General features: G+C 36.2%; 11 protein-coding genes and 2 pseudogenes across 12 annotated transcripts; all 13 read right to left on the bottom strand.

The window, feature by feature from the left end:
• Positions 1–14,809: 14,809 nt before the first annotated feature.
• On the bottom strand, positions 14,810–15,751 carry LOC122914439 (olfactory receptor 8K3-like). The gene has a single exon (XM_044261054.1). It carries the CDS (start codon positions 15,749–15,751, stop codon positions 14,810–14,812), a length of 942 nt encoding a protein of 313 aa, XP_044116989.1.
• A 9,918-nt stretch (positions 15,752–25,669) lies between these two features.
• LOC122914438 (olfactory receptor 8K3-like) lies at positions 25,670–26,611 on the bottom strand. Its single transcript, XM_044261052.1, has one exon. The coding sequence runs from the start codon at positions 26,609–26,611 to the stop codon at positions 25,670–25,672; it is 942 nt and encodes a 313-aa protein (XP_044116987.1).
• A 10,016-nt stretch (positions 26,612–36,627) lies between these two features.
• On the bottom strand, positions 36,628–37,599 carry LOC122913657 (olfactory receptor 8K3-like). Its single transcript, XM_044260306.1, has one exon. The coding sequence runs from the start codon at positions 37,597–37,599 to the stop codon at positions 36,628–36,630; it is 972 nt and encodes a 323-aa protein (XP_044116241.1).
• Positions 37,600–43,859: 6,260 nt separating this feature from the next.
• On the bottom strand, positions 43,860–44,801 carry LOC122914437 (olfactory receptor 8K3-like). The gene has a single exon (XM_044261051.1). The coding sequence runs from the start codon at positions 44,799–44,801 to the stop codon at positions 43,860–43,862; it is 942 nt and encodes a 313-aa protein (XP_044116986.1).
• Positions 44,802–53,741: 8,940 nt separating this feature from the next.
• LOC122914436 (olfactory receptor 8J2) lies at positions 53,742–54,689 on the bottom strand. The gene has a single exon (XM_044261050.1). The coding sequence runs from the start codon at positions 54,687–54,689 to the stop codon at positions 53,742–53,744; it is 948 nt and encodes a 315-aa protein (XP_044116985.1).
• A 13,924-nt stretch (positions 54,690–68,613) lies between these two features.
• LOC122914434 (olfactory receptor 8K3-like) lies at positions 68,614–69,555 on the bottom strand. The gene has a single exon (XM_044261049.1). The coding sequence runs from the start codon at positions 69,553–69,555 to the stop codon at positions 68,614–68,616; it is 942 nt and encodes a 313-aa protein (XP_044116984.1).
• An 8,259-nt stretch (positions 69,556–77,814) lies between these two features.
• On the bottom strand, positions 77,815–78,762 carry LOC122914433 (olfactory receptor 8J2-like). The gene has a single exon (XM_044261048.1). It carries the CDS (start codon positions 78,760–78,762, stop codon positions 77,815–77,817), a length of 948 nt encoding a protein of 315 aa, XP_044116983.1.
• Positions 78,763–90,135: 11,373 nt separating this feature from the next.
• LOC122913656 lies at positions 90,136–92,453 on the bottom strand (annotated as a pseudogene).
• Positions 92,454–98,753: 6,300 nt separating this feature from the next.
• LOC122914432 (olfactory receptor 8K3-like) lies at positions 98,754–99,695 on the bottom strand. The gene has a single exon (XM_044261047.1). It carries the CDS (start codon positions 99,693–99,695, stop codon positions 98,754–98,756), a length of 942 nt encoding a protein of 313 aa, XP_044116982.1.
• An 8,457-nt stretch (positions 99,696–108,152) lies between these two features.
• Positions 108,153–117,389, bottom strand: LOC122914431 (olfactory receptor 8J2-like). 2 transcript variants are annotated; one of them, XM_044261046.1, is made up of 2 exons: positions 116,469–117,389; positions 108,153–108,164 (listed from the first exon to the last, which is right to left on the bottom strand). In XM_044261046.1, the coding sequence occupies exons 1-2, from the start codon at positions 117,387–117,389 to the stop codon at positions 108,153–108,155; spliced, it is 933 nt and encodes a 310-aa protein (XP_044116981.1). The 2 variants fall into 2 exon arrangements, with proteins under 2 accessions (XP_044116981.1, XP_044116980.1); XM_044261045.1 differs by lacking the exon at positions 108,153–108,164 and having other exon boundaries at positions 116,442–117,389.
• Positions 117,390–122,172: 4,783 nt separating this feature from the next.
• LOC122914430 lies at positions 122,173–123,081 on the bottom strand (annotated as a pseudogene).
• Positions 123,082–129,364: 6,283 nt separating this feature from the next.
• Positions 129,365–130,318, bottom strand: LOC122913654 (olfactory receptor 8K3-like). Its single transcript, XM_044260305.1, has one exon. It carries the CDS (start codon positions 130,316–130,318, stop codon positions 129,365–129,367), a length of 954 nt encoding a protein of 317 aa, XP_044116240.1.
• Positions 130,319–141,629: 11,311 nt separating this feature from the next.
• On the bottom strand, positions 141,630–142,577 carry LOC122913653 (olfactory receptor 8J2-like). The gene has a single exon (XM_044260304.1). It carries the CDS (start codon positions 142,575–142,577, stop codon positions 141,630–141,632), a length of 948 nt encoding a protein of 315 aa, XP_044116239.1.
• Between the last annotated feature and the right edge of the window lie 1,602 nt (positions 142,578–144,179).

Raw genomic sequence — 144,179 nt, 5'->3', positions numbered from 1 at the left:
AACAGATTGTAGTTGAGAATTGTCTTTATTGCATAAATATAAGATATATTTATATTGGTATAGTCTGTGTTACACCTTTGTTCATGTCTTATTTGAGGGTCACTTTGGATCAATAATTTAACGTATTTAAAACTCTTTATTCTCCTATAAAAAATAAAACTTCCTACATAGGGCTATTGACAAGGATGAATGAAGATCAAATGAACCAGTGTGCTTACATAGTGTTTTTTTTGTTTTTGTTTTTTAAATGGTGACCATAACTTAGCTCAAAGCAGATTTCTTTACGTGTATGTATGTAAATTCTTCTGCACTGTGAAATATCTTCTTTGTCTGTGCTATGATGATGAACAGGAAATACGTCAAGTAAGATGAAATGTGACATAATTCAGGCACTGCCCTGACCACTTCTGTAACAAAATTGAACCATAAAGGTGCTAATCTTTTAATTATTTATCTTCGATTTATCTTAACTATTTTAACAAAATGCTAATATAAGTTTATTTTGATATAACATTGTATGTGACTTTTATGTGACAAATCAAATACATTTCATCATGCAAGAACCTAGGAGAAAATGAGGAAACCTGGGAAAATTGGGAGAATGAGGGACACCTGGGTGGCTCAGTGGGTATGTGTCTGCCTTGGGCTCAGGCCATGATCTCAGGGTTCTGGGATTGAGCCCCCACTTCCTTACTCTTGGCCCCCTTCCTGGCTCCTCATCCCTCTCCCTCTGCCCTCCTATAACTCCTGCTCACTCTCTCAATCTTACTCTCAAATAAATAAATAAATAAAATCTTTTTAAAAAAATGGCTGAATGAGCAGTCACTGACATTGTTTTCTTTTCTTTTCTTCTTCTTTTTTTTTAGATCTTATTTATTTATTTGATGGACAGAGATCACAAGTAGGCAGAGAAGGAGGAGGAAGCAGGCTCCCCACAGAGCAGAGAGCCTGATGTAGGGCTCGATCCCAGGACCCTGGGATCATGACCTGAGCAGAAGGCAAAGGCTTTAACCCACTGAGCCACCCTGGCATTGTTTTCATATGATAAAAATTTATTTAAGAACTCCCTTTAGATAAAGAGATACTGTACTTTAAAAACTGAATAAACTTATAATGTTATACGATACCATAGAGGTGAAATAAAATAGACTAAAGATGAGATCTGCATGGATTTTTTGATATTATATTAAATTCCTCTATACCTTAGAACCACAAGAACTTCTCCAAACTATAATACATAGCACAGATATAATTATAATTATAGAAAAATATGGCTGACTATTCCTAATGATATACAGATTAGGAAATACCAGTAATAACTGGGTAGCAGATTAAGATAATTGTTAAGTTTAAAATACTGCAAGCAGGATCCTTTCTTAAGAAAAAAGAAATAGAGGGGCACCTGGGTGGCTCAGTCAGTTAAAGCATCGGGACTCTTGGTTTTGGCTGAGGTCATGAACTCAGGGTTCTGGGATCAAGCCCAGAGTCAGGCTCCCTGCTCAGCATGGAGTCTGCCTGTCCCTCTTTCCCTGCTTCTCTCCCACTCATGTGCTTTCCCTCAAAAATAAACAAACAAACAAACAAACAAATAGATAAATAAATAAATTAAATTTTAAAAAGAAGAAATAGAAATGGTAGCGGGTTATAATGATAAAAACTTACATTATGAAATAATGGGGCATTATAATATAGTTGCTTTACGTAATCACAGCAATCTCTGCTCTACAAGAAAATAGAAACATATAATTTTATAAGATTAAGTATAACATAAAATTTGCATTTAATTTACTTAAAATATTGCTTCTAATGTTGTGACCTCCTGATTACCTACGCTGCCTTGATGCATGTGCCTTTCTTACATCAGAAAGATGAAAACATGTATTAGTTGTTAGTAATTTTAGAAAACGGTTTTCAGCAAATGTGATAAGAAGTGGTATAAACCCTGTTTTTTGTCTGTTTTGTTTTGCAAATATGAAAGGCTGAGATAAATCATACTAGGTAAGTTCTAATTGTCCTGTAAGCTAAGGAAAGATAGACATGAATTCCTTTAACTTTAGAGTTCTAGGGAAAGAACCAAGTTGCTGTTTCATATTTTACCACCTTTGTTGAAGACCAATGGTAATTTTTGTAAAGCTACATTCTTTGGGATAATTGTATGTGCTTCTTGTCAGATCCTACTTAAAACTGAAGAATGTGCTGAACATTGTACCATCACCATAAACTGGGTCCTTAAAAGTCTGCTAATATCCAAATAATGCTTTTCACATCTCAGTGTGAGGTGGAAATCCCCTTTTGTCTCATTCAGCAATCTGGAAAGAATCATACTTATATTTAAATAACATTAAATCTTAAATTATATTGAGAGGGTCACAAAAAAGAACCTGGGGCAACTAAATAACTAAGAATTTGGAAAGATATCAAACTGCAAGGCTGAATACAGGCAGCTTCTTAATTTTGCCAATTTTTAAAAATGGATATCTCTTTAGTTTTGTTTCATTTGCTCTCAATTTTGGCCTGCGTTGGAAATAAAATTATTTATATAAAAAATAGTTTGCAAGCAATAGCATGACTTTGCTTCAAAGATGTTTCTGAATATTTAGACTGCGGATCCAGCTGAAAATACTTAGAAAAATAATGTGAATAGAAAAGGATAGGTCTCCAATTTCTGCTCAGGCATTATGGAGTAGTAGAAAGCAAAGCAAAGTAAAGCAAAACAAAACATAACAAAAACCCAAAAATGAAATTATAAATGCCAACTTTTTGCTGGAGTTTGGCTATTGAATTAAAGCATAACTTTGCTTATATCACTTGATCATTGTTGATGTTGGTAACATAAGATAGCCCATGAAATATTTTATCATTTTACCTGCAGTGAAGCCTCTTTCTTGACTCCCTCATGTGTTTCTTACACAGCACAGTGAGAACAATTTATGGGTTTATTTTAACCTTTTGAGACTCTCCCTGAGGAGATTTCAAGCAATTTGTTGACTATCCCTAATGTATTTCAAAGGATAAGGAAATGTTTGAACGTTGTCCTTTTAATTATGAGAGAAAATTTGTACTTACTAGTCTTTCTTTTTTTTTCTTCTCCAGATCTTGCTTTTTGCTTTCCTTCCTGACTTCCTCCCTTTACTCTCTCCCTTTATTACCCCCTCTCCCTACCTTCTTTGTTTCCTATTCATTACTCTTGGTTAACTTTCCTTTTATACCACAGTGGACTGGATTCAAATATCCTATCTGTAGGACATGCCATCAAGAATCCGCATTTCCATGGTGGTCCTTGAATGGCACAGGGTAGAAGAGTTTAAATACTGTCCGGTCACATTATCTTAAAGTTTTTAGGAAGGTAAAATAATACACTGTGAAAATATGAGTTGCTACTTTCTGGATTTGTTGGTCAAGTTGTTTCCACTTTTCTTTCAGGGACAGAAAGTAGTTACTGTTACTTCTCATTTCCATCTGAGTTTCCATCTCTCTGTTCACCACTTCTCTTTTCTTTTCTTTTCTTTTTTCTTTTACTGAATATTGCACCATTTCAGTGATTCCATTCTGTGCACCCTTCCCCCCCTCCAAAACGGATCTATTCTTTGCCAGAAAGTCTATCCTGCTGCCCCTTTATAGCAACGCCCACTGTCTCTGCCTCTGCCACTGTTCCTAACTCCTGCTGATCACTAATCTTGTTTCCATCACTGTATTTTTGTCATTTAAAGAGTGTTTTATAAATAATATACCATTTTTAATCTTTTGAGATTGGACTTTTTTTTTTTTCATTCAACAGAATCCTCTTGAGATTCCCTTGTGTTTTGTGTAAATAAATCATTTGTTCCTTCATTGTTGCTGAGTAGTATTCCATGATATAGATGACAGAATTTCTATAACCATTTACTCACTGAAAGGCATTTGAGTTCTTTCTAGTTTTCAACTATGATGAGTAAAACATCTATAAACATTCACTTAAAGATGATCGTATGAATATAATTTTTCATTTTTTTAGGATAAATATCCAGGAGTGTGATTGGTAGGTTGTTTTAATTTGGATCAGGTCCAGTTTATCAGTATTTACTTTCATAGATTATGCTTTTTATGTCATGTCTCTTTCACTTTTTTTTTCAACATTTTATTCATTTATTTGACAGAGAGAGAGAACACAAGCAGGGTAAGAGGGAGAAGCAGGATCTATCCCCCAGCACTGAGAGGAAAGCCAAACGTGGGGCTGGATCTTAGAACCCGAGATGGTTACCTGAGCTGAAGGCAGATGTTTAACCTACTAAGCCACTCAGGCACCCCTTATATCATGTCACTAAACTCTTCACTAACTCAGGGTGTTGAATATAGACTTTCCCCTATATTTTAATCTGAGTTTATTATAGTTTGCCAATTTACACTTAAGTTGTTATTCAATCTTTGTATAAAAGTTAAGCTAACATTATTTGTTTGTATAGTTTTACTTCTGTACTCCCAATTACAATACCACTATTTTTTTAGAAGATTTTGTTTGCTTGTTTATTTATTTATTTATTTAGAGAGTGCAAGTAGGGGGAGGAGGTGAGGGAGAGAGAGAAAATCACAAGCAGATTCCATGCAGAGCATGGAGAACATCAGGAGGCTTGATCTCAGGATCCTTAGATCATGACCTGAGCTGAAATCAAGAATTGGTTGCTCAAAAGACAGACACCCAGACACCACAACATCATTTTTTTACACTTGATCTTAGCCAAAAGGCTGAGAAATGATAACACCATTTATTTTAAAGGTTATTCTCCTTTTTTTGAATTATCTTTCCATCTTTTGGAAAAATTAGTTGAACTAATTCGAAAGGTCTATTTCTGTCTATTTGATGTTGATTCATGTGTTTGTATCTCCACCAATGTCATGTAGTCTCCATTATATGTCTACATAGTAAATCTCAACATGGAGTGGATGGTTTTCTTCCTCCTTATGCTACACATTAAAATGTGTTTAATCTCTGCTAGTTTCTTGAACTTGCACACAAATTTCAGTGTAAAGTTGCCTTTACAAAAGTCTTGCTGGGTTTGCATTTAACCTACATATCAGTTTATAAAGAATTAATATTTTAATGTATTGTCTTTAAATCCATAATCTTAATATGTCTACTAATTTGTTCAGATCTTTTTTGATTTCTTGAATCACTGTTTTGTACTTTTCTGTAGACAGATCCTGTACATGATTTGCTTGTTTCTACTTGCGTAGTTCAGTGTATGTGGGGGGCTGTGAATGTTTTATTTTTTATTTCATTTCTATATGTATATATAGAATGATATTTATTCATTATTCATGTATCATGGATCCTTGGTGGACTCATAGTTTTCTTTTAGACTTTCGTTTTTCAGATTTGTGGAAATTTTCTATTAGATAACATGTCATTGGCCTAAATGGGTTGGTATCATTTTTTTCTTTCCACATTGTATATATTTTGTGTTCTTTTCTTGCATTTTCTGGGAATTCCTATTTGATCTGTTTTGTATAAATATAGATGATTGCAAATTTGTAGGTTTCTTTTATTATAATGTCATCATAAATTATGTAGTCTTTTTGTTTTGGCATCCTTTGCTGGACAGAATTAGTTTGAGATTATCCCCATTTTTGGATGTGCCAATCCAATCCTTCATTACTTTTTATTGCGAGAGGCATTCCCTTGCTTGGATAGCCTACAGTCCATTCGCAAATAGATGAACATTTGGTTTGTTTCTGGTTTGGAGCCATCACAAATAAAACGTCACTAAAACTGTAGGGGGAAGAAAAAGAAAATCCTCCTTTATCACCTTAACGTTTCCTCCTAGCCCTGAGTTTTAAACTGATGCAAGAGATTAATAGGACCAATGCATACAGATTTTATTTAGTAATTTTTTACTTGTATGTGGGAGTCATCACAAGAAGAAAGAAGACCCAAGAACTGGTTCAACCTAAGTGCTAATATACGAGGTTGAACAAAGACCTGCAATTATAGAAAAGTAACTTACATTTTGGGGAGACTGAAGGCAGATAAGAGTTATCTTTCCTTAAGATTTTATTTATTTATTTGAAGTGAGAAAGAGCAGGAGAGAGTGCAGGAGCAGGGGGAGCAGGAGAGGGAAAAACAGGCTCCCCACTGAGCAGGGAGCTCAATGTGGGGCTGGAAGGATCCCAGAGCTGCAGCATCATGACTTGAGCTGAAGTTGGATGCTTAACTACTGAGCCACCTGGGCACCCTGAGAGTTATTTTAACGAAGTCTGTTTGTATAGGTTTCTCTTGGCTTCTGGGTTTCTGTCTCTGGTGATGAGAATTATTATTATTTTTTCCTTCTAGATTAAGGAGGGCATCTTTAAGATGGTAATTTCATTTCCTGCTTTCAGAGAGAAAAGGAGAATTCAGAGTGCCTTTTTTGTACTTCCAGTGTTTTCAGTGTCTTTGGCTCAAAGTAATCTATATAGCAAAGCAGCAAATTTGGGAGTGATACAATCTGAATTCTTTCTCGCTATGGACATTTGATTTCAAATCTCATGAAAGTTCCTGTTCTTCTATACTCTTACCAACATCTAGGTGTTCTAATAGATTTATTGTGTTATCTCATTGAGGTTTTTTTTTTTTTCTTCTTATTTTTTTTTTCCCAATTTATTTATTTTCAGAAAAACAGTATTCATTATTTTTTCACCACACCCAGTGCTCCATGCAAGCTGTGCCCTCTATTATACCCACCACCTGGTACCCCAACCTCCCACCCCCCCGCCACTTCAAACCCCTCAGACTGTTTTTCAGAGTCCATAGTCTCTCATGGTTCACCTCCCCTTCCAATTTACCCAAATTCCCTACTCCTCTCTAACGCCCCTTGTCCTCCATGCTATTGGTTATGCTCCACAAATGAGTGAAACCATATGATAATTGACTCTCTCTGCTTGACTGATTTCACTCAGCATAATCTCTTCCAGTCCCGTCCATGTTGCTACAAAAGTTGCATATTCGTCCTTTCTGATGGAAGCATAATACTCCATAGTGTATATGGACCACATCTTCCTTATCCATTCATCCGTTGAAGGGCATCTTGGTTCTTTCCATAGTTTGGCGACTGTGGCCATTGCTGCTATAAACATGGGGGTACAGATGGCCCTTCTTTTCACGACATCTGTATCTTTGGGGTAAATACCCAGGAGTGCAATTGCAGGGTCGTAGGGAAGCTCTATTTTTAATTTCTTGAGGAATCTCCACACTGTTCTCCAAAGAGGCTGCACCAACTTGCATTCCTACCAACAGTGTAAGAGGGTTCCCCTTTCTCCACATCCTCTCCAACACATGTTGTTTCCTGTTTTGTTAATTTTGGCCATTCTAACTGGTGTAAGGTGATATCTCAATGTGGTTTTAATTTGAATCTCCCTGAGGGCTAATGATGATGAGCATTTTTTCATGTGTCTGATAGCCATTTGTATGTCTTGATGGGAGAAGTGTCTGTTCATATCTTCTGCCCATTTTTTGATGTGTTTGTCTGTTTCGTGTGGGTTGAGTTTGAGGAGTTCATTATAGATCCTGGATATCAACCTTTTGTCTGTACTGTCATTTGTAAATATCTTCTCCCATTCCGTAGGTTGCCCCTTTGTTTTTTTGACTGTTTCCTTTGCTGTGCAGAAGCTTTTGATTTTGATGAAGTACCAGAAGTTTATTTTCGCTTTTGTTTCCTTTGCCTTTGGAGACGTATCTTGAAAGAAGTTGCTGTGGCTGATATCGAAGAGATTACTGCCTATGTTCTCCTCTAAGATTCTGATAGATTCCTGTCTCACGTTGAGGTCTTTTATCCATTTTGAGTTGATCTTTGTGTACGGTGTAAGAGAATGGTCGAGTTTCATTCTTCTACATATAGCTGTCCAGTTTTCCCAGCACCATTTATTGAAGAGACTGTCTTTTTTCCACTGTATATTTTTTCCTGTTTTGTCGAAGATTAATTGACCATAGAGTTGAGGGGCCATATCAGGGCTCTCTACTCTGTTCCACTGGTCTATGTGTCTGTTTTTATGCCAGTACCATGCTGTCTTGGTGATCACAGCTTTGTAATAAAGCTTGAAATCAGGTAAGGTGATGCCGCCAGCTTTATTTTTTGTTTTTCAACATTTCCTTAGCGATTCAGGGTCTCTTCTGATTCCATACAAATTTTAGGATTATTTGCTCCAGCTCTTTGAAGAATGCCGGTGGAATTTTGATCGGAATGGCATTAAAAGTATAGATTGCTCTAGGCAGTATAGACCAAACAGAATTGATTAGGGCCGAACTGAAAGCGACCAGACAGGATGTTCACAATGTTAGGGGGAGCTTAAAGCTACCAGGGAGGAGGTCCACAATGCTCTCAATGAGTTCCAATCCAATCTAAACTCTCTCAAAGCTAGGGTAACTAAGACAGAAGATAGAATTAGCGATCTGGAAGACAAACAGATAGAGAGAAAGGATCAGGAGGAAGCCTGGAACAAACAGCTTAGATCCCACGAAAGCAGAATTAGGGAAATAAATGATGCCATGAAGCGTTCCAACGTCAGAATTATTGGAATTCCTGAAGGGGAGGAGAAAGAAAGAAGTCTAGAAGATATCGTGGAACAAGTCCTTCATGAAAATTTTCCGAATCTCGGGAATGAAACCAGCGTTCATGTACTAGAGGCTGAACGGTCTCCACCCAAGATTATACACTCCAAAAAAACATCACGGCACCTGATAGTCAAATTGAGAAATTATAATTATAGGTATAATCTCTTGAAAGCCGCCAGGGCAAAGAGGCTCCTTACTTACAGAGGGAAGCCCATCAGAATATCGTCAGACCTGTCCACAGAGACCTGGCAAGCCAGAAGAGGCTGGCAAGATATATTCAGGGCACTAAATGACAAGAACATGCAGCCAAGAATACTTTATCCAGCAAGACTGACATTCAAAATGGATGGAGAGATAAAGACCGGCAAGGCTTAAAAGACTATGCAACCACCAAGCCGACACTGCAGGAAATATTAAGGGGGGTTCTATAAAAGAGGAAAAATCCCAAGAATAGCATTGAACAGAAATATAGAGACAGTCTACAGAAAGAAAGACTTCAAAGGTAACTTGATGTCAATAAAAACGTATCTATCATTGAGGTTTTAAATTGAATTTCATTAAATTGAAGTTTCATTAAATTCCATTAAAATGGAGTTCATTAGATTGAATTTCATTGACAAGGATACTGGGCAACTTTTTTCTTTTTTTTTTTAAGATTTTATTTATTTGACAGAGATCACAAGAAGGCAGAGAGGCAGGCAGAGGGAGAGAGGAAGAGAAGCAAGCTTTCCGCTGAGCAGAGAGCCCTATGCGGGGCTCGATCCCAGGACCCTGAGATCATGACCTGAGCCGAAGGCAGAGCCTTTAACCCACTGAGCCACCCATGTGCCCCCTGCGCAACTTTTTATGTGCATATTTGCCATCTTTATGCATTGTGTGGTGAAGTACTTTCCAAATGCTTTGCCCATTCTAGAGACCTGTCATTATCATAGAGTTTTGAGACTCTGTGTATATTGTGGAATTAGCCCTTTATGAAATACATTATTTGAAACTGTTGTCTTTCAGAACATAAATTGGTTTTAAACCTTCTTAAGAGTATTTTTGAAGATATATATATATTTTGATATATATCAAATATAAAAATATAAATATATATTTATACAAAAGATAAATACATCTTTTGAAGGTATCTTTTGAAATATATCATTTTGGTGCTGTACAATGTATCAAAATTTTGTCTTATTGGTTTTACTCTGGGTATTGTATTAAATAAATCTTTGCAGAGCCCGAGATCATGAATATTTTCTACTATGCTTTCTCCTGAAATGTTTAGATTTTTAGGTATTACATTTACATCTATGATCCATTGTTGGTGAATCTTTATATGAGTTACAGTTTGACATTCAATATTTTATATATATGCATCTAATTAGTCCATCATCATTTGCTGAAAGGTCTAGTCTTTTTCAACAAATGGCCTTTTTCTTTTACCTTGTAGAAAATGTATTATTCATACATCTGTGGGTACCTTTCTGGTCTACCAATTTTGTTTCATTCATCTGTTTCTCAATTTTTATACCAGTGCCACACCTTTTTAACACTGTAGTTTTGGAGTAGAGCTTGAGATACATTAGTATTTTCCAGTGTTTTTATTCTAACTGCATTTCTCTTTGCAAGTTAATTCAGCTATTCTAGGTCTTTGCATTTCTCTCTGTATTTTAGTTTCAGCTTCCCAATTCCTACCAAAAAATAATGCTTGTTTGGATTTCTATTTGAGTTCCATTGAATCAATAGATACATTTGAGGAAGTTTGATATTTTAACAATATTGAATCTTTCAGAAATAAATATGGTATATTTCTCACTTATTTACATCTTCCTTAGTGTCTTATAGCAATATTTCTTAACGTTCTGTACATGCATTTTTCATATTTAAATATTTTACAGTTTTGATACATTTGTAGCAGATATTTAAAATTCCATTTCTAGGGGTGTCTGGGTGGTTTAGTTGGTTAAACATCTGACTTCTGATTTTTGGCTCAGGTTGTGATCTCAGCATTGTGATAGTGAGCTTTGTGCTGGGCTCCAGAATCAGTGTCAGATCTGCTTGAGATTCTTTCTCTCTCCCGTCTCCTCTCTCTTTCAAACATAAATAAATATTCCATTTCTAATTTTTCCGTGGTTATTTATAGAGTTAAACATTATTTTGTGTACTGGTCCTGTTTTTGAAATGACACTAAATTCACTTTTCAATTCAGTAACTGTTTTCTAAAGATTCCAATGGATTTCTGCCTTCACCATCTTGTCAGTCTATCAATAAACACAGTTTTATTATCTACTTTTCAATCTGGACATTTTCTATTATTTTTTTTCCTTGCCATATTGCATTGAATACTAACTTCAGCACAATGTGGAATAGAATCAGAAAGAATTGTCCTCCTTGCCTTGTTCCTGATCTGATTGTAATGTATTTCATTTTTTAAATATGGTATATGATATTCACTGTAGGTTTTCATCAGTGCTCTTTTTCAGTTTTAGGAAGTCCCATTTAATACTAGCATGGCCAAAGCTTTTGCTTTTTTTTTTTTTTTAAGGTGTTCAAATATATTCTTTTTTTTAAAAAATTTACATTTTAAGTAAAGTTTTTGTTTTTAATAGATATTGACATTTCATTTAATGCTAGTATGGTCAAAGTTTTTACTTTCACTGGATTTTGAAACTATTAAATGTTTTGAAATTTGTTTTCAAATTTCATTGTATTTTTTAATGAAAAATTTTTTTTCTGTTTCTTTCTTTTTTTTTTTTAAGATTTTATTTGTTTATTTGAGAGAGAGAGCATAGGAACATGAAAGTGGGAGGGGCAGAGGAAAAGGGAAAAGCTGAGTGGGGAGTCTGACAGGGTTCTTGATTCCAGGACCCTGAGATCATAACCTGAACAGAAGGCAGATGCTTAACTGACTGAGCCACCCAGGTCCCCCCTCCCCTTATTTTTTAATCTTTCTAATTTTTTAATATGGTGATTTTATTTTTAAATGTTAAATCATCTGTACATTTCTGGAATTAGCCTAATATTGTGCCTTACTGTCTTGACATACTGCTAGATTCGTTTTGCTAAAGCTCTTATTACAATTATTACATAAGTGATCATGACTGATACTGCTCTGTCCTTTTCTTGTCTTAGGATGCTTTTGCTTTTGATATCAGGGGAAAGTGCTCCTTAAAGAAAATTGAGCTTCATTTCAATTTTCTAGAAGAAAATATATAATTGGTTACTTCATTTTCCCTAAGCACTTAGAATTCCCCAATTAAGACTCTCAGGCATGATTTTAGATTAGTGAGTGTTATTTTTCATATGTATTTCTATATTGAGATTCATTTCATCTTGGATTTTTTTCATACAGTATTTCTTAGTGTCCATATACATAAAAATGTACTATGTACCCTTCTTAGTTTCCTAAACTAAAGCATAGATTTTTTTAAAAGATTTTATTTATTTGACAGAGAGCCAGATAGCAAGAGAGGGAACACAAGCAGGGGCAGTGGGAGAGGAAGAAGTAGGCTTCCCACTGAGCAGGGAGTCTGACATGGCACTAGATCCCAGGACCCTGAGATCATGACCTGAGCCAAAGGCAGACACTTAATTATTGAACCACCCAGGAATGCAAAACATGGACATTTTTTTATAGACACCCTTAGTGCCTTTAAATTTTTTGTACTTTTTGTATTTTAAATTTTGTTAATCGTTCTGAATTATCATAGCATAATATATAAAATTCTAATATTCTTCCTAATTTCACACAAAAATTTCAGTTATGTGCCAATTCTTTAGTTTTTGAATTTTTCCATTTTATGGAAAAATATTAAACTTTCTGAAATAACTTAATATTGAAATAGAGACTAACTTTTAAAATAAAATCTATTATCAAAATTTGTAAATCTCAATATCTTTTGTTCTCTTTCTGGTTTATCATTTGAGGGATGATGAAAGGTACAATAAGATTTATTTTAGAAGTGGGATAGTGGATTTTGTTGAGTTATTTTATGTTTTCAAATCCAGATATTGGAGCCTTTTATTTTCTTTTATTACAAAAGTCATAGTTATTCACTGAAGATAATTTGGGGAAATATATAACCAAAATATTAGTTTAGACCTTTTCAAATATCTTAGCAGCCACCAAAAACTTTTGTTTGCTCCTAGAAAGCAAAATATTTTCTTACATTGATACTCGCAAAGTTCATACTCAGTATATATTTCTCTCAATAATGAAAAATTATATAAATGTGTTAATAAGAGTTATCTTCACATAAAAATATACATATAGTGTGTTTTCATTTTAATGAATAAGTTTTATTCAAATTTTAGTGATTACACAGAAAATTGTATTCCATAATGGAGGACAGATGAAACAGCCTAGTATCTCTGTGATGTAAATGATGACAAAATGTGCTAAAAATAAGCAATAAAGTAAAAATTTAGAAGGGTTAGGAGGACATTTTCCAGAAGATATAACATATACTAATGGAAATTGTTTCATATCTTACTAAACTTTCACTAGAAGTATAGTATAGATCGAATTATGGGATTATCTCCTTTTGCTTCCTAATGAGGAATTATCAAATCAATGCAGTAAAACAATGAACCCTAATAAAAATATTTTACACATTTATATGAACCAATTTTGAGGAAAATCATCCCCTGAAAAAAGCAACAAAACTTAATTCAACAGAGAGTAGACCTCTTATGAAAGCTAATTTTAAATACGTATACGTATTTTTCACAGAGAAGAACGTGTAACAATCCCATTAGACAAAAATAAATAGTTAGAAATCAAGATCCCAATACAACATAAAAGCAAACATTGAAAATTGGAAGCTTCTATGGGATACCTCAAGAAATTTATCTTTTTTTTCTCCAACTTTATTGAGGTATAAATGACATATAGCAACTGTAAGGTATATCATGTGTTGATTTGATACACTTATGTACTACAATATGATTACAATTTAGCATTAACTAATGTCTCCATCATGTTACATAAGTGGCATCTTTTTTTTTTTTTTGTGGTGAGGACATTTAAGATTTACTGTCTTAGGAACTTTAAAGTATGTAATGGAGTACTGCTAACTCTAATAAAGAAAATTTATGTTTTTAAAGATTTTATTTATTTATTTGACAGAGGGATCACAAACAGACAGAGAGGCAGGCAGAGACAGAGGGGGGGAAGCAGGGTCCTTGCTGAGCAGAGAGCCCCATGCGAGGTTCGATCCCAGGACCCTGAGATCATGACCTGAGCCAAAGGCAGAGGCTTTAACCCTCTGAGCCACCCAGGCGCCCTAAGAAAATTTATCTTAATTTGTATATCCACTGGTATAAAGAAATGGGCTGATTAAGACAAATGACATGTCGCACTGATAATTGTGAGTAACTGAGTTGCTAATTATGTTGAGTTAATAGATTTTCTAGGGCTCCTAAGCAAATGCACTGATGAGGAGAGCAGGACCCTGAGATCCCCCACATGGAACTGGAGCCTTTGAGCAAATTCATGTGAGTGATGACTTCCAATCCTCGTGCTACACTGAATCTCCTTGAAACCAGAGTAAGTGTGATTTCAACACATGTCATAAAAAGAGTATAAAGACAGGTGGCTGGGTGGCTCAGTCATGAAGTGTCTGCCTTCAGCTCAGGTCATGATCCTAAGGTCCTGAGATCAAGGCCCCCATGGGTCCCCCTGCTCAGCAGGGAGTCTGCTTCCTCTTCTCTCTTTCCCTTACCCCCCTCCACATTCGTGAGCACATTTTCTCTATCTCTATCTCTTTCTCAAATAATTAAATAAATATATATATATATTTTTAAAGAAGTGTGTAAAGGCTAAAAGAGAATGAACTTACACAAACACACATGCATGTGCACAGTCACTCACACAGACACTGGGAGATTTAGTCTATTAATTGAGAATAACACCAGAATCATCTGATCTCCCTTTTACTGCCTTCCATTCTTCCTCACTCCCCATGACATGCCCACTCTCTTACCTTCTCTTATGGTCTATGATGTCTTGACCAATTCAACTGTACTATAAATTGAACCTAATTATTATAGTTATAATTTATCTCTTCCCCTCAAGAAAAGCAAGTATTTTTCCTGTTCTGTTTACTAATATATTTGTAGCACATAGAATTGTGACTGGCACTTAGAACCTCTTCATGTTTGTTGAACTCATTTGTATTTATTATTACTGATAGAGACATACAGAACAAATTTTGAAGCCCATAAACTAATTTAAAGAGACTGTATCATATATAAATTTTAAGAAAAAAAATTGCAGAGTTTTTTCCACATTGCTTGTCTTGCATATTTTACATCCTTGTTCCTCAAGCTATAGATCAAGGGGTTCAGCATAGGGATAATTAGAGTGTAAAATATTGATGCCACTTTATCAGTGTCAAAGGAATGACTGGACTCGGGTTGCACATACATAAATATCAAAGTCCCATAGAACACTGTGGCCACTGTCAGGTGGGACCCACAGGTGGAAAATGCCTTGTGCCTACCCTCAGCTGAGTTCATCCTGATGATGGCTACCAGGATCAGCAGGTAAGACACAAGAACTATCAGAAGGGAAAAAATCAAATTAAAGCCTGCTAAGATCAGAATAATCAATTCAATTTCATGTGTATTTGAGCAGAGCAAAGATAACAAGGGGAGACTGTCACAGTAGAAATGACTGATGACATTGTAGCCACAGAAGAATGAACTAAAAATCTTGATGGTGACTAGAAGAGACACAAATGTGCTGTAGAGGTAGGGGACTGCCACCAGTATGTAACATACCCTTTGGGACATGATGACTGGGTAGAGCAGAGGGTTACAGATGGCCACATAGCGGTCATAGGACATTGCTGAGAGAATGAAAAGCTCACTAATGATGAATACAAGAAAGAAAGCTAGTTGTACAGCACAAAAACAGTAAGAGATTGTATTTTGATCCACAACAAAATTTACTAACATTTTGGGACCCACAGCTGTTGAATAACCAAGATCAGTAAAAGCCAGGTGTTTGAGGAAGAAGTACATGGGTGTTTGGAGCCTGGAATCCACCTTGGTGAGGATGATCATTCCCAGGTTGCCCACCACTGAGATCAAATAGATGATGAGGAACAGCCCAAACAATGGAAACTGCAAGTCAGGACGGTGTGTGATTCCCATGAGAATAAATTCATTCAGCACTGTCCAGTTGTGTTTTTCCATCCAGGTTTATTGGAACATCTATTCTGGATAAAGACATTATCATAGTCAATAGATTTCATACATTAACTCCTGGGGGATGTTTTAGTATGGCAAATTAGAATAAATAATATACATCCAAACTTTCCAATTTAGAATATTGGAAAACAAACCAATCCCCCACAAAGACTACTATCTTACGTGGAGAAAGAAAGAGAAATGGAAATAGATAGGCAGTTCTCAACTGGACCCATTTTACTCCATGAAGAATATTTTCCAGTGTCTAGAGATGTTTTGGTTGTCACAGCTGGGAGCTGGAATGCTCCTGACTTCTAATGGTTAAACACCTGTTAAGCTGCTATCTATCTTATTATATCCAATATTTGGGCCATAACAATATCCAGCCAGGAATAACAACAATAAGAGAGTTAAGACACTCGGGTGATATAGTTAGATAATTGATAGAGAGATGATACATGATAGTTAAATAGATAGCTAATGGATTGATCAATATGGATATTAAAGCAAAAATAATAAAGTTAAACTTTAGGGATTAGAAACATTGGTGATCATTTTTCTATTCTTTAAATATTCTATCATTTATATGGCACAATCGCAAAATTGCATTTATAAAATACATCATTCATATGACCTTATACATATGTCAATTATGTAATAAAAATTTAAAGCCACAAACTACCCAGATGCATAAAACCCACTTCTCAAAACATAGTCTTAGGAAAGATATGCCAACAGGTGAAACTGGCTAGAAAGTTGGCATACTTGACAGGTATCTGACAGGTGTATGAATAAGAAAAGCATAACAGATCACAGTGGGAATTATTTTTATGGTGAAGCATACCAAGAGATACAGTTTCTGCTGTATTTAATTTATAATATATACAAAAGGTTAACTTGAGCAAAATGTGTAGGTTATGTGAAAGTCTTTATTCTCATATATAAAACTGACATTTCCTTCAAGAGTTTTTGGGTAGGATAAATGAAGTTTTAATAATTCAATGTATTGGGGCGCCTGAGTGGCTCAGTGGGTAAAGCCTCTGCCTTCAGCTCAGGTCATGATCCCAGGGTCCTGGGATCGAGCCCCACATCAGGCTCTCTGCTCTGCGGGGAGCCTGCTTCCTCCTTTCTCTCTATCTGTCTTTCTGCCTACTTGTGATTTCTCTCTCTCTGTCAAATAAATAAAATCTTTAAAAAAAAAAATAATTCAATGTATCGATGTTACCTGGGAATAGTTCCCAAAAATCAAGCACCTTGTGGGATTTTGTTTGTTTGTTTGCTTGCTTGTTTGTTTTTAATCGTGACAGTAACTTACTAGAAATGCTTCTGCTCTCTTTACTTACATACCTGTACTTCCTCTGGGCTGTGACTTAAGTTCTTTGTCAGGGCTCTAGTGTGAGTAAGTGAGGACCTGTTTAAGCAGAATGTAACATAACAGCTCGTCCCAGTCCCTACCTCACTCCATATCACATGACTAAATTTGAACAATCATGTTGTTATTCTTTGGAGTACTTATCGTCCACATTTTTAACCTATTTTAATAATGTTTTAATGTAAGTTATTTATATATAAATTTGCTTAGAATATTATTCTTGCTCTTGTGGTATTTTCATTAAAATAGAGATATACTCACTTGTACGTCACAGTTCAAATGCACGTTTTCGAGCAAGAAACGAAGGGAACGTTGTGGTATTGGGAGGGAAAAAAAGGCTACTGGCAGAGGTTTCACATAATGAAGGTTCATCAAAATTCCCTTTGAATTAAAAGATATCATACTTTAAAGAAAGAAAAAGTTGAAAGACACTGAGATACACAATATGATAGGAACAAAAAATAAAATACACTGAAGATGAGGTATGTGTGGACCTCTGGTTGTGATTGAAATCTTTCTGTACATCAAGTCTGCAGGAACCCCTTCAAGCTATGAAATCGCACATAATGGAGATAAACAAGCATATAATCATATTCAATGTATCTAAATATACTAAAAACCTACAGAGAAGAAATTATGCCAGAGTGGGAGGTACATGGCATGTTAAGGTAAGAGAATTATTATTTGTTTAAAAAATTGTGAGGGTGGGGTCACCTGGTGGGCTCAGTCAGTTAAGCATCTGTTTTTGGCTCAGATCATGATCTCAGGGTCCTGGGATGGAGCTCCACACAGTGCTCCCTGCTCAGCAGGGAGTCTGCTTCTCCTTCGCCCTCTTCCTCCACCTCTCCCCTGGCTTGTGCTCTCTCTCTCGCTCGCTCACTCTCTTTCTCAAATAAATAAATAAATAAAATCTTTAAAGAAAGAATGTCTCAGAGAAAGTTAAAAAATAAATTAAAAAACTGTGGGCATCAATTTTTTTTTTTTTTACAAAAAAGGAAATGGTAACTGCCTGCAATTAAATTCCAATCAGAAGTCTCTGAGTGAGATATATATAAGCAGACAGAAGCATACAATTCCACAACATTAAATGTGAAGCTAAGTACATGTAATTTCCACTTAAACTCAGTTGTAAACTTGCTTATAAGTTTGTGACCCCTTGATATTCTATACTGCTCTGATGCACACATCCTTCTTACATTAGAATATGATAATGTGTGCCAGTACATAATAGCATTGGAGAAATATTTAGTAAATGCTATCAAAAAGCAATATAAATATTGGGTTTTGCTTGTTTTTTTCTGCTTTGTTTTGTTTTCTTTTGCAATGATGGAAGACCAAAAAAAAAAAATAGTTTTAAAATAAGAATTGTTAGTAGTCCTTTTATTTTTAAAATTAAATTTTTAAATGCTTTTTTTTTTAGGGCAAGAGAAAGAGAGTGCAGTGGGGGAGGATTAGAGAGAGAGGAAGAGAGATACTTTGTAAACTGAGTGGAGCCCCATGTGGGAATTGATCTCACAACCCTAAAATAATGACCTGAGCTAAAATCAGAGTCAAAATCTTAGACTGAGCCACCCTGTGCCACTAAATAGTATTTTTAAGTACCAATTTTTCCAAGAGGTGAAGATAAAAGCATTTCCTCTTACCAGCTTTGGAGTACTATGAAAAGAATCACATTGCTTTTCCGTAGTTTACTATTGCTGTTCAATATTTGACATTTATTTTTCTAAATATATATTCTCTGAGATAATTATGCCTGCTTTCTCTTAGATCCCACTGGAAAATAAGGAAAATTGTGAATATTTTTCCATTACCACAGAATTTGATACTTAAGTGCCTTCTAATATTCAAATAATGCTTTCACACCTCAGCATGAGGCAGAAACCCCTTTTGTCCTTATCAAGATATCAGGTGGTAATTATATATATACATTTACTTAAATAGTCATCAAATATGAAATTAATTTGAGAGAATCACAAAAAGTGTCTGGAGACACTAAATAAGTATTTGGAATGACATAAAAATGAGAGAAAATTCCTGTCATTTTTAAATTTTGACAATTTTAAAAAAATTCACTTCAGCTCTGCAAACTTTGGTCTCAGTTTTGGCTTCCATTTGAGATAAAACTATTCATATTAAACATAATTATTTTATAACAGTATGAAAATGGAGTTTCAAAGATGCACAGAAGTATTTAACCTCTCATCCCATGTGAAAACATTCAAAAAATTAAATGAAGGAAAAAGGAAGTAAGTTTGACACCCTCTTAGGCAATATGGCTACTGGAAAGGAAAGCAAACTAAATCAGAAATGGTCACATTTTGCTAGAGCTTTGCCATGGAGTTCAAGTGGAACTTTATCAGCATCTCTGAAACATTGTGGTACTTGGTAACATCAGGTACCACTCAAATAGTCTGTCATTTTTACCTGCAATGAAGCCGCTGTCCTGACTCCCATATGTGTTTCTTAACATGGAATACAGAGATCAATTTATGGATTTTCTTCACGTTTTAAGACTCTCCCTCAGGAGATGAGAGCAATTTGTTTATTATTGTTAAAGCATATGAGAGCATTAAAAAAATTGCCTGGAGGTTGTCCATTCATAAGCAGGGGCAATTTGTACTCAGCAGTGCATAAATTATCTATCAATCTACTTACCTGTCATCTATCACCTATTTATCTATCCATCTATCAACTGTTTAAGTATTTATTTATTACTTATTTCTCTCCTATTTCTCACTGTAACTTATCTTTTCCTTTGCACCTCAAGGGACTCTGAATTCAAACATCCTATATTTAGACCAGGCTCATTGAGAGTCCCCATTTCCACACTGGTCTCCTCAAGTGGGTGACACAGTGAAGAAATGATAAATTCTGTTCCATATCATTATTTTAAAACTGTAAACGGAACAAAAATTATACATTATGCAAATATGATGTGCTGTTTCCTCGATTTTCATTTTTGTTTGCAATGTTCTTCCCCCTCCCCAAACGGAAATTAGCTAGGCATCCTTCTCATTGCAGAGTGAATTGTCATCACTGACTTGTTACTACTGCTTCTTTGATTTTACCTTTTCTCCTTAATTTCACATTGTAGCAATGTGAAATTTATTTCCTTCTGTCCAACCCCACTCCAGTTTTTCTTTTCCATCATGAAACATGCTCTGTGATACTTGGTATATGCCTAGATTATCAATTTGTCTGTCCAAAAAGTATAATATGTTCCCTATATGTGTAACCATGTGCATGTGTTATTTTTCTATAAATTTCATTGCTGCATTTAAGTCACTTTTATTACTTACTGTGTATAGATGAGAAGATACTTTTTGCTTCTTTACGTATTATAATCCATGATATGTATCTAACGAATTTCACTTAACTTTTTATCCATAGTTTGTTTCCAAATCTCACCTATCACCAGCTTTACAGTGTACTGCCTCAGTTCCCTTAAAATTTTTATGTAAAAATAAATAAGTAAATAAAAATTGTATATATTCATTCTTAATAAGAGAGAGAGGAAGATATATTCATAGTTTTTCAAAATATTTTAGATGTATTATCCCAATACCATCTTGTAATAAGTTCAAGAGGTGTGTCTGGGTATTTTAGTCAGTTAAGCTTCCAACTTTGGATCTCAGCTCAGGTCTTGATCTCAGGGTCGTGAGTTCAAGTCCTGTGTTGGGTTTCATGCTGGGCATGGAGTTAAATAAATAAACAAACAAACAAATAAATAAATAAACAAAAACAAGACTTATTGTGAATCTTCCCCTTCAAGTTGGGTGCATAAATTACACCCTTCTTGTTAGTTGTGCATTTGTAATGTTATAAGTATCTTTCATACAATTTATTATACTGCTTCCCTTTTCTTTCCAAGTTACCTAACAGACATCTCATTTAAGTCTTACTGGTCTGTTTTTTTTTTTTTTCAATTTATTTATTTTCAGAAAAACATTATTCATTATTTTTTCACCACACCCAGTGCTCCATCTGTTTTTATTGTCACTTTTCCTTTGCTTTTAGATATTGAGATATATGTGTCACAAAAATGTGATTTTTAAAAATTTTTAAAAGATTTTTATTTATTTATTTGACAGAGGGATCACAAGTAGGCAGAGAGGCAGGCAGAGAGAGGGGGAAGGGGGAAGCAGGCTCCCTGCTGCACAGAGAGCCCGATATGGGGCTTGATCCCAGGACCCTGAAATCATGACCTGAGCCAAAGGCAGAGGCTTAACCTACTGAGCCACCCAGGCACCCCAAATGTGATGTTTTGACATATGTGTATACCTATGCAACTGTAAAAGCTGTCAAGATAGCAAACATATCCATCACTCCAAAAGTTTCTTAGTGTTCATATATGTTAACTTCATTCTACCTTTCCTGCCTCTTACCTGACCAAGACAACTTGAATCTGTCCTTTCCAAAATATTTTTATGTTCAAATAATTATAAAGTAATAGACTCAATAAAAACAGTATAAAGTAATCTTACCCAATAATAACATCTTGTGCCACTTGGGGTATGAGTGTGAGTATGAGTACACAGCCAGGAAACTGACAATGCTATAACACACATACTTTGTTCAGATTTCACCAGTTTCACCAGTTTGGGGTTATTCTTTCATGTATTTGTGTACATTCCCTGCTCTGCACTTTATCACAGGTTTACATTGTAACAACCACTGTAGTCAAATTGCAGAGCTATTCCATCTCCACAAAGGTCCCTTTTGTTATCCCTTTAAAGCCACACCATCTCCCTACCTCTTGGGCAACTGTTCCTAACCATTGGCAGTTGCTAAAAGTTTGTCACTTGAGCAATGTTTTATGACTAATACACAAGTTGTAATCTTTTGGGATAGTCTTTTTTAAATTAACTTCATTCTTTTGAGGCCCATCCCTGTTTTTTTGTGTGTATATATCATTTGTTCTTTAAGGTTGCTGAATAGTATTCAGTGGTATTGAAGGTACTATGTGTTAAACCATTTAGTCATTGAAAGACATTTGTGTTCCTTTCAGTTTTCAACTATTATGAAAAAGGATTTTATAAACATACTCATAAGATGATTGTGTGAACATGCATTTTGATTCCTTAGGAATCATTTCCAAGAATGATTCTTTTAATTTTGATGAAGTATAATTTATCATATGTAATTGTGTACATTGTGCTTTTGATGTGTTGTCTACAAACTTGGCCAGTCCCCAGGTCCTTTAGAGATTTATCCCTGTACTTTTGTCTAAGCAGTTCATAGTTTTGCATTAAAGCTATTACCTGTTTTGGAGTATGTTTTGTATAAGATTTAGGTCAACACTACTTGTTTTTGCCTGAGGACATGCAAAGATTCCAGAATGATTTTTTAAAAAGTTATTATTTCTTCTACTGAATTAGCTTTGTACCTTCATGAAAAATTAGTTGTACTTTGTGTAAAAATCTATCTCTGGGTTCTCTATTCTGTTCCTTTGCTTTATATGTCCTTCTTTCCACCAGTGCCACACAGTTTTGATTATTACTGCTACATGGCAAGTCTTAACATGGGATAGAGCATTTCTCTCCATGATACTCTACATTTTTACATGTATTTTAGCTATGCTAAGTCCCTAGTCTTTTATAACCATTTTAGCATAAAGTCATCTATAGCTATAAAATATCTTGCTGGGATTTTATTTCAGTTTATATTATATATAAATCAGTTTGGGAAGAATTGGTATCTTTAGTACATTGAGCTTCTAGTTTATGAGCTCAGTATGTCCTGCAATTTATTCAGATCTTTGATTTCTTTAATCAGCATACTTTTCAGCATACAGAACCTGCACATGTTTTCTGAGTTCTAAGTATTTCATTATACTGGGGAAATTATAAGTGGTTTTGTTATATTTTGGTTTCTACAAAATATTTGCGCATTGCTCTTGTATCCCATCATCTTGCTGAACTCACATTTATAGGGGGATTCCTGGAGGCTCTGTATTAGACAACATGTCATTTGCTCTAGGGATGGTCTTAATTCTTCCTTTCCAAGGTGTGTGCCTTTTAGGCCATTTCCTTGCACTCTCTGGGACTTCTCTTTTGATCAGTTCCATATAACTACAGATGAGTTTGGATTTTTTTTTCTGTTTTTCTTTTTGTAAATTAATGCAAGATTCTTCACTCTTGCAAATTCAGTATCCTTTACTCTGCATAATAATTTTGAGAGTCATCCATATTTTTGTGCATATGAATAATTTATTACTTTTTATAGCAGAGTGGTATTCATTTGTTTGGATATTTCATAATGTATTTATTCAATTTCAAGTGGAGGAACATTTGAATTATTTTCAGTGTCTGACTATTATAGATAAGGCTTCTGTGGACATTCATATACACATACCTACAATGCAATGTGCTGTCTTTTCTCTTGGGTAAATACATGACAGTGGAATGCTTAAATATTTAGATGCTTGTTTAATTTTTAAGATGGTGAACCTTAAACCGGGTGGTTTTTAAATCTTTATACCATTTTAAGTTTCCACCAACAATATATGAAAGTTTTAGTTCCTCCACTTACTCACCAACAACTAGATATTATACTTGGTATATAGTGTTATCTCACTATAAATTGAAATTCATTAACGATGATAATGTTTAACAACTTTTTATGTTAGTAGAAGCTCCTGATTTCAAATTATTATGTTCTATGAAAAATATAATACTTTTTGACATGAACTATGTACCTACTTAATAATGAAATAGACCAATTTTAACTGAATGAAATATATTATCAAAATTTAGAAATCTTAATACATTTTTTCCTCTTTTTTGGCTTACAAGGGCTGATCAAAGATACTTCAATATATATTTTAAGAGTGGGATATTGTGATCCTTTTATTCATGGTTTGTTTTTTCAAATCTATGTATTATTAATATTTCTCTGTAACTCTGTCCAACATATATAATCTAAGCAATAGATATTTTCTTATATATATGGTATCTCATACTTAGGTACATAATTTTTCTTAATAATTAAAAAATAATCCATAAAATATTCTTAATATTTATCCTTACATCCACATGTCCTCTCTGTGTGTGTATATATATATATATTCTTATGAATTATTTTTATTTGAATTTTGTTGACATCACAGATAATTTTATCCCATGACGGTGGACTCAGAAAACAGTTCAGTCTCTCCATGATGTAAATATGTCTATTGAATGTTTAAAATGTAATAACAATAAATAAAATATAAGAAGATTTGGGGAGGATTATGTAGGAAGTATGTCCAAAATCCACACTAAGTATATAAATTTCTATGTATCATATCATATGTTCACTGTCCAAATTATAGCCTCTTCTCCTTTTGTTTTTTTCAGGTGGGATCATCAAATCAATGTGGTCAAACAATACAGCCTAATAAAAATATAGCACACATTCATTTGAACCAAAATGTAGAAAGTTGACCATTTCAAAGAGGAAACACCCTTATTTATGATAAAGTAGACCTTGTATGTAAGCACACAAAAACAAGTAGAATATTACTTTTTTAAGAAGATATTTATTTATTTATTTATTTAAGAGAGAGCATGCAGGTGGCTGGGGAAGAGGAAGGACAGGGGAACGGGGAAGCTGCTGAGGGAGAGGGAGCAGAGTGGGAGCCTCAGACTCTATACTGAGCAGGGAGCCAGACAGGGGGAGATCCTTGCACGATGGGCTCATGATCATGACCTGAGCCAAAGGCAGACACTTAACCAACTGAGCCACCCAGGCACCCCTAGAACATGACTTTTACAGAAAAGTTACCCTTGTTTTTCAGAGAGATAAGAAAGAATAATTCCATTGGACAAAGTAAGTGTTTAAGAATCAAGATCAAGCTAGTAGGAAAATAGAAATCTTGGAATTATCTATGGCAGATTGCATGAAACTTATTTCAATAGCTGTATCAAAATGGACATATTTAGACAAAATTAGATGCTGTGCTGATCTTTTAGATTGTTGAAGTGCCAAGTGAGAGACTCTCTAGGGCTCCTATGTGAAAATAATGGTGCTCATGAGGAAAGACCAGGGCACAAAGACTCCCTGGGGAATGGAAATACATGAGTAAATTCAGATGACTGATGACTTCAAGCGAGTGTAATACACTGAACATCCTTAAGATAATAGTCAAGTGTGTTTTAGACACCCTATAGAAGCCTACACAGGCTAAAAAAAAAGAAAGTACTTACAGAAAAACACTACATACCTATCATACATAGACACTGGAAAGTTTATTTGATAGTTGTTAACATGAGTCATTTTAACTCTTTTTCTGTACTAAGTATCCTTCTTTACTCCCACACAGCATACCCACATTCCTTGCTTGGTGTTATAGTCTATAGACTCCTTACCCATCCTATTTTCCCATCCCTGAGGAAGGGAAAATATATATTTATATTTGTTTTCAAAATGCGAATAAAAAATTAAAGTACATGGAAGTCAATCTTTAGATATATTTTGAACTCATTTATCTTTACATTTCCCTCTGAAGGAACATACAGAAATGCTTAATGTGGATAGTCTATTTAATAGGAACCATATGGTGTACAATAAACTTAAGAAAAGGTATTGCATAACTTATTCCATATCCTATGTAAAGCACACTTTACATCTTTGTTCCTCAAGCTATAGATCAAAGGATTCAGCATAGGGATAATGAGAGTGTAAAATACGGACGCCACTTTATCAGTGTCAAAGGAATGACTGGACTCGGGTTGCACATACATAAATATCAAAGTCCCATAGAACACTGTGGCTACTGTCAGGTGGGACCCACAGGTGGAAAACGCCTTATGCCTACCATCAGCTGAGTTCATCCTAATGATGGCTACCAGGATCAGCAGGTAAGACACAAGAACTATCGAAAGAGATGAAATCAAATCCAAAACTGAGAAAATCAAAATCATCAATTCAATTTCATGTGTATTTGAGCAAAGCAAAGTTAACAAGGGGAGACTGTCACAGTAGAAATGATTGACAATATTATAACCACAGAATAATGAACTAAAAATCTTGCCAGTAATTAGAAGAGACACAAATGTGCTGTAGAGGTAGGGGACTGCCACCAGCACATAACACACCCTTTGGGACATGATGACAGGGTAGAGTAGAGGGTTGCAGATGGCCACATAGCGGTCATAGGACATTGCCGACAGAATGAACAGTTCACTAATGATGAATATAATGTAGAAAGCTCCTTGAGTGGCACACAAATAATGAGAAATTGTGTTTTCTTCCACAATAAAACTTACTAACAGTTTAGGTCCTACAGTTGTTGAATAACCAAGATCAGTAAAAGCCAGGTGTTTGAGGAAGAAGTACATGGGTGTTTGGAGCCTGGAGTCCACCTTGGTGAGGATGATCATGCCCAGGTTGCCCACCACTGAGATCAAATAGATGATGAGGAACAGCCCAAATAATGGAGCCTGCAGATCAGGACGGTGTGTGATTCCCATGAGAATAAATTCATTCAGCACTGTCCGATTGTGTTTTTCCATCCAGGTTTATTGGAAAACCTATTCTGAATAGATAATCAGCATAGTAAATAGCTTTCATGTTATATCACCTGGGAGTGGTTTTGTTGTTGTTTTTCTTTGTTTTTGGTTTTGTTTTGATTTGTTTTGTTTTTATCTGGTAGGGTTTTATCCTGAATACAAGTAAAATAGCAGTGTCAGAAGTCTATGATTGAGCTGTAAGAAAGCAACAGAAAAATACAGCCTGTGTAACATTAAATTATAAACACATTTCGAGAAAATCCACATTTACCTCACATAAAACATTGCTGATAAGATTGTGAGCTTCTGAGAAACTATCCTATAACCCAGTACACATGCTCTTTTGTCAGAAATTCTGAACTACTATTAGGAAAAACAGTTTTAAATGAACAGAAAAAGAAATGATGTAAATGTTGAGGTGCAATGATGACAGGGGAAAGAAAAAAGTAACACTGTTGGTGAAAGAATAAAAAAAGTAACATTGTTAGTACTGATTTTGTGTGAGATGAGGAAAGAGAAAAGGACTTTCTCTCACTAGTTTGAGACAACTAGGGAAAATGGCAAATTGCTTTTTTGATAGTTTATTTTCTATTTCGATGATCAGATCATTGTGGGGTTTTTGTTGTTGTTGTTGTTACACTCTTTAAGAAAATTATCTATGTTTTCTGTCAGATTTCACTGGAAATTGAATACCCGGTACCTTGTGTCATCACCATAAAACGGCACTTAAAAGTCTCCTGACCTTCAAATATTGCTTTCATATCTCAGTACAAGGCAGAATTTCTCTTTTTTACTTATTATGAATTACTCAAAAAAATCACCTTTATAAATAAGTTGATTTAAATAACTCACAATATTTTTGAGAATAATATTTTTTTTTGAGGAAAAGAAGAATATAGTCACTAAATGAGGATTTAGGTATCAAACGAACACCTGAATAGTTACAGTTTCATAATTTTGTCACAGTTTTTCTTTTTCTTTCTTTCTTTTTTTTTTTTAATTGCCAATTCTTTAGTTAGGTTTTATGGTCGCTCAGTTTGACCTGTATTACTTATATGATCTAGTATTTATAGGACACAATATTTACATAAGCAATATGTCCCTGACGCATCAAAAATGGCTATTAGCACTTGTGAAAATACTTGAACAAGTGAGGTGAAGAGACAGGAATGCACTCTTGCTCTGTCAAGCAGTATCAATAGTAGGATGCAGAAGTGAATCAGAAATCCTATGCTTTGACACGGATTAAAAGTGTTACCTTGCAAAGGTCACCGAAACTATTTGGATATTGGTATAACACAGGACCACCTGAAATACTCTGTTTACCTGTGATGAAACCTCTGTCTTGGCTTCCCCATGTGCTTCGTGATACGGTGATGTGAGATCAATTTATGGATTCTTTGTTGCCCTCTGAGACTCTCCCTGAAGACATGCCAAGCAATTTCTTGATATCCCTAAAGCATTTGAAAGCTTAACAGCATTCAAGGAGGGTGTTTGTTAATTGTCTAGAACAATTTGTATTCACCACTGAATTAGAATTTCTTTAAATTTTTATTTATTTATTTGACAGAGATCACAAGTAGGCAGAGAGGCAGGCAGAGAGAGAGAGAGGAGGAAGCAGGCTCCCTGCTTGAGCAGAGAGCCCATGCGGGGCTCATTCCCAGGACCCTGAGATCATGACTTGAGCCGAAGGCAGAGGCTTTAACTCACTGAGCCACTCAGGCACCCCTAGAATTTTTTTGTTAGTTTGTGTACTACATTCATACATCTTATTCTTAGCTCTTTCTCCCCCTACCCCCCGTTTTGATGGATAATTTTATGTGTGCACTTGGCTAGGCTAGGGTGGCCAGTTGTTTAGTTAAAAAATTTATCTGGATGTTGTTATAAAAATATTTTTCACACATGATTAAAATTCAAATTAATAGACTTTGAGTATATAGCCTTGTACCTTCTGAAATGTAGGTGGACCACATCCAATCAGTTGAAAATCTTACAGAGCAAAAGTTGGGGTCCTCCAAAGACAAAGAAATTATGCTCCTGACTGAAATATAGAAAATCTACCTTAGTTTTCCCTCTTTGTACTCAAGACTGCAGTGCCAACTCTTGCAACGCTAGGCTACTCTACAGATTTTTGCCTTGCCATTCCCAACAAGCATATGTGTTAATTTCTCAAAATCTCTCCCTCTTTCTCTCTCAAACCTATATTACCATATATTTTATATAATTATATATGTATTAACACATTATGTAAAACATTTTACATATATAAAATATCATATATATAACATATATGATATCTGATAGGATATATGATATATACATATAATATATATGATATATTTTCTCCTCCCTTTGGTTTTATTCCTCTGAAGTATTTTTACCAAAACAAACAACAAACATATAGGGAAATGCATTAAACTATGTTATTCACACACCAAGCTTACCAGTATTCCTTCAGTTCTACAATGGTCTCCTTAGATGGATGACATGATGGACTCCTCAGATAACACAGGGAGTCATTTTTAAACACTATCTTACTGCATTGTTCAAATGATTAAATGAGGGGTACCTGGTGGTTCAGTCAGGTAAGCATCCGACTCATGGTCTTGGATCAGATCATGATCTCAGGGTCTTGAGATTGAGTCTTCTATGGCCTGGTGCCCAGTGCATGTTCTGCTTGTCCCTCTCCCTCTGCTCCTCCCACCCACCACCCTCTTAAAATAAATAAATGAAATCTTAAAATAGTAAAGATTTAAATGAACTGAAAGTAATAAGATATTATGTATATAAGTAATAAGATATTGTGCTGTGTCCTTTACTTTTGTCTGTCTGTTTCTCTCTCTCTCTCTCTCTCTCTTTCTTTGTTGGACTAAAGAGAGTGAAATTAGTTATTCTTACTTCTTTTTTCACAGTAAATTCTACTCATCTGTTTAGGTCTTGTCTTTCATTGTATTTGTCTATATTAGAGCTCAGTATTTCTTGTTTTTCCTTCATGCCTAATATCCATTCCAATTATTTTTCTCTCCCTTGTCACCTCCTCTACTGTACTTAACATATATCTTATAAGATCAATGTATTCTGGAAAAATATAATGTTTTATACACATATGTTTTACTATGTCATTTTGCTATCAATTGTGTTGTTGCACTTTAAGCCACATTACCTATTTGTGATGTTTTCATGTTGTGATTCTTTTTCCTTCTTTCTTCATTACAGTCGATAATATATTACAGATTTTATGGATCTACTCTTGGTATTTGCTTGTCTCCAACCTCAGTTATCAGCAATACTGTTCCAACACAGAGTTCCGTGAAAAACCTTGACTTACCACGTTAATGTGTTCCAGACAAAATCATCTGTGGTATACATTTCACATATCAGTCTCTGGCTGTGTGTGTATGTGTGTGTGCGTGTGTTGATATTCATGTAGATCCACCTACATGTATGCATATGACCGCACATAAACACCCTCAACACAGGAAGGTCTCTTGGGAAGAGAAAACGATTCATTTAATTTTGAATTTTGTTAACTATTCCAGATTGGTTGTACCGGTACTGATATCCTCTTTTTTTTTTTTTGAGTTCCATTTTTTTATTGAAGATATGTAATATTCACCAAAATAAAATATAGAGCAACATTTTTTATATTGTATAATTCATGATAAAAAACTTAAGAGATAAAAGAAAAATTTACAAAAATTATGAAAGGAAAACTTTATCACATGGCACTAATTTTTTTTAATCAGTTGAGTTAGATAATTAAAATATAAAATGTAAGAGATCTGAATAATATTATAATAATATCATACTTCCTTTCTTTTTTTTTTCATTTTGAAGCACATTTTATTCAATTTTTTTTATAATAAATTTTTTTATTTTTTATAAATATATATTTTTATCCCCAGGGATACAGGTCTGTGAATCGCCAGGTTTACACACTTCACAGCACTCACCAAAGCACATACTCTCCCCAATGTCCATAACCCCACCCCCTTCTCCTAACCCCCCTCCCCCCAGCAACCCACAGTTTGTTTTGTGAGATTAAGAGTCATTTATGGTTTGTCTCCCTCCCAATCCCATCTTGTTTCATTTATTCTTCTCCTACCCACTTAAGCCCCCATGTTGCATCACCACTTCCTCATATCAGGGAGATCATATGATAGTTGTCTTTCTCCGCTTGACTTATTTCGCTAAGCATGATACGCTCTAGTTCCATCCATGTTGTTGCAAATGGCAAGATTTCATTTCTTTTGATGGCTGCATAGTATTCCATTGTGTATATATACCACATCTTCTTTATCAATTCATCTGTTGATGAACATCTAGGTTCTTTCCATAGTTTGGCTATTGTGGACATTGCTGCTATAAACATTCGGGTGCACGTGCCCCTTTGGATCACTACGTTTGTATCTTTAGGGTAAATACCCAGTAGTGCAATTGCTGGGTCATAGGGCAGTTCTATTCTCAACATTTTGAGGAACCTCCATGCTGTTTTCCAGAGTGGTTGCACCAGCTTGCATTCCCACCAACAGTGTAGGAGGGTTCCCCTTTCTCCGCATCCTCGCCAGCATCAGTCATATCCTGACCTGTTGATTTTAGCCATTCTGACTGGTGTGAGGTGATATCTCATTGTGGTTTTGATTTGTATTTCCCTGATGCGGAGTGATATGGAGCACTTTTTCATGTGTCTGTTGGCCATCTGGATGTCTTCTTTGCAGAAATGTCTGTTCATGTCCTCTGCCCATTTTTTGATTGGATTATTTGTTCTTTGGCTGTTGAGTTTGCTAAGTTCTTTATAGATTTTGGACACTAGTCCTTTATCTGATATGTCGTTTGCAAATATCTTCTCCCATTCTGTCAGTTGTCTTTTGATTTTGTTAACTGTTTCCTTTGCTGTGCAAAAGCTTTTGATCTTGATGAAATCCCAATAGTTCATTTTTGCCCTTGCTTCCCTTGCCTTTGGCGATGTTCCTAGGAAAATGTTGCTCTTGTACCAGCATAGAGAGGAGGTTCTTGGGTCTTCACATCTATGACAGGTGCCTGAATTATGTTCTCTCCTGTTAATGGAACAATATTTTATTAAAATGATTTAATCAATTAATTAATTAATTTAGGGGGAATGAGGGAACAGGGGAGGGGGCAGAGGAGAGGAAGAGAGAATCTCAATCAGATGCCATGCTTCGTGTAGAACCTGACACAAGAATTGATCCCATGGCCCCGAGACCATGATCTCAGCCACAATCAAGAGCTGGTCACTTCACATAGACCAGTGGAACAGAGTAGAGAGCCCAGATATGGACCCTCAACTCTATGGTCAATTAATCTTCGACAAAACAGGAAAAAATATACAGTGGAAAAAAGTCTCTTCAATAAATGGTGCTGGGAAAACTGGACAGCTATATGTAGAAGAATGAAACTCGACCATTCTCTTACACCATACACAAAGATAAACTCAAAATGGATGAAAGACCTCAACGTGAGACAGGAATCCATCAGAATCCTAGAGGAGAACATAGGCAGTATTCTCTTCGATATCAGCCACAGCAACTTCTTTCAAGATATGTCTCCAAAGGCAAAGGAAACAAAAGCAAAAATAAACTTTTGGGACTTCATCAAAATCAAAAGCTTCTGCACAGCAAAGGAAACAGTCAAAAAAAACAAAGAGGCAACCCACGGAATGGGAGAAGATATTTGCAAATGACAGTACAGACAAAAGGTTGATATCCAGGATCTATAATGAACTCCTCAAACTCAACACACATGAAACAGGCAAACATATCAAAAAATGGGCAGAAGATATGAACAGACACTTCTGCAATGAAGACATACAAATGGCTATCAGACACATGAAAAAATGTTCATCATCATTAGCCCTCAGGGAGATTCAAATTAAAACCACATTGAGATATCACCTTACACTAGGTAGAATGGCCAAAATTAGCAAGACAGGAAACAACGTGTGTTGGAGGGGATGTGGAGAAAGGGGAACCCTCTTCCACCGTTGGTGGGAATGCAAGTTGGTGCAGCCTCTTTGGAGAACAGTGTGGAGATTCCTCAAGAAATTAAAAATAGAGCTTCCCTATGACCCTGCAATTGCACTCCTGGGTATTTACCCCAAGGATACAGATGTCGTGAAAAGAAGGGCCATCTGTACCCCAATGTTTATAGCAGCAATGGCCACAGTCGCCAAACTATGGAAAGAACCAAGATGCCCTTCAACGGATGAATGGGTAAGGAAGATGTGGTCCATATACACTATGGAGTATTATGCCTCCATCAGAAAGGATGAATACCCAACTTTTGCAGCAACATGGACGGGACTGGAAAAGATTATGCTGAGTGAAATAAGTCAAGCAGAGAAAGTCAATTATCATATGGTTTCATTTATTTGTGGAGCATAACAAATATCATGGAGGACAAGGGGTGTTAGAGAGGAGAAGGGAGTTGGGGTAAATTGGAAGGGGAGGTGAATCATGGGAGACTATGGACTCTGAAAAACAATCTGAGGGGTTTGAAGTGGCAGGGGGGTGGTAGGTTGGGGTACCAGGTGGTGGGTATTATAGAGGGCATGGATTGCATGGAGCACTGGGTGTGGTGAAAAAATAATGAATACTGTTTTTCTGAAAATAAATAAATTGAAAAAATTAAAAAAAAATAAAAATAAATTAAAAAAAAAGAAAAAGAAAAAAAAAGAGCTGGTCACTTAACCAAGAGCCAGCCCAGCACTCTCTTAACTGTATAATAGTTAAAATATGTTTCTTTTACTGACTTTTCCCTTGGTTTTTGTTTGATCTCTTGGCATGTTTAGAAATGAAGTAAAACACCTTACATAGGTATCATTGAAAATAGGAAACTGCACATATATGAGGTATAAAATTTGCTAAGTTTTGACATATGTATGGATATATGTATCTCTCTATGTAATATTTCCATTCCATCTCATTTACCCTGTAATGTCTCAGAGAGGCTTGGGTTTAATTTAGCTTTCTACTATTTTGAAATACTTATAGAATCATGTGGCGCCAAGGAGCCCAGAGTTCCTGAACCTCACTTAGTTTCTACTAGGAGTAACAACTTGCATCAGTGTTGTACAATACAGATTCTACCACGGGAATTATGAAATTAATATTGGCACAATACTCTGCCTATTTGGGTCACCCTCTCACTTTTGTGTTAGCAAAGAATTATATGTACATATATATGCATATGTGCAATTTTAATCAGATGTAGAGGGGGTATAATCAGCATAACCATTAACATAAAGGCTTATTCCATCACTATACAGGTCACCTATGGTTCCTTCATACCTAACTGCTCTTCACTTCTCTCATTCCCTTGTCCTTAACCCCTGTCAACCACTAATCCGGTTTTCATCACTATACTTTTCTGGGTGCAAGATTCTCAGCTGACAATTATTCGTTTCGATATTTTAATGATGTTGCTCCACTGTCTTCTCACCTGCAGTGCTTCTGACGATAAATCTGTTATTCCTTGTTCCTCTTTCTATAAAGTGTCTAGTGTCTTTGCTTTTTGATGGCTTAATGTTTTATTTATCGTTGGCTTTGAGATATGTAATGATGAGTTGCCTTCAGGTCTGTATGTTCCTTTTATCTGGGGTTTGTTAATCTTCTTGAATCTGAGGTCTTTTAACTTTCATCATGTGTGATTACTTTTCACCTGTATTTTCTTCAAATAATTCTAATGACATTCTTCTTTGGGAAACCTGTCATATGCATACTTGGTTAGTTGAAACTGTCTCACAGATTATTATTATTTGTTTTTATGTTTTTGGTTCTTTTCACTCCCTTTGTCTCATTTTGATATTTTATTGCTGTATCTATAGACTGACTAATCTTTGCTTCTGTAATGTCCAATCTACTGTACCTACAATCCCTTTTATCTTTTACCTTGAACATGGTATTTTTTCTCTCTAATATTTGAAATCCTTTTTTAAAATACCTTCCATGTCTTTAGTTATCTTTTTGAAAATATTATATACAATTATAATAACCATTTTTGTCCTTGTTTGATATTTCAAACATGTGCAAATTCTTGAACAGTTTCCATTGATTGGTTATTTTATTCATTATAGATCATGTCTTCCTGCTTCCTTATATGCCTGATAATTATAGAATGTATTTCACACATTGTGAATTTTTCTTGATGGATACTGGATACATTTGTATTTTAGCAATAATCCCTCAGTTTTCTTCTAGGATATAGTTATTTTGAGATAGTTCAATCCTTTTGGATATTGCTTTTATAATTTCTTAGGTGGGACCAGAGCAGTGTAGAAGTAGGGCTAATTATTCCTCTTACTGAAGGAAAACCTTCTTGAGTACTTTACCTAAAGCCCCACAAACTATGAGGTTTTCTACTCCTTGTACAATACATTCTCACAATTTCTACCTCTGTTTGAGCTTCAGATACTGTTGCCTTTCATCATCTTAGATGGTTATTTCTTTCACCTGGATGGTTTCTTCTTGCATGTCCCGATCACTAATCTGTCCAATAATCCAGGAGGATTCTCTGCAGAGATCCAGTCTTCTTTCTTTGCACAGCTTTTCTAGTGCTGGCACTCTACCTTACAAAATTCAACTACCATAGACTTCTGGACTCTCAACTTTGTTTCTTCAGCTCATCAGGAAAGTGGCGCAATCATGGGATTCACCTGATTTGTTCCTTATCTATCAGGGAAACTGGCATTTGTTGCTTGATGTCAATGTTGTGACCACTTGTTTCATATTTCTTGTCTCTGTTTTTGTTTGGTTTGGTGCTTTTTTTTTTTTTTCTTATCTTAATGGGAAGTTAAGGCCATCTTAATTGAAAGCAGAAAACAGTATTCAACATATCTTAAGATGAGTCTTGGAACTAGTCTTTCCATTCTTTTTAAATAATTAATTTCCCTTTTTATGCTTCTTATACCCCACATAAATGTGAAGAAATATTGAGATTTCCTTAAAGATGTGTTAAGAATGTAATCACTTCTATCCTCGGGCTCAACTTGTCCCAGATTAAACCTCTATTCTCTCTCAACTGTAACATGATCAACCCCCTCAGTGTCTTCAATTTCCCATTTCAGAGTTTTCCATCCATTATTTGCACAGCAGTGATAGCTGTCCCCTTATCAAAGATAGATCAAACCACTCCTTAGCTCAAAATCCTCCAAAGGCTTTTTTTTTATCATTTGGAATAAAAGGCAAGTTTTACAATGGCCTATATAAGTCCTACAAGATCACATTCTATATTATAAGTTCATCATATTTCTTTTATTTCTTAGTCACATATATGTTCCCACCACCTTTGACTGTGGTGTTCCTCAGCACATTAGTCATGGGAACTGCTGCAATGTTTGGTCCCCATGGAACAAGCTTCCGATGGGTAGCCAGAGTCTATCCACTTAGCTCCTCAAGTGTTTGTTTCAATGCTATCTTTGCAGAATGCTCTCTCATAACCTTAATTAAAGGGTGACCAGCATCCTGACTACTGGCTCTATCCCATTTTCATATAGCTCAATCCAATCCATCCCACTGTACAGACCACTTCTCATGCTGCCTATTTTCTGTAAGCCCAATAGAGGGATTTTTATTAAACTTCACAGTATATGTTTATTTCCTTGATTAATTAATTTATATAGTATCTATCAGGTATCTTCTTTGTGTTTGACTTTTACTATGCTAGACTGTTATAGATAAGGTTGTAAAAAGAATATATGGAGTCTCTGGTTTTATAAAAATAAGTGTTTAGTGGAAGAGACAGACAAATAGGGTAGTGCCAGAACTTGTAGGAATAGTACTTGACCTGGAACTGAAACTAAATTAGGTTAGTATCTGAAGGATGAGAAAGAAGAGGCAATCTGTTGGTGATTATCCTCATTTGAATTTTGAAAATAATGTATATTTTTCTTTATTTCTATGCTTATCACACATTGATTCTTGCTCACCCCCTTCCCGGAAACAACAGAACAAGACTACAGCAAGGTTAACTACAGTATACATTGACTAATACATAATTTAGTGTTAGTGTGCCTTACAGTGAATTTTAAGTAAAACATTTGCAAACATTCTGCAGGTCCTACATAGGGCATTTTTCCCCTGTTTGTCCCTCAAACTATAGATCATGGGATTCAGCATGGGTATAACCAAAGTATAAAACAAGGAGGCTATTTTATCAGTATCAAATGAATGACTGGGTTTGGGCTGCACATACATAAAAAACAGAGTACCATAAAATATGACTATCACTGTCAGATGGGATCCACAGGTAGAGAAAGCCTTGTGCCTGCCCTCTGCAGAGTTCATCCTGAGCATGGCAACAAGAATCAGCATGTGGGACACAAGGACTATCAGAAGAGATGACACCAAATTAAAAGCCGAAAAGATCAAAATTATCAGTCTAATTTCATGTGTGTCTGAGCAAAGCAAATCTACCAATGGTAGACTATCAGAGTAGAAATGCCTGATGACATGATAGCCACCAAATGATGAAAGGAAAATTTTTATAATGGTCAGCAAAGACAGAAGGATGCTGTATAGATAGGGGATTGCCACCAGCAACTGAGATAATCTATGTGACATGACGACTGTGTAGAGCAGAGGGTTACAGATGGCCACATAACGGTCATAGGCCATTGCTGACAAAATGAAAATTTCACTAGTAATAAATATACTAAAGAAGGTGAGTTGGGTAGCACACCAGGTATTAGAGATGGTAGGCTGATCTACAGCAAAGTTTGCTAGCATTTTGGGTCCCACAGCTGTTGAATAACCCAGATCAGTGAGAGCCAGGTGTCGGAGGAGGAAGTACATGGGTGTTTGTAACCTGGAGGCTATCTTGGTGAGCATGATCAAGCTCAGGTTACCCACCACTGAGACGAGGTAAAATGTGAGGGAGAGTCCAAGCAGTGGAGCCTGCAGCTCAGGGGATCCTATGATTCCCATTAGAATGAATTCTTTCCATGTCATTAGATTGTGCGTCTCTGTACAGGCCATTTGGGAAAACTGTACTGGGAAGAAATGTACAAATAATCACTAACTTTCAGGACGTATGACTGAGAAGAACATTGTAGTAAGTGATTAAAGGCTGAGATCTTGCATTTATGGTCTGTTGCTTTATTTGACTGTATAACACCCGGCAGCTCAAGTCTCTCTCTACCAGCTCAGCTAAGCTCTATACAGCTTTCTTAGACACCAAAAGCACAAACAATTCAGGTAAAAATAGACAAATGGATTTAATCAAAATTTTTTTAAAAAACAGACTTTTGTGCATCAGAGAACACTATAGAAGATGAAAAGATGACCCACACAGTGGAGAAGGTTGCAAATCATTTATCTGATAGAGCTCTGTTATATAGAAGATGTAAAGATTCTCCAATTCAACAGAAAAAACAAACAAACAAACAAACAGTGCAAATTAGAAAACAGGCTAAAGACTTGAACAGACATTTCTCACAGAAGATAAACAAATGGTCAATAAACTCATGAAGAAAGGTTCAACACCCTTAGTCATTAGAAAAATGTAATTCAAAACCACAATGAGACACCACCATACACCCCATAGGATTTTTTTTTTAAGGATTTTATTTATTTATTTGAGTGAGAGAGTGAGCGAGAGAGGGAACACTACCCCAGGGGGAAAGCCAGAGGGAGAAGCAGACTCCTCGCTGAGCAGAAAGCCTGATGCTGGACTCCACCCCAGGACCCTTATATCATGACCTGAGCTGAAGGCAGATGCTAAGCCACCACGCACCCCTAGGATGGATATTAAAAAAAAAAAAAAAAAAAAGGAAAATTATAAACGCTGACAAAGGTGTGGAGATTAGAACCTCTATGTAATCTTGTTGGCAATGTGAAATGGTACAACCACTATAAAAATGATTTGAAGTTAACTATAGAATTGCCATTATAACCTGGAAAATCCAATTTTAGATCTGAAGAGTACAAACTGTTGCCTCACAGTAAATGTCTAGGTTTCACCAAAATTTATAATAAAGATGTTTACAACCTTGTATTCACTCAGAAACTTCAGTTACCAAAGCAGATTTTCGAAGAGATTGCTGAAACACTGAGGGGGTATCAGACACTAACGAGGTCCTGAAGAGTCACTGGTCTGAGTTAGTTACAGAGACAAGTACATTCCACTCACCTCTGAGGAGGAATCTCTTTGTTTTCCCGTGTATTCCTAACAGAACCCTGTGAGAAGGAGTTATGTGTATCTTTCCTCTTTTGAGGCTCTCCCTGAGGAGAAAGAATACAAGTTAATTAAGCTTGGAGGTTAATGAAGCTGTGATATACCTGCTAATTGTATAGGACATATTTATATCCCCCTACAAACAAAGTTCTCTTAGATACCTTTCTGCACAGTGTCTCCTGGTTAAGTCTTTCTACTCTAATGGAGAGATCTGGAATCCAAACATTGTATCTATAGGAAAGATATTTTCATTTTTCTCCCAACCTGTAATTGTCTCTTGTTAATACAATGGTTTTTTAGGATTTCATGGATGAGAACATAATGGAGGAATGTTTGAATCACGCTTATTGCATCCTTTTAAAAATTCACAAGGTAAAATATGTATGTGTAGCCATTTTTCCCTTATTGGTGGTGTTTTAAATTTATTATTGAGTATGTTTGCATATTGACAAATGTATTTATCATAAATAAATTTTACAAAGGTAACACTTTGTGTAATTAGAATCCAAATTATACAGTAATGACAATAACAAAAATAGAATAAAACATTATCAGGACCCCAGAAGACCCTTCATTCTCCTTTCTACAATCAACTGTCCCCCTTATACACACACACACACACACACACACACACACACACAACCATTATTCTGTTTTTTTTTTTTTTTTTTAAAGATTTTATTTATTTATTTGACAGAGAGAAATCACAAGTAGATGGAGAGACAGGCAGAGAGAGAGAGAGGGAAGCAGGCTCCCTGCTGAGCAAAGAGCCCGATGTGGGACTCGATCCCAGGACCCTGAGATCATGACCTGAGCCGAAGGCAGCGGCTTAACCCACTGAGCCACCCAGGCGCCCCATTATTCTGTTTTTTAACAACATAAATTATTTTCACTTATTTTTGTTACTTCATATAAAAGAAATCTTACACATACTATATTTTTGTGACTGTTTTTTTTTTTTCAGTTAATATGCTGTTATAGTCATTGCAGAATGTTCATTTTCATGTCTGTATACAACTCTTTTTATGAATATATCACAAATTAGTTGTCCATTATTTTATTGTTCAATATTAGAACTGCTTTCAACTTTTAGGCTTTACAGCTAATGATATTGTAAACATTCTACTTCACCTGATGTTTTGATGAACATAAAACTTTCTTTTTTCACATCTTGGACCCTTATGAAATAATAAAAAATGGATTTTATCATGTATTTAGAGAATGGTTAGAGAATCATTTATAGATTATAAAAAATATCCCAATAAACATAAAAGCTTCTTAACAATGGTAATTAAAAATGGCTACTCCCACACCCTTTGTGTCTATAGCAACACTGACTTAATCTTGAATATAATTCTATTTCTGTGTATCTCTTATCCTAAAAACCTGAGCCATAGGCTATGCATTTTTAACATTAGTAAGTACTAGCAAATGAGTTTCCAGGTGGTTATAACAGTATGCATTCTTAGTAGCTGTGCAAATTATTATAATTGTTTAATACTCTTATTAAGATTTGGTATGTTCCATCATTTTCTTTCTAGCCTTATAGATGATGTGAAGGGTAACTATGTGGTTTAATTTGCATTATCCTTGTACTGAATGAAATAAAAAGCCTTTCATTTGTTTCAGAAGTATTTATATATTTACTTTGAAAAGTACTTGTTCATGTCTTTTGTCATCATTGTCCTGTATATCATGTCAACTATTCATTGATTTGTAAGAGTTATTTTTCAATAAGTGCTTTTAGATAATTTGTATATTTATTTGAGAAAAAGTGAATCTGGACACCTACCCAGATCTTACTAGAATCATTTCTATTTGATTTAAAGATCAAATGTGAAATGCAAGTAAACACTTTAGGCAAAAACATAATGGGACATCTTTGTGGTAGTAGAATATTTTTAACAAAACACATAAAACAATATTTGTATAAAATTAAAATGATTCAATGAACTATTTTAAGAATTCTGTTCATCAAAATAATGTGAGAGGGAAACTTTCATAGTAAGAGGGAATACATTATCAGTCCTATATAATCAGATATACATAAATGAAAAAGGACTCATGAAAAATATAAAAGTAACTCTTCCTCCAGAACAGGAGGGGGGTGGCAAAGAAGATGAATGAATTTAATATTCAGTGAAAGACACCGTAGTCTCCAAAAATTACACCAGCTCATACAAATAACAATGAAACTAAGCTGAGTTATTATGGGCACTTAACATAAGTTACACATTTTGTTTCAGAACGTATAATAACATTAAGGCGTCCTGCTTGTAAGCAAGAATGCAGGGCTGATTTCACAAGGGAAAACCTATAACATAAATGGGGAGACTGGGTCTCCTAGACTTGGGGATAATTTCAGAGGTAAAGTTTCAAATATTTCAGTAGACATTAAAAGTTTTATGTAGATTTTTAAGTGTAATAATATGTGTCCATCACTATAGTATCATACAGAATATTGTCACTGCCCTAAAAACTTTTATCCTCAACTTATTTGTCCTTTCCCTGCCCCAGTATACAGGATTTTTATAGATATCATTTATAATACTGTTTTCTTTTATTCTGGTCACTGAGGTAGTTTATTGGAAATAGGTGTTGAATGTTATCATAAATCTATTTTAGGTTTTCTTTTAACTAGTAATAATGTTAATTTATGTTAATTTATTTTCTGTTGGCATTTGCATGTCTCTTCTTCTAGTCCTCCTCCTCTTCTTTCTAGCTCTTCTTCTTGCTCTGCTGTGTAGAATATATTTTTTGAAGATGTCATCACGTATTCACCCATTCCACCCTTGATAAGCACTTAACACCTATGATGACTACATCTGCCACAAACATTCTATTACTTATTCTCCAGTGGACATAATTGAACAGGAAGGGAATTGCTGCATCATAGAGTATGCACACACCAAATTTAGTAATTATTCTCTTATTTTTCTAAAGTATTTACATTAACATACTCTCCCTGAAACAGTTGCAAGAATTAGAGTTTCCCACACCCTTATCGACACTTTGAATTATTATCCAAATTTTGAATTTTAGCTACCCTGCTGAATGTGTAATGGTATCACAGTATATAAACTTCACTTACACTTAATGAATAATTTTTTTGAACACATTTATGCATTTTTGGCAGATTTGATACCCTTTTGTGAAGTGTTCCTTCAGGTGTCCTGCCCTTCCCCCAACTTATTCATTCCCTCCCAATAGGTTGACGGTGTTGATCATCTTCATTCTAGAAGTTAAGACAATTTGTTGTTTTATTTTGTTTTGTTTTACAGATTACTCTGAAGGGTGTGTGTACTTCACATGTGGTCCCTCTGGATTTTTTTGCTTTCTTACAATATTTTTTTATTAATAGAAATTTTCATTGTAGAGGGTACTATTTCTTTATTAGCATTATTATTTCTTGTACCCTGTCTAAGGAATCTTTGTTGATCCCAAGTCATGAAAATGTTATTTTACTTTGCTTTACCAAAATTTTGGTTTCAGCTTTCACATTTCCATTCATAGCACATCTCAATTATGGTTTGCATGTAGTGGATAAAAGACCAAGATTCATGTTCTACATAGGAACCTAATTGAATGCAGTCAGTTTATTGAGAAGCCTGATTTTCCCCACTACATTGTGGTAGGGCTATTATTTTAAAACACGTGGAATTACACATGTGATTCTATTTTGGACTTTATTATTATATTCTTGATCTCTCTGTAAATATGTGCACTGATGACATATTTTTATAAAAATAATCTCACTTCATTAAAGGAATTGTTTCTGTTATTGGAAGTCCTCTGAAGTCTTTCTTCTTCTGAGATATTGCCCTGGATATCTAGATCCTTTGCATTTCCACATAACTTTTGATATCAGCTTAATACTAAAAAATGCTATTGAAATTTTGATTGTTAGTGCATTAAATCTACAGGAAAATTTATGGAGAACTGGCCTCATCACAATATTTATATCTTCTAACCAATGACATGGTATATATATAAACATTTATCTCTCCTCCAGTAACTCAGTAATGTTTGTTACAGTGTCTAGCAATGAAATCATGCAAATCGTTCATTAGACTGTTCCCTAAGTATTCTATAGATTTTATCTAGCATAATTGATAGTTTAAAATTTCAACTTTACCTATTTTTGCTGGTGGATAGCAAAATAATTCATCTTTAATATGTTGATATTATATCCACTAATCTTGCAAAATCTACTTACTATTTCTAATGTTTCAGTGTGAAGTTTTTTGAACTTTTAATGTACATATTTATGACACATGAAAATAATCAAACTTTATTCTGCTTTCCCATGTTTACACATGTTCATATATCATGATGTAACAAATCTGAAATGCCACCCATCAAAGGGCATACAGTTAAAGTGTCAACAGGGATACAGCTAAGGACAGACAGTGTTGACTACACATTGGTGTATATATGCCCAGCACACACACACAGAAAAAAAAACAATAAATGCCATCTTATGTCAGTATGTCAGTGTGGTGGGCACTGGTCTTAAAGTGGTGTTTAGTTCACAAAATATATTTAAAAAAAGACACCAGAAAGGCTTAAAAAACTATTTAATGGGGATGCCTGGGTGGCTCAGTGGGTTAAAGCCTCTGCCTTCGGCACAGCTCATGATCCCAGGGTCCTGGGATCGAGCCCCGCATCGGGCTCTCTGCTCAGCAGGGAACCTGCTTCCCTTCCTCTCTCTCTACGTAACTTTCTGCCTACTTGTGATCTCTGTCTGTCAAATAAATAAATAAAATTAATAAAAAAGTTATTTAATGGCAGATGTATTGACTTCCCTTAAACCCTTAAATTGTAACATAAGTATTGGCAATTTGAGAATAGAAGTCTGCACTCCAGTTGCTCATGGTAATACTTAAGGACAAGTAAAAATTGATACCAGAAGGATGATCACTACTGGAATAACTATAAGTTGAAAAATGAAAAACATTCTAGTTTCCATTACTTTTATACATTACACTTCTTAAAGGCCTATGTCATATAATAAATAGCGGTCTGTAACGTGACTTATTATATACAGAGTCTATGCTGAGTCCTACATAGGCAGTCTGTGCAGACTTTTCCATATTCTATGCAGGGCACCTTTCACCTCTTTGTTTCTCAGGCTATAGATCATGGGATTCAGCATAGGTATAATCAAAGTGTAGAATGCAGAAGCAATTTTATCAGTATCGAAGGAATGACTGGATTTGGGCTGCACGTACATGAAGAATAGTGTTGCATATAATACAACAACCACTGTTAGATGGGATCCACAGGTAGAGAAGGCCTTGTGCCTGCCCTCTGCAGAATTCATCCTGAGGATGGCCATTAGGATCAGGATGTAGGACACAAGCACTATCACAAGGGAGGAAACCAAGTTGAATGCTGAAAAGATCAGTATTATCAACTCAATATCACGTGAGCTTGAGCAAAGCAAAGTTAACAAGGGAAGACTATCACAGTAAAAATGTCTAATGACATTATGGCCACAGAAAGAAGACATAAATATTTTTATGGTGGTTGTCAGAGAGAGAAAGGCACTGTAGAGATAGGGGATGGCTACCAGCACCCAGCAGACCCTTTGTGACATAACAACTGTGTAGAGCAGAGGCTTACAGATGGCCACATAGCGGTCATAGGCCATTGCGGACAGAATGAAAAGCTCACTGATGATGAACAAGATGAAGAAAGACAGCTGTGTGGCACACCAATTGTAGGGGATTGTATTTTGGTTAGTTACAAAATTTACCAGCATTTTGGGTCCCACAGCAGTTGAATAACCAAGATCAATGAAAGCCAGGTGTCTGAGAAAGAAGTACATGGGTGTTTGGAGCCTGGAATCCATGTTGGTGAGGATGATCATGCCCAGGTTGCCCACCACTGAGACCGTGTAGATGATGAGGAAGAGCCCAAAGAAGGGAGCCTGCAGCTCTGGACGGTCTGTGATTCCCATTAGGATGAATTCTGTTAGCACTGTTAGGTTTTGTTTGTTCATCCAGGCTGTTAAGGAAAATTGCTATGGGAACAACCATCACAAGAGTCATTGGGTTTCAGGAGATAATGTCTGTTGACATTTTAGGATGCAAAGCCATTGTGGGTAAGATAAACCTAATTTTTTAGACGGGTTAATTTAAAATAAGACTCACCTCCATCACTGAACCTGGAACCAAATTTAAAAAGTGTTACAACCTAAGAAATAGGGCAATCTTTGTTTGTTTGTTTGTTTGTTTTTCTTTGGTGCCACATGCTAGCTGGAATTCTTGATTTTTTAAAAAAATGTTTTGCATTTAAAATGCCTGTAAACTGTGGGTTGCTGGGGGGAGGGAGGGTTGGGAGAAGGGGGGTAGGGTTATGGACATTGGGGAGGGTATGTGCTTTTGGGTAAATTGGAAGGGGAGGTGAACCATGAGAGACTATGGACTCTGAAAAACAATCTGAGGGGTTTGAAGTGGCGGGTGGTGGGAGGTTGGGGTACCAGAGGGCACGGCTTGCATGGAGCACTGGGTGTGGTGAAAAAATAATGAATACTGTTTTTCTGAAAATAAATAAACTGGAAAAAAATGCCTGTAATTGGCTAAATATATAATACTTTAGAAGGAATTATAATAAAAATAACAACGCTCTGCCTCTTGCCCTTGCAAACTTTAGTTCCAACCTCCATGTAAACCATGATTAACCCAGTTTCCTATCTGTGATATGTTGCACACCAAGTAAAGCCTGCATCTACAAGTTATTCAATATAAAAAGGAAGAATTTGGTACATTCTCACATTTGCTTTGACCTTAGACCTGATTCTCTGAAATGATGTGTTTAATGGTATAGTTGTACTTTCTACCACATTTAAAGACAAGTAAAAGTTAGACTGAATTTTTTAATGTATTCCTTAAAATCATCCAATATACTGCTATAAGTGCAACAGACAAATACCACTCTAAAGTAGGGGATACTATCTCAAATATCTTAGAGGTTGGCAAATAATGTTGCACGAGGTACATGAATGAAAGATTAATTTGAATACTGTTCTTACACCTTTATTTCATCTTTCATCATATGTACATGAAATGTTTTCTGCTACCACATTTTATTTAAAGATTGCACTTTATCAGGGCGCCTGGGTGGCTCAGTTGTTAAGTGTCTGCCTTCAGCTCAAGTCATGACCAGAGGGTCCTAGGATTGAGCCCTGCATCTGGCTGCTTGCTCAGTGAGAAGCCTGCTTCTCCTTCCCCTACTCCCCCTGCTTGTGTTCCCTTTCTCCCTGTCTTCCTCTCTTTGTCAAATAAAAAGTGAATAAAATAAAAAAAGATTGCCCTTTATCGACCTTTACTTTTCTAACTCCTTTCTCCTTCAGATTGTTTTTAAAGACAGGTGTCCCAAAATTTCATGAAAAAAGAGATTATCCATATTTTTTACTAACTATTCCAGAGTGAAAAAGTGAGAACCCCACTATAATTCATTCTGGGAGACAAAATCATCATTTAAAAAAGAAAGATATGATAATAAAAGAATCCTACAATATATTCAGTATATATGCATCCCACAAACTCACATATATTTATGATACACACACACACACATACATACACATGAGTAAATATATTTCCTCTAAACAATATTAATATGTCACTTATATCAGTATTTAAAAAGGTGTAACAATTATAGGACATCCACGCTGCATTCATCCCACATTTATCTGGATGATTGAATTTTGGAAATTCTATAATTAGAATTCATCACATTATCCAACTGAATTAGAAAGAAAATGGAGCATTTTAATGGATGAAAAATTAATGCCATTTAGTATGGACAAAAACTATAAAAATTAAGAATAAAAGAGAAATACCATAATGAATATCTAATATAAACTGCCAGGTACCTACTCTTAAAAGGTGAAAAGTTAAGACATTTTGGGAAAAAAAAAAAAAAACCTAAACAAATTAGAAAAATATATTCCTGGATTATACAAATTAGTGTTATAAAAGTTTCAACTGTGTGCTCAACTAGAACTTCTGGATGCCCTTAAATAAGCAGAAATTTCCAAAAGAATAGAATAAAAATTCAATATTAATTTGACAGATAAATTACTTCATAAAATTTTCTCTATCCAAAAATCTATTCAAAATATTTATGGTAAAGCAATAACAAACATTCATTAGTAACAATCCAACAAGTGACAAGGCCTGATGTCTTAAGCTGTAAATATACCCAAAGAAAGGACTATCCCACAGCAGTTTTCACAGTTTGGCAAACCTCTTCATCTCAACATTCATTTTATTGTGATACTACAAAAGTCTGTGGAGTTCTTCTAAACTCAATTGAGTGAATATTTGTGTGGCCTCCTCCCTCCGGTTCTACCCAAGCACTGCCTGGAAAGAAACAAGGAAAGTGAGCATCAAACCTGACTCTTAGCAGGTTTGGAAGCAGAAACTCCAGAGCGGCGTGCCAGGACCTGGGGGATGGGCATGGAGTCCAAGGATGTCCTCTTATGCAAATGAGAACACTCAACCTCACCTCAATATTCTATAACATTTTGTAAACAGCCTCAACTGAGTGCTCATACTGGGTTGGTCATACTGAGAACACGGCACATTTACTAAAAGTTGGGAGGGAAAGAGGACAGAAGAGGATTGTAAGTAGAGCTTATGAAAATACTAACTCTCCCTTCACAATTTTTTATTGTCTGCAATCTCAATATAAATGTAGAAATAATAACAAATAGAAATGAGGTCCCTTACCACCTTTAAAGAACACACTCATAGTGGTAAACATACATCATTACTCCAGAAAACCTAGTTATGAAGAGAGATGATTTACATGCATGATGTACTGTACGGAGTCTGGCTTTGGTGACTATACTCATATCGGTCATTTAAGTGGAAGGCAGGGATCCAAAATCATCACTGCAGCTAATCTAGTAATCAATATAATCAATGCCATCTATTCACCTTAAGTGAAGACTGTCTTCTTGTTCCTTTGTGTGATTACTAGACCTGAATGCTGTCAGAAGAATTTATGAACATCTTCTCCCTTTGAGACACTCCCCTGAGAGTGTGAACACAATTCTTGGTTATTCCCAAAGCATCTGAGAGCAAGAAATGATGCCACTGGTCTTTGCTAATTACTCAGAGTAACTTTGATTTCCCTACTGAGGAGTTTTTTTGAATATTTTATTTATTTGAGAGAGACAAAGAGAGAGAAGTAGGGGTAGGGGCACAGGAAGAGGGAGAAGCAGACTTCCCACTGAGAAGGGAGTCCCGTGCAGGTTCCATCTCAGGACCCTGAGATTATGACCTGTGAGTTGAAGGCAGACACTTAGGCAACTGGGCCCCCCAAGCACCCTGTTTTTATATATACAATTCGCTTGCTTTCCTTAGATACCGTTTTTACTGTATTCACTTAAATGTCTGGATGTAAGTAGAGTATTTCTCAGATACTTTCATCATCTATCAATTACATAAACTTCTAGCATTTTCCACAATGGGTTCTTCCATGTTTTATATGTGAGGATAAAGACAAAACTATTTACACATGACCTATAGTGTGTTAAAAGCTCAGAAGGAATAAACAATTAAGAATATGTATGTAAAGTAATTTATAGGGCACCTTGGTGGCTCAATGGGTAAAGCCTCTGCCTTTGGCCCAGGTCATGATCCCAGAGTTTTGTGAATGAGCCCCACATGGGGCTCTCTGCTCAGTGGGGGACCTACTTCCCTCTCTCTCTCTGCCTGCCTCTCTGCCTACTTGTGATCTCTGACAAATAAATAAGCAAAATCTTAAAAGGGGGGGGGCACCTGGGTGGCTCAGTTGGTTAAGCCTCTGCCTTCAGCTCAGGTCATGATCTTGGGGTCCTGGGATGGAGCCCTGCATTGGGTTCTCTGCCCAGCGGGGGACCTGCTTCCCCTTCTCTCTCTGCCTGCCTCTCTGCCTACTTGTGATATCTCTCTCTCTCTCTGTCAAATAAATAAATAAATAAATAATCTTTTTAAAAAATAAAGTAATTTATATTTAGTTTTTTAACCTAAGGGATTGAGTTAATGATACATAATTCCACAACCTGTGTTCATCCTCATCCTAATTCCCACTCCTACATCAGTTTCCTTTCCCTACACAAGTATCTCCTCCACAAAAGTTGATATATGTTCTTAATAAGAAATTCAGCTTTATGGGGTGCCTGTGTAGCTCAGTCAATTAAGTGTCTGACTCTTAGTTTCAGTTCAGGTCATGATCACAGGGTGGAGAGATTGAGCCCTGCATTGGGCTCCACACTCAGTGGGGAGTCTGCTTGAGATTTTCACCCTCTCCCTCTGCCCCTCCCCCCACTCATACTCTCCCTCTTAAACTCTAAATTAAATAAATAAATATTTTTTAAAAAGTAACATGGCTTTATAAAGTGAATATAACTCATGCTTTGAAGTGTGCACATAGGTTGTTACATGATTTATTTCGATTCCTCAAGGTTCTCAATCAACTATATGTTTTTGAATTTTATTCATTTTCTATATACACAATATTCTGATGGCTTCTGTTTAATAAAATTGCTATAATCTGTCTCTACCCCCGTTTACTATAGGTTTGCTGCCATAGTAAGAGGCATTTAGTTATTTCCCAACTTGTGACTCTACATGCATCACCACAATTAACTTTGTGTGTGTGGTCCCCAATGACCCATGAATGAACATGTCTGTGATGCATCTCCTGAGGCCCTGTTTTTGGATAAATAGAGCACATTTAATTTATTTACATAAGGATGGATCTATTCCAAGATTTCTTTGAACCGCATACAACCCACCATCAGTACACATCATTTCATATTGTGGACGTCCAACTCATGAATATGTACCGCTGGAACAAATGGTAAAGGCTACAGCAAATAATTAAATCAGATAAACTTTATAGAGCTAATATCGTTTTCCTTGATTTAATACTTTATTTTTTAAAAGAATCCAAATACTTGTCAAGATTTGAAAAAAAGAAAAAGTGTGCTATGATTCATGTAAACAAAGAAGTTCAGACATTATAACGGAGACTGATGCACATTAATTCTAGTATAATGTTACTATTTGGATGTCTATAACATGATAATGCTGCTGAAGTGGTTGTTGGTGTGAAAAAACACTGACACACACCTCATAGCAAATGGGTGGAGGTGACCTCCAAATCCTACTTTTCCTCCTGGGCACCTGGCTAGCTGACTTCTCCTCCTCCTGGCAACTGTAAAGAAGTAGCTGAGCTGTAGCCCGACTCTTCTTGGAAGCACAGCCCCTCCCTGTGGACAGCCAATCTCCGTCCCTACTGTGTGCAAGTCCTGAGTGCCTCCCACAGTGCTTTCTGTTTCAGAGCTTGTAGTTCTTTTTTTCAATGGTTTCCTTGAAAGCATTTGTTTTTTTTCATTTCCATGGGGATGGCTTTTGAAAATAGCCATTTGGAAGGCAGAGGGATAGATGAGACCCATGGCACGTAGATGTCTGGTGAAGACTTACGGACTTGCAAGGAGATGGCAGCTCAATCTAAACTTACCTAGACCTTAAGGGATAAGAAAATCTGTATTAGAACACTTACAATTACTCAGTTTAACTTTTTTAAAGAACTTATTTATTTATTTATCTGGGAGAAAGAGACTTCATGGGTGAACGAGGGGAGGGACAGCAGGAGAGGGGGAGAATCTCAGGCAGACTCCGTGCTAGGTGCTTCATCTGATGCAGGCTTGAACACATTACCCTGAGATCATGATCTGAGCTGAAATAAGATTCTGATGCGTAACGCACTGAGTAACCAAGATGGTCTCTTAATTTAACTTTTAATTAAAAAAAAATCATACCAATTTCTGTTATCTTTTAGATTATCAATATAGTAGGAAACAATTAATACCAGACATATTTCCTGGAATGTAAATAAAATATTAGGATATATGATCATGGTGCTTCAGAACAAAATGAACTGCTGTGAAAATAATCCTTCAGTAAGTTTTGGAGTTTAAATTCACGAAATGGCATTTACTATGCTGAATTTGGGGAAGTTTGGTGGTTTTTCTTATTTTCATGGTCTTGAAAGGATTCAGTGTCTGTCACACAAGATTTACGCACTTGTAATGCTTTCTGCCTAGAGCATCCCTATATATGGAATCAGGTCAAAGCTACTGCTTCTGTGGCAGCTGCAGAAGGAGGGGTCCTGTGGCTGTTTGAAGTGTGTCCTAGTGTTCAGGTGTTGTCAGACTTTGCTTTAAGGCTGTGTCTTGCATCTTCTCTTGCCCCTCACCACTAGAGGGATTTTGTTGTCACGGGACACAAATGTCATGGAACCTTAATAGCGGTTAGTTAGTGATAAGCTGGAAGTACAGGTGACTTACATCTCATAGGGCGTGAGCTTTGATCAGTTGGAGATTAAAGCTGTCATATAAATTATTTTCCATACCTTACTTCATGGGAAACTGGTACTGGGCTGATACACTTTCCTGACTGGTTGATTGTTTTTTTTTGATAAATGTGTGCAAGTGATATGTGAGTACATGTGTATGTGTGCATACACTTAGGAATCTTTGAACTAAATACTTTCTGCTTATCCTTCATTAGAAGAGGGCTTTGTGTATAGTTTACTTAGGACAAACTTTGTAGCTAAGTAATTTAGGAGGGGCAATTAGTGGAAGGTTTTTGAGACCATCCCATTGAGTATTAGTGAATGAGACATGCAAAATTTTAGATTGCCTGGTTTCACAAAGCACACCATATATATAGATATTTGAGGCAGAAATATGTCTCCCACCCTGTCAAAGATGCCCAGAACTGTAAACGTGGTGCCTTCCATACAAAGAGATTTGCTGATGTGGTTAAGTTAAGGACCTCCAGCTGGGAAGCCTCGTCTTGACTCTCTGGGTGGGACCAACGTAATCCCAAGAAAGAGAGGGAGGTAAGAGAGTCTTAGTCAGAAGGAGATGTGGCAGTGGCAAGTAGAGGTCAGAGTTATAGGGTTACTGTTTGGAAGGGTGTGTCAAGCAAGGGATGAAGGTTGTCTGTAGAAGCTGGAAGAGGAAAAGAAACAGACTCCTCTGGAGGAAGGAGCAAAATCTGCTGACATCTTGGTTGTAGCCCAGTGAGACTCATTTTGAAATTTTGACCTTCAGAACTGTGGGATAATAAGTTTCTGTTGTTTCAAGCCACTGAGTCAGTGGTGATTTGTTGTAGTATCAGTAGGAAACTAATACAAGTAACAACATAATTATGTTTAGAACACACATATGTAAACAAAGTTAAAAAGTGGAAAGCACTACAGTTTTCATTCTTGACTTTAATTCATTGAATAAAATACATAGGTTTGGTAGACATGCAAGGGTGAGTTTAGACATGTTGCTCCAATTCCATTCACAACTAGACTCAAAGACAATAGTTTTGTGCTGAGGAATATACTTCCCCAATTGTACGGGTATAGGCTGGTACAGCCAAATACAGCAATGGGTAAACCAGGCTAATAGAAAATAAATTATCTATACTATATACTTTAATATATTTATAAAAAAGAAAACATTTAAAATTTTAAAATTAAAAAAAAAAATTTTTAAAGATTTTATTTCCTTATTTGACACAGAGAGAGAGATCACAAGTAGTCAGAAAGGCAGGCAGAGAGAGAGGGGGGAAGCAGGCTCCCCGCTGAGCAGAGACCCAAGGTGGGACTCGATCACAGGACCGGGGACCATGACCTGAGCTGAGGGCAGAGGCTTTAATGCACTGGGCCACCCAGGTGCTGCGAAAACTTAAAAATTATTTAAGGGTAATGCTATAAAGTTATTGCTACTTCTGCCTGTGGTGAAGAGTAATGTCTGTGACACACTGTGACTTTTCTGTTTTCTACTAGATATTCTGCTTATTTAAAACTAAAGTTAAGAGTTAGTTTATGAAACTAAGTGTCACATTTCATCTGTTTGGCTTGTTTCTGACTTCCTGAGAATGTCATAATCTACTTTATTTCCAGGTATTGCCTTACCTCTCATGCCATGCCCCGTCTCCCTCATTACATTGTATGTTAGTAGCATTTTGCATACACAGATAGAAAGAGATAGAATAAAAATGAATATTTATTTATTTATTGGAGGTGGTGCCCTTGAGAATTGGTGTCACCTTAATGGCAATGACTTTTTTTTTCCCTTTTGGTCTACTAACCCTTGACTGCAAAACACTAAACAAAAATGCTAAAAGAAGTAGCATTTGCTTTATATTTTTATACCACAGATGATTAGCTCTACATAATGTTAGGGAGAAAAAGAGGATTGGAGAAAACTAATTTTATATCATATCAGGATAAATATCAACATTTTGTTTTATGTACATGTACCACACAAGAGGAATGAAAAAGTGGAATCTCCCTTCATGCATTGTCTTCTGTTTTGCTACATGGCCTATTCCCATGTTATTTAAGCATTTTTTTGGTTCAGTTTTTATTTTATCCTAAAGGTTTCTTTTTCTGTGATATAAATTTATGTGAAGTACAAGATAAAAATGGATTTTAAAAGGTAAACAAATTGAAAGATAAAATAAACAAAAAGTGAAAATAAAACCTTTTGTAGTTGAACGAAACTGATCTATGGCAAGAAAGATGACCTGATGCTTGACCAACATCCAAGGACTGGTTTTCACAAAATTTCCCCAATTTCACACTTCCTGTTCCTTGATTAGAAATTATAAAAGCCCAGTAACAAGTTGTGTTTCATTGTGAAATATGCTTATTCTGAAATTATTGTTTACTACTTATATAAGTATATTTTCTTTGGTCAACTAACACATCTTTGTATTAGCAAAATTTGGGTATTTGAGGTTGGAAAATAAAGGGTTAAGATTTTCCCATTGAAACCCATGAAATTTTTAACTATTTATTACCTCTGCATTTAACAGAGATTAGCTTTTTAGGAGCAAATGAAAACAGTTTTATGAAGACAATTGAAGCTTTAAATTTACATTAATTCGAAAGACTGACAAGGGTTATTTAGGAATCGCTTGAATGCATCCTTCACATCTTTGTTCCTTAGGCTATATATAAGGGGGTTCAGCATTGGTATCACCAGGGTGTAGAAGACAGAGGCCATTTTATCAGTATCTAAGGAGTGGTTGGTCCTTGGTTGCAAATACATGAAAAGAATTGTCCCATAGAACACAGTGACAGCCATCATGTGAGAGGCACAGGTGGAAAAGGCTTTTCGTCGGCCCTCTGAAGAACGGATCCTCAAAATGGCAAGGACAATGTTGAAGTACGATGTTAGAACAATAATCATAGAGAATATCAAATTGGTCCCTGCAGAGATAAATATTGCTGTTTCTGGAAGGTAGGTATCAGAACAGGACAATGCCAACAAAGGAACAGTATCACAGTAAAAATGGTTGATTACATTGGAAGAGCAGTATGACACAGAGAACACACAGGAGGAGACAGTCAGTGCTGTGGTCAGACTGTAGAGGTAAGTGAGGGACACCAGCAGTATGCACATCTGTGGAGAGACCACCACCATGTAGAGCAGGGGCTTGCAAATAGCCACATAACGATCATATGCCATTGCAGCCAGCATGAAAATCTCACCAACAATGAACACCAGGAACCCACCCAACTGGGCTGCACATCCATAGTAGGATATGGTTTTCTTTGTAACCAGGAAGTTTACCAGCATTTTGGGGGCAATGACAGTAGAATCACCAAGATTGATGATAGCCAAGTGCCTGAGGAAGAAGTACATGGGCGTTTGGAGCTGAGAGTCAACACTGGTGAGGGTGATGATGCCCAGGTTCCCTGCCATGGTCAGCCCATAGATCAGCAGGAAAACAAAGAAGAGTGGAATCTGGAGGTCTGGGCGATCTGAGACTCCCATGAGAATGAACTCAGTCACCAAGGTGAGATTTTCTGAGGCCATTTATTTTGTTGTTCTAATCTTTTAATGGGGAAAATTGAAGAAATTAATAGATAGTCAAATTGATTTTCCTGATAGATGCTAGGTTGTAGACTGTCTCATATAAATTGGATAATATTTTCTGGTCACAGGTAAAAGTGTCATATTTTAATCGTATTTCTCAAAATCTTAAAAAATTCAGAAATACACACTTTCTAGAGACTAATTTCATGTTAAAAGTGTTGTACAATGCTGTTTTCAATTGTGTTAGATATAATTTATATTACTTGAGTGTACAAAATCTATTATATGTATTGATATATATTTGTGTATTTTAATATACTATTGCATGAATATGTATTTACATATACACATGTATCTGTGTATGCTTCCAGTGATAAAAGATAGCTCTGTATAAGAAATTGATGAGCCAGAGTGACCTCCAGTGACTTTCATTTATTTTCTCCTTAGCTGTCACTGGCTTTCTCTTTAGTCCATACCTTGTCATCATCCTTGGGAATTCTATATTCCTGTCAAAAATGCTTTGACTCTGATAGTTTTTGTTTTTTTTTTCTTTCCCTATCAGTTTCTACCATACCACACTGATTCAGCTGTTCACTGATGGACTATACCTCAGTAGTCCTCCTTCTTAGTGTTATTCAGAAGCTGATTTTTTAAAGTAACCACATTTCTTGGCCAAATAAACTAGTCTTTTTGATCGCTCTGATCTTTACCTGTTCAGAAACATCTCTATTATTATGTTCTGGAAGCCATTTCTTTTTTTCAATCAAATCTTCTTTCCTTTAAATTGTTTAATTCCTGTTTGGATGTTTAAAAGAAATATTACTTGCAGTTTTGATTTGCTCAAATTTGATTACTTTGTTTTTCTTCTATAGAGAAATGATTGGAGAGAAGTGCTAATATATTCATTATTTACTATACTTTAGGCCCAGAACAATGTTAGCCATTTCAAAATAATGATCTCATTATTCTGCAGGAATGTCCAAGAGGACATGGAATTATTTTTATGTCTGATAAGACAGTTGTGGCTCAATGAGATTGTCATGCAAAGCATCTGTAGAATATTGATTGTTGCTGTAGTTTTATGGTTTTGCTTTATGTGTTTTGTTTGCTTGTTTGTTTGGTCACTTGGTTGGCTGGAAGTTAGGCCACCAGTTACTAGCTGTGGGATTTTTATCAAGTGTTTATATTCTTGTGTGAATATAATGAGATACTACACAAACATGGGTTAGTACAGAGCCTGATAACAGTATGATATTTGGTGCCAGCAGTTCTTGTTATTAGCACATTTTGAACAATTTTCTAATGTGGTGTCCTATTTGTATCCCACTAACTCATTCTACCTCACTGAAGAGTTTCATAGTTAAAATGGAAATAACAGGTGAACTAAAATGTTGTATATCCAAGCAACTGGGACACATGATATCTAGGTATATATTTAACAAGGAGACAAACCATAAGTGACTCTTAATCTCACGAAACAAACTGTGGGTTGCTGGGGGGAGGGGGGTTGGGAGAAGGGGAGTAGGGTTATGGACATTGGGGAGGGTATGTGCTTTGGGGTAAATTGGAAGGGGAGATGAACCATGAGAGACTATGGACTCTGAAAAACAATCTGAGGGGTTTGCAGTGGCGGGGGGGTGGGTGGTTGGGGTACCAGGTGGTGGGTATTATAGAGGGCACAGCTTGCATGGAGCACTGGGTGTGGTGAAAAAATAATGAATACTGTTTTTCTGAAAATAAATAAATTGAAGAAAAAAAAAAAAGAATCAGGCTGGGGGCTTTCTTAAATCTGTGGTGTTTGTTGAATTAATGATACTTTATTCCATACATCTAATATACGTCTGATGAGGTTATATGACTGTGTGGCACTAGATATTTCATATCTCTTTTCTCCTGCCACCATATCTGTAAGAAATACACAGATGAGTTTAAGGTGGAAAACACAGAGGTGACACTCACTTTAAATAAAACATTTCCTGTTTGTTTGCTTCTTAAGGAGTTCAGTGCATGGTTCACCCTGAGATATAATTCACTCAATAATTATATCTTTAATTTATCAAAGCAAAAAAAAACCACACACACAAAAATGTCATTGTAGATGTGTACTATGAATTTCTGCAATTAGCTTTTAGATAGAAATATTTGCATAGATCATTACCACTTATTAATTCCTTTTTTTAAAGAAAATATTACTGGGGCGCCTGGGTGGCACAGTGGTTAAGCCTCTGCCTTCAGCTCAGGTCATGATCCCAGGATCCTGGGATCGAGTCCCACATCGGGCTCCCTGCTCAGCAGGGAAGCCTGCTCCCCCCTCTCTCTCTGCCTGCCTCTCTGCCTACTTGTGATCTCTGTCTGTCAATTAAATAAATAAAATCTTTAAAAAAAAATTACCAATGACAATGTTAGGATTGTGTTTTATTTTGGTAAGCATATATCACTGAAATGAAGTATTTTTCTCCTATTTCTTCCAAAAGGTTTCTGATTTAATTATTTTTTGTAAAGTTATGTTAGTTTTTGACACAACTTATTTTAAGTTTGTTGCTGAAAAGGAATATTTTATAAGTCTGCCCAAATACTAGCATGTCAGGGAAAGAACTTTAAAAATTTACCTAATGTTCATCATTTATATTACAATTAAGTAGAGAAATCATACTGCAATTTTTTTTAAATAGCTACTGAAATGATTTCAAGAAATCTTCTATTGGTTCCTAACTGTACAATTTGTCTTAAAATTATTTACACCTGAGTTGTTTTGGGGACAAACAACACCTTGACAGGAGCTGTCAGTGTCCACCAGCATCTCAAAGCCTGCCAGCTGACATTAGGGAACCTTTCTCTCCATCATAGAGTTTGTCACTCTGGGCAATGTGAACATCCAGAAGGGGAGAAACTTATTTTTCTTGATGTTTAACAATTTAGTAGGTCCATCTTGGAGAAAAATCAGGTATTTCAAATTACTTAAGAAGCTTCCTGTCTGGTATAGAGGGCCTTCTAAAACATCAGTCTGCTTGCTCTAGGGCAGAAAAATTCCTCTTTATCCTAAGGTGAGATAGAATCCTCTTAAGGACTCTTCATTTCTCTTTAGAAATGTTCACACTGTTTAACAGCAGGGGTGCTGGGGACCGTGCTTTGAGTCATTTCTCTGTCCCTTCCACTGAGGCTTCAGAGAACAGGGAGTTAAGTCCCCAGTCAGTCCTGAGTCTGATTTGAATCCATAAAGTTCCCAAGATACATGGTCTTCACATCCAGGGTGAGTACTAAGTAAATGGTTGGGGTGAACCTACCTGTCCAGAGATCTGCTGAGACCCACTGTGAAGGTTCTGCAGGAGGCACGCTGAAGAAATTTATCTGTGTCTGATGTCCCTGAAGACCTGCACACGGGAATAAGCTTGTTTATGGATCCAGGCCCCACGCATGAAAACAGGAATTCCCAGATAAAGTTCTGGTTCCTCAGGGAGAGAAAGACCAATTATGCAAGTCTCCACACAGGAATTGCACCCAGCGAGTGAAAATGTTGGGCCAGCCTAGGCATTTGCTTAGATGATCCTATTGAGTAACAATCTCGTGCAATGATTCCACCCTTTGGGTGTTTGTTTCTTTTGAACTGTCCCCTCTGGTGGTTGGGAAGTGTGGCTGCTGGCCCTGGGGTGGAGAAAATCCAACAATTAGAAGCCCAGGATTGTGGCTCCAGTGTTCCATTTTACTGTGCATGTTGGGAATAGAACTGAAGGCAAAGCCTCCATTCTAGTCAAGAACAAGCCCTGGTGTATCTGTCATAATATTCAGATGACAGAGCATAAATTCAAAATGTGCATGGTTGCGAGAATACTAAACGTCAGTTATGTTAGAGGCTTTCAGAAGGTACCCATCAGGGGCGCCTGGGTGGCTCAGTGGGTTAAAGCCTCTGCCTTTGGCTCAGGTCATGGCCCCAGGGTCCTGGGATCAAGCTCTGTGTCTGGCTCTCTGCTCAGTGGGGAGCCTGCTTCCTCCTCTCTCTCTGCCTGCCTCTCTGCCTACTTGTGATCCCTCTCTGTCAAATAAATAAATTCTTAGGAAAAAAAAAAAAAAAGAAGGCACCCATCATATGCCTGATCTTGTTGCTGTTTTTTTTAATTAAACTTATTTAATGGAGAATACATTCTTCATATAATCTTGTGATCTTTCCTCAAGCATGTACAAATATAATGATTTAATATTCACAGTATTTTTATATTGCTCTTGTGCAAGATTTTCTAGTCTGTAAGCTTTATAAATAAAAAGGGCATGTCTAAATAGTTTGTATTAATGCCTTCTAAAATAATACCCAGGAAAGAGTAGCTGTTCAAAAGATATTTGCTGATTTACTGACTGATGCAATGAATGATGAATAAGTGAATGAGTGAATATAATATCCATCTTAAAATTCTGAGATAAAGTATGAGGTTTTATTTTCAGCTCTGCCATCTATCATTAATGTGATTTTAACTTTGATACAGAAGCAATGATAGAGGCACCTGAGTGGTTCAGTGGGTTAAAGCCTCTGCCTTTGGCTCAAGTCATGATCCCAAGGTCCTGGAATCGAGCCCCAAATCGGGCTCTCTGCTCAGCAGGGAGCTTGCTTCCCCCTCTCTATCTGCTTGCTTCTCTGCCTATTTGTGATCTTTCTGTCAAATAAAGAAATAATCTTAAAAAATAAATAAATAAAAACCCTGACAACTTGCATATCATTCTCTAGAATATTCACTGCTTGAGGGCAGGACACACTGTTCCTTCTTCATCTTGGTGTTCCTAATATCTAACATAGGTGTAGCACATTCTAGGCTCTACCATTTTTGAAGTAACAGTCAAATTGTGGACCAGAAAGAGGAAATAACAAAGATATTGACACATCTTAAGTTACACATGAGAATGAATTGAAATCCTTGAGGTCCTTTCCAAAGTCCAAGTATCCACAGGAAGATTGTGTTGTTGCCTCCTCTGAAATGTCATTTGTAGGTTGTCTGTCATGTTCCTGAAGTTAATCTGTACCCTGGTTAGTCAAAAGGAGTTCAACCCCTCATCAGCTCTTCTAACTTCTCTATTTAGTGTTCCCACAATGTCATATAATTAAAAAAAAAATATTATCTTTACACTTTCCATTATTATTGATGATTTATATTATAATTTGGTCTCTCATTTGAAACTTATTTATTGTACAAGATATATTTTTCCTTCCTAAGTTCTGAGTATGCTATATAATAAACTTGGTTTAAGTTTCTTCAAATTTATCTGCTTTGGTTAAGCAGATAAATTTAACCAAAGCAGATAAATTTGAAGAAAAGATATGACCATCCTGGATCAAAAATATCATCTTTCAAAGCATTTGTAAGAAACACATACATGTCTACATACATATATATACACACACGTGTATAAATGTGTAGAAAATGATATTACAGGCACCATATTTCCATCCCCACCTTAAGAATACTTTTGTCACATAACATTCATTATTTTAAGGTAATATATTTATTACATATAAATCGAATATGTACTAATTCTTTTTCCCCATTCCCATTCCCTCCACCCTGTCTAGAGGCATTAACTACAAATTATATACAAAGTTTTTCTGGTTTTCCATATCTTTTCACTTATTTTTTATTTTGTAAAGAAAAAAAATATGATCTACACTTTGAACAATATTTGACCAATATTAAGGCATAAAATACAGTAATAGTGATTATAAGCACAATGTTTTATAAAAAATCACTACAACTCAATCATCTTGCATAACTAAAACTTTATATCTACTGCTTATCAACTATTTCCCTTTTCCCCCAGCCTCTAACAGCCACCATTCTACTCTTGGATTCTATGTGTTTATTTTTTATATCTCATACAGACGGCATTATGCTGTATTTCTTCCTTTGTGACTAGCTTATTTCATTTAGTATAATGTCAAGTTCATCCATACTATCTTCTTTTTTTTTTTCCTAAGATTTTGTTTATCTATTTGACAGAGAGAGAGCACGAGCAGGAGGGATGAGCAGAGGGAGAAGCAGAGGGAGATGCAGGCTTCCAGCTAAACAAGGAGCCTGAAGTGGGGCTTATTCCCAGGACCTTGGAATCATGACCTCTGAGACAAAGGCAGATGATTAACCAACTGAGCCACCCAGGCATCCCTATATGGTCTTCTTTAAAAAATTAAATGCATTTACTGTTATATTTTGGGTACAAAAATTATACATATTGTTACGAGTTATGTGGATTTAAAGTTTATATGAGGATTCATGTTATCTTATTTTGTAATTATAAATAAAAATTTGTAAATATATATGTAATTTGATTTATATGTATTCATGATTATAAATTTTGTCTACTATATGTAATAATTGTCTTTTAATTTTGCTTTGACATAATTTATTTTATAATGTTTTATATTTGGTGTACTCACATTAGTTTGTATTTGCAAAAAAACCAAACTTTAAAAAAATTAATCAATGATGAGAATTCTTCTCATTTTAAATGTTCTGAAAATATTAATGATGTAACTATGTGTTTTCCTAAGTTAAAATATAATTGTTTTTCATAATAAATATTACATAGGAATACAATTGACTTTACATAGTCACATTAGCCAGGTTTTGATTTGTTTTTACCATAAAAATGCTTTTATTTTTTAATAAAGTTGAACCTCTTTTTACACTCTTTCATCTTTCTATTAATCCCGGCCCTGAACCTAACTTCTAGAGATAGATGAGTGTTTCAGTGGTATTCAACTGGGGAAGTTTTGTTTTCCAACTGGGGAACATTTGGCATTGTTTTAGGTATTTTGATTGTTATAACTTGAGGAAGTGTGCTACTGGCATATCATGGTTAGAGTCCAGTGATCCTATTAATTATCCTAATGCTTTAGGTCTGCTCCCCACCCAAATAAGAATTGTCTACCCCAAAATATTAATAGGGCCAAAGCTGGAAAACTAGGTAGGTGATAGATAGATGATAGATAGGGAGATACCTGAGCTAGTAGATAGATACATAGTTATGTGGATACATAGAGAAGAAAAAATTTTAATAAATGATAAATACTTTAGATGGAAAGGTAATTAAAAATTTTTTATTTGTTGTTATATACTGACAATTACATAATTATATTTACCAAATTTAAATCACATAATATAATATGTTAATTATGTCCAAAAAATTTAAAAACTGGAATGCCAATGATCAATGGAAACATCTATTTATTTATTTATTTATTCCTTTATTTATTTAAGAGTTTATTTATTTATTTATCAGAGAGTGTGAGAGAGAGAGAGGGCACAAATGGGCAGAACAGCAGGCAGAGGGAGAGGGAGAAGCAGGCTTCCCCCTGAGCAGGGAGCCCAATGTGGGACTGGATCCCGGGATCCTGGGATCATGACCAGATCTGAAGGCAGATGCTTAACAGACTGAGCCACTCTGGCGTCCCTATGGAAACACTGAAAATGACTATGGTAAAGCATGGTCCTGTGAGACCCCTTATGCCCTTATGTGGTAGGATGAAACAGTTAACACACTTGACTGTTACACAATAGAGGCATGTAAGTAGGAAACTTTAACAGACTCTAGTAGAGATTATTTGTCTTTGTATAGAGAAATCTCCCAGGAAATATACAGAGGTAGATAGAGCCACTGCTATACTGACAATGGTGGTATATACAAAGGAATACTTTGAGCAAATGATGTAAATTATCTTATTCTCTTTTCCCATAGGAGCAAAATCAATTTTTTTCCAGCATTGCTGGGAAAGATAAATGAGAATTAAGTGCTTCAGTGTGTTTATGATACCTGGACACAGTTCTCAAATATAATGCATAGTAGTGTTTTCTTGTGGGTGTTTGTTTTTGTTTTTTTAAGTGGTGAAAGTATGTTGTCTGAAATAAATTATCTTCACACATGTACACACGTAAATTCTTTTTGTTCAATTTAACTTCTTTTCAGGGTTCTCATGATAAAAATAGATCAAGTAGTGTGTTACCCAAGTAATTGTCCCCAATCCCTTCACCCCGTCATGTTCCAACTCCATGACTAAAATTGGGCATCCATGTGTTGTTCTTTTGGAGAACTTACTTCTATCTTCCTTAAAATATTTAATAAAATTTTACCTAAAACCAAACTATTTCTTCCTCCCCAGGCGCATTTTCCTTAGAACTGACATACACCAAGTTGCTTGTAACACATCAGGTATATATCGTACAACTGGAATCTCGGATAATACAAGGAAACTGGAACAATCTGAGGTCATTGGAATTGGTTTTATGACAAAACTTCATAAAAATTCTCTTTGGAAAAAGAGATCCTCTACTTTATAGAAAAATAATGTGTTTTAAAGTTGCTATATTATGTAACAGATTACTGGCAAAGTGAAACACACAGATAATTTAAAGAGATAGACATATACATATAGGTTTATAGATTCTGGGGTGTTATAACTCGTTCTGCACACTATGGCCACAAGAATCTCCTATATACTATGAGAATAACCTATAATATGCACAAACATGAATATAGTGAAATAAAAAAAATATAAATATCCCTAATAAACTATCACTTAAAAATATCAGAATAGAATGAGGATGACAGGCTAAAGTAAAAGAATTAATGGATCAAAAAAGTTTATCAGTGATTCTCTAGAAGGAGAAAGAAGGTAGGAAAGAAATAGGAAGGGAAGGAGAGAGGGAGAAAAATATTATGTTGAGAGTATATTGAAACTACAGATCAATCCAAAGGTATTTGACATTGTCACAATTTCTATTCCATGGACATATTTGGTTTCAATTTTCATTGGTTTGTTTCTTTGAAATGCCTTTTTAAATTATATATATGTTACTGAAGACTTAGATATTTTTGTTAGATCTATTCATAAAGTAGGGTTTTTTATTGGTTTTATAGATGTTACCCTCCTTCAATTTTATTTTTTAATTGTTGTGTGTGTGATATGGAATTAAGGTTGACTTTTCTAAATTCATCTTGTATCCAGCAAACTTCCTAAATTTGCTTATTATTTTTAATAAATTATTAGTAGATGTTTCCTATGTAGTTAATCATAAAATTTACTTAAAAGTTTTTTTAATGGCAGTGTGTGTTTCTTATTTTTATACTTTTTATTCTTATTTTTATTTACACTTTTTATTCTTATTTTTATACTTCTTATTCTCTATCATGTCAAACCAGCTATAATATCTAATACACACTGAATATAACTGGTGAGAATGGGTCTCCTAGTCCTGGCCAATTTCAGAAGGAAAGTGTTCAGTGTTTTAGTTTTACATCACACATTATCTGTAGGTTCTTAACTGTAATAATATGTATTCCTTATTATAAAATCATAGAAGTATTTTCACTGCCTTAAATATCTCTGTATCCAATTTTTTTTAATTGTCCCTCTCTGAAGAATTTTTATAGATATTGTTTACAAACCCTAGTTTCTTCTGTTCTGCTCAGCTGGGCAGTTTATTACAAATAGGTGTTGAATTTTATAATAAATGTATTTGCTTTCTTTTTTTTTCATATTTGCTTTCTTTTAACCTATAAGGATGTCACTTTCTGTGATTTAGGTGATGGGTTTTCAAATGGGAACTCAGCCTTGCATTCTTGCCTTTGAACAATACTCCTCTACTGTATCACAAATTCCAAACAAAATGGGTAACTTATATGAAATACCGAATGAGCACAGTTCAACCTCATATACTGGTGTTGATGAAGTTCTAGACTATAAGTGAGGTTCAGTTGGGTGAGGTCCAGAGCCGATGACCAAGAAAGAATTCTTGAGACATCTTTGGTGCAAAATGGTGTTTAATTAAGGCACAGGGGACAGGACCCGTGGGCAGGAAGAGCTCTGCTCTGGGGTTACAAGGGGTTATGTAGGATAGGGTTGGGGGAAGTAAGGAAAAGGGAGGTTTCAATAGACTTTCATTTGCTAAAGGGGACCTACAAGATACTGGATACCAGAGTCCTTGCCATTGCCAAGGTCGTTTTGCAATCTAGCAAGGTATTAACATTTAAGATGGGTGAGAGATTCCTAAAGAATGTCATATGTCCCACCCAGGAGTGGGGTTAGGGGAAGGTTGGAGGGTGTCACTTTTTGCTTTGTCCTCAGCCAGCCTTCTGTTCCCTCATCAGTGTGATGTCAGGAAAGCCTGGACCCTTTCCCTTAAGATATGCATTCATTCCCCCACTTCCTTGGCCTTCTTTGTTTATTCCAAGTCCTGGATGTATTTTACTTTTCTTCAAGAAACTTTGTGGGTTTTAGCTCACATTTATATTCACAATACATCTCAATTAATGTTTGCATATGATGCAAACAAGGTTTATGTTTTACTTAATTCAACAAGGTCAGTTTGCTGAGAAGCTCTCCTTTCCCCATGACACTACAGCAGGACTTTTGTTTTAAGTCAGCTTGATGGGGTTTTGGAATATAGGGGTGAGGTCCAGCGCCGAGGACCAAGAAATCATTCTGGAGGAACCTTTGGTCCAAAATGATGGTTTATTAAAGCACAGGGACAGAACTGTTGGGCCGAAGGAGCTGCTGCCCAGAGTTGTGAGGAGTGACCAGTTGTGGCCAATTATGTGCTACCAGGATGGGGGAGGTATGGAAAAAGGGAGGTCTCAAAAGGGCTTTCGTGTTAAAGAAGAGAGTCCTTGCCATTGCCAAGTTAAGCAGGGTCGTTTATCCTTCTAGTAAGATATTAACATTAAGGTAGTTGGGAACTTCTTGGAGGAAAATTACACTCTGCCCCCTTCAAGTGTCTGTCAAGGTTATAAGAGCATTTAGTTGTATCCCTTTCCTTTTGGAAGTTTGTTTATTGATAAAAATGCTTTGTTCTTATAGATTGCTAAAATATTTATAAACTGAGGGAGACTCAGGTCTTGCAGATTTGTAATATCTAGGTTAACGATTTGTTTTTCCTTTAGGGCAGCCAGGAGTGGTTGAGGAATGTCACATGTATTCTATGAGAAAGGGGTTGTGGGGTGTCAGCTTCACCTTCTCCTCAGTTCAGTTTGCCTTGTGTTCCCTCACCAAAGTGAACTTACACATATGAGTCTATTTGGGGACTTTGTTTTTATATGCTTTATTGGCATCTCTATCCATATGTGCACGAATGCTATGTTTAAAAAGAAAACCTAGCTTTATGAAAGGAATTTATGCCCGTTATTAAATTCTTATAGGATATTGCCCTGGCCAATTTAGATCTTTTGCATTTCCATATAAATTCAGATATCAACTTAAATATTTAAAAATCCTATTGGGATTGATCAACTTTGCATTGTATTTCATGTCAACTATTAATAGATTTTTAAGAGTTACCTTTATATTTTGCACATGAATCCCTTTCAGCTCTCTGTCTGATTCTGTAGGTCTGATAAAGGCATCCTCTCCCAATATGAGAGTTTCCTTTCCACAGTATTAATTTTGATAAGCAGAATTTCCATATAAAACTCAATCATTTTAAATCTTAGACACCTGTTGTTTTGTGTGTTCTGTTTAAAATGTTGTACATATTTCTATATCACAAAGATGTCCCACTATGATCTCCTTTCAAATGTTTGTTGTTTTTCACGTATAGATTGTTAATCCAAGTAGAATTGATTTTGCATAGGTCCTGGGTATGTGTCCAGATTCTTCTTCTTTTTTTTTTTTCCCTCAAAATAGTATATTAATTACCTAATAGCATTTATTGTAAAGATCATTCTTTCTTTTTTCAGGAAATATTGATATACAATATATATGTGGATCTCTTTCTGAAGTCACCATTCTATTCCATTGATCAATTAGTCTGATTTCTGGAAAATAGTTTCCTTCTTTTTTTTTTTTTTATTGGAGTGCAGTTGACACACAATGTTACATTAGTTTCAGATGCACAACATAGTGAATCAACGTATTTATAGTTTATGTTATGCTCAATGCAAGTGTAGCTGCCACCTGCCACCATTCAATGCTATTAAAATACAATCAGCTATATTTCCTATGCTGCGGCTTTTGTTCCTTTAACTCACTCGTTCCAAAACTGAAAGTCTGTATCTTCCACTCCTCCTCACCCATTTTTTCTCATCTCTGTACTACCCTCCCTCTGGCAACCATTAGTTTGTTCTCAGTATTCATGGGTTCATTTCTGCTTTTTGTTTAATTGTTTCATTTTCTATATTCCATATATAAGTGAATTCATGTAGTATTTGTATTTTTGTCTGTTTCACTTTCCATAATACGATCTATGTCATCCATGTTGTCACAAATGGCAAGAACTCATTCTTTTATATAGTCGAATAATACTTCACACATATATATGTACTTATATATATTCTACATTTTAAAAAATAATTTTATTTATTTATTTGACAGAGAGAGAGAGACCACAAGTAGGCAGAGAGGCAGACAGAGAGACAGTAGGAAGAAGGCTCCCTGCTGAACAGAGAGCCTGATGTGGGGTTTGATCCCAGGACCTTGAGATCATGACCTGACCCAAAGGCAGAGGCTTAACCCACAGAATCACCCAGGCACCCCTATATTCCGCATTTTTATCCATTCTTCTATCAGTGGCTACTTAGGCTGCTTCTCTATCTAGGCTACTGTAAATAATCTTTCAAGGAACATAAAGGTGCATATATCTTTTTGAATTCATATTTTCATGTTCTGTGGGAAAATACCCAGTAGTGAAATTACTGGATCATATGGTATTTCTATCTTTAATTTTTAAAGGAAACTCCATACTGTTTCAACAGTGGTTATGCCACTTGCAGCAATGTTTTCTTAAGTACTTTAGCTTTGTAATAGGTCATGAAATCTGGTGGTGTAACTTTTGCAAATTTATACTCTTTCTCCAAGACTGTCTTTAACTTTTTGGGATTTCTTCTTTCCTACTAGATTTTACAATCAACTTCCATCATCCTGAAAGACAGAAAAACAAAGAAGGAATGAAGAAAGGAAGAATTATTTACAAAAAAAATTAAGACAATTTAAAAAATAATTTTAAAAACAATCTAGCTTTATTAAAGGATTGATATCTGTTTTAGAATATGTCTGTGTTCTTTCTTCTAAGATATTATGGATCCTTTTGTATGGTATATGCCACAGTATGTCTTCCTTAATATCAGCAATGTTTTGATAGTTTCTAAGAAGAAAATCATGCAAATCCTTCATTACAATTTTCCCTAAGTATTATACAGTTTTTATTTCCAGTATAATAGATAGCTTAATATTAAATTTTTGCCTGGCTTTTGCTAGCATATAGGAAAAACAAACAAACAACACTGATCTTTCATATGCTGAACTTACCTATACCAATCTTACAAAAGCCACTTACTCTTTCTAATGTTTCAGCATGAAGAGTTGTTTTGAATTTTTAATGTACACAATTAGGCCTTCTGAAAATCACCACACTTCTATTTCTGCCTTCCCAAGTATATACAGGTATACAAATTATCACCTAGAAGAATCTGAGCTGCCAAACCACAAGGGGATAAAATTAAAGTATTATTAAGGCAGATATTCTTGATTATTCATTGATGTGTATATTCCCTCCATAAAAAAGCAGTAAGAGCCATCTTCCCTGTGCCATATGTCAGTGGGATGGGCATATTTTTTTAATATTAAATACAAAATGTCTTTTTAAAAAGACTATCTAAGCAGAGATGTTTTTTAAATAAAATAAAACTTGTCTTTGATTGTCACCCAAGTACTTGGCAATGTGAGAGTTAGTCTCTTACTGAAGCATTTACTCTTACTCTTTCCTCTTACTCTTTACCTCTTACTGAAACCAAAGTTGATAGCAGAAGGATGATCACTATTGAAACACCTATAAGTTGAAAACAGGAAAAAATATTTCTAGTTTTCTATGACTCTTACACATTACTGCTTCCTAAGCCCTGTGACATATAGACAGTAGTCTATAACTTAATTTATTGTATACATAGTTTATAGTGAATTCTATATAAGTAGTTTGTGCCATTTTTTCCATATCCTATGCAGGGCACATTTTACCTCTTTGTTCCTCAGGCTGTAGATCATGGGATTCAGCATAGGTATAATCAAAGTGTAAAATTCAGAGGCAATTTTATCTGTATCAAAGGAATGATTGGATTGGGGCTGCAAATACATGAAGAATAGAGTGGTGTATAATACAAGGACCACTGTCAGGTGAGATCCACAGGTGGAGAAGGTCTTGTGCCTGCCCTCCGCAGAGTTCATTCTAACAATGGCCATTAGGATCAGGATGTAGGACACAAGCACTATCAGAAGAGATGAAGCCAAATTAAACGCTGAAAAGATCAGTATTATCAACTCAATATCATGTGAGCTTGAGCAAAGCAAAGTTAACAAGGGAAGACTATCACAGTAAAAATGTCTAATGACATTATGGCCACAGAAGGATGATGTGAAAATCTTTTCGGTGACTATCACAGAAAGAAAAGCACTGTAGACATAAGGGATGATTACCAGCATCCAGCACACCCTTTGCGACATAACAATTGTGTAGAGCAGAGGGTTACAGATGGCCACATAGCGGTCATAGGCCATTGCAGACAGAATGAAAAGCTCACTGATGATGAACAAGATGAAGAAAGACAGCTGTGTGGCACACCAATTGTAGGGGATTGTATTTTGGTTAGTTACAAAATTTACCAGCATTTTGGGTCCCACAGCAGTTGAATAACCAAGATCAATGAAAGCCAGGTGTCTGAGAAAGAAGTACATGGGTGTTTGGAGCCTGGAATCCATGTTGGTGAGGATGATCATGCCCAGGTTGCCCACCACTGAGACTGTGTAGATGATGAGGAAGAGCCCAAAGAAGGGAGCCTGCAGCTCCGGATGGTCCGTGATTCCCATTAGGATGAATTCTGTTAGCGCTGTTAGATTTTGTTTGTTCATCCAGGCTGTTAAGGAAAATTGCTGTGGGAACAACCATCACAAGAGTCATTGGGTTTCAGGAGACAACGTCTGTTGACATTTTAGGAGCCAAAGTCATTGTGGTTAAGATAAATCCAATCTTTTAGATGGGTTAATTTAAAATAAGACTTACCTCCATCACTGAACCTGGAACTAATAGTATTCCCATTCCACTACCCATTTTTAATGCATGCTTGTTCCACTATGCTCTTATGAGTTTAAATATTATTTAAGGATTTTTTATGATGATACACAATTTAGCTACTATGCAGACATTTCCAACATGCCCACTCTAATGTACATAAACAAATGTTATTTTTTCTATGATAATGTATCTGAGTATTTAGCACTTTGTTCTGGAATTTTTCAGTTTTTGATCTGTGATATGTTGTACACCAGTAAGGCCTGCATCTACAAGTTATTCAATATGGAAAAGAAGAATTATCTAACATTCCTACCTTTGCTTTGACCTTACACTAATATCTCTGAAATGAAAGGTTTAATTGTGTGGTTGTATTTTCTAGCACATCTTAAGACAAGTAAAAATTATTAGAATGTATTTACTAATATACCACCTAAAATCATCCAGTAAACTCTATAAATACACTTAAGCAAGAAAGAGAACTATCACTCTAAATTAGGGGATCCTATTTCAAATGTTTTAGGTGCTGGCAAATAATACTGCATGAAGTACATGAATGAAAGAGTAATAGGGAGTAAAGAGAAGGAGATAAGGCGTGATTCATTGTAAGTACTTAATTTTATTCATTTAAATGACATGGAGCAAGGGACATGATTATGTGATCTAAATAAAGCCAACTGGATACAGCACAGAGACAAATGGAGGTCATTTACTATATTTTACTTTTATTATTATTCTTAACACTTTGTGTCATCTTCAATCAAGTCTACATAAATGTTCTGTGTCAATACATTTTATTTCAGGTTTGCACCTTATAGATCTCTACTTTTCTAACTCCTTTCTCCTTCAGATTGTTTTTAAAGACAGGTGCTTCCAAACTTTCATAGAAAATAAAAATCAGGGATGCCTGTGTGGCTCAGTTGGTTAAACAGCTGCTTTTACTCAGGTCATGATCCTAAGGTCCTGGGATCAAGTCCCACACCAGGCTCCTTGCTCAGCAGGAAGCTTGCTTCTCCCTCTGCCTGCTGCTTCCCTTGCTTGTGCTCTCTCTCTCTCTGACAAATAAATAAATAAAATCTTTAAAAAAAGCACCCATATTATTTTACCAACTACTCCAGATTGAAAAAATGTGAACCCCACTGCAACTCATCCTTAGAAGATAAAATCATGATTTAAAAAAGAAAGATACACTAATAAAAGAGACACAAAACATATTCAGGCTTATAAGTTCATTATATCTATATCTATATATCTGCTTTTTCTCATATATATGCCATAAACAATATTAATATGTCATTGATATTAAATTTCATAGAATATAAGAACTATAGGACAGTTGTTTAAGCTGTGTTGATCACTTATTTGTCTGGGTGGTTTAATTTTGGAAAATTATAATTAGAATTCATATTACCACAATGAGTTAGAAAAAATTGAGCATTTGAACAGATGAAAAATTAATACCAATTAGAATGGATAAAAGCAATAAAAATTAAGACTAAAAGGGAGATGCCATGATGATAGACTACCTAATAAAAACTACACTGTACCTACTCTTAAAAGGTAAAAAGTTAACAATTTGGGGGGAAATATTATAGAAATCCTAAACAAACTGGCAGAAATACTATGTTCCCAGATACTACATTTAGTGTTATAAAAATGTCAATTTGCTAAAATTAGTCATATTTGTACAATGCTTTTATGATCAAAATCTCACTAAGGGAATGTAGAAGTTGACAGTGATTAAAAATGTATCTTAAAAAAATGAAAATTATAGGGTGCCTAGGTGGGGTTCTTCTGAAACTCTGGAGTTCTTCTGAAACTCAGTAAAGTAAATATTTATGTGGCCCTCCTCGCACCAGTCCTGCCCAAGCACTGCCTGGAAAGAAACAAGGAAAGTGAGCATCAAACCTGACTCCTATCAGATGGAAGCAGAAACTCCAGAGCTGTACTAGGACCAGGGGGATGGCCATGGAGTCCAAGGATGTCCTCTTATGCAAATGAGAACACTCAACCTCAACTCAATATTCTATAACGTTTTGTAAATAGCCTCAACTGAGATAAACAGGTTGGTCATGTTGAGAACATTGCACACATATTAAAAGGAGGGAGAAAGACAGAGAGGGAAAGGAAGAGGATTCTAAGTTGAGCTTGTAAAAATGCTTACTCCCACTTCATGATGTGTATTGTCTAAAATCTCATTATAAATGTAGAAATAATAACAAATAGAAATGAGGTCCCTTACCACCTTCAAAGAATATACTCATAGTGGTAAACATATATCGTTATGCCAGAAAACCTAGTTATGAAGAGAGATGATTTACATGCATGATGTATTGTACTGAGTCTGGCTTTGGTGATTATACTCATATCAGTCACTTAAATGGAAGACAGGGATCCAAAATCATCATTGCAGCTGATGTAGTAATCAATATAATCAATGCCATCTATTCACCTTAAGTGAAGACTGTCTTCTCGTTCCTCTGTGTGATTATTAGACCTGAATGCTGTCAGAAGAATTTATGAACATTTCCTCCCTTTGAGACACTCCCCTGAGAGTGTGAACACAATTCTTGGTTATTCCCAAAGCATCTGAGAGCAAGAAATGATGCCACTGGTCTTTGCTAATTGTTCAGAGTAACTGATTTCCCAATTGTGGAAATATATATATATATATATATATATATATATATATATATTCAACTTTTTTTAAGTTATTTTCATTGTATTCACTCAAATATCTGGATCTAAGTAGATCATTTCTCTGATACATAGTATAATCATCTGTGAATTATATAAAATTTCAGTGTTTTCCACAATGACCTCTTCCATATTTTAAATCTGAGAATAAAGACAAAAAACCTATTACACATGACCTATAGTGTGTTAAAAATTCAGGAATATTTTCACTAACTGTCATAAAATATCCTCAAGAAAACCAGTTATTTTCAAATAAATATTTTCATTAACTGCAAAAAAAAAGTTAAGAAGGAATAAAAATTATGGATATGTGTATAATGTTAGTTTGCTTTCTTTTTTTTTACTTAAGGGAGTAAACTGAGTAAATGAACCCTAACACAACATCCCATGTGCCTGCTCATCATAATTCCACACATGTAGCTCCTCCACAAAAGTTGATAAAGGTTCTTAAAAAGAATTACAGCTTTATAAAGTGAGCATAATGTATACTTTGAAGTGCACACACAGGGTGTTATATAACTAATTCTACTCCAAGATTCTCCCTCAACTACATGTTTTTGAATTTTATTTTTTACTTATACGTCAATATTTTGCTGGTCTCTGTTTAATAAAATTGCCATAATCTGTCTCTGACCCCATGTACTATAGGTTTGCTGCCATAGTAACAGGAATTTAATTAGTTTCCAGCTTGTGACTTCTACATGCATCACTACAGTTAACGACTTGTGCATGCGGTCCCCACTGACCCATGTATGAATATGTCATAATATCTCCTGGGGCCCTGCTTTGGAATAAAATGAGCACATTCCTTTATTTACACAAATTATGTTTGTGACTTGGCGTTAAGAAGTAGATATTTTGATATTTACATTTTAGTTAACCCAAGTCATGTACATTTTGTGAGGTGAGGTAAGAGTTTGTATCAAAGATTGATGACAAATTTTTGGTAACAAAATTTTTCCAACCTAGTTGATGGTTGTTGTTTGTACAAGTACTTTTATGTACTGAAAGAGTCAAAACCAATTCTGGACAAGTGTGTAGAACAGGGAGTGACAACTGGTGGCATTATTTATTGCATGGTCTTGGGCTTTATGGGTAATAGTTCTGTTTAATAAAAGGAAAACATTTCTGTAGCTTTTAACTGAGATAGAAAAGTAAAGAGGGACAGAGAGGATGAGTAAGAGAAATGCACCAGTATTAGGTTAAGATCCAATATATATGAGGATAAAAGAAGTACAGTGGAGAATTATTTTGTGGTAGAGCAGTTAAGTTTCTCTAAGCAGAAGGAGACCTGACCTAGCATAGAAACCTCTATTTTGTCTCCTGTCACCTGTATCTGCAGTGATTTTTACTTCTTTTTTGAATGGTTTCTTTGAAAGAATTTTTTTTTCCTTTCCATGGAGGTAGCTTGTAGAAATAACCATTTGGAAAGCAGAGATGATAGATGTGCCATATGGCATGTAGACATCTGATGAAGTCTTACGGACTTGCAGGAAGATGGTATTTGCAACCAAACTTAGGTAGACTTTCAGGCGCGGGGCATGGCCAGCAATCCCTACACCAATGGACGAAAGATTACTCCAGACTTTGCTGTGAAAGTGAGGAAAAAGCAAGGGGCTTAACGTTCAGAGATGAAGAAACTTTGCTCTTCTTTGCTGTCACCTTTATTTGTGCTTCGGAATAATCGGAAGTTTTTATTACTCTCTTGAGCAAAGTGATGTGTGACAAGAAGTGTTACAGAAAATAGAAGAGTTTGATTACTGGAAAGTTACAATGTGCTGATCAGCATGTTCTGGGACTTCTGCTAAACATAACTTTAGGGGACAATGCACACATCTCTTAGTCCACAGGACAGCTGTTTGCGCTAATAAAGCTTTGGGGAAGCTTTCACCTGGCAAAGTGGTCACCCAGGCCTCAGCATTCCAAAGGCCAATGCTCTTCTCTGGAACCTTCCATTGCCCCCAGGAGCCTCCTTGTTACATTTTAGCAAGCCAGTTATTATGGATGATTTCATGCTCTACATTAATCCCAACATTAAGGGATAAGAAAATCTCCATTGGAAGCTTAAGTGTGTATAAGTGATATGTGAGCCCATATATATGTATGCATATCATTTGGAAACTTTAATCAAATACTTTCTACTTATTTCTCAAAAGGACTATGTGTATAGATTGTTTAGGACAAATCTTGTAGTTAATGTAGAGAGACTAACTAGTGTAAGCTTTTGTGACACTACTCCATTGAGTGCTAGTCAATGAGACATGAAAACTTTGGATTGCCCAGTTTCATAAAATATGCCAATATGGATATAGATATTGGAGGCAGAAATGGGTTCTCTACCCTAGCAAAGATTCCCAGAACTGTGAACATGTTGCCTTCCACATGAAGAGATTTGCTGGTGTGATTAAGTTAAGGACCTCCAGATGAGGAGGCTATCCTGTATTCTTCTGAGCTGGACCAATGTAATCCCAAGAAGGAGAGAGAGACAAGAGTCCAAGTCAGAAGCACATGTGAAAATGCAAACAGAGGTCAGAGTAGCAGGGTCACTGCTTAGAAGGGATTGCCAAGCAAAGGATGAGAGTTGCCTCTAAGAGCTGGAAGAGGAAAAGAAATGGATTCTTCCATGGCAGTCCAGAAAAGAACTTAGTGGGCTGACATCTTGATTGTAGCCCAGTGAGACTCATTTTGAACTTCACACCTCCAGAACTATGGGATAAGTTCTGTTATATCAAGCCACTGAGTCAGTGGTAATTTGTTATAGTGGCCCTGGGAAACTAAAACACGTGACAACATCATTATTTTTAGAAAATACATATATGTCTTTGTGCCAATACCATGCTGTCTTGATGATCACAGTAAAATAGCCTGAAGTCAGGCATTGTGATGCCCCCAGCTTTGGTTTTCTTTTTCAGCATTCCCTTGGCGATTCGGGGTCTTTTCTGGTTCCATACAAATTTTAGGATTGTTTGTTCCAGCTCTGTGAACAATATTGAAGGTGTTTTGATAAGGATTGGTTTGAAAGTGTGGCTTGCTCTGGCAGCATTGACATTTTCACAGTATTCTAATCCATGAGCGCGGAATGTTTTTCCATCTCTTTGTGTTTTCCTCAATTTCTTTCATAAGTGTTCTGTAGTTTTTAGAGTACAGATCCTTTACCTTTTTGGTTAGGTTTATTCCTAGGTATCCTATGGTTTTTGGTGCTATTGTAAATGGAATTGATTCCTTAATTTTGCTTTTTCAGTTACATTGTTAGGGCATAGAAATGCAACAGATTTCGCCATGTTACTGAATTGCTGTAGGAGTTCTAGTAATTTTGGGGTGGAGTCTTTTGGGTTTTCCATATAAAGTATCATGTAATCTGTGAAGAGAGAGAGTTTGACTGAGTTGCATGGGTGCTTGAAAGAGCTGGGAAAACTGCACAGAGAAATCAGAGTGTGTTTTGACAATAAAACCACTAATACATGTTTTTGTTAAGATTGTACATAAAATAGATCAAAGCACATTATGTTATTTTCAACTTTTCAAGATTCATTGCATTTTTCCAAGTAGCGTTGAGTTTATTTTGAATACTTTAATTTTATGAATCTAATTGTTGTAAATTTATGCTATATAAATGATGGTGATAGACTTACTGATATTTGTATATGCTTATTTTTGCTTATCATTTAAAAAAATTAAGCTTTTGTGCTTAAAACAAATAAAAAAGTTTCACAGGGGTTTATTTTATGGTATGAGTTCTTTTATTTATTTAAATTTCTTTTCAGCATAACAGAATTCCTTGTTTTGCACCACACCCAGTACTCCATGCAGTACGTGCCCTCCTTAATAACCACCACCTGTATGAGTTCTTTTAAATAAAATCCTAGGATGTGGAAAAAAAAAAAAAGAAACTACTTATATGTAAATCAAGTTAAAATGTAGAAAACACTAAGGTTTTCATTCTTGACTTGAATTCATTGAATAAAATACATAAGATTGGTAGACATGCAAGTGTGACTTTAGCCCTGTTTCTCCAATTCTGTTTGTGGAACTAGACTCAAAGACAATGCCTATCTGCTGAGGAATATACTTCCCCAGCTGTATGTATGTAGGCTGGTACCACCAAATACAGCCATAGTCAGGTAAACCAAACAAACAGAAAATAAATTATCTAAACTATATACTTTTATATATTTATAAAATAATAAAATTTTAAAAATCCTGAAGGCTAATGCTATTAAGTTATTGCAATTTTGTCTGTGGAGACAAGAAATATCCACCATGCAGTGCGACTCTTCTGTTTTTGGTTAGCTATTCTGCTCATTAAAACTAAAGTTAAGAATTAGCTTATGAAACTGAGTGTCATAATTCCTGGGTTTGACTTATTTCTGAGTTCCCTGAAAATGTCACAAATCTGCATTATTTCCAGGCATTGCCTAACTTATCATGGCATTCCCCATCTCTCTCATGACATTGTAGTTCACAGTATTTTGCATATACAGACAGAAATAAGGCACAGAATGACAAGTAACATTTATGTATATATCATATTTATTTGTTTATTAGCTATACTGCCTTTGAGACTTGGTGTCACTTTGAGGGCAATGAATTTTTTTCTTTCATTTTCTAATATTTTCCTCCAAAACACTACACAAAAATTCTAAAAGAAGTATTATTTGCTGTTATGTTTTCATACCACAGATGATTACCTCCACACAATGTTAAGGAGGAAAAGGGAATTGGAGAAAATTAATTTTATATCATATTGAGATAAATATCAACATTTTGCTTTGTGCACATGCACATGTGAGCAGAATCAACAGTGGAGTCCCCTTTCATACATTTTCTTCTGTTTTGTCACATGGCCTATTTCCATGTAAATCTAAGCATTTTTTGTTTAGTCTTCATTTTCTCCTGAACAGAAATGATATAAATATGATAAAAATGATATAAATATGTGTCATGTACAAGATAAAAATGGATTCTAAAAGGTTAAGAAATTGAAAGATAAAATAAATGAAAGTAAAATAAAACTATCAGTTGAACAAAGCAGATTTGTGGCAAGTAAGATGACCTGACTCAACTACAGTGTAAGAAATGTTTCTCTCATACCTTCCTCAGCTCTCAGACTTCCTCTTTCATGGCTAGAAATTATAAAAACCCAGTAGTGAGTTGTGTTGCACCTTAAAATGTATTTATTTTGGAATTATTGCTTACTACTTAAATAAATATACTTTCTTTGGTCAACTAATACATCTTTGTATTAGCAAAAATTGAGTATTTGAGGTTGCAATAGAAAGGATTAAGATTTTCATATTGAAATCCATGGAATTTTTAGCTATTTATTACCTCTGCATTTAATAGAGATTAGCTTTTCAGAAGTACATACAAACCCTTAAATGAAGACTCTTGTAGTTTTAAATTTACATCGATTTGGAAGCCTGCCATGGGTTATTTAACAATCTCTTCAAAGCATCCTTTACATCTTTATTCCTTAGACTGTAGATGAGGGGATTCAGCATTGGTATCACCAGGGTATAGAAGACAGAGGTCATTTTATCAGTACATAAGGAGAGGTTGGACCTCGGTTGCAAATACATGAAGAAAAGGGTCCCATAGAACACAGGGACAGCCATCATGTGAGAGGCACAGGTGGAAAAGGCTTTTTGTCGGCCCTCTGAAGAACGGATCCTCAAAATGGCAAGGACAATGTTGAAGTACGATGTTAGAACAATAATCATAGAGAAAAACAAGTTGGTCCCTGCAGAGATAAACACTATTGTTTCTGGGATGTAGGCATCAGAACAGGACAATGCCAACAAAGGGACAGTATCACAATAAAAATGGTCGATTACATTGGAAGAACAGTAGGACATGGAGAATACATAGGAGGAGACAGTCAGTGCTGTGGTCAGACTGTAGAGGTAAGTGAGGAACACCAGCAGTATGCACATCTGTGGAGAGACCACCACCATGTAGAGCAGGGGCTTGCAAATAGCCACATAGCGGTCATAAGCCATTGCAGCCAGCATGAAAGTCTCACCAATAATGAAAACTAAAAACCCACCCAGCTGGACTGCACATCCATAGTAGGATATGGTTTTCTTTGTAACCAAGAAGTTTACCAGCATTTTGGGGGCAATGACAGTAGAATCGCCAAGATTGATGATAGCCAAGTGCCTGAGGAAGAAGTACATGGGCGTTTGGAGCTGAGAGTCAACACTGGTGAGGGTGATGATGCCCAGGTTCCCTGCCATGGTCAGCCCATAGATCAGCAGGAAAACAAAGAAGAGTGGAATCTGGAGGTCTGGGCGATCTGAGACTCCCATGAGAATGAACTCGGTCACCTGGGTGAGATTTTCTGAGGCCATTTATTTTGTTGTTCTCATCTTTTAATGGGAAAATGAAAGGGAAGTAATAGATGGTAAGTAAATTTTTCTGGCAGATGCAAGATTGTAAACCATTTTATTTAAGTGGGATTATTTCTGTTCATAATTAAAGGTATCAATTTTATTTGTATTTCTCCCAGTCCTTTAAAAATATTCAGAAATATAAACTTTGAAGATACCAATTTCATGTTGTTAGAACTGCTGTACCAAGCTATTAATTTTTCACTTCTGTGTTGGATATAATTCATATTCATTGAATATATATTAATATACTTTAATGTATGTATTAATATTAATATGTATATTTAAAACATAGTAATTACAATATTGCATGAATATATATTTACATATATGCAAACATGCTTCCGTATATGTATTCAATGATAAAAGATAGCTATGGAGAAGTTGTTGAACCAGAGTGACTTCCAGTGACTTTCAGTTATTTTTTTCCTTAGACGCCACTAGCTTTCTCTTTGGCCTATAACCTGTCATCAACCTTGGAAATTTTATATTTCCATCCAAAATACTTTGTGTATGCTAGGTTTTCCTTCACTTTCTACCATCACTTTCTATCTAATGATCAGTGCTGCTTCAGCTGCCCACCAACCGACTACACCTCAGTAGTCTTGTTTCTTAGTGTCAATAAGAAACTGATTTTTTTTTTTTTAACTTACTCACATTTCCTTTTTTCTGCCAGATGAACTCTCCTTTCTACCACTCCAACCTCTGCTTGCTCAGATGCTGCTATATCATGGCTTTCTGGCAGCTCGCTCTTTTTTTCTTTCTTTCTCTCTCTCTCTTTCTTTTTCTTTCTCCCTCCCTTCTTTTCTTTTCCTACCTTCCTTCCATCCTTTCTTTTTTTCCTTTCTTTTCTTTTTCTTCTTTCTCTCTCTTTTTTCCCAGTGTGTACTTATTTCTTTTAAAATGTTTAAAACCTATTTTCACGTTTCACAAAATATTACTTGTAGGTTTGATTTCCTCAAGTTTGATCACTTTGTGTTCTTTGTGCAGAGAACTCTAAGGTGAAGACTGCTAACATTATTCATTCAATATGTAGTGTACTCTGGGCCCAGGACTATGCTAGCCATTTCAGAATAATGATCTCATTATTCAGCAAAAGTGTCCTAGAAGGTGGATGTAGTTATCTTTATGTCTGATTGAATAGCTGAGTCTCAATGAGTCTAAGTCATGTGAAGAATCTATATGGGATATTGGTGAATGGTATGGCTTTATGGTTTTGCTTTAATTTATGTGTTTTGTTTGCTTGTTTGTTTGGTCACTTGGTTGGTTGGGTGTTAGGCCACCAGTTACTAGCTGTGTGATTTTTATTAAGTATTTATATCCTTGTGTTATATGAATGTATTGAGATACTAGGCAAGCATGTTATTAGTACAGAGTTTGTTAACAATGAATGCAGAAAATTGGTACTATCCATTCTTGTTATTAGTATGTTTTAAATGATTTTTCTAGTGTTTCCTGTTTGTGTCCCAGTGACTCATTCCTCATTCTACCCCATTGGGGAGTTTCATAGTTGAAATGGGAATAGTAAGTGAATTATAATTTTGTGTATTAGGCAACTGGGACATGTGATTTCTAACTACATATGTAACAAATAAATCAGGCTGTGTTCCCCTGCAAACTAATTCTTTCTTAAATCCATGGTGTTTGTTTAATCAAAGATATTTTAATACCTACATTAGGTATGTCTAGTCAGGTTATACAACTGTGTCGCAGTAGATATCCCATATCTCTTTTCACTTACCACCACATCGGAAAAGAAATGCATAGGTAAACTTCTGGTGGAAAACACAGTGGCAACACTCACTTTAAACAAAACATTTCCTGTTTAAACAAAACATTTTAATTTGACTGAAGCTGAAATAGTGAGTGTTTCAGTTCATTTCACTGAACATGAAAGCAGAGCAGAACTGCTTTCATTTCACTGTTTTACTCTGAGATATAACACACTCAATAACTTCATCCTTAATTTAGCAAAGTAAAAACAAAACAAGACAGAACAAAACAACAATAGCCAAAATCTTGGATGGTGGATGTGAATTCATGCAGTTAGCTTCAAAGAAATGTATTTGTATATATAATTACCTGTTATTAATTGCTTCTTCTCAAGAAATAGTACTAATGGCAAAGCTAGGATTGCTTTTTTGTCTTTTGATAAGTATATATCACTGAATTAAAGTATTTTTCTCTTGTTTCTTCAGAAAGTTTTCGAATTTGTTTCTGACGAAGTTATGTCAGATTTTTACATATATTTTTTCAAGTTTGTTTTTGAAAAGAAATATAAGTCTACCAAAATGCTAACATGTCAGGAAAAGAACTTTAAAAAAAATGTACCTAATATTACTTTTTGGCCATTTATATTACTATTTGGCCAAGAAACCATACTGAAAATGTTTTAAATAGCTACTGAAATGATTTCAAGAAATATTCTATTGGTCTCTAACTATACAATTTGTCTTAAACTTATTTACACCTGAGTTGTGTAAATGTGACCAGCTGCACCTCGACAGAGGTTCACCTCTGTCGTTCAGATGTTCACCCTGGACAATGTGAACATCAGGGAGGGGAGAAACTTCTTTTTCTTGATGTTAAACAATTTAAAGGGTCTGTCTTGGAGAAGAAATCAGATATTTTAAATCACTTAAGATTCCCATTCAGTAAAGAGTGCTTTCAAAAACATCAGTCTGCCAGCTCTACAGCAGAAACATTCCTCTTTATCCTAAAGTAAAATAGAATATTCATTGTTCTGTGGAAATGATCACACTGTCTAATTTATCAGCAGGGATGCTGGGGACCACGCTTTGAGTCATTTCTCTGTCGCTTTCACTTAGCATTCAGAGAGCAGAGATTTAAGTCTTCAGAAGAGAACGGAAAAGATATTTCAGTCCTGAGTCTGATTTGAATCCATAATGCTCCCAAGGTACATGGTTTTCACATCCAAGATGAGTACTAAGTAAATGGTTGGGTGAACCTACCTGTCCAGAGATCTGCTGAGACCCACTGTGAAGGTTCTGCAGGAGGCACGCTGAAGAAATTTACCTGTGTCTGAAGTTTCTGAGGAGCAGCACACTAAAATAAGCTCACTCATAGGTTCAGTCCCTACACATGAAAACAGGAATTCCCAGATAAAGTTCTGGTTCCTCAGGGAAAGAAAGACCAATTATGCAAGTCTCCACACAGGAATTGCACCCAGAGAGTGAAAATGTGGGGCCAGTTTAGGCATTTGCTTAGATGATCCTATTGAGTAACAATCTCGTGCAATGATTCCACCATTTGGGTATTTGTTTCTTTTAAATTGTCCCCTGTGGTGGTTGGGAAGTGTGGCTGGTGGCCCTGGGGTGGAGAAAATCCAACAGTTGGAAAGCCCAGGGTTGTGGCTCCAGTGTTCCATTTTACTGTGCATGTTGGGAATAGAACTGAAGGCAAAGGCTCCATTCTGGTCAAGAACAAGACCTGGTGTAGTTGCCATAATAGTCATTCAAAATGTTCACAGTAATAAGAAGACTAAATTTCAGTTATTCTGGAGACTTTTAGAAGGTATCCATCAAATGCCTGGTCGTAATTCTGGTTTTTAATTAAAATTATTTGATGGAAAATGCATTTTTTTGTATAATCTGTGATATTTCCTCACACATGTATAAGTACTATAATTAAATATTGATAACATCTTACTTTATTTCTTGTGTGGGATTTTCTAGTCTGTTATCTTTTTAAGTGAAAAAGGTATGTCTAAATAGTTTGTCTTTGTATTAATAACTTCCAAATTACTACCCAAGAAAGAGTAGGTGTTAAAAGATATTTGCTGGCCGGACAAGATGGCGGGGTACTAGGAAGAGGCATCTTATCAGCCGGTACCTCAAAGTGAGCTGATTACCTACCAAAGAACTCTGATCACCCATGAAATCAGCCTGAGATCAGAATTATACACGTCTGGATCTCTACAGGGGCAGAAGACGCCAGTGAGCAGGTAAAGCGGAATGGGAACAGCGGACTGAGATCGGAAGATAAACAAAAGGGGGAGGGAGCCACCAGAGGTGACTGGTGCAAAAGTAATACCCCAATACAAGCGAGAGTGCCCTGCATCTGGGGACCAGCATTAACTTGGAGACTGGTTGAAAGCACTCCAAAAGAGCAAAGGGTCGCGGGGGCAAATTGTGGGAATCGGGGCGGCTAGGGACAGGGGCTTGAGTCCCCGGTCCCAGACGGCCTCCCTGGCGCGGAGGCAGAGACAGTGCGGCGGAGAAACCGGCTCCTGGTCCCTAAGCCGCCAGCGTGCCCCAGAGCGCGGGGTTCCGGCTCCTGTGAGGGGATGGGAGCTGCGCCGGTCTGCAGAACGCGCGCTCGCCCTACCACAAAGCTTGAGATGCGCGTGCACGTCGCTCCAGCTCTCCGGGGTATCTAAGGCCCGGGGGCGCTTCTTGACCCGCGCCATTGTTTCAAAGTCTAAGCCGCGCTCGCGCTAAACTCTTCCCCGGACAGAGGCGCGCGAAAGCCCAGCCTGCGGCTTACGGACCAGCGCCCCGTTCTCAGTGCCCCAGATGCGCGCCCGACCCACAGCCGCCTCTGAAAAGAGGTGCGCGCAAGCCGGGCACTCCCAGCCCCAGCCGGCGGCAAAATCTCAGTGTGCGATCGCTGCTTGGAACCTCTCTGGCGGTCGGGAGCTCCCAGACAGCCGCCACTGCCTTGGCTTTGGGGACGAGCAAAAGATCCTGCGCCCCCAGGGTCTTTAACTTGGAACCTGCATTGCCAGCGTCCAAGGGGGAATTTATTCAGCTTCTGCACCCAGACTGAGGCTTTTCTCTGAGACGGAGATCAGGAAGTGTTCCAGGGTGCACCTTGACTGCACCAGAGTTGATACATCCAGCTACATCTGTTCAGTCTTCTCCCACCAAAATGACTAGGAGGAGGAATGCCCAACAGAAGAAAAATACAGAGGATGGACCTTCTGCAATAGAGCTAACAGCTATCAACATAGACAATATGTCGGAAAGAGAATTCAGGCTAACAATTATCCAGGCAATAGCTAGGTTGGAGAAAGCCATGGATGACCAAACAGAATTGATTAGGGCCGAACTGAAAGCGACCAGACAGGATGTTCACAATGTTAGGGCGGAGCTTAAAGCTACCAGGGAGGAGGTCCACAATGCTCTCAATGAGTTCCAATCCAATCTAAACTCTCTCAAAGCTAGGGTAACTGAGACAGAAGATAGAATTAGTGATCTGGAAGACAAACAGATAGAGAGAAAGGATCAGGAGGAAGCCTGGAACAAACAGCTTAGATCCCATGAAAGCAGAATTAGGGAAATAAGTGATGCCATGAAGCGTTCCAACGTCAGAATTATTGGAATTCCTGAAGGGGAGGAGAAAGAAAGAAGTCTAGAAGATGTCGTGGAACAAGTCCTTCATGAAAACTTTCCGAATCTCGCGAATGAAACCAGCGTTCATGTACTAGAGGCTGAACGGTCTCCACCCAAGATTATACACTCCAAAAAAACATCACGACACCTGATAGTCAAATTGAGAAATTATAATTGTAGGTATAATCTCTTGAAAGCCGCCAGGGCAAAGAGGCTCCTTACTTACAGAGGGAAGCCCATCAGAATAACGTCAGACCTGTCCACAGAGACCTGGCAAGCCAGAAGAGGCTGGCAAGATATATTCAGGGCACTAAATGAGAAGAACATGCAGCCAAGAATACTTTATCCAGCAAGACTGACATTCAAAATGGATGGAGAGATAAAGAGTTTCCAAGACCGGCAAGGCTTAAAAGACTATGCAACCACCAAGCCGATACTGCAGGAAATATTAAGGGGGGTGCTATAAGAGAGGAAAAATCCCAAGAATAGCATTGAACAGAAATATAGAGACAGTCTACAGAAAGAAAGACTTCAAAGGTAACTCGATGTCAATAAAAACGTATCTATCAATAATCACTCTCAATGTGAATGGCCTAAATGCACCCATAAAACGGCACAGGGTTGCAGATTGGATAAAACGACAGGACCCATCCATATGCTGTCTACAAGAGACCCATTTTGAACCTAAAGATACACGCAGACTGAAAGTGAAGGGGTGGAGAAACATCTTTCATGCCAATGGGACTCAAAAGAAGGCTGGGGTAGCGATTCTCATATCAGATAAATTAGACTTCAAACTAAAGACTGTACTCAGAGATACAGAAGGACACTACATAATCCTTAAAGGGACTATCCACCAAGATGATCTAACAATTGTAAATATCTATGCTCCCAATATGGGAGCAGCCAATTACTTAAGAAAACTGTTAACCAAGATAAAGAGTCATATTGATATGAATACACTAATCGTAGGTGATCTTAACACGCCTCTTTCAGAATTAGACAGATCATCGAAGCAGAAAATCAATAAAGAAACAAGAGCATTGAATGACACATTGGACCAGATGGACCTCATAGATATATACAGAACATTCCACCCTAAAACAGCAGAATACTCATTCTTCTCAAGTGCACATGGAACCTTCTCCAGAATAGACCACATACTGGGTCACAAATCAGGACTCAGCCGATACCAAAAGACTGAGATTATTCCCTGCATATTCTCAGATCACAATGCTTTGAAACTGGAGCTCAATCACAAGGAAAAGTTCCAAAGGAACTCAAACACCTGGAAGCTAAAGACCACCTTGCTTAAGAATGCTTGGATCAACCAGGAGATCAAAGAAGAACTGAAACAATTCATGGAAACCAATGAGAATGAAGACACTTCGGTCCAAAACCTATGGGATACAGCAAAGGCGGTCCTAAGGGGAAAATATATAGCCATCCAAGCCTTGCTCAAAAAAATTGAAAAATCCAGAACACACCAGCTGTCTCTACACCTTAAAGAACTGGAGGATCAACAACAAATCAAACCAACTCCACACATAAGAAGGGAAATCATCAAGATTAGAGCTGAGATCAATGAGGGAGAAACCAGAGATACAGTAGAACGTATCAATGAAACTAGAAGCTGGTTTTTTGAAAGAATCAATAAGATCGATAAGCCACTGGCTACACTAATCCAAAAGAAAAGAGAGAAATCCCAAATTAATAAAATTATGAACGAAAAGGGAGAGATCACAACTAACACCAAGGAAGTAGAAACAATCATCAGAAGTTATTACGAACAGTTATATGCCAATAAGCTTAGCAACTTAGATGAAATGGATGCATTCCTGGAAAAATATAAACTACCAAAATTGAACCAGGAAGAAATCGACAACCTGAATAGACCGATATCTAATAACGAGATTGAAGCAGTGATCAAAAATCTCCCAAAAAACAAGAGCCCAGGACCTGACGGATTCCCTGGGGAATTCTACCAAACCTTCCAAGAATAAATAACACCTATTCTCCTGAAGCTGTTTCAAAAAATTGAAGCAGAAGGAAAACTTCCAGACTCTTTCTATGAAGCCAGCATTACGCTGATCCCCAAACCAGGCAAGGACCCTACCAAAAAGGAGAATTTCAGACCAATATCACTGATGAATATGGATGCTAAGATTCTCAACAAGATCCTAGCCAACAGGATCCAACAACACATTAAAAAGATTATCCACCATGATCAGGTGGGATTCATCCCTGGGCTACAAGGATGGTTCAACATTCGTAAATCAATCAATGTGATACAACAAATTAATATGAGAAGAGAGAAGAACCACATGGTCCTCTCAATTGATGCAGAAAAAGCATTTGACAAAATCCAACATCCGTTCCTGATTAAAACGCTTCAAAGTATAGGGATAGAGGGAACATTCCTGAACCTCATCAAATCTATCTATGAAAGACCCACAGCAAATATCATCCTCAATGGGAAAAAGCTTGCAGCCTTCCCGTTGAGATCAGGAACAAGACAAGGATGCCCACTTTCACCACTCTTATTCAACATAGTATTAGAAGTCCTAGCAACAGCAATCAGACAACAGAGAGAAATAAAAGGTATCCAAATTGGTAATGAAGAAGTCAAACTCTCTCTCTTCGCAGATGACATGATTCTTTATATGGAAAACCCAAAAGATTCCACCCCCAAACTACTAGAACTCATACAGCAATTCAGCAGCGTGGCAGGATACAAAGTCAATGTGCAGAAATCAGTGGCTTTCTTATACACTAACAATGAAAATACAGAAAGGGAAATTAGAGAATCGATTCCATTTACTATAGCACCAAGAACCATAAGATACCTGGGAATAAACCTAACTAAAGAGGTAAAGGATCTATACTTGAGGAACTATAGAACACTCATGAAAGAAATTGAAGAAGACACAAAAAGATGGAAGACCATTCCATGCTCTTGGATCGGAAGAATAAACATTGTTAAAATGTCTATACTGCCTAGAGCAATCTATACTTTTAATGCCATTCCGATCAAAATTCCACCGGCATTCTTCAAAGAGCTGGAGCAAATAATCCAAAAATTTGTATGGAATCAGAAGAGACCCCGAATCGCTAAGGAAACGTTGAAAAACAAAAATAAAGCTGGCGGCATCACCTTACCTGATTTCAAGCTTTATTACAAAGCTGTGATCACCAAGACAGCATGGTACTGGCATAAAAACAGACACATAGACCAATGGAACAGAGTAGAGAGCCCTGATATGGACCCTCAACTCTATGGTCAATTAATCTTCGACAAAACAGGAAAAAATATACAGTGGAAAAAAGACAGTCTCTTCAATAAATGGTGCTGGGAAAGCTGGACAGCTATATGTAGAAGAATGAAACTCGACCATTCTCTTACACCGTACACAAAGATCAACTCAAAATGGATAAAAGACCTCAACGTGAGACAGGAATCTATCAGAATCTTAGAGGAGAACATAGGCAGTAATCTCTTCGATATCAGCCACAGCAACTTCTTTCAAGATACATCTCCAAAGGCAAAGGAAACAAAAGCGAAAATAGACTTCTGGGACTTCATCAAAATCAAAAGCTTCTGCACAGCAAAGGAAACAGTCAAAAAAACAAAGAGGCAACCCACGGAATGGGAGAAGATATTTGCAAATGACAGTACAGACAAAAGGTTGATATCCAGGATCTATAATGAACTCCTCAAACTCAACCCACACGAAACAGACAAACACATCAAAAAATGGGCAGAAGATATGAACAGACACTTCTCCAATCAAGAAATACAAATGGCTATCAGACACATGAAAAAATGCTCATCATCATTAGCCCTCAGGGAGATTCAAATTAAAACCACATTGAGATATCACCTTACACCAGTTAGAATGGCCAAAATTAACAAAACAGGAAACAACATGTGTTGGAGAGGATGTGGAGAAAGGGGAACCCTCTTACACTGTTGGTGGGAATGCAAGTTGGTGCAGCCTCTTTGGAGAACAGTGTGGAGATTCCTCAAGAAATTAAAAATAGAGCTTCCCTATGACCCTGCAATTGCACTCCTGGGTATTTACCCCAAAAATACAGATGTCGTGAAAAGAAGGGCCATCTGTACCCCCATGTTTATAGCAGCAATGGCCACAGTCGCCAAACTATGGAAAGAACCAAGATGCCCTTCAACGGATGAATGGATAAGGAAGATGTGGTCCATATACACTATGGAGTATTATGCCTCCATCAGAAAGGACGAATATCCAACTTTTGTAGCAACATGGACGGGATTGGAAGAGATTATGCTGAGTGAAATCAGTCAAGCAGAGAGAGTCAATTATCATATGGTTTCACTCATTTGTGGAGCATAACCAATAGCATGGAGGACAAGGGGCGTTAGAGAGGAGTAGGGAATTTGGGTAAATTGGAAGGGGAGGTGAACCATGAGAGACTATGGACTCTGAAAAACAATCTGAGGGGTTTGAAGTGGCGGGGGGGTGGGAGGTTGGGGTACCAGGTGGTGGGTATTATAGAGGGCACAGCTTGCATGGAGCACTGGGTGTGGTGAAAAAATAATGAATACTGTTTTTCTGAAAATAAATAAATTGGGAGAAAAAAAAAAGATATTTGCTGACTTACTGACTGATGCAATGGATGATGAGTAAGTGAATGACTGAATATAATATCCACCTTAAAATTCTGAAATAAAATATGAGGTTTTGATTTCAGCTCCAGCATCTATCTTTAATATGATATTAACTCATAAAGAAACAGTGATAACCTACATAATGTTCTCTAGAATATTCACTACTTTAGGGCAGGACACTTCATCTCAGTGTTTCTAATATCTAACGCAGGTATGGTCCATTCTAGGTTCTACCTTTTTTTTTTTTTTAAGATTTTATTTATTTATTTATTTGACATAGAGAGAGGATCACACACAGGCAGAGAGGCAGGCAGAGAGAGAGGGAGAAGCAGGCTCCTGGCTGAGCATAGACCCTCATGTGGGGCTCAATCCCAGTACCTGAGATCATGACATGAACTGAAGGCAGACACTTAACCCACTGAACCACCCAGAGACCCCTAGGTTCTACCATTTTTGAAGTAACAGTCAAATTGTGGGCCATCGGGAGGAAATAACAAAGATATTTACACGTCTTAAGTTACTATGAGGATGAATTGAAATCCTTGAGGTCCTTTCCAAAGTCCAAGTATCCACAGGAAGGTTCTGTTGTTGCCTCCTCTGAAATGTCATTTGCAGATTATCTGTCATGTTACCAAAGTTAGTCTGTACCTTGGTCAGTCAATAGGACTTTATTCCCTCATCAGCTCTGCCAACTTCCCTGTGTATTTAGAGTTTTTTAGGAAAAAAGTATTGCCTTTACACTTCCCATTTTTATTGATGCTTTATATTACGATTTGTTCTCTCATTTGAACTTTATTATTTATTGCACAAGAAGTATTGTCCACTTTTTAAATTGTGAATATGATATCAAATAAACTTAATTTGGTTAAACATAAAATTCTAAGATAGGACAGGATCATCATGCATCACAGAATTTTACCTTTCAAACTACTTGTAAGAGACACACACATGTCTACATACCTACACATACACACACATATATATGTGCATGTAATGACATTATAGATTTTTTATTTTTATACCTCATATGGATGGCATCGTGTAGTATTTGTCCCTCTGTGACTACCTTATTTCATTTAGTATAATGTTTTCAAGGTTCATCCATACTGTCTTTTTTAAAAAATAAAATGTATTTACTGTTATATTTTTGGATACATATATTATATATACTATCACTAGTTATGCGGTTTTAAAATTGTGCATGTATATGTAATTTAATTTAGATATATTCTCAATAATTTTTTTCTATTATATGCAATAAAATAATTGCCTTTTCAATTTTCTTATGACATCCTTCCAGGAATGGCCAGCATCCCTGTACCGATGGATGAAATATTACTCCAGACTTTGCTGTGAAAGAGAGAAGGCGGCAAGGGGGTCAATGCTCAGAGACAAAGGTCCTTTGCTCTTCTTTGCTCCCACCTTTACTAGTGCTTCAGGATCATCATAAGTCTTTATTACTCTGTTTTTCAACCTAGCAATGTGTGACGGGGTCTTACTGGAACTAGGAAGGCCTAATTATGGGAAATATACAATATGCTAATCAGTGTGTTCTAGGAGTTCTGCTAAACATAGCCTGGGATACTGTGCATACATCTTTTAGATCACAGGACAGCTGTTTGGGCTAAGAAAGCATTGGGGAATAATAATCTCTTCCAGTCCCGTCCATGCTGATACACAAGTTGGGTAATCATCCTTTCTGATGGAGGCATCATACTCCATGGTGTATATGGACCACATCTTCCTTATCCATTGGTCTGTTGAAGGGCATCTTGGTTCTTTCCACAGTTTGGTGACCATGGCCATTGCTACTATAAACATTGGGGTACAAATGGCCCTTCTTTTCACTACATCTGTATCTTTGGGGTAAATACCCAGTAGTGCAATTGCAGGGTCATAGGGAAGCTCTATTTTTAATTTCTTGAGGAATCTCCACACCGTTTTTCAAAGTGGTTGCACCAACTTGCATTCCCACCAACAGCGTAAGAGGGTTCCCCTTTCTGCACATCCTCTCCAATACATGTTGTTTCCTGTCTTGCTAATTTTGGCCATTCTAACAGGTATAAGTTGGTATCTCAATGTGGTTTTAATTTGAATCTCCCTGATGGCTAGTGATAATGAACATTTTTTCAAGTGTCTGAAAGCCATTTGTATGTCTTCATTGGAGAAGTGTCTGTTTATATCTTCTGCCCATTTTTTTATATGATTGTCTGTTTTGTGTGTGTTGAGTTTGAGGAGTTCCTCATGTAACATTTTAGCTAGCCAGATATTATGGATGATTTCATGCTCTACATTAACTCCAACAACATCCTTTATGAAGTTTCAAATTTGATGTACTCACATTATTAGTTTGTATTTATTTGTAAATTACTTAACTTTAAAAAATTAACTGAAGGATTCTTCTAATTTTAAATGCTCTGAAAATAATAGCAATGTAATTATTTGTTTTTCATAATAAATATTACTTCAGAATAAAATTGACTTTACATAGTCACAATAGCCCGTTTTTTATTTTTTGCCATAAACTGCCTTTTCTTATAAAATTGGATCTCGTTTTATATCCTTTCATCTTTCTACTCCTGGCTTGATTCTTTCTCATTACCTGTTTTGCCACATGTAAATCTTCTCTACACCATCTTATTCAGATGCAAGTTGTTACTGGTTTACTATATATGAATGTACCTCTTAAAATGCTATAATTTTGCAGGTAATTAAGTTAATGTATATTATAAACCAAATGTCTCTTTCTGCAATTTCATTTAGAAATATGACTGGTACATAGAAGTCCATCTCTCAATATATGTTGACCTCTATTATCTTTGCTTTCCCCTCCCAAGGAATATAACAAAGCTTAATGTTGATAACTGAATTCATAGAAACCACATAGTATAGTCAATTGAGAAGATATTGCATACTTTTTCCCACTTCCGTATCCTGCATATTTTACCTCTTTGTTCCTCCAGCTATAGATCAAGGGATTCAGCAGGGGCATAGCAATGGTGCAAAGTATGGACGCCACTTTATCAGTGTCAAAGTAATGACTGGGCTCAGGTTGCATATACATAAATATCAAAGTCCCACAGAACACTGAGACTACTGTCAGGTGGGACCAACAGGTGGAAAAAGCCTGTGCTGTATTATTCATTAATACATGAATGATAATAAATTAACTTATTATTACTTAAATAATAAGTGATTATAATAAATAATTTTTATATGTAACATATAGAGATTGACTTCTCTAACACTTTCTATAACACTTTGTTAAGCAGTAAATTCATATATAGTTAACCAGTAACAACTTGTGCATGAATGACACAATATAGATAAAAATCTGAGTTTGCCCTGATGATGGCTACCAGGATCACCAGGTAAGATGCAAGAACTATTAGAAGCAGTAAAATAAAATTTAAAACAGAAAATCATAATCGTCAATTCAATTTTATGCGTATTTGAGCAGAACAAAGATAACAAGGGGAGATTGTCACAGTAGAAATGACTGACAATATTGGAGTCACAGAAGGATAAACTAAAAATTTTTATGGTGACTAGAAGAGACACGAATGTGCCAGAGAGATAGCAGATTGCCACAGCACCTGACACATCCTTTGTGCCATGATGTCAGGGTAGAGTGGAGGGTTACAGATGTCCATGGCGAGGATCATAAGACAGCTGATAGAATGAACAGCTCAAAACAATGAACATAAATAATGTGGAAAGCTCCCATGTGGTGCAGGAATAAGAGATTGTATTACTAAACATTCTGGGTGCCACGTTGTTGAATAACCCGAGTGAAAAGCCAGGAATTTGAGGAAGAAGTACATGGGTGTTTGTAGCACAGAGTCCATCTTGATGAGAATGATCAAGCTCAGGATACCCACCACTGAGACCAGGCAAACAGTGAGATCAGGTCCAACCAATGGAGTCTTGTGATTCCCATTAGAATGAATTCTTTCTACAGTGTTAGACCGTGTTTATCTATGCAGGCCATTTGGGAAACCTACACTGGGAGTAAATTAAAAAATAATCATTAACTTTCATGACATATGACTGACATTGTTATAAGTGATTAAAGGCTGACATCTTGTATTTATGGTCTGAGTTTTGTTTTGTTTTTTTAAATCAACCTTGGTTATAAATTGAAATTATCTGGAGAATTTAAAGATTTTATTTATTTATTTATTTATTTATTTGACAGACAGAGATCACAAGTAGGCAGAGAGGCAGGCAGAGATATAGGAGGAAGCAGGCTCCCCATTGAGCAGAGATCCTGATGTAGGACTCAATCCCAGGACCCTGGGATCATGACCTGAGCCGAAGGCAGAGGCTTATCCCACTGAGCCACCCAGGTGCCCCTGGTCTGAGCTCTAATTGCCTGTTCAAACACCTGGAAGTTCAATTCTCTCTCTCCCAGCTCAGCTAAACTCTTTATAGCTTTCTTGAATATGACAACAAAAGCACAAAAAGCAAAAGTAAAAACTCCTAAATTGGACTTTATCAAAATGTAAAAAAAGATGAGTTTTATGCATCAGAGGAATTTATTAAAGAATGAAAAGGTGACCCATATAATGGGAAAAAATTGCAAATCTTATATCTGTTAAGTGCCTAGTATATAAAATATCCAATGGACTCTAACAGCTCAACATCTCAAAGAAAAATTACCCAAATTAAAATTAGGCAAAAGACTTGAACTGACATTTCTCACTGAAAATATACAAATGTCAATATGTACATGAAAAATTTTCAATGTCTCAGTTATCAGAAAAAATGCAAAACAAAACCACAATAAGATACCACTTCACTTGCTTCACTTGCTTTAGAGTGATTTACAAAGGAAAGACAAGAAAAATTGCAAAGATGGGCAAAGATGTAGAGATTAGAACCTTTGCGTATTGTTAGGAAAGTAAGATGGCACAGCCACTGGGGAAGCACATAGATGGTTACTCAATAAGTTGCCATACAATTATTATTATGATCCAGTAATTCCATTCTTTGATAGGCACCCAGAGGTATTGGCAACCCCAAGTGTTCAAGAAAATCTAACCTAAGTATAGAGGTGAGAGAATTAAACCACTTCCCTGTCCTGCCCCTCCCACTGCCAAATACAGCTTTCTACACTGAATTAAGTGACAATGAGTAAGTTCTGCAATTAAAGATCTATAAAAATATGTATTTAAATGCATATACTTAAACATCAAGGTAATTTTCAAGGGGAAATAAAGGGAGTTTTAGAAAAATCTTTTTTTTTTTTTTTAAGATTTTACTTGTTTGAGTGAGAGAGCACCAGTGGAGGGAGGAAGGGACATGGCAGGGAGTCAGGCAGACTCCCCATGAACTAGGAGTCTGATGTTGGCTCAATCCCAGGACACTGAGATCATGACCTGAGTTGAAGTCAGATGCTTAACTGATTGAGCCATACAGCTACCCCTAGAAAAAGCTACTAAATAAAGAAGTGGAAAAGAATCCTCGATTTTAGGCAAAATAAATACTACTCCTTCATAATTTTATAAGAATTCTTTTTACCTAAATTTGTATTTGTACATCTTTTAATCTTAGTTCTGATCTCCATTAGATGTGCATTGAGTCATTCAAGGGACAATCTCATGGCATTTCAAAAACTCTTCCAAGGCTTGTAGGTAAGGAAGCAGGGCAGTCCTCTTACTAATCAGACTTTGTGGTGTGATGGAGACATAGAAAGGCTGGAATCTTTTGTTGTTGTCTCACCTCCAACTAAAAGTGAGTTACAAAGTTCATTGGTACATCCTGGAAACACATGGCAAACTGGAAACAGAAATTGCAAGCATTTTTTTTTAAGATTTTATTTATTTATTTGACAGAGATCACAAGTAGGCAGAGAAGCAGGCAGAGAGAAAGGAGGAAGCAGGCTCCCTGCTGAGCAGAAAGCCCAATACTGGGCTTGATCCCAGGACCCTGGGATCATGACCTGAGCCGAAAGTTTAGGCTTTAACCACTGACACAATCAGGCGCCCCAGAAATTGCATTATAAACATACTGAGGTAATCCTTTTACTTGAGAAGTAGGTGGAAGACACTATGGAAGTCTGTTAGTATTGACCTTAAGAATTCTGAGAAACATCCAAATAGCTACATATTAACGATATTATCTTTGACATTTTCTTAAGGATCCAAATGAAAGAAAATAATCATGACAATCTTCAGGTCTTTGTTTTGAATTTTCTTAACAAAACTCCCTTTGCAGAGATTTTTTTTTAAACTATTCAGAGAATACAAACTCCCTGCATCATAGCAAATATCTAGCTTTCACCAAAAATTACAAGAAAGTTGTGTACACCCTTGTGTTTGCCCAGAAACTTTGATTATCAAAGCAAATAATTAAAGAGATAGCTAAATCACTGAGGGAGGTGGGGTATAAGACACTAATGAGGTCCTGAAGGGTCCCTGGTCTGAGTTAGTCACAGAGACACGTGTAGTCCACTCCCATCTGAAGGGGACTGTCTGTGCTCGCATCCATTCCTAACACAACGGGTTAAGAAGGTGGTATGGGTGTCTTTCTTAAATTGACACTGTCCCTGAGGAGAAAGCATACAAGTTCATTGCAACTAAAGCATTCAAAAGCATCAAAGGAAGTTGTGGTATCTCTGCTAATTATACAGGGCATCCATATATCCCACTACAAATAAAGTAGGTAACTTTCCACACAGTATCACCTGGTTAAGTCTTTCTATTGCATCTGGAATCAAAACATTGTGTGTGTAGGAAAGGTATTTTCATTTTTTCTCCCTTAATTGACTCCTGTTAATAAAGTGGCTTTTGAGGGCTTTTCTGTCCACGGACATAATAAAGATGTTTGAATGATGCTTTCTGAATCATTAAAAAAATTACATGTGATAATAATACATAGGTGCGCTGTTTTCCCCTTTTTTGTAGTGTTTTAAACTTTTTATTGAAGTCTAATATGCATATTAAGATGCATACATCAGGCATTTTTACAAATCCAGCACAAATACATAATCAGATACCAGATTAAACTGCTATGATAATAACAAAAATAAGACATAAAGAGGTCCCTAGAAGAATTCTTCATTTTTCTATCACACACACACACACAAATAACCATTATTTTGCCTTCTAACAGCATAAATTATTTTCATGTATTTTTGTTAACATATAAATAAATAATATGTGTGGGGTTTTTTTTGTGTGTGTGTCTGACTTCTTTCATGCAGTATGCTATCATAGGTAGTTCTAGATTGCTCATTCTCATGTCTGTGTACAGTGCCATTTTATAACTATACCACAAATTATTATTCATTGTGTTACCATCAAATGTGTTTAATGGCCATTTAGATATTTTCTTTTGAAACATGGTTTTGTCATCTTTGCATTGTATTTCATGTGAACTATTTATGGATTTGTAACAGTTACTTTTATATTTTGCCCATGAGTCCCTTCCAGCTCTCGGTCTGACTCTGTAGGTGTGATAAAGGTATCCTCTCCCACTATGAAGTCTCTTTTCACATTATGAATTTTGATGAACAGAATTTCCATATAAAATTCAGTTAATCATTTTAAATCTTAGATAGCTTTTGTTTTGTGTGTTCTGTTTAAAATGTACATATTTCTATATTGCAAAGATGTCCCACTATGATCTCTTTTCAAATTTTGTTGTCTTTCACATTTAAATCTTTAATCCAAGTAGAATTGATCCTGTATAGTTCCTGAGTATGTGTCAAGATTATTTTTTTTCTCAAAATAGTATTTTAATTACCTAATAGCATTTATTGAAAAGATCATTCTTTCTCTTTAGGAAAATATAATGATGTATCTGTCACATGCTAGGTGACAATATACATGTAAATCTGTTTCTGAAGTCACCATTTAATTCCATTGATCAATTAGTCTGATTTGTGGAAAATGTTATCTTTTTTCTTTTTATTGAAGTGCAGTTGACACATAATGTTACATTAGTTTCAGACACACAACATAGTGAATCAACATGTTTATACATTATATTATGTTCGCCACAAGTGTAGCTGCCATCTGTCTCCATACAATGCTACTAAAATACAATCGACCATATTTCCTATGCTGTAACTTTTAATCTGTAACTCAATCGTTCCATAACTGGAAGTCTGTATCTTCCACTCCTCCTCACTCGTTTAATCCTTCCCTGTATTCCCCTCCCCTCTGGAAACCATCAGTTTGTTCTCAGCATTTAGGGGTATTTTTCTGTTTTTTGTTTGATTGTTTTATTTTCTATACTTCATATGTAAGTGAATTCATATAGTATTTGTATTTCTCTGATAGATTTCATTTCCCATAATGCCCTCTATATCCATCCATGTTGTCACAAATGGCAAGAGTTCCTTCTTTTTTATTCCAATATTTATGTTTTATCCATTCATCTATCAAGGACTGCTTGGACTGCTTCTATATCTCAGCTACTGTAAATAATGTAGCAATGAACAAAAGACTGTGCATATCTTTTTGAAGTCCTGTTTTGTTTTCTTTGGGTAAATACACAGTAGTGAAATTACTGGATCACATGATATTTTCTATTCTTAATCTTCAGAGGAACGTCCATACTATCTTGATATGCCAATGTTTTCTTAATTGCTAGAGCTTTGTGACAGATCAGGAAATCTGGTGGTGTAACTTCTGCAGATTTATTCTTTCTCCAAGACTGCCTTTAACTTTTAGGCAGTTTGCCTTTCCTACTAAATTTTAGAATCAGCTTCCATCTTTCTAAAAGGTAGAAGAAAAGACAAAGAAGGAAGGAAGGAAGAATTATTTACAAAAAGTTAAAAGAGTTTCAAAAATAATTTCTAAAAGTGATCTAGCTTTGTTAAAGAAATTGATGTCTGTTTTAAAATATGTCTGTGTTCTTTCTTCTCCTAAGATATTCTGGATCCTTTGCCAAAGCATTTGTATAACATGTGCCACATTTATGTCTTCCTTAATATCAGCAATGTTTTAGTTTCTAGCAAGAAAATCATGCAAATCCTTCATTACAATATTTCCTAGGTATTATGCAGTTTTTAATTCCAGTATAAGAGGTGGTTTAAAATTATATTTTACCTTTTTTTTCTAGCATATAGGGAAAAAAAAAACCCTAATCTTTCATATGCTGAACTTATATGCACCAAACTTACAAACTTCACTTATTATTTCTAACGTTTCAGCCTGAAGAGTTGTTTTAAATTTTTAATGTACACAATTATTCTTTCTGAAAATAATCACACTTCTATTTCTGCCTTCCAAAGTATATACAGGTATACAAATTAACATGTAACAGAATCTGAGATGCCAACACCACAAGGGGATAAAATTAAAGTATCATTAAGGCAGATATTGTTGATTATTCGTTGATGTGTATATTCCCTCCACAAAATAATAAGGCATAAGCTTTCTTATACCATGTGCCAGTGGGATAGGCATATTTACTTAATATTAAATGAAAGACACAAAAATGCCTTTTAAAAAAGATTAAGTTGAGATGTGTTTTTTTAAAGATTTTATTTATTTATTTGATAGACAGAGATCACAACTAGGCAGAGAGGCATGCAGAGAGAGGAGGAAGCAGGCTCCCCGCTGAGCAGAGAGCCTGGTGCAGGCCTCGATCCCAGGACCCTGGGATCATGACCTGAGCCGATGGCAGAGGCTTTAATCCACTGAGCCACCCAGGTGCCCCTAAGCTGAGATGTATTTTAAAACAAAACAAAAGTTGTCTTTGATCATCACCCAGGTACTTAGCAATGTGAGAATGGTGGTCTGTATATCAGTCTCTTGCACTGAAACCAAAGTTGGTAACAGAAGGATGATCACTACTGAAACATCTAGAAGTTGAAAACAGGAAAAAAATTATTTCTAGTTTTCTATGACTTTTACACATTACTGCTTCCTAAGCCCTGTGACATGAACTAAACAGTAGTCTCTAACTTAATTTATTATATACATTGTTTATTTTGAACTCTACATAGGCAGTGCATGCCAATTTTTCCATATCCTATGGAGGGCACCTTTAACTTCTTTGTTCCTCAAGCTGTAGATCATAGGATTGAGCATAGGTATAATCAAAGTGTAAAATACTGAGACAATTTTATCAGTATCAAAGGAATGATTGGTTTGAGGCTGCAAATACATGAAGAATAGAGTGGTGTATAATACAAGGACCACTGTCAGATGAGACCCACAGGTGGAGAAGGTCTTGTGCCTACCCTCTGCAGAGTTCATCCTAAGGATGGTCATAAGAATAAGGATGTAAGACACCAGCACTACCAGAAGGGATGAAACCAAATTAAATGCTGAAAAGATCAGTATTATCAACTCAATATCATGTGAGCTTGAGCACAGCAAAGCTAACAAGGGAAGACTATCACAGTAAAAATGTCTAATAACATTATGGCCACAGAAGGATGACATAAAAATCTTTTTGGTGATTATCACAGAAAGAAAAGCACTGTAGACATAAGGGATGACTACCATCACCCAGCACACCCTTTGTGATATAACAATCGTGTAGAGCAGAGGGTTACAGATGGCCACATAGCGGTCATAGGCCATTGCAGACAGAATGAAAAATTCACTGATGATGAACAAGAGGAAGAAAGCCAGCTGTGTAGCACACCAGTTGTAGGGGATTGTATTTTGATTAGCTACAAAATTTACCAGCATTTTGGGTCCCACAGCAGTTGAATAACCAAGATCAATGAAAGCCAGGTGTCTGAGGAAGAAGTACATGGGTGCTTGAAGCCTGGAGTCCATCTTGGTAAGGATGATCACGCCCAGGTTGCCCACCACTGAGACTGTGTAGATGATAAGGAAGAGCCCAAAGAAGGGAGCCTGCAGCTCTGGACAGTCTGTGATTCCCATTAGGATGAATTCTGTTAGCACTGTTAGATTTTGTTTGTTCATCCAGGTTGTTAAGGAAAATTGCTGTGGGAACAACCATCACAAGAGTCACTGGGTTTCAGGAGACAACATCTGTTGACATTTTAGGAGGCAAACCCATTGTGGGTAAGATAAACCTAATTTTTTAGACGGGTTAATTTAAAATAAGACTCACCTCCATCATTAAACCTGGAACCAAATTTAAAAAGTATTACAACCCCAGGGTAGGAGTCAAGATGGCAGAGTTGTAGCAGGCTGAAACGACATCAGGTAGAAGGAGATCAGCTAGATAGCTTATCAAATCATTGCAAACACCTACAAATCCAACAGGAAATCCAAGAGAAGAAGAGCAGAAATTCTAGAAACAGAAAATCAACCACTTTCTGAAAGGTAGCGCTGGTGGAGAAGTGAATCCAAAGTGACAGGAAGAGAGACCCCAGGGGGCGGGGCCAGATCCCGGCAAGCGGTGGAGCAATGGAGCACTAAATCAGAATTTTTTAAAGTCTGCTCCACTGAGGCACATTGCTCCAGAGGCTAAACGAGGGTAAAGCCCACATGGGGTCAGTGTGGCCCCAGGTCCCACAGGGTCACAGAAGATCAGGGGTGTCTGAGTGTCACAGAGCTTGCAGGTATTAGAGTGGGGAAGCTGGCTGCAGAGACAGAGCTGGGTGAGCTCTCAGCTCGGGGTTACCTTGAACCGGTCAGAGGCTGGGTGAGCTCGCTCGGAGCATGGTCAGAGGCTGGGTGAGCTCGGAGCACAGCCAGAGATCAGGGAGATGGTTGTGATTGAGTGCTTTTCTCTGAGGGTGCACTGAGGAGTGGAGACCTGAACTCTCAGCTCCTCCAGGCCAGAGATTGGGAGGCCGCCATTTTCATTTCCCTCCTCCGGAACTCTATGGAAAGCATTCAGGGAACAAAAGCTCTCGAAATGAACCCGAGTGGAGTACTTAGCCTGGCCCCTGGTAAGGGTGGTGCAATTCCGCCTCAGGCAAAGACACTTGAGACTCATTACACTAGTCCCCTCCCCAAGAAGATCAACAAGAAATCCAGCCAGGACCAAGTTCACTTACCAAGGAGAACAGCAGAATTCCAGAGAAGAAAGCAAAGCATGGAACTCATGGCTTTTTCCTCATGATGCTTTAGTCTTGTAGTTAATTTAATGTATTTTTTAAATTTAATTTTTTTTCTTCTGCTAATTTTTTTAACTTTAACCTTTTCTTTTTTAATGTTTTTTAACTCGTTTATCTTAACAATACCTTTCATAAAAAAAGAATAATAATCTTTTTTGAAACTTCATTATTATAGTCATATTTTATCCTCCATTGTATCTAACTTTATTTTTTATATACACATAGGGTTTTTTCTTCTAAAAAATTTGGGGTAAAACTTCTTCTAATAGATCAAAGTACACCCTAAATCTAGCTCTGGGTTTGTTCTAGTCTCCAAACTGAGCAAATTCTTTCCACTTTCTTTTTCTTTATTCTCCTAACCAACTTACTTTATCAACTCCTTCTTTAGAAATTAAAAAAAAAAAATTTTTTTTTCATCTTTATAGGCATATCCCATGCCTTCATTGTGTTTATCCTTATATGTGTTTTTCATTCTTTAAATTTTGGGAGGTGCTTTCTTCCAAGACACCAAAATACTCCCAAAATTAAGTGGGTGACCCTGTTCTAGTCACCAGTCTAATATATATATATTTTTTTCTTTTTTTTTTTTCTTTTTTTTTTTTCTGAACTTCTTTTTATCCCCTTTCTCTCCCCCACAATTTGGGGTCTCTTCTGATTTGGTTAAAGTGCATTTTCCTGGGGTCCTTGACACCCTTTTAGTATTTTATTTGCTCCTTTATATATTTTTATCTGGACAAAATGACAAGGTAGAAACACTCACCGCCAAAAAAAAGAACAAGAGGCAGTACCAAAGGCTAGGGACTCAATCAATACAGACATTGGTAATATGTCAGATCTAGAGTTCAGAATGACAATTCTCAAGGTTCTAGCCGACCTCAAAAAAGGCATGGAAGATATTAAAGAAACCATCTCTGGAGAGATAAAAGCCCTTTCTGGAGAAATAAAAGAACTAAAATCTAACCAAATTGAAATTAAAAAAGCTATTACTGAGGTGCAATAAAAAAGGGAGGCTCTTACTGCTAGGATAAATAAGGCAGAAGAAAGAATTAGTGATATAGAAGACCAAATGACAGAGAATAAAGAAGCTGAGCAAAAGAGAGACAAACAGCTACTGGACCATGAGGGGAAAATTTGAGAGATAAGTGATACCATAAGATGAAACAACATTAGAATAATTGGGATTCCAGAAGAAGAAGAGAGAGGGAGGAAGAAGGTATATTGGAGAGAATTATTATAGAGAATTTCCCTAATACGGCAAAGGGAACAAGCATCAAAATCCAGGAGGTGCAAAGAACCCCACTCAAAATCAACAAGATTTTGAGTCCATACCCCGTCACCTAATAGTAAAGTTTGCAAGTCTTAGCAACAAAGAGAAAATCCTGAAAGTAGCCCGAGAAAAGAAGTCCGTAACATATAATGGTAAAAATATTAGATTGGCAGTGGACTTATCCACAGAGACCTGGCAGGCCAGAAAGAACTGGCATGATATAGTCAGAGCACTAAACAAGAAAAACATGCAGCCAAGAATACTATATCCAACTAGGCTATCATTGAAAATAGAAGGAGAAATAAAAATCTTCCAGACAAACAAAAACTTAAAGAATTTGCAAACACCAAACCAGCTCTACAGGAAATATTGAAAGGGGTCCTCTAAGCAAAGAGAGACCCTAAAACTAGTAGATCAGAAAGGAATAGAGACAATATACAGTAATAGTCACCATACAGGCAATACAATGGCACTAAATTCATATCTCTCAATAGTTATCCTGAATGTTAATGTGCTAAATGCCCCAATCAAAAGACACAGGGCCGAGTGATATGGAGCACTTTTTCATGTGTCTGTTGGCCATCTGGATGTCTTCTTTGCAGAAACGTCTGTTCATGTCCTCTGCCCATTTCTTGATTGGATTATTTGTTCTTTGGGTGTTGAGTTTGTTAAGTTCTTTATAGATTTTGGACACTAGTCCTTTATCTGATATGTCGTTTGCAAATATCTTCTCCCATTCTGTCAGTTGTCTTTTCATTTTGTTAACTGTTTCCTTTGCTGTGCAAAAGCTTTTGATCTTGATGAAATCCCAATAGTTCATTTTTGCCTTTGCTTCCCTTGCCTTTGGGGATGTTCCTAGGGGAACCCTCTTACACTGTTGGTGGGAATGCAAGCTGGTGCAACCACTCTGGAAAACAGCATGGAGGTTCCTCAAAATGTTGAAAATAGAACTGCCCTATGACCCAGCAATTGCACTACTGGGTATTTACCCTAAAGATACAAATGTAGTGATCCAAAGGGGCACGTGCACCCGGATGTTTATAGCAGCAATGTCCACAATAGCCAAACTATGGAAAGAACCTAGATGTCCATCAACAGATGAATGGATAAAGAAGATGTGGTATATATACACAATGGAATACTATGCAGCCATCAAAAGAAACGAAATCTTGCCATTTGCGACAACATGGATGGAACTAGAGCATATCATGCTTAGCGAAATAAGTCAAGCGGAGAAAGACAACTATCATATGATCTCCCTGATATGAGGAAGTGGTGATGCAACAGGGGGGCTTAAGTGGGTAGGAGAAGAATCCATGAAACAAGATGGGATAGGGAGGGAGACAAACCATAAGCGACTCTTAATCTCACGAAACAAACTGTGGGTTGCTGGGGGGAGGGGGGTTGGGAGAAGGGGGGTAGGGTTATGGACATTGGGGAGGGTATGTGCTTTTGGGTAAATTGGAAGGGGAGGTGAACCATGAGAGACTATGGACTCTGAAAACAACCTGAGGGGTTTGAAGTGGCGGGGGGTGTGGGAGGTTGGGGTACCAGGTGGTGGGTATTATAGAGGGCACGGCTTGCATGGAGCACTGGGTGTGGTGAAAAAATAATGAATACTGTTTTTCTGAAAATAAATAAATTGGAAAAAAATTAAAAAAAAAAAGATCAATTGGATTTTAAGCCAAAGACTATAATAATAGATGAGGAAGGACACTATATTAAAGGTCTATATCAAAGGGTCTGTATAACAAGATCTAACAATTTTAAATATTTATGCCCCTAACATGGGAGCAGCCAACTATATAAAGCAATTAATAACAAAATCAAGGAAACACATTGACAATAATACCATAATAGTAGGGGACTTTAACACTCCACTCACTAAAATGGACAGCTCATCCAAGCAAAAGATCAACAAGGAAATAAAGGCCTTAAATGACACACTGGACCAGATGGACATCACAGATATATTCAGAACATTCCATCCCAAAGCAACAGAATACACATTCTTTTCTAGTGCATATGGAACATTCTCCAGAATAGATCACATCCTCGGTCCTAAATCAAATCTTAACCAGTATCAAAAAATTGGGATCATTCCCTGCATATTTTCAGACCACAATGCTCTGAAGCTAGAACTCAATCACAAAAGGAAATTTGGAAAGAACCCAAATAATGGAGACTAACCAGCATCCTTCCAAAGGATGAATGGGTCAACCAGGAAATTAAAGAAGAATTGAAAAAATTCATGGAAACAAATGATAATGAAAACACAATGGTTCAAAATCTTGGGACACAGCAAAGGCAGTCCTGAGAGGAAACTATATAGCAGTACAAGCCTTTCTCAAGAAACAAGAAGGTCTCAAATACACAACCTAAACTTACACATAAAGGAGCTGGAGAAAGAAAAACAAAGATAGCCCAAACCCAGCAGGAGAAGAGAAATAATAAAGATAAGAGCAGAAATCAACAAAACAATAAAACAAATAAATGAAACTAGGAGCTGTTTCTTTGAAAGAGTTTATAAGATTGATAAACCTGTGGCCACACTTATCAAATAGAAAAGAGAAAGGACCCAAATAAATAAAATCATGAATGAAAGAGAAGAGATCACAACCAACACCAAAGAAATACAAACAATTATAAGAACATACTATGAGCAACTCTACGCCAACAAATTTGACAATCTGGAAGAAATGGATGCATTCCTGGAGCCATATAAACTACCACAACTGAATCAGGAAGAAATGGAAAACCTGAACAGACCAATAACCAGTAAGGAGATTGAAACAGTCATCAAAAATCTCCAAACAAACAAAAGCCCAGGGCCAGGTGGCTTCCCAGGGGAATTCTACCAAACATTTAAAGAAGAATTAATTCCAATTCTCCTGAAACTGTTCCAAAAAATAGAGATGGAAGGAAAACTTCCAAACTCATTTTATGAGTCCAACATCACCTTGATCCCAAAACCAGACAAGGATCCCATCAAAAAAGAGAATTACAGACCAATATCCTTAATGAACACAGATATGAAAATTCTCACCAGAATACTAGCCAGTAGAATCCAACAGCACATTAAAAGGATCATTCACGGGGCACCTGGGTGGCTCAGTGGGTTAAGCCACTGCCTTCGGCTCAGGTCATGAACTCAGGGTCCTGGGATCGAGTCCCGCATCGGGCTCTCTGCTCAGCGGGGAGCCTGCTTCCTCCTCTCTCTCTCTCTCTCTGCCTGCCTCTCTGCCTACTTGTGATCTCTCTCTGTCAAATAAATAAATAAAATCTTTTTAAAAAAAATAAATAAAAAATAAAAGGATCATTCACCACGACCAATTGGGATTTATTCCAGGGATACAAGTTTGGTTCAACATCTGCAAATCAATCAATGTGATACAACACATTAATAAAAGAAAGAACAAGAACCATATAATACTCTCAATAGATTCTGAAAGAGCATTTGACAAGTACAGCATTCCTTCCTGATCAAAACTCTTCAAAGAGTAGGGATAGAGGGCACATACCTCAATATTATCAAAGCCATCTATGAAAAACCCACCACAAATATCATTCTCAATGGAGAAAAACAAAACTTTTTCACTAAGGTCAGGAACACAGCAGGGATGTCCATTATCACCACTGCTATTCAGCATAGTACTAGAAGTCCTAGCCTCAGCAATCAGACAACAAAAGGAAACTAAAGGCATCCAAATTGGCAAAGAAGAAGTCAAACTATCACTCTTCGCAGATGTTATGATACTATTTGTGGAAAACCCAAAAGACTCCACTCCAAAACTGCTAGAACTTGTACGGGAATTCAGTAAAGTGTCAGGATATAAAATCAATGCACAGAAATCAGTTGCATTTCTCTACACCAACAACAAGACAGAAGAAAGAGAAATTAAGGAGTAAATCCTATTTACAATTGCACCCAAAACTAGAAGATACCTAGGAATAAACCTAACCAAAGAGGCTAAGAATCTATATTCAGAAACCTATAAAGTACTCATGAAAGAAATTGAGGAAGACACAAAGAAATGGAAAAATGTTCCATGCTCTTGAATTGGAAGAACAAATGTGAAAATGTCTATGCTACCTAAAGCAATCTACACATTTAATGCAATTCCTATCAAAATACCATCCATTTTTTAAAAAGAAATGGAACAAATAATCCTAAAATTTATATGGAACCAGAAAAGACCTCGAATAGCCAAAGGAATATTGAAAAAGAAAGCCAAAGTTGGTGGCATCACAATTCTGGACTTCAAGCTCTATTACAAAAGCTGTCATCATCAAGACAGCATGGTACTGGCACCAAAAGAGACACATAGATCAATGGAACAGAATAGAGAGCCCAGAAACGAACCCTCAACTCTATGGTCAATTAATCTTTGACAAAGCAGAAAAGAATGTCCAATGGAAAAAAGACAGCCTCTTCAATAAATGGTGTTGGGAAAATTGGACAGCCACATGCAGAAAAATGAAATTGGACCATTTCCTTACACCACACACAGAAATAGACTCAAAATGGATAAAGGACCTCAATGTGAGAAAGGAATCCATCAAAATCCTTGCGGAAAACACAGGCAGCAACCTCTTCGACCTCAGCCACAGCAACTTCTTCCTAGGAACATCGCCAAAGACAAGGGAAACAAGGACAAAAATGAATTATTGGGATTTCGTCAAGATCAAAAGCTTTTGCACAGCAAAGGAAACAGTGAACAAAACCAAAAGACAACTGACAGAATGGGAGAAGATATTTGCAAATGACATATCAGATAAAGGGCTAGTGTCCAAAATCTATAAAGAACTTAGCAAACTCAACAGCCAAAGAACAAAGAATTCAATCAAGAAATGGGCAGAAGACATGAACAGACATTTCTGCAAAGAAGACATCCAGATGGCCAACAGACACATGAAAAAATGCTACATATCACTCGGCATCAGAGAATACAAATCAAAACCATGATGAGACATCACCTCACACCAGTCAGAATGGCTAAAATTAACAAGTCATGAAATGACAGATGCTGGCGAGGATGCGGAGAAAGGGGAACCCTCCTACACTGTTGGTGGGAATGCAAGCTGGTGCAGCCACTCTGGAAAACAGCATGGAGGTTCCTCAAAATGTTGAAAATAGAACTACCCTATGACCCAGCAATTGCACTACTGGGTATTTACCCTAAAGATACAAACGTAGTAATCCAAAGGGGCGCATGCACCCAAATGTTTATAGCAGCAATGTCCACAATAGCAAAACTATGGAAAGAACCTAGATGTCCATCAACAGATGAATGGATAAAGAAGATGTGGTATATATACACAATGGAATACTATGCAGCCATCAAAAGAAACGAAATCTTGCCATTTGTGATGATATGGATGGAACTAGAGGGTATTATGCTTAGTGAAATAAGTCATTTGGAGAAAGACAACTATCATATGGTCTCCCTGATATGAGGAATTGGAGATGCAACATAGGGGGTTTGGAGGGTAGGAAAAGAATAAATGAAACAAGATGGGATTGGGAGGGAGATAAACCATAAGTGACTCTAATCTCACAAAACAAACTGAGGGTTGCTGGGGGGAGGGGGGTCAGAAGAGGGGGGTGGGGTTATGGACATTGGGGAGGGTATATACTATGGTGAATGCTGTGAAGTGTGTAAACCTGGCGATTCACAGACCTGTACCCCTGGGGATAAAAATACATTATATGTTCATTAAAAAAAATAATAATTAAAAAAAACAGTATTTCAACCTAAGGTATATGGTAGTCTTTTTATTTTTTGTGCCACATGGGGTTTGGGATCTTGATTTCTTTTTAAATGCTTTTTTACTTAAAATACCTATAATTGGCTAAACAATCATACTTTAGAAGGAATTGTGATGAAAGTAATAATCCTCTCTTCTTGCCCTTAGTACTTCTGTCCCAACCTCCAAATAAGCCATGATTAACTCATTTAATAGACTTTGATTTACATTTCTCGTTAGAACTCTGCATATCTAATGTTATTCCCATTCCATTACTCATTTGATATATTAAGTTGTGTTCTCATACCATATGCTTTTATGACTTTTAAATATTGTTTAATGGTTTTTTTATGATGATAGATAATAATTTAGCAATCTTGCAGTTGTCCCTAACATGCCCATTCTAATGCACATAAATAAATCTTTTTTTCTCTAGAATAGTGTATCTGAATATTTAAGACCTGTGAGTTTTTTTCTTTTATTCCAGGTTATGATTTTTCATATGTTTCACAGAGAATAAGGCCTGTATCTAGAAGTTATTAATGTTAAAAAAGATAGCTATACTAACATTCCCACTTTTTCTTTGACCTTAGGACTATTATCTCTGAAATGATGGTTTTAACAGTATAGTTATATTTTCTTCCTCATCTTAAGAAAAGTAAAAATCGTTAGAATATATTTGTTAATTTATCACCTGAAATCTTTCAGTAAACTATTATTAATACACTTTCCAAAAAAGAGACATACCACTCCAAAGTAGGGGATGTTATCTCAAATGTCTTAGAGACTGGCAAATAACAGTGCATGAACTACATGTATGAAAGAAAAAGTAATAGGGAACAAGGGGAAATAGATATGGCGTGATTTAATTGAAGTACTTAAATTTTGTCTGCTTAAATGTACATGGACAGGACTAATGATTATTTTATCCAGAAAAGTGAACCGGGCATGGCATGGAGAGAGATGGAGTTCATTTACTTACAGCTTTATTTCATCTTCCATCAAGTAAGCTTGAAATGTGTCATGTTAACACATTTTATTTAAAGATTGAAGTTTATCTACCTCTACTTTTCCAAGTTCTTTCTCCTTCATACTGTTTTTAAAGGCAAATGTTCCAAAATTTCGTGGGGAAAAATTATGCATATATTTTTACTATTCCAGAGTGAAAAAATGAGAATCCCACTATAACTCATTCTAGGAGACAAAGCATTGATTTAAAAATTAAGATACAATAATAAAAGAAACCCACAATATATTCAGGCTTTATATATATGCATATTTCCCCTAAACAATATTAATATGTCATTGATATCAGTTTATAAAATGCGTAAGAATTTAATAATTACAAGACAGTTGTCCAAACTTCATTGATCTCATGTTTGGCTGGATGGTTTAATTTTGGAAAGTCTATAATTAGAATTAATCACATTATCAGACTGAATTAGAAAAAAATTGAGCATTTGAATAGATGAAGAATTAATACCATTTAGGATGGAAAAAGCAATAAAAATTAAGAATAAAAGGGAAATGCAGAGGGATTGGGTAGAAAGAAAGAATCTTAAGCAGTCTCCACACTCAGTGCAGAGCCTGAAGTGGGGTTCAGTCTCACGACCTGAAGATCATGAACTGAGCCCAGGTTGGAGACTTAACTAACTAAGCCACCCAAGTGACACTAAACTTTTATAATGTTAAAAACTAGAACCTCTGGATGCCCTTAATTAAACAGAAATTTCCAAAAAATAGAATAGAAATTCAATATTAATTTGGCAGATAAAACTGCTTCACAAAATGTCTCTACCCAAAAATCTATTCAAATTAACAAAATATTTGCAGCAAAACAATAACAAACATTCATTAGCACAACCAAATGACAAAGTCTGATGCCTTAAGCTACAAAAATTATATCCAGAGAAAGACTGCTCTACAGCAGTTTATACAGTTTGGTAAACCTCTTCATCCCAACATCTATTTTATTGGGATTTTCAAATGCCTGGAGTTCTGGGGATGGCTGGGTGGCTCCGATGGTTGAGCATCTGCCTTTGGCCCAGGTCATGATCTCAGGGTCATGGGATCTAGCCCCAAGTAGGGCTCCCTGCTCACTGGGGAGTCTCCCTTTCCCTCTACCTCTCCCCTCTGTCCTGATCTCTCCCTTTCTTTCTCTCTAATTCAGATGAATAAATAAAATCTTAAAAAACAAAACAAAACAACAACAAAAACAACAACCCTTCCACCCAAAAAACCCCACAAATTCCCGGTGTTTTTCTGATACTCAATTGAATGAATATTTGTGTGGTCCTCCTCCCACCAATCGTACCCAATTACTGCCTCGGGGAAAAACAAAAACAACAACAAACAAAAAAACAACAAACAAGAAAATTGAGCAGGAAATCTGACTCTTATCAGATGAAAGCAGAAACTCCACAGCTGTACCAGGACCTGGGGGATGGGCATGGAGCCCAAGGATGTCCTCTTATGCAAATGCGAACAATCTCAACTAAATGTTCTGTAACATTTTGTAAATGGCCTCAACTGAGGTAAATGGGTCATATTGAGAACATTGCACTCCCATTAAAAGGAAGGAGGGAAAGAGAGGAAGGGAAAGAGAGAGGAAGAATCTAAATTGAGCTTGCAAAAATGCTTACTCCCACTTCACGATGTTTATTGTCTAAAATCTCAACATAAATGTAGAAATAATAACAAGTAGAAATAAGGTACCTTACCACCTTCAAAGAACATATTATATTCATAGTAGTAGTAGACATATATCATTACTCTAGAAAACCTAGTTATGAAGAGAGATGATTTACATGCATGATGTACTGTACTGAATCTGGCTTTGGTGACTATACTCATATCAGTCATTTAAATGGAAGACAGGGATCCAAAATCATCATTGCAGCTGATGTAGTAATCAATATAATCAATGCCATCTATTCACCTTAAGTGAAGACTGTCTTCTTGTTCCTCTATGTGATTTTTAGACCTGAATGCTGTCAGAAGAATTTATGAACATCTTTTCCCTTTGAGACACTCCCCTGAGATCTTGAATGCAATTCTTGTTTTTTCCCTAAGCATCTGAGAGCAAGAAATGATGCCACTGGTCTTTGCTAATTATTCGGAGTAACGTTGATTTCCCAATTGAGGATTTTTTTAAAAGGTTTTATTTATTTGAGAAAGAGAGAGAGAATGAATGGGCAGGGGTAGAAGAAGAGGGAGAAGCAGACTCCCCACTGAGCAGGTATTCCCCACATGGGGCTCTATCCCAGGACCCTGAGATCATGACCTGAGCCAAAGGCAGACGCTTAACCAATTCAGCCACCCAGGCACCCCTGCTTTTTTAATATATACAATTTACCTACTTTCCTTAGTTGTTATTTTTATTATTTTCCATCAATTGTCTGGATGAAAGTAGAGTTTTTCTGATATATGCTTTCATCATCTATCAATTATAGTAAACTTTCAATATTTTCCATAATGGATTCTTCCATGTTTCCTATCTGAGAATAAAGACAAAACTGTTTACGCATGACCTATAGTGTGTTAAAAGCTCAGAAAGAATAAAAAATTAGGAATATGTGTCTAAAGTTATTTATTTTTAGTTTTTTAACCTTAGGGACTAAGCTGAGTTAATGATACAAAATTCCATATCCTGTGTTTATCCTCATCCTAATTCCCACTCCTAAACCAGTTTCCTTTCCCTCCACAAGTATCTCCTCCATAAAAGTTGATATATGTTCTTAAGAAATTCAGCTTTATGAGGTGCCTGGGTAGTTCAGTCGGCTATGTATCTGACTCTTGGTTTTAGCTCAGGTCATGCTCTCAGGGTGAAGAGATTGAGCCCTGCATTGGGCTCCACACACAAGTGGGGAGTCTGCTTGAGATTCTCTCCCTCTTCCTCTGTCCCTCCCCCTGCTCACAGGCTCTCTCTCTAATTCTAAATTAAATAAATAAATCTTAAAAAATAAATGCAACCTTATAAAGTGAATATAATGTATGTTTTAAAGTGTACACACAGGTTGTTATATGACTTATTTTGATACTTCAAGGTTATCACTCAGCTATATGGCTTTGAATTTTATTCATTTTGTACATACACACCAATACTTTGCTGGCCTTTGTTTAATAAAATTGTTACAATCTGTCTCTGCCCTCATTTACTGTAGTTTTGCTGCCATAATAAGAGGCATTTGGTTAGTTCTCAACTTGTGACTTCTACATACATCACCACAATTAACAAATTCATGTGTGTGGTCCCCACTGACCCATGTAGGAACACATCTGAAATATCACCTGAGACCCTGTTTTGGGATAAATAGAGCAGATTTAACTTATTTACATAAAGATGGATCTATTCCAAGATTTCTTTTATCCATTTACATGCCTTCTTCAGTACACAACACTTCATACTGTGAACATCCAGCTTATGAATATGTACCCCTTTAAGAAATGGTTAAGTCTACAGCAAATAATTAAATCAGATATACTTTACATTGCTAATACTATTTTCCTTGAATTTTTTAAAATATTTTATTTATTTGTTTGCTAGAGAGAGATCACAAGTAGGCAGAGAGGCAGGCAGAGAGAGAGAGGGAAGCAAGCTCCCTGCCAAGCAGAGAGCCGGATGCGGGTCTCAATCCCAGGACCCTGACATTATGACCTGAGCTGAAGGCAGAGGCTTAACCCTCTGAGCCACCCAGGTGCCCCTATTTTCCTTGCTTTAATACATTATATTTTAAAGGAATCCAAATATCTGGGGTTCCTTGGTGGCTCAGTCAGTTAGTCTGTCTTCAGCTCAGGTCATGATCCCAGGGTCCTGGGATCAAGCCCTGCATCAGGCTCCTTGCTCAGCGGCAGTCTGCTTCTTCCTCTCCCTCTGCCCCTCTCCCTTCTTGTGCTCTTTCTCAAATAAATAAATAAAATCTTAAAAAAATAAAAAAAGAATTAAAAAAATCCAAATATCTGTCATGATTTGAAATGGAAAAATACACTATAATCCGTGTCAAAAAGAAGTTCAGAAATTACAACAGAGACAGACATTAATTTTAATATAATGATTTGAATGTCTATAGATCTGATAATGCTGATGAAGTAGATGTTGAAGTGACAAAACACCAACACATACCACTTGTAGGGTGGGGAGTGCAGAGATCTCCAAATCCTGCTTTCCTCCTCCTGGGCACCTGGCTAGCGGACTTCTTATCCTCCTGGCAACTCTGGAGAAGTTGCTGAGCTGTAGCCTCACACCTCATGGAGGCACAGCCCCTCCCTGTGGGCAGCCAAGCTCCAACCCTACTTTGTGCTTGTCCTTTCAGAGTTTTCTCAATGTTCAAAACACAAAATGAAGATAGAATGCTGAAAAATTGTGAGAGGAAGCAAACAAAGAGAATAGTGATTACAATATAAGAAAAGATGCCGTAGTTATTCAGGAATTGTTGATTTGCACCCTTTATGATTATACATCAATCTCAAGGCAATATTTTAAGCAACCATATCTTAACATGGATGTTTCTTACATAATATTTCATATGGGTTTTAATTGATATCATATAATCTGAGTCCATGTCTTAAATTAATCACTTTGTGATTGGGTAAACATTAATCTTTATCATTTAAATATCTATTTGAAATGTGAATTTCAATGTTTTTCTTTTTTTTAAATCATTACTTACTTCTTGTGACAACTATAGCTCAAATTATTTTTGTGGTTTGATATTAAGTAGTAGATATTTTGGTATTTACATTTAGTTAACCCAAAGTCATGTGTAATTCATGAGATGATGTAAGATTTTGCTATTAAAGCTTGACAACAACTTTTTTGTCAACAAAACTTCTCCAACCTTGTAGATGGCTGTTGTTTGTACGAGTACCTTTATGTTTTGAAAGAGTCAAAACCAGTTCTGGACAGGTGTGTAGAATAGAGGATAATAACTGATGGCATTATTTTTGGAAGGGTCTTAGGCTTTTATAAGTAATAGTTCTGTTTAATAAAAGGAACACAAATCTGTAGCTTTTAACTGAAGCACAGAAAAAAGTAAGGAAAGATAAAGAGAATGAGTAAGAGAAAGGCACCAGTATTAGTTTAAGACCCAATATATATGGGAGATATAAGAAATTCAGTGGAGAATTGTTTTGCGGTAGAGTAGTCTAGATTTTCTAAGCATATGTAAACTCTGTTTTATCTCCTGTCACCTGTATCTTCAGGGATGTCTACTTCTCTTTTGAATGGCTTCCTTGAAAGGATTTTTTCCTTTCCATGGAGGTAGCATGTAGAAATAGCCATTTGGAAAACAGATGATAGATATGACCCATGGCATGTAGACATCTAGTGAAGGCAGGGAGATGGCATTGGCAGTTCAAACCAAACTTTTGTAGACCTTATGGGACCAGAAAATCTCCATTGAAAACCTTACAGTTCCTAATTGTGGACAAGTAATATGTGAGCCCATGTGTATGTATGTATACACTTTGGAAACTTTGAGCCAAAATACTTTCTACTAATCATTCAAAGGGATTTTTGCATAGATTGTTTAGAACAAATTTTATAGTAATATAGAAAGCCTAACTAGTGTAAGCTTTTGTGAAACTATCCCAATGAGTACTAGCCAATGAGACATGTTTCACAAAATATACCAATATAGATGTAGATATTGGAGGCAGAAAGTGGTCTCCCACCCTGCCAAAGATGCCCAGAACTGTGAAGGTGGTTCCACCCACATGAAGAGATTTGCTGGTATGATTAAGTTAAGGACCTCCAGATGTGGAGGCTGTCCTGGACTATCTGGATGGACCCACGTAATCCCGAGAAAGAGAGAGAGGCAAGAGAGTCCGAGTCAGAAAGAGGTGGTGGCAGCACAAGCAGAGGTCAGGGTGGTGGGATCACTGCTTGAAAGGGGTTGCCAAGAAAGGGATGAGGACTGCCTCTACAAGATGGAAGAGAAAAAGAAACAGACTCTTCCCTAGCAGTCCAGGAAGGAACACAGCCTGCTGACATCTTGACTGTAGCCCAGCGAGACTCATTTTAAACTTCCAGTCTCCAGAACTGTGGGATAATAAGTTTCTGTTGTTTCAAGCCACTGAGTCACTGGTGATGTGTTAGAGTAACAGTAGGAAACTAATACAAGTAACAACATAATTAAGTTTAGAAAATACATATATTTAAATCAAGTTAATAAATATAAAGCACTACAGCTATCATTCTTGACTTTAGTTCACAGTAAAATTCACAACATCGATAGGCATGTAAGTGTGAGTTTATCCCCATTGCTCCAATTCTGTTCACCAAACTAGGCTCAAGGAGAATGCCTTTCTGCCAGGAAATATGCTTCCCCCATTACACGTATGTAGGCTGTTGCTATCAAATAGAGCCGCAGGAAAGTGAAACAATAGATAAATATACAATAAATTATATTATATACTTGTATATATTTATAAGGAATAAAACATAAAATCTTTAGGGCTATTGCTATCAAGTTATTGCCAGTTTTGTCTGTGTGACTTTTCTGTTTTTAGCTAGCTATTCTTATTAAAAACTATATCAAGGAATTGGCTAATAAAATTGAGTGCCAGAGTTCCTGTATTTGCCTTATTTCAGATTTCCCTCAAACTGTCATAAATCTACTTTATTTCCAGACATTGCCTTAGCTAGCATGGTATTCCCTATCTCTCTCATGATATTGTATGTTCACAGCACTTTGCATGTACAGACCAAAACAGGGGACAGAATGACAATAAACATTTATTTATTTATTTATTTTTTTGCCATTGTGTCTTTGAGATTTGGTATCACCTTAAGAGCAAACACTGTGTTGTTGTTTTTTTTCCATTTTTATCTACTAACATTTTACTCCAAAATGCTATACAAAAACACTAAAAGGAGTGATTTTTTGCTTTGTTACAATTTTATAACACGGATAATTAACTCGACACAGCAGTGCTTCTTAGGAGAATATGATATGGAGGAAATTAGTTTTACATCACATTGGGTAAATATCAGCTTTCGCTTTTGTGTACATATACCATATGAAAGGAATGAAAGAGTGGAATCCCCTTTCATACATTTTCTTCCATTTTGCTCCCTGGTCTGTTTCCATGTGTGCCTAAGCATTTTTTGTTTAGTTTTCATTTTCACCTAAAATTTTCTCTTTGATATAGATGTATTTAAGTACAAGAAAAAAAATGGATTCTAAAAGGTTAAGAAATTGAACGATAAGATACAGGAAAAAGTAAAAGTAAAACTTTTGATAGTTGAAAAGAACAGATCCATGGCAAGTAGGATGATCTGACTCAACTGTATTCCAAGAAATCATTCTCACATTCCTTTCTCAGGTATCAGACTTTCTCACCCTTGGCTAGAAATTATAAAAACCCAGTACTAAGTTGTGTTGCACTTTAAAGTGTATATATTTTGAAATTATTGTTTACTACCTAAATAAGTGTACTTTCTTTGGTCTACTAATACATCTTTGTATTAGGGAAAGTTGGGTATTTAAGGTCTGAGTAGAAAGGGCTAAGATTTTCCCATTGAAAATCATAGAATTTGTAGCTGTATATTGCCTTTATATTGAACAGATATTAGCTTTTCAGGTAATTACAAACGCTTAAAAGAAGACAATTGTAGTTTTAAATTTACATCAGTTTGGAAACCTCCCAAGGATTCTTTAGCAATCTCTTCAAAGCATCCTTTACATCCTTGTTCCTTAGGCTGTAGATGAGGGGATTCAGCATTGGTATCACCAGGGTGTAGAAGACAGAGGCCATTTTATCAGTACCTAATGAGTGGTTGGACCTCGGTTGCAAATACATGAAGAAAAGGGTCCCATAGAACACAGTGACAGCCATCATGTGAGAGGCACAGGTGGAAAAGGCTTTTCGTCGGCCCTCTGAGGACCGTATTCTCAAAATGGCAAGGACAATGTTGAAGTAGGATGTTAGAACAATAATCAAAGAGAAAAACAAATTGGTTCCTGCAGAGGTAAATACTACTGTTTCTGGAAGATAGGTATCAGAACAGGACAATGCCAACAAAGGGACGTTATCACAGTAAAAATGGTCAATTACATTGGAAGAACAATATGACATGGAGAACACACAGGAGGAGACAGTCAGTGCTGTGGTCAGACTGTAGAGGTAAGTGAGGGACACCAGCAGTATGCACATCTGTGGAGAGACCACCACCATGTAGAGCAGGGGCTTGCAAATAGCCACGTAACGATCATAGGCCATTGCAGCCAGCATGAAAATCTCCCCGACAATGAAAACCAGGAACCCCCCCAGCTGGGCTGCACATCCATAGTAGGATATGGTTTTCTTTGTAACCAAGAAGTTTACCAGCATTTTGGGGGCAATGACAGTAGAATCGCCAAGATTGATGATAGCCAAGTGCCTGAGGAAGAAGTACATGGGCGTTTGGAGCTGAGAGTCAACACTGGTGAGGGTGATGATGCCCAGGTTCCCTGCCATGGTCAGCCCATAGATCAGCAGGAAAACAAAGAAGAGTGGAATCTGGAGGTCTGGGCGATCTGAGACTCCCATGAGAATGAACTCGGTCACCTGGGTGAGATTTTCTGAGGCCATTTATTTTGTTGTTCCAATCTTTTAATGGGGAAAATGGAAGAAATTAATAGATAGTCAAATTGATTTTCCTGATAGATGCTAGGTTGTAGACTGTCTCATATAAATTGGATAATATTTTCTGGTCACAGGTAAAAGTGTCATATTTTAATTGTATTTTTCCCAATCTTGTAACAAGATTCAGAAATACAAGCTCTCTGGAGGCCAATTTCAGGTTGTTAGAACTGTTATACCAAGCCGTTAATTTTTCATATCTCTGTTGAATATAATTTATATTAGTTAAATATATATTAATCTACTATATTATATGCATTAATATTTATATGCATGTTTAAAGATATTAATTGTAATGTTGCATGAGTATATATTTACATATATCTGTACATGCCTTTTTGTATGTTTGTATATTTCCAGTGATGAAAGATAGCTACGTATAAGAAGTTGATGACGAGATTGACTTTCATTTATTTTTTCCTTTGATGCCACAGACTCTTCAGCTCATACATTGTCTTCATCCTTGGTTTCAGTATTTCTGCAGGAAATACTTGGAATATGTTGGGTTTTCTTTATCAATTTCTACCCTACCATGCTGCTTCTACTGCCCAGCAACAGATTATGTCTCAGTAGTCTTTATTTGTGTCATTCAGAAGCTGATTTTTTGTCTTAATCACATATCCCTTCTTTTGCCAAAGAAACTAGTCCTTTCTATCACTCTTACCTCTGCCTTCTCATATGTTGCTTTATCACGGCCTGCTGGCAGCCCTTTCTTTTCTTCTTCTTCTTCTTTCTTTTTTCTTTTTTTTTCCCAGTTTGTACTTTCTTCTTTTAAATTGTGCAAAGCCTGTTTTGATGTTTTACAAAATATTACTTGTAGCTTTGATTTGGTCAAGTTTGATCACTTGTGTTCCTCGTGCAGAGAACTCTAAGGTGAAAAGTGCTAACATTTTTCAATATGCAGTGAACTCTGGGCCCAGGACTCTGCTAGCCATTTCAAAATAATGATCTCATTATTCTGTAGGAGTGTCCTAGAAGGTAGATGTAGTTATTTCTCTGATTGGACATTGAGGCTAATGTGCCTAAGTCACGTGAAGAATCTGTATAGGATATTGGTGAATGGTATGGTTTTATGGTTTTGCTTTGCTTTATGTGTTTTGTTTGCTTGTTTGTTTGGCCACTTGGTTGGTTGGGTGTTAGGACACCAATCACTATCTTTGTGTTTTTTATTAAGTATTTATATCCTTGTGTTGTATGAATGTATTGAGATACTAGGCAAGCAAGTGTTAATACAGAGTTTGTTAACAATGAATGCAGAATAATTGGTACCATCAGTTCTTGTTATTTGCATGTTTTAAATGATATTCTAATGTGGTTTCCTCTTTCTTAGTAACTCATTCTACCTAATTTAGGAGTTTCAGAGTTGAAATGGGAGTAACAAGTAAATTATAATTTTACCTATTCAAGCAACTGGAACACATGATATCTAGCTATTTATTTAATAAACAAATCAGGTTGTGTTCTCCCACAAACTGATTGTTTCTTTAATGGTTTTAATTTTTCAAACATCAAATATATGTCTGATGAGCTTATCTGACCATGTTACACTGGGTATCTCATGTCTCATGAGATGCAGATCAGTATCAGTATCACTGCATCTGAAAGGAAATACCCAAGTAAGCTTCTGATAAAAATCATTGTGGCAACCCTCAGTTTAGGGTGGCTCAGTGGGTTGAGCAGCTGCCTTCGGCTCGGGTCGTGATCTCGGGGTCCTGGGATCGAGTCCCGCATCGGGCTCTCTGCTCAGCGGGGAGCCTGCTTCCCTCTCTCTCTCTGCCTGCCTCTCCATCTACTTGTGATTTCTCTCTGTCAAATAAATAAATAAAATCTTAAAAAAAAAAAAAAACCTTTAAAAATATACTTCATGTGAATCATTTTATGGTACAATTTGAGAAATAATATGCATATTAGTTTTTAAATATCTTTTGTAATGATTTTAAGGGTATATTCCATTTTTCTCTAACAAAGAATTTTGTCTTAAATTTATTTAAAAATGGGCTATGTTAGGGACAAACTGCTTCTTCTTCTGAGTCCCCAGGAGAAGATAACAGGAAAGATATCATTTCAGTCCTGAGTCTGATTTGAATCCATAAAGCTCCATAGATACATGGTTTTCTCATCCAGAATGTGCAGTAAACGAATTGTTGGAGTGAACCTACCTGTCCAGAGATCTGCTGAGATCCACTGCAAAGGTTTTGTAAGAGGCACACTGAAGAGTTTTATAAGTGTCTGAAGTCCCTGGAGACCTGCACACTGAAATAAGCTTGTCTATGGATCCAGGCCCCATACATGAAAATAGGACTTCTCAGATAAAGTTCTGATTCTCCCGGGAAAGAAAAACCAATTATTCAAGTCTCCACACAATTACACCAGAGTGAAAATACAGGGTTAGCTTAGGGACATGCTTAGATGATCCTATGGAGTAACAATCTCATGCAATGATTGCACCCTTTGTGTGTTTGTTTTGAATTGTCTCTGGTAATGTTTGAGAAGTGCAGTTGCTGGCTCTGGGGTGGAGAAAATCCAACAATTACAAAGCACAGGATTCTGGCCCTCGTGTTCCATTTTACTGTGAATATTGGAAATAGAACTGAATGCCAAGCCTCCATTTTGTATATGTCCTCCAGCCCTCTTGTATTTGGCATAAAAATCATTAAAAATGTGCATGGTTGTAAGAAGACTAAATTTCAATCAGTTTAGTGACATTTGGAAGGAACCCATCATATACCTGGTACTGTTGCTGTTTTTAAATTAAAATTATTCAATGGAGAATACATTTTTCATATGATATTGTGATCTTTCCTCATGCATGTAAAATGTTGTAATTAAATGTTGGTAACATTTTTATTTTACTTCTTGTGAGGAATTTTCTAGTCTGTAAGCTTTATAAGTGAAAAGGGAATGTCTAAATAGTTTGTCTTTGCATTAATAGCTTCTAAAATAATACCCAGGAAAGAGTAAGTGTTCAAAATATACTGACTTACTGATTGATGCAATGAAGGATGAATAAGTGAATGAGTGAATATAATACCCATTTTAAAATTCTGAAGTAAAGTACAAGATTTCATCTTCAGCTGTGTCATCTATCTTTAGTATCATTTTATCTGTGATAAAGAAACAATAACAACTTGCATATCATTCTCTAGAATATTCACTACTTTAGGGCAGGATACACTGTTCCTTTTTCATTTTGGTGTTCCTAATATCTAATGTGGATGTGGCACATTCTAGGCTCAACCATTTTTGAAGTAACAAATTGTGGACTGTAAAGTGGAAATAATAAAGATTCTTAAACATCTTAAGTTATTCAAGATAAGATATTGAAATCCTTGAGGTTCTTTCCAAAGTCTGAGTATCCACATGAGGTTTGTGTTGTTGCTTCCTCTGTGATTTCATTTGTCAATTGTCAGTCATGTGGCCAATGATAGTCTGTACCCTGTTCGGTTAACAGGACTTGATCCCCTCCTCAGCTCTGCCAACTTCCCCATCTATTAAGCATTCCCACAGTGTTGTAAAATTAAAAAAATAAAAAAGTATCACTTTTACAATTTCCATTCTTATTGATGCTTTATATTACAGTTGGATCTCTCATTTAAAGGTTATTATTTATTGCACAGAGATATTGTCCATTTCCTAGTTGTGAGTACAGTATGTAATAAACTTACTTTGGTCATGAAGATAAAATTCTAAGATGGGACAGGACCATGCTGGATCACAAAATTTCGCCTTTCAAAGAATTTGTAAGAAACACACATGTATGTCACTTATACACACACACACACACACACACACACACACGCATAAAATGATGTTATAAACCCCATACTATTGCCATTGCCCACCTGAAAGAGTAGTTCTATCTTACATTATTCATTATTTTACTTTATTTTTTACTTTTTTATTTAAAAATTTTTAAATTAACATATATGTATTATTTGTTTCAGTGGCAGAGGTCTGTGATTCATCAGTCTTACACAATTCACAGCACTCACCATAGCACATACTCTCCCAATATTATTCATTATTTTAAATTAATAATTTAATTACATATAAGCTGAATAGGCATTAATCCATTTTCTCCATTCCCATTCCCTCTACCTCATCTAGTTAGTTAATATCTGTATAAAATATTTTCCTGTTTTTCCAAATCTTCATTTATTTTTTACAGTGATAAGAAATCACATCATGAGATCAACACTCCTGACCAATATTTAAACATACAATATAGTAATGCTGATTATAGCACAATGTTTTATAACAAGTCTCTACAACTTAATCATCTTGAATAAGTGACGCTTAATTCCTATTGAATATGATTTACTTTACATATTCACATTAGCCAGTTTTTAACTGGACTTTTACAATAAAAATGCCTTTTCTTACAAAGCTGAATCTCCTTTAGACGCCCTTCATCTTTCTGTTAATCCTGGTCTTATCCTATCTCACTATCTGTTTCATCATGTATAGATCTTATCTACACTGTGTCCTTCGTATGCAAGTTTTTACTGGTTAACTATATATGAATGTACTTCTTAACAAAATGCTATAATTTTGCAGGCATTTAAATTACTGTAAATTACATACTGAATGTCTCTTTCTGCAAGTTCACTTAGGAGTATGACAGGTAAATAGAAGTCAATCTCTGTATGTTGAACTCATCTATCTTTGCTTTTCCTTCTGAAGGGACATGTAACAGTGTTTAATGTTGATAGGAAACACATAGTGCAATCAATTAAGAGAAGATATTGCATAATTTTTCCCACATCCTTTGTCCTGCATATTTTACATCTTTGTTCCTCAAGTTATAGCTCAAAGGATTCAGCATCGGAATAATGAGGCTATAAAATATGGAAACCACTTTGTCAATGTTAAAGGAATGACTGGACTTAGGTTGCTCATGCATAAATATCAAAGTCCCATAGAACACAGTGGCCACTGTTGGGTGGGACCCACAGGTGGGAAAAGCCTTGCACCTTCCTTCAGCTGAGTTCATCCTGACAATAGCTAACAGGATCAGCAGGTAAGACACAAGAACTATCAGAAGCAATAAAATCAAATTAAAAACTGAGAAAATCATAATCATCAATTCCATTTTGTGCATATTTGAGCAGAGCAAAGATAACAAGGGGAAGCTGTTACAGTAGAAATGATTTTCAATATTGTAGCCACAGAAAGATAAACTAAATACCTTGGTGGTGACTGTAAGAGACACAAATGTGCCATAGAGATAGGGGATTACCACCAGCACCTGATCTAGACTTGGTGGCATGATGATAGGGTGAAGGTTACAGATGGCCATGGTAGGGCTCCTAGGACATAGCTTACAGCTATGGACATAAGGAAAGCTCCATGGGTGGTGCACAAATAATAGGAGATCGTATGTGCTTCCACAACACATGAAACATTTTGGGTTCCCCAGTGGTTGAATAACCCAGATCAGTGAGAGCCAGGAGTTTGAATAAGAAGTAAATGAATGTTTGTATCCCAGAGTCTGTCTTGGTGAGGATGCTCAAGCTCAAGAACCCACCACCAAGACCAGGTAAATAGTGAGGAAGAGTCCAGGCAATGGAGCCTGTAGCTCAGGGGGTCCTGTGGTTCCCAATAAAATGAATTTCCACAGTGTTAGACTGTGTTTGTCCATCCAGGTCATTCAGGAAACCTACCTTGGGAATAAATAAAAAAATAACCATGAACCTGCATGACATATGACTGAGATGACCATTGTAATAAGTGATTAAAGGCTGAAATCTTGTATTTATGGTCTAAGCTTTAATTGGCTGTTCCAATAGCTGGCAGCTCAAGTCTCTTTCTTCTGGCTCAGTTGAGCTCTTTATAGCTTTCTTTCTTTCCTTTTTTTTTTCTTTTTAAGATTTTATTTTTATTTATTTATTTGAGAGAAAGAGAGAATGAGAGAGAGGCAGAGAGCATGAGAGGGGGAAGCTCAGAGGGACAAGCAGGCTCCCCACTGAGCAGGGAGCCCACTGTGAACTCCAGGATCATGACCTGAGCCAAAGGCAGTCCTTTAACCAGCTGAGCCACCCAGATGCCCCTCTTTATAGCTTTCTCAGGGATGACAGCAAAAGCACAAAAAACAAAAGTAAAATCTCCTAAATTGGATTTTATCAAAATAGAAAAAAATGAATTTTATGGATGAAAGGAAAGTATTAAAGAATGAAAAGTTGGAAATAATGGAAATAAATTATAAATTTATTGGATATAATGGACAAAATTATATAGATAATGGAAAAATTATGAATCTTATATCTGGTAAGGGTCTTGTACATAAAATATCCAAAGGCTACTTAAAACTCAACATCTCAAAGAAAAATTACCCAAATTAAAAAACAGGCAAAACACTTGAACAGACAGTATCTCACACAAAATATACAAATGGCCTAAGCTGAGGAAAAACTATTTGAGGTGTTTGTCATTAGAAAAATGCAAATCAAAACCACAGGGAGCTACCACTTCACCTGCTTTAGAGTGACTTAGAAAAGAAAAGACAAGGCAATGGCAAGACTTTGGTATCCTGTAGGCATCTTGCAGCCAGGCCCTCTTTAGCATATGAAAGTTTTTTTGAAACCTCCCTTTTCCTTACTTCCCCCAACTTTGGAATGTCCAACAAAACTTTGCTTGTAAACGTTCATAAGAGCATTCATAATAGTTATAATAGTTCATAACATTCAAAACTTAGAGATAACCCAAATGTCCAACAACTGATGAATGGATAACGTGTGTTGTATCCATACGATGGAATATTAGTATACCATACAAGGAAAGAAGTATTGGTACATGGTACAACATGTATGTGTCTTTAAAACTTTATGCTAAGCAAAATAAGCCAAGTATAAAAGGGCACATAGTATACATTTTATATAATTTCATTACATGGAATATCCAGAAGAGATAAATCCACAGAGATAGAAAGCAGATTAGTTGTGGCTTATTAGAAACACTAAATTAATTCTCAGGAGACAATACAGGTAAGGACATCTTTCTGGTAGATATAAAAAATATGAATCTCATGGAATAAATGAAAATATTAAAACCTGTGTTCTGTTCAAATCCACGCTAATAAATACCTGTCCCCCTATATATGAAAAGATATGAGATGTTTTTCTCATCATCTCTAGAGTTCTATGTAAAGCACTGAACTCTTTATTTTACATGGTTCAATTTATATTTACATTACTTTATTTGATTACTGAAGGTAAACTTGTTCTTACCTTTTAAATCTGTTTTTTCCCTCCCTCTTAAGACTATACAAACATGTAAAAAATACAATGAGATTAACACTGGACCTTCATAAAAATCTACCCTCAGTGTAGAGGTGAGAGAATTAAACCATTCCCCAGTATTATGCCTCCATCAGAAAGGAGGAATACCCAACTTTTGTAGCAACATGGACGGGACTGGAAGAGATTCTGCTGAGTGAAATAAGTCAAGCAGAGAGAGAGAGTCAATTATCATATGGTTTCACTTATTTGCGGAGCATAACAAATAGCATGGAGGACACGGGGAGATGGAGAGAAGGGAGTTGGGGGAAATTGGAAGGGGAGGTGAACCATGAGAGACTATGGACTCTAAAAAACAATCTGAGGGGTTTGAAGGGGCGGGGGGGTGGGAGGTTGGGGTACCAGGTGGTGGGTATTACAGAGGGCACGGCTTGCATGGAGCACTGGGTGTGATGCAAAAATACTGAATGCTGTTATGCTGAAAATAAAAAATAAATTAAAAAAAACTTGGATATTCATCCTTTCTAATGGAGGCATAATACTCCATAGTGTATATGGACCACATCTTCCTTATCCATTCGTCCGTTGAAGGGCATCTTGGTTCTTTCACAGTTTGGCCACCGTGGCCATTGCTGCTATAAACATTGGGGTACAGATGGCCCTTCTTTTCACTACATCTGTATCTTTGGGGTAAATACCCAGTAGTGCAATTGCAGGGTCATAGGGAAAGTGCAGCCACTTTGGAAAACAGTATGGAAATTCCTCAAGAAATTAAAAATAGCGCTTCCCTATGACCCTGCAATTGCAGAGCAGTTGTTTTAATGCGCATATCTGTTAACAGTGCAAATAGTCATGGTTGCTCAATAGCTTTGTTAAGACTTAGTATTTTCCCAGGTGCCTGGGTGGCTCAGTGGGTTAAAGCAGCTACCTTCGGCTCAGGTCATGATCTCAGGGTCCTGGGATCAAGCCCTGCATCGGGCTCTCTGCTCAGTGGGGAGCCTGCTTCCTTTCTTCTCTCTCTGCCTGCCTCTCTGCCTACTTGTGATCTCTATCAAGTAGATAAGTAAGATCTTTTTTTTTTTTTTAAAGATTTTATTTATTTATTTGTCAGAGAGAGAGGGAGAGAGAGCGAGCACAGGCAGACAGAGTGGCAGGCAGAGGCAGAGGGAGAAGCAGGCTCCCCGCCGAGCAAGGAGCCCGATGTGGGACTCGATCCCAGGACGCTGGGATCATGACCTGAGCCGAAGGCAGCTGCTTAACCAACTGAGCCACCCAGGCGTCCCGATAAATAAGATCTTAAAAAAAAAAAAAAAAAGACAGTATTTTCCAACGTTTTCTTCCTTACCTTTGAGGATAATGTATATGGGACTTTAGTATTGTGGTTTTATTTTGTATTATTCTAATGCTAAATGAAATTGAGAAACTTTTTATATGTTTAATGGCCATTTTAGAGATTTTCTTTTGAAACATGGTGGTTAATATCTTTTGTCACCTTTGCATTGTATTTCATGTTAACTATTTTATTTATGGATTTGTAAGAGTTACTTTTATATTTTGCATGAGTCCCTTGTCAGCTCTCTGTCTGATTCTGTACGTCTGATAAAACTATCTTCTCCTACTATGAAAGTTTCCTTTCCACACTATTAATTTTGATGAACAGAATTTCTTTTTTTTTTTTTTAAGATTTTATTTATTTATTTGACAGACAGAGATCACAAGTAGGCAGAGAGGCAGGGAGAGAGAGGGAGAAGCAGGCTCCCTGCCAAGGAGAGAGCCCGATGTGGGGCTCAATCCCAGGACCCTGAGATCATGACCTGAGCTGAAGGCAGAGGCTTAACACAATGAGCCACCCAGGTGCCCTGATGAACAGAATTTCTTAAAACAGTTCAGTGGATCATTTTAAATCTTAGATAGCTATTGTTTTGTGCATTCTGTTTAAAATGTTGTATATATTTCTATATCATAAAGATGTCCCACTATGTTTTCTTTTTAAAGTTGTTTGCATTTCACATTTAGATCTTTAATTCAAGTAGAATTGAGTCTGTATAGGACCTGAGTATGTGCCAAGATTTTTTTCCCCTAAAACAAATGGAAAAAAATTACCCTAATAACATTTATTGAAAAGATCATTCTTTCTCTTCTAGAAAATAATGATGTATCTATCATATGTTAAGTGACAATATACGTGTGGATCTGTTTCTGTGGTCATCAGTCTAGTCCATTGATCAATTAGTCCGACTTCTGTAACATGTTTTCTTTCTTTTTTTATTGAAGTGCAGGTGAAGTGCAGACACACAACAGTACATTAGTTTCAGAGGCACAGCATAGTGAATCAGCATGTTTATACATTCTTTCATGCCCACCACAAGTGTAACTGCCATCTGTCACCATACAATACCGTCAACTATATATATATATTTTTTTTAAAGATTTTATTTATTTATTTGACAGAGATCACAAGTAGGCAGAGAAACAGGCAGAGAGAGAGGAGGAAACGGGCTCCCTGCTGAGCAGAGAGCCCGATGCTGGGCTCGACCCCAGAACCCTGGGATCATGACCTGAGCCGAAGGCAGAGGCTTTAATCCAAGGAGCCACCCAGGTGCCCCCCGTCAACTATATTTTTTATGCTATACCTTTTATCCTGTTGCTCACTTATTCCATAATGGGAAGTCCCCCTCACCTGTTTATTCCTTCCCTGTATTTTTCTCCCCTCCAGCAGCCATCAGTTTGTTCTTGGTATTTATAGGTTTGTTTCTGGTTTTTTGTTTGTTTTGTTTTCAGATTCCATATATAAGTGAATTCACATGGTATTTGTGTTTCTCTGTCTGACTTGTTTCACTTTCCACAATACCCTCTAGGTCCATCCATGTTGTCACAAATGGCAAGAGCTCATTTTTTCTAATGGCCAACTAATATTATATATATATATATCTATCTATCAAGCTATCAAGGGCTACTTGGGCTGCTTCTGTAACTTGACTACCGCAGATAATGCTGCAATGAACATAAGGGTGCATGTATCTTTTTGAATTCGTATTTTCATGTTCTTTGTGTAAATAACCAGTAGTGAAATTACTGGGTCATATGGTACTTTATTTTTAATTTTTAGAGGAACATCCATTCTTCTTCCTTAGGGTGTTTATCAATTAGGACTATGTTTTCTTAATTACTACAGCTTTTTAATAGGTCATGAAATCTGGAAGTGTAACTCCTGTGACTTTATACTCTTTCTATAAGACTGTCTTTAACCTTTTATCATTTTGCCTTGCATAATAACTTTTAGAATCAGCTTCCATCACTCTAAAAGGAAGAAGAAAAGACAAAGAATGAACAAGGAAAGAATTGTTTTAAAAATATTTTTAAAAATAATTTTTAAAAAATCATCTAACTATATTAAAGGGGTTGATATCTGTTATTGGAAACCTCTGTGTTCTTTATTCTTCAAAGATATTCTAGACCCTTTGCATTTCCACATAATTCTTAAAGTCAATGAGTGTTAAAAATACTATTGAATTTTTGATTATTGCTGCATTAAAAGCATAGAATAATTTAAGGAGGATGAACCCCATCACACAACATTTATTTCATCCAAGCAATGGGATGGTATATGCTACATTTATGTCTTCCTTAATAATTCAGCAATGATTTTGTAGTTTCTAGGAAACAATCATGCAAATCCTTCACTACAATTTTCCCTTGGTATTTCAGTTTTTATTTCTAGTAAAAGCAATAGTTTAAAATGATATTTTTCCTTGGGGCATCTGGATGGCTTAGATGGTTAAGTATCTGCATGCGGCTCAGGTCATGATCCTAGGGTCCTGGGATCGAGTCCTGCATTGGGCTCCCTGCTCAGCAGGGAGTCTGTTTTCTCCTCTGCCTCTGCCTCTCTGCCCTGCTCATGCTCTCTCTCTTTATTTATTGAACAAATAAAATCTTAAAAAAAATTAAAATAATAAAATTATATTTTTCCTTTTTTTTTTTGCCCATGTATAGCAAAAACAAACAAACAGAAGACAAACAAAACAAAAACAAAAGAAACCCACTGATCTCTTATATGCTGGCCTTATATGCACCACTCTTTAAAAATTCACTTTTTATTTCTAATGTTTCAGAATGAAGAGTAGTTTGGAATTTTTACTGTATACAATTAAGCCACCTGAAAATAATCACACTTATTTCTGCTTTCTGAAGCATATATAGGCTCACATATCATCATTTAACAAATTCGGAGATGTTATCCACCACAAGGGACTGTTAAATTACCATTCAAACAGGTAGCATTGATTATTCATTTATACATATATTCCTTCTCCAAAAACAGTAAGTGCCATCTATCTATGCCCTATGTCAGTATGGTAGGCACTGGTATTTATTTAATATTTAATAAAGATACAAAAAAGCCTTTTAAAAAATATTATCTAAGCAGAGGTGTGTTTTAAACACAACAAACCAAAACTTGTCTTCATTTGCAACATAAGTACTTGGCAATGTGAGAACAGTGGTCCAAACTTCAGCCTCTTGCACTGAAACTAATGTTGATACCAGAAGAATGATCACTAGTGAAACTTCTATAAGTTGAAAACAAGAAAAATATTTCTAGGTGTCCATGACTTTTACACATTGCTCCTTTATAAGACATATGTCAAATGATAAAAAACAGTGTATAACCTAATTTATTGAATACATAATCTATGTTGCATTCCATGTAGGTAGTCTGTGCAGATTTTTCCAAATCCTATGCAGGGCACTTTTTACCTCTTTGTTCCTCAAGCTGTAGATCATGGGATTCAGCATAGGTATTATCAGAGTGTAAAATACAGAGGCAATTTTATCGGTATCAAAAGAATGACTGGATTTGGGTTGCACGTACATGAAGAATAGTGTTGCATATAATACAACAACCACTGTCAGGTGAGAACCACAGGTAGAGAAGGCCTTGTGCCTTCCCTCTGCAGAGTTCATCCTAAGGATGGCCATAAGGATTAGGATGTAAGACACTAGAACTATCAGAAGGGATGAAATCAAATTAAATGCTGAAAAGATCAGTATTATCAACTCAATATCACGTGAGCTTGAGCAAAGCAAAGTTAACAAGGGAAGATTGTCACAGTAAAAATGTCTAATGACATTATGGCCACAGAAGGATGACATAAAAATCTTTATGGTAATTATCAGAGAAAGAAAAGCACTGTAGACATAAGGGACTGCCACCAGAATCCAGCACACCCTGTGCGACATAACAATTGTGTAGAGCAGAGGGTTACAGATGGCCACATAGCGGTCATAGGCCATTGCGGACAGAATGAAAAGCTCACTGATGATGAACAAGATGAAGAAAGACAGTTGTGTGGCACACCAGTTGTAGGGGATTGTATTTTGTTTAGTTACCAAATTTACTAACATTTTGGGTCCCACAGCAGTTGAATAACCAAGATCAATGAAAGCCAGGTGTCTAAGAAAGAAATACATGGGTGTTTGGAGCCTGGAATCCATGTTGGTGAGGATGATCATGCCCAGGTTGCCCAACACTGAGACTGTGTAGATGATGAGGAAGAGCCCAAAGAAGGGAGCCTGCAGCTCCGGATGGTCTGTGATTCCCATTAGGATGAATTCTGTTAGCACTGTTAGGTTTTGTTTGTTCATCCAGGCTGTTAAGGAAAATTGCTGTGGGAACAACCATCACAAGAGTCATTGGGTTTCAGGAGACAACATCTGTTGATATTTTAGGAGGCAAAGCCATTGTGGGTAAGAAAAATCCAATTTTTTAGACGGATTAATTAAAATAAGACTCACCTCCATCATTGAATCTGGAAACAAATGATGAATGTGTTACAACCTAAGGTGTATGGTAACCATTTTATTTTTTGTACCACATGCTGGCTATCATCATCAAGTCAATGCAATCTTTTTATGGTCTGTCAACAATGTATTATTAGTATTTTTGGTCTTGAGTGGAAATACTGATTTTTTTTAGAAATGGTTTTTACTTAAGCTACCTATAATTGGTTAAGCCATTTCATACTTAAGAAAAAATTGTAATAAAATAGCCCACTGCTTCTTGTCCTTTCAATTTTTGTCCCAACCTCCAATGAAAAGTCATTTAGTAGTCTTTGATTTACTTTCCTTATTATAACTCTACATATCTAATAGCATTCTCATTCTTCCATTCATTTCATTTTTAAAACTGTATTTTTAATTCCACTATGCTTGTATGAGTTTTAAACCATGTTTATGATATTTTTATAATGCTGGACAATAATTTAGGTCTTATGCAGAAGTGCCTAACTCATGTGTTCTTATGCACATAAATAAACTTTTATTTTCTGTAAAGTCGTGCATGTGAAAATTCAGCACTCAGATGTTGATCATTTTCAGCTTATGATTATTGCTATGTTACATACCAAGTAAGGCCTGCATCTCTCTATATATATATATAAATTATTAAATATGAGGAAAAAAACAATTAGTTGTCATTCCCACATTTGCTTACTGCTAATATCTTTGATATAGACTTAATGTGATTATACTATTCTAGCATACTTAAGGCAAATAAATTAAAATGTATTTCTTAAGGTATCTCCTATAATTGTCGAGTAAACTGCTATAAATATATTTACACAACAAAGAGAAATATCACTCCAAATTAGGGAGTGCTATCTCAAATGCATTAGAGGCTGCAAATAACACTGCATGAAGTACATGAATGAAAGACAAAGTACTAAGGAATGAGGGGAAAGAAATAAGGCAAGATTCATTAAAAATACTTAATTATTTTAAAAATTATATGGGCAAGAACGAATGATTATTTGATCCAGATAAAGCTGGGAATGGCATTGAGAGAAATGGAGTACATTTACTATATTTTAATTGACTTCTGTTCTTACACCTTTATTTTGTCTTTTGTCAAGTATACATGAAATGTTTTAACGTATTTTATTGAAGGATTGCACTTCATCTACCCCTACTTTTTCATCTCCTTTCTCCCTCAGATTGTTTCTAAAGGCAAGTGCTTCCAAACTTTTAATGGGAAAAAATTATCTAATTTTATTATAAACTTCCTGGAATACAAAAAATGAGGACTACATTGTGACTCATTCTACAAGGCCTAAAATTCTGATTAAAAAAATATTTATATTTAAAAACCCATTATATATACAGGCTTATAATTTCATTTTAGATGTATAACTCTAAACAATAGTAATATATCTTTGATATCAATTTTAAAAATGTGTAAGAATTATTAAAAAAACTTGTTTAAATTGCATTAATCCCATTTTTGGCTAGACATTTAGTTTTGGAAGATTTGTAGTCAGGATTCTACACAGTATCAGAATGAATTAGAAAAAAAATAAACATTTGAATAAATATTAGTGCTATTTAGAATGGACAAAAGTGACAAAAATTAAGAATAAAAGGGAAATTCCATTGTGATAGGACATCTTCTAAAAACTGCACCTACTTTAAAAAAAAAAACAACCTTTTTTTGGGAAACATTATAGAGGTCCTAAATAAATTGATAGAAATACTATGTTCCTGGATTGCACAATTTAGTGTGACCAAATATCACTTCTGCTGAATTTAGTCTATTTGTTCAATGCCTTTACAATCAAAACTCACTAAGGAAATTGGTAGAATTTGACAATGATTTCAAATGCATTTAGAAAATGCATACTGTAAAGAAGAAATATACTTTTGAAAAGACCTGTACAACTAGATAATAAAATTTATAAACCTGGAGTTCTTGAGACAATATGGCATACTTACATCAATGGAAAAGAACAAGGACCTCAGGAAAGGACCCATGAATGCATAGAACTGCAGTGTAAGACAGAAGTGGCATGTTAGGATGTCCTTAGTATTAAAAAATGGTCTACTTAATGAACCTGAGAAAGTGATTATCCCTATCCCTAATGATAAAATTGGATGTTTCATTCATCTATACAAAAATCAACCCTAGACTGGTTAAGTATTTAATGTCATAAGAAAGTGTTAAACTTTCATAAACTCAAAAACTGGAATCTCTGGATGCCTTAAATAAACAGAAACAAAACATAGAATAGAAATCCAAAATTAGTTTGGCAGATAAAATTACATAAATTTGCTTTACCCAAAAATCTATTCAAATTAACAAAATATTTATAGCAAAGCAATAACAAATATTCATTAACAGCAGCCAAACAAATGACAAAGTCAAATACCTCACGCTACAAAAATTATACCCAAAGAAATTACTGTTCCACAGCAGTTTGGACAGTTTGGTAAACCTCTTCATTCTAACATCCATTTTATTGTGATTTTGCAAATCCCTGGCATTCTTTCCAAATTCAATTGAATACACAATTATGTGGCCCTGATCCCCATCAGTCATTCCTAAACACTTCCTGGAAACAAACAAACAAACAAACAAACAAACAAAACAAGCATCAAACCTGACTCTTCTCAAATGGAAGCAGAAACTCCAGAGTTGTAGCAGGACCTAGGGAATGGGCGTGAAAACCAAAGATGTCTCTTGTGCAAATGCAAACACCCAATCTCAACTAAATATTCTATAACATTTTGTAAATAACCTCAACTGAATAAATGGTTGGTCAAATTGAGAACATTTCACTCTTATCAAAAAAAGAGAGAAAGGCAGAGAAGGAAGGAAGAGGAGGATTCTAAGTTGAGTTTGCAAAAATGCTTATTCTCCCTTCACCATATATATTGTCTAGACTCTCTATATAAATGTAGAAATAGTAACAAATAGAAATGAGGTCACTTACCACCTTCAAAGAACATACTCATAGTGGTAAACATATATAATTACTCCAGAAAACCTAGTTATTAAAAGAGAAGATTATTATGCATAATGTAAATGTACTGAGTCTGGCATTGATGACTATACTCATAACTGTCCTTTAAATGGAAGGTAGTTATCAATAATCATCACTGCAACTAATCTAGTGATCATTATAATCAGTAGCATCTACTAACCTTAAGTGAGGACTGCCTTTGTGTTCCCTTGTGTGATTACCAGCTTGACACTGTCAGAAGAATTTATGAACATCTCCTCCCTTTGAGACACTCCCCTTGGGAACTTGAAAGCAATCCTTGGTTATTCCCAAATCATCTGAGAGTAAGAAATGATGTCACTGGTCTTTGCTAATTATTCAGAGTAACTTTGATTCCCCTGTTGAGGAAATATCTTTTTACATAAACAATTCACCTGCTTTCCCTAGTTGTTATTTTTATTGTATTCATTCAAATATCTGGATTTCAGTAGATTATTTCTTATATGCCTTAATCATCTATAAATCACATAAACTTTCAGAATCTCCACAAAGTCTTCTTCCATGTTTTATATCTGAGGATTAAAAACAAAACTTTTAAATATGTCCTATAGTATGTTAGAGGATTCAGAAGGGATAAAAATTATGAATATATGTGTAGCTCCTATTTTTAGTTCTTTTTCTAAACTAAGGGACTAAATTGAGTTAATGATACCCTAATTCCACATCCCATGTGCATGCTCAGTACTAATTTCCCATGTCTACTTTTGTTACTTTTCCTTAAATAGGTATGAATCTCTTTTCAAAAGTTAAAATATGTCCTTAATATGGAATGTAATTTATAAAGTAAATATAATATACATTTTAAAATACACAACATTTTGTAAAGATCATTTTGATATCTAAATGTTCTCACTCAACTATATGTTTTTGAATTTTATTCATTTTACTACATGTATACCAATATTTTGCTAACTTTTATTTTAATAAAATTGCTAGAATCTGATTCTACCTCCATTGACTATGAATGAAAGACAAAGTAATAGGGACCAAGGGGAAATAGATATGGTATGATTTATTTGAAGTACTTAAATTTTGTCTGTTTAAAGTTACATGAACAGGGCAGGAGTCCAAGATAGCAGAAGAGTAGGAAACCTTAATTTTGTCTGGTCCCAGGAATTCAGCTAGATAGCTATCAAACCTTCTGAACACCTGAGAACCCAACCAGATACTGAAGAAGAGAATAGCTGTAACTCTATGAATAGAAAAGCAACCACAAAAAAAAAAAAAACAAAAAAAAAACAACAAAATGACAGAAAAACTCACCTCAAAAAAAAAAAAAAAAAAAAAGAACAGGAGGCAGTACTGACTGTCAGGGACCTAATCAATATGGACATTAGTAAGGTATTGGAACTAGAGTTCAGAATAATGATTACAGAGATACTAGTTGGGCTTGAAAAAAGCAGAGAAGACAGTGGAGAATCCCTTTCTGGAGAAATAAAAGAACTCAAATCAAAGCAAGTTGAAACCAAAAAGACTATTAATGAGATGCAATAAAAAAATGGAAGCTCTATCTGCTAGAATAAGTGAGACAGAAGAGAGAATTAGTAATATAGAAGACCAAAAGATGGTTAAAATAAAGAAGCTGAGAAAAAAGAGAGGTATACAACTAATAGATCATGAGGGGAGAATCTGAGAGATAAGTGACACCATAAAGTGAAAAAATATTAGAATAATTGGGATCCTAGAAAAAGGTGAAAGAGAGAGAGGAGCAGAAGGTATATTGGAGCAAATGATAGTGGAGAACTTCCCTATTCTGGGGAAGGAAACAGGCATCAACATCCAGGAGGCACAGAGAACCCTCTTCAAAATCAATAAAAATAGGTCAACACCCTGACACATAATAGTGAAACTTTCAATTCTCAAAGACAAAGAGAAAATCCTGAAAGCAGCTTTGGAAAAGAGGTCAATAATCTACAAGGTTGGAAATATTAGATTGGCAGCAGACCTATCCACAGAGACCTGGCTGGCCAGAAAGGACTGGCACGATATATTCAGTGCACTAAACTAGAAAAATATGCGACCAAAAATACTTTATCCAGTTAAGATGTCATTCAAAATAGAAGGAGTAATAAAAAAGTTCAAGTGCAAACAAACTGAAAGAATTTGTGATTCCCAAACCACCCCTACAAGAAATATTGAAAGAGGTCCTCTAAGCAAACAGAAAGCCCAAAAGTAACATAGAAAGGAACAGAGACAATATACAGTAACAGTCACAGACAATACAATAGCACTAAGTGTATATCTTTCAATAGTTACCCAGAATGTGAATGGGCTAAATGCCCTAATTAAAAGACAAAGCATATCAGATTAGATTAAAAAACAAACAAACAAACAAAAACAAGAGCCATCAGTATTCTGTCTTCAAGAGACTCATTTTAGACCCAAAGACACCTCCATATTTAAAGTGAGGGAGTGAAAAACCACTTATCATGCTAATGGACATCAAAAGATAGCTGGGATGACAATCCTTCTGTCAGACAGATTAGATTTTAAAATAAAGACTGTAATAAGAGATGTGGAAGGATACTATATAATAATTTAAGAATCTATCCAACAAGAAGATCTAACAGTTGCAAATATTTATCCCCCTAATGCACAAGCAACCAATTATATAAGCCAATTAATAACAAAATCTAAAGAACACATCAATAATAATGCAATAATAATAGGGGACTCTAACACCCCCTCACTGAATTGAACAGATCATCTAAGCAGAAGATCAAAAAGGAAATAAGGGTTTTAAATGGCACACTGGACCAAATGGACTTCACAGATATATTCAGAACATTTTATTCAAAGCAACAGAATATGCATTCTTCTCGAGTGCACATGGAACTTTCTCCAGAAAAGATCACATCCTGGGTCACAAACCAGGTCTCAACTGGTACCAAAAAATTGGGATTATTCCCTACATATTTTCAGGCCACAATGCTTTGACAGTGGAACTCAATCACAGAGAAAAGTTGGAAAGAACTCAAATACATGGAGGCTAAAGAGCATCCTATTAAAGAATGAATAGGACAAGCAGGAAATTAAAGAAGAATCTAAAAATTCATGGAAACAAATGAAAGTGAAAACACAACTGTTCAAAATCTTTGGGGTGCAAAGGCAATCCTAAGGAGGAAGTATATAGCAATACAAGACTTTCTCAAGAAACAAGAAAAGTCTCAAATACACAACATAACCCTACACCTAAAGGAGCTAGAGTAAGAATAGTAATAAAACCTAAACCCAGCAGGAGAAGAAAAATAAGAAAGATCAGACCAGAAATCAATGAACTAAAACCCAAAAGAACAGTAAAACAAATCAACAAAACTAGGAGCTAGTTCTTTGAAAGAATTGATAGAATTGATAAACCCCTGACCAGACTTATCAAAAATAAAGGGAAAAGGACCCAATTAAATAAAATCATGAATGAAAGAGGAGAGATCACAACCAACACTGACGAAAAATACAAACACTTATAAGAACATATTATGAACAACTATATGCCAACAAATTAGGCAATCTGGAAGAAATGGATGCAATCCTAGAGACATATAAACTACTAAAACTGAACCAGGAAGAAATAGAAAACCTGAACAGAACCATAACCAGCAAGAAATTGAAGCAGTAATCAAAAATCTCCCAACAAACAGGAGCCTAGAGCCAAATGGTTTCCCAGGGGAATTCTACCACAACATTTAAAGAATTAATACCTTTTCTTCTGAATCTTTACAAAAAGTTGAAATGGAAGGAAAACTTCCAAACACATTTTATAAGGTCAACATTATCCCCAAACCAGAAAAAGACCCCACCAAAAAGGGGAATTACAGACCAATATCTCTGTTGAATATGGATGCAAAAATTCTCACCAAAATACTAGACAATAGGATCCAACAGTAGAATAAAAGGATTTTCAATTTAAGCACGTGGGGTTTATTTCTGGGCTGCAAGGTTGACTCAATTTCTGTAAATCAATCAATATCATGCACTCCATAAAAAAAGAAAAAGCAAGAACCATGTGATCCCCTTAATAGATGCAGAAAAAGCATTTGAGAAAGTACAGCATTCTTTCTTGATTAAAACTCTTCACAGTTTTAATCTGTGGGATAGAGGGTACATACCTCAATATCATGAATCCATCTATGAAGAACTCACAGCAAGTATCATTCTCAATGGGGAAAAACTGAGAGTTTCTTCCCTAAAGTCAGGAATATGGCAGGGATGTCCACTATCACCACTGATGTTCAACATAGTACTAGAGGTCCTACCCTCAGCATTCAGACAATAAAAAGAAATAAAGAAATCTGAATTAGCAAAGAAGTCAAACTCTTACTTTTTGCAGATGACATGAGGAAAACCCCAAAGACTCTACCCCAAAATTGCTAGGACTTATACAGAAATTCAATAAAGTGTCAAGGTATAAAATCAATGCACAAAAGTCAGTTGTATTTCTATACAGCAACAATGAGACAGGAAAGAGAGATTAAGGAGTCAATCCCATTTACAACTTCACCCAAAACCACAAGATACCAAGGAATAAACCTACCCAAAGAGGCAAAGGATCAGTACTCAGAAAACCATAGAATGTTCATGAAAGAAATTGAGGAAGACACAGAGAAATAGAAAAATCTTTGATTGGAAGAACAAATATTGTTAAAATGATTATGCTTCCTAGAGCAATCTACACATTGAATGCAATCCCTATAGAAATACCATCAACTTTTTTCACAAAACTGAAACAAATCATCCTAAAATTTATATGGAACCAGAAAAGACCCCAAATAGCCAAAGGAATGTTGAACAAGAAAACCAAAGCTGGTGGCATGACAATGCCTGATTTCAAGCTATATTACAAAACTGTAATCATCAAGACAGTATGGTACTGACACGAAGACAGACACATAGATCAATGGAACAGAATAGAGGACTCAGACAGGACCTTCAAATCTAGGGTCAACTAATCTTCAACAATGCAGGAAAGAATATCCAGTGGAAAAAAGACAATCTCTTCAGCAAAAGGTCTTGGGAAAATTGGACAACCACATGCAGAATGGTACTGGACCATTTCCTAACACCACATACAAAAATGGACTCAAAATGGATGAAAGACCTAAATGTCAAACAGGAATCCATCAAAATCCTTGAGGAGAACACAGGCAGCTACTTCTTCAACCTTGGCCACAGCAACTTCTTGCTATACACGTCCCCAAAGGCAAGGGAAACAACAGCAAAGAGGAACTATTGGGACTTCATCAAGATACAAAGCTTCTGTACAGCAAAGGAAGCAGTCAACAAAGCCATAAGACACTGACAAAATGGGAGAAGATATTTGCAAATGACATATCAGATAAAGGGCTGGTATCAAAGATCTATAAAGAACTTATCAAATAAAACACCCAAAGAAAAATAATCCAATCAAGAAGTGGGCAGAAGACATGAACTGACATTTCTGCAAAGAAGACATCCAGATGGCCAACAGACACATGAAAAAGTGTTCCACATCACTTGGCATCAGGGGAATACAACTCAAAACCACAATGAGATATCACTTTACACCAGTCAGAATGGCTAAAATTAACAAATCAGGAAATGACAGATGCTCGTGAGGATATGGAGAAAGGGGAATCCTCCTACACTGATGGTGGGAATGCAAGCTGGTGCAGCCACTCTGGAAAACAGCATGGAGGTTCCTCAAAATGTTGAAAATAGAACTGCCCTATGACCCAGCAATTGCACTACTGGGTATTTACCCTAAAGATACAAACGTAGTGATCTGAAGGGGCACGTGCACTCAAATGTTTATAGCAGCAATGTCTACATTGTATATGTTTTTTAAGAAGAAGATATTTTTGTATTTATATTTTATTTATTTATTTATTTAAGATTTTATTTATTTATTTGTCAGAGAGTGAGAGAGAGAGAGAGAGAGCACAGGCAGATGGAGGCAGCGGGAGAAGCGGGCTCCCTGCCAAGCAAGGAGCCCGATGTGGGACTCGATCCCAGGATGATCATGACCTGAGCTGAAAGCAGCCGCTTAACCAACTGAACATCCCCATATATGGAATCAGGTCAAAGCAACTGCTTCTGTGCGGTCCTGTGGTCCTGTTTGAAGTGTGCCCTAAATTTCACAGGTATTGTCAGACCTTGCTTTATGGCTAAGTCTTGCATCTTCTCTGTCCTTCACCACCAGGGGACTTTTGTTGTCACTATATGGACACAAAAGCCATGGAACCTCCAGAGCAGTTAGTCAGGGATAAGCTAGAAGTACAGGTGCCTTAACATCTGACAGGGTAAGTTTGATCTGTTGGAGATCAAAGTTGCCATATAAATTATCTTCCCTGTCTTACTCCATGGACAACTGGTACTGGGCTGATGTGCCTGCCTGATTGGTGGATTGGGCTGATTTATTTCTGATAAATGTGTTCTAGTGATATGCAAGCACTTGGGTATTTATGCATACAGTTTGTTACCTTTGAACCAAATGATTTTAGTTTATCCTTCAATCAAAGAGAACTTTGTGTATAGTTTGTTTAGGATAAATTTTGTAGCTAATATATGCAGAAAGGGTATATAGTATGCAAGTTTTTGAGAGAATATCCCATTGAGTACTCATGAATGAGACAGGTGCAAGATTTTAGATTGCCTCGCTATAGAATATATGTCAATATAAATGTAGATGTTTTAGGCAGAATAATGTGCCCTCACTTACCCACCATAGATGCCCATGTCCAAATCCCCAGAACTGTGAACATGCTGCCTTTCATAGAAAAAAGAGACCAGAAGTGTTCATCATATAATGTGACTTTATTTTCAGCTTTGCTGTTTATTTATGACTAAAATTAGAAATTGATTCATGGATCTGAGTGTCCTGGTTTTTCCTTCTTTCAGAATCCCTGAAAATTTCACATCTAGTTTATTTCCAGATATTGTCTGACTTGCATGCCTTGACTAGTCTTTCTTACTCTATTGTAAATTAGGAGCATTTTACATGAACAGAAGGAGCTATGGCACATAAGGACTGTTAACTTTTTTTGTGTTTTTTATCCCAGTGTCCTTGAGAGTTGGTGTCACTTTGAAGACAATGGTTTATTTTTGTTCTAATAACACTTTACTCCAAAACACACTAAATAAAAATGCTAAAAGTAGTGAAATTTGAATCCATAACACAGACAATGACCTCTATACCATAATGTTTGCTCTGATAATATGAAATGGAGAATATTAATTTTATATCATATCATGATAAATATCAACATTTTGCTTTGTGTACATATAGCACATGAGAGCATTTAAAAAGTAGAATCCTCATTTGTATGCTTTCTTTTTCTGTTTTGCTAAATGTTCTATTTCAATGTATGTATAAGCTTCTTCTTCTTCTTCTTTTTTTTTTTTTTTAAGATTCCATTTACTCATTTAAAGAGAGACAGAGACAGAGACAGAGAACAAGCAAGGGGAGAGGCAGAGTCAGAGTGAGAGGGAGAAGCAGACTTCCAGCTGAGCTGAGAGTCAGACATAGGGCTCAATCCCAGGACCAGGAGATCATGGTCTGAGCTGAAGGTAGAAGCCCAACCATCCGAGCCAACCAGGTGCCCCTAAGCATTATTTTATTCAGTTTTTATTCTGACCCGAAGACTTCTTTTTCTGTTATTCTTTTTCTGTTATATTAAGTGCAAGGTAAAAGTGGATTCAAAAAAGTTAAGAAATTGAAACCCAAAATACACCAAAAAGGAAAAATAAAACTTTTAATAGTTGAAAAGAACAGATCTATGGCAAGTAAGATGACCTGACTCAATCATATTCCAAGAAGTGTTCTCACATTCCTTCCTCGGGTCTCAGACTTTTTCATCCTTGGCTAGAAATTACAAAAACTCAGTAGCAAGTTGTGTCACACTTTAAAATGTATTTATTTTGAAACTATTGTTTACTACTTAAATAAGTATACTTTCCTTGGTCAACTAATACATCTTTGTGTTGGGGAAAGTTGGATATTTGAGGTCAGAATACAAAGAGTTAAGACCTTCCCATTGAAATCCATGTAATTTTTAACTATTGCCTCTGTATTTACCAGAGATTAGTTTTTCGGGAGCAGGTTAACTTTTCAGAGATTGTCTTAAATGAAGACCATTGAAGCTTTAAATTTACTTTAATTTGAAAGTCTGACAAGGGTTCTTTAGGAATCTCTTCAAAGCATCCTTCACATCCTTGTTCCTTAGGCTGTAAATGAGGGGATTCAGCATTGGTATCACCAAGGTGTAGAAGACAGAGGCCATTTTATCAGTATCTAAGGAGTGGTTGGTCCTTGGTTGCAAATACATGAAGAGAAGGGTCCCATAGAACACAGTGACAGCCATCATGTGAGAGGCACAGGTGGAAAAGGCTTTTCGTCGGCCCTCTGAAGAACGGATCCTCAAAATGGCAAGCACAATGTTGAAGTAGGATGTTAGAACAATAATCATAGAGAAAAACAAATTGGTCCCTGAAAAGGTGAACACTGCTGTTTCTGGAAGATAGGTATCAGAACAGGACAATGCCAACAAAGGGACGTTATCACAGTAAAAATGGTTGATTTCATTGGAAGAACAGTATGACATGGAGAACACACAGGAGGAGACAGTCAGTGCTGTGGTCAGACTGTAGAGGTAAGTGAGGGACACCAGCAGTATGCACATCTGTGGAGAGACCACTACCATGTAGAGCAAGGGCTTGCAAATAGCCACATAACGATCATAGGCCATTGCAGCCAGCATGAAAATCTCCCCGACAATGAAAACCAGGAACCCCCCCAACTGGGCTGCACATCCATAGTAGGATATGGTTTTCTTTGTAACCAAGAAGTTTACCAGCATTTTGGAGGCAATGACAGTAGAATCACCAAGATTGATGATAGCCAAGTGCCTGAGGAAGAAGTACATGGGCGTTTGGAGCTGAGAGTCAACACTGGTGAGGGTGATGATGCCCAGGTTCCCTGCCATGGTCAGCCCATAGATCAGCAGGAAAACAAAGAAGAGTGGAATCTGGAGGTCTGGGCGATCTGAGACTCCCATGAGAATGAACTCAGTCACCTGGGTGAGATTTTCTGAGGCCATTTATTTTGTTGTTCTCATCTTTTTGTGGAGGGAAAATGAGTGGAGATTAGTAGATGATGAGGTTGATTTTTCTGGTAGATGCTAGATTTTAGACTGTCTCATTTAAATCAGATTATTTTTGTTCACAATTAAAAATGTCAGACCTTATTGTATTTCTCCACACCTTTTAACAAAATAGAGAAATACAAACATTCTAAAATTCTGTTTCATTTTTAAAATTCTTTTATTTTTTTTTTACTTTTTTTTCTCATTTTTTTCTTATGTTAGTCACCATATAGCACATCATTAATTTGATGTAGTGTTGCATGAGTCATTGTGTATAATACCCATTGCTCAATGGAATCCGTGCCCTCCTCACTACCCATCACCAAGTTCACCCATCCTCCCAACCCCTATCTTTTCAGTTTCAGGTTAATAGAACAGTTGTAACAAGCCATTAATTTTTCAGTTGTGTTTTAAATATAATTTATATTCATTGAATATATATTAATCTACTATAGTATATGCATTAATATTTATATGTATATTAAATATATTAATTATAATATTGCATGAATATATATTTACATATACACATTCATGCCTCTGTGTATGTTTACCATGGTAAATGATAGATACATATAAGAAGCTGATGAACCAGAGTGACTTCCGGTGACTTTCAGTTATTTTTAACTTAGCTGCCAGTGGCTGTCTGTTCAATCCACATCTTATCACCACGCTTGGAAATTTTATTTTTCTGCATGAAATACTGTGACAATGCTGGGTTTTCTGTAACAGTTTCTACCACACTATGCTATTTCAGCTGCCCACCAAGAGACTCTACCTCCTTAGTCTTCCTTTTTAGAAAATCCAGAAACTGAATTTTTTTTTTAAATGATTGTGTTTCTCCTGCCACTACCTCTGACCTCTACCTGCTCAGACACTTCTCTATTATTGTGTTCTCTATTATTTCATCCATCTTACAGCTCTTTTCTTTAAATTGTTTAAAGCCTGTTTTGATGTTTTGAAAAATATTACCTGTAGTTTTGAATTGCTCAAGTTTGAGCATTTTGTTTTCCTTATTCAGAGAAAGGCATAGAGAAGACTGTTAACATTATTTGCTATGTGAGGCATTCTCGGCCCAGAACAATGCTAGCCATTTCAAAATAAAGATCTCATCATCTCCCAGGAATGTCCTACAAGATGAACATAATTATTTATATGTCTGATGAGACAGTTGAGGCTTGATGAGATTAAGTCATACATAGAGTCTGTGTATTATTAATATTGATTAATGCTATGGTTTTTCAGTTTTGCTTTATGTGTTTTGTTTGTTTGGTCACTTGGTTGGTTGGATGTTAGGCCACCAATTATTAGCTGTGTGATTTTTATCAAGTATTTATATTCTTGTGTTGTGTGACTGTAATGAAATAATATACAAACATGCATTAGTACAGAGCCTGTTAACAATGAACGCAGGATAATTGGTTCCAGCTGTTCTTATTAGCATGTTTTGAATAATATTTAAATGTGGTTTCCTGTTTGTGTCCCAGTAACTCATTTTATCTCACTAAGTTTCATAGTTGAAATGTGAAATAGCAAGTGTATTATAATTTTGCATAT

Source organism: Neovison vison, chromosome 7, assembly GCF_020171115.1.
Source record: "Neovison vison isolate M4711 chromosome 7, ASM_NN_V1, whole genome shotgun sequence".
NCBI lineage: Eukaryota > Metazoa > Chordata > Mammalia > Carnivora > Mustelidae > Neogale > Neogale vison.
Note: the sequence above shows the minus strand (reverse complement) of the source record. Positions and strands in the feature narration are given on the sequence as shown.

What these genes read in the sequence shown, in the direction of transcription:
- LOC122914439 (XM_044261054.1), bottom strand. Translation starts at nt 15,751, where the DNA reads ATGGAAAAACACAACTGGACAGTGCTGAATGAATTTATTCTCATGGGA.
- LOC122914438 (XM_044261052.1), bottom strand. Translation starts at nt 26,611, where the DNA reads ATGGAAAAACACAATCGGACAGTGCTGAATGAATTTATTCTCATGGGA.
- LOC122913657 (XM_044260306.1), bottom strand. Translation starts at nt 37,599, where the DNA reads ATGGCCTGTACAGAGACGCACAATCTAATGACATGGAAAGAATTCATT.
- LOC122914437 (XM_044261051.1), bottom strand. Translation starts at nt 44,801, where the DNA reads ATGAACAAACAAAACCTAACAGTGCTAACAGAATTCATCCTAATGGGA.
- LOC122914436 (XM_044261050.1), bottom strand. Translation starts at nt 54,689, where the DNA reads ATGGCCTCAGAAAATCTCACCTTGGTGACTGAGTTCATTCTCATGGGA.
- LOC122914434 (XM_044261049.1), bottom strand. Translation starts at nt 69,555, where the DNA reads ATGAACAAACAAAATCTAACAGCGCTAACAGAATTCATCCTAATGGGA.
- LOC122914433 (XM_044261048.1), bottom strand. Translation starts at nt 78,762, where the DNA reads ATGGCCTCAGAAAATCTCACCCAGGTGACCGAGTTCATTCTCATGGGA.
- LOC122914432 (XM_044261047.1), bottom strand. Translation starts at nt 99,695, where the DNA reads ATGAACAAACAAAATCTAACAGTGCTAACAGAATTCATCCTAATGGGA.
- LOC122914431 (XM_044261045.1), bottom strand. Translation starts at nt 117,389, where the DNA reads ATGGCCTCAGAAAATCTCACCCAGGTGACCGAGTTCATTCTCATGGGA.
- LOC122913654 (XM_044260305.1), bottom strand. Translation starts at nt 130,318, where the DNA reads ATGAACAAACAAAACCTAACAGTGCTAACAGAATTCATCCTAATGGGA.
- LOC122913653 (XM_044260304.1), bottom strand. Translation starts at nt 142,577, where the DNA reads ATGGCCTCAGAAAATCTCACCCAGGTGACTGAGTTCATTCTCATGGGA.